The 131,990-nt window shown below is 56.7% G+C and overlaps 5 protein-coding genes across 14 annotated transcripts in view; 3 read left to right on the top strand and 2 right to left on the bottom strand.

Moving 5' to 3' along the window:
* Positions 1-37,037: 37,037 nt before the first annotated feature.
* Positions 37,038-59,061, top strand: GIPR (gastric inhibitory polypeptide receptor). Of its 2 annotated transcripts, XR_006287253.1 has the most exons (15): positions 37,038-37,805; positions 45,465-45,642; positions 46,092-46,191; positions 47,197-47,304; positions 47,689-47,810; positions 48,196-48,299; positions 49,045-49,201; positions 49,931-50,090; positions 50,687-50,747; positions 52,143-52,212; positions 52,646-52,734; positions 55,298-55,436; positions 55,872-55,913; positions 57,809-58,519; positions 58,576-59,061. XR_006287253.1 is itself a non-coding variant. In XM_037884308.2 (14 exons), the coding sequence occupies exons 2-14, from the start codon at positions 45,586-45,588 to the stop codon at positions 58,175-58,177; spliced, it is 1,578 nt and encodes a 525-aa protein (XP_037740236.1). In that variant the 5' UTR covers positions 37,038-37,805; positions 45,465-45,585; the 3' UTR covers positions 58,178-59,061. The 2 variants fall into 2 exon arrangements, 1 of the variants encoding a protein (XP_037740236.1); XM_037884308.2 differs by having other exon boundaries at positions 57,809-59,061.
* Positions 59,062-60,083: 1,022 nt separating this feature from the next.
* On the top strand, positions 60,084-78,068 carry FBXO46 (F-box protein 46). 6 transcript variants are annotated; one of them, XM_043534538.1, is made up of 3 exons: positions 68,662-68,946; positions 70,460-71,188; positions 74,007-78,068. In XM_043534538.1, the coding sequence occupies exon 3, from the start codon at positions 74,091-74,093 to the stop codon at positions 76,080-76,082; it is 1,992 nt and encodes a 663-aa protein (XP_043390473.1). In that variant the 5' UTR covers positions 68,662-68,946; positions 70,460-71,188; positions 74,007-74,090; the 3' UTR covers positions 76,083-78,068. The 6 variants fall into 6 exon arrangements, with proteins under 6 accessions (XP_037740410.1, XP_043390475.1, XP_043390474.1 ...); XM_037884482.2 differs by lacking the exons at positions 68,662-68,946; positions 70,460-71,188 and adding an exon at positions 60,084-60,276; XM_043534540.1 differs by lacking the exons at positions 68,662-68,946; positions 70,460-71,188 and adding an exon at positions 64,246-64,346.
* A 10,259-nt stretch (positions 78,069-88,327) lies between these two features.
* Positions 88,328-98,278, top strand: QPCTL (glutaminyl-peptide cyclotransferase like). Of its 2 annotated transcripts, none has more exons than XM_037884531.2 (7): positions 88,328-88,540; positions 89,587-89,733; positions 93,303-93,590; positions 93,854-94,006; positions 94,189-94,288; positions 94,844-94,960; positions 95,759-98,278. In XM_037884531.2, the coding sequence occupies exons 1-7, from the start codon at positions 88,343-88,345 to the stop codon at positions 95,902-95,904; spliced, it is 1,149 nt and encodes a 382-aa protein (XP_037740459.1). In that variant the 5' UTR covers positions 88,328-88,342; the 3' UTR covers positions 95,905-98,278. The 2 variants fall into 2 exon arrangements, with proteins under 2 accessions (XP_037740459.1, XP_043390634.1); XM_043534699.1 differs by having other exon boundaries at positions 94,727-94,960.
* LOC102936417 (peptidoglycan-recognition protein SC2) lies at positions 97,990-105,178 on the bottom strand. 3 transcript variants are annotated; one of them, XM_043534701.1, is made up of 5 exons: positions 105,115-105,178; positions 101,376-101,447; positions 99,645-99,846; positions 98,504-98,622; positions 97,990-98,168 (listed from the first exon to the last, which is right to left on the bottom strand). In XM_043534701.1, exons 2-5 carry the CDS (start codon positions 101,428-101,430, stop codon positions 97,990-97,992), a joined length of 555 nt encoding a protein of 184 aa, XP_043390636.1. In that variant the 5' UTR covers positions 101,431-101,447; positions 105,115-105,178. The 3 variants fall into 3 exon arrangements, with proteins under 3 accessions (XP_043390636.1, XP_043390635.1, XP_037740237.1); XM_043534700.1 differs by lacking the exon at positions 105,115-105,178 and adding an exon at positions 104,258-104,439; XM_037884309.2 differs by lacking the exon at positions 105,115-105,178 and adding an exon at positions 104,241-104,416.
* An 18,984-nt stretch (positions 105,179-124,162) lies between these two features.
* LOC122463686 (maestro heat-like repeat-containing protein family member 7) overlaps positions 124,163-131,990 on the bottom strand; it is a 23,469-nt gene continuing 15,641 nt past the window's right edge. Inside the window, exons 13-18 of the mRNA XM_043534866.1 lie at positions 130,496-130,672; positions 128,389-128,544; positions 126,671-126,772; positions 126,364-126,466; positions 125,853-125,912; positions 124,163-124,992 (exon numbers count right to left, since the gene is read on the bottom strand). Coding sequence (XP_043390801.1) covers positions 124,805-124,992; positions 125,853-125,912; positions 126,364-126,466; positions 126,671-126,772; positions 128,389-128,544; positions 130,496-130,672 — 786 coding nt within the window. The 3' untranslated portion in view covers positions 124,163-124,804. The remainder of the gene's footprint in view (positions 124,993-125,852; positions 125,913-126,363; positions 126,467-126,670; positions 126,773-128,388; positions 128,545-130,495; positions 130,673-131,990) is intronic.

Here is a 131,990-nt window from a genome sequence, read left to right as displayed (position 1 = left end):
AGGGCGGCTCCCCACTCATCTCTCCCCCTCCCCTCTCCCCGAGCTACCCCGCCTCCCCATCCCGGGCTGCCCCCGCGGGACGGACGGACAGACCTTAGAGCTGGGGGGCGGGGGGCAGATCAGATGCTGATTGGAGGATTCCCGCCCTCCAGACTCACTGAGAACCAGGGGGCAGGGGCCAGTGGGGCGCTAGCTGGGGGGTGCTGATTGGGGAGTCAGCAGGGGCATGTCAGGTGTTGCCCATTTTCTGACGCCTTTTCTCTCTCCGATTCCCTTGCTGGGTTTGGTCCCCATTCCCCCTCAACCCCCCTGCATCCCCTCCCCCTCAGCCCCCCTCCGCCCCTTCCCCCTCAGCCCCTCTTAGCCCCCCCATGCCCACTTCATCCCCTTCCCCCCATCCCCTGAGCCCCCGTCAGCCCCTGCCCTCAGCCCCCCGCACACCCTGCACTCCCCTCAGCTCCCCGTGTCCCCTGCATCCCCCTCAACCTCCTGTACACCCCTCACCCTAGCCCCCCTCAGCCCCCGGTGCCCCCTTCATCCCCTTCCCCCATCCCCTGAGGCCCCATCAGCCCCTGCCCTCAGCCCCCCGCACCCCCTGCACTCCCCTCAGCCCCCCGTGCCCCCTGCATCCCCCTCATCCCCCTGCATTCCCGTCAGACCCTTTCAGCATCCCCATGCCCCGTTCATCCCCTCCCCCTCAGCCCCCTGCACACCCCTCACCCTAGTCCCCCTCAGCCCCCCCGCCCCCTTCATCACCTCCTGCTCAGCCCTTTCTCCTCCTCAGCCTCTCCCCCTCAGCATCCTCATGCCCCCTTCAGCCCCTCCCTCTCAGTCACCCTGTGCCCCCTCAGTCCCCTGCACCCCTCAGCACCCCTCAGCCTTTTCCCCATCAGCCCCCCTGAACACTCCTCAGCCTCTCTACTCAGCCCCCTCCACCCCCTTCAGCCCCTGAGGAGATGGGGGAACTGAGGAGGGGTTGGGGAGGATCAGGGTGCCCACCCTCAGTACAGAGCCTGAGCCCTTCTGTTGTGATCCCACTGCCCCCCTGGCCCCTGAAGGTCACCTAGTCTCACTGGGACCCCCATGGGGTCGGGGGCTTAGATCCATTGCATGCCCCAGCCTGGTGGGGCGCACAGAGTCCGTGGCAGGCAGGCAGGGCGTGCCAGGCCAGTGGCGGACAGGCTGGTGTGCAGGTGCCAGCTGGGGACGGGGGTGGGGGCTTGGAGAGGGAGCTGCTGCAGCAGGAGGAGATTCCCCCGTCTCCCTGGACAGTGTCTGTCCCTCTATCCACAGCGTCTGACTATCTGTCCTTCCTGCCACAGTATCTATCCCCATACACCCCTCCCACTTTATCTCTCTATCCATCCCCATACACCCCCTCTATCTATCTATCTATCTATCTATCTATCTATCTATCTATCTATCTATCTATCTCAGGGCACCCATGCCATTCAGCATGAAATCCACCCCACCTGCACCCTGAGCTACCCCTGAGCTACCCCCCCCCCCCCGGTACCCATTCCCCTCACCTTATAGCATGGCATCCATCCCGCCACTCCCTTGTAGTATGGCATGCATCTGCCCTCCCTGCCCCCTTTGCAGTGCACCCATCCCCTCTCCTCCCATCCCCTATAGCAGGGCATCCCCCCTCCCCATGCATACAAACTGTTTAAAATTCATTTCCTCTAAGTCCTTGGTTCCTACTGCAAAATAACAGCCCCTTTGGTGGGAGCAGGCAGCCGGGTAGCTGACCCCCAATGACAGGAACAGTAGGGGTCCAGCCCCGTTGGACTTGCTGGGTCAGCATGGTCAGTAAATGGGGTGCACCTCCTGGGCTCTGGAGAACTGAGGGATCCCAGCCCAGGTGGGATAAAGGCCCAAGGCTTGACATTGGAGGGATGGGTAAAGGGCGTCCAGCCCTTTAAGGACCAGTGTCTCGGGCCCAGCGACCCTGCTCATTAATCAGACATGACTGAGAAGGGGACAGGTGTAAAGAGCAGGGTGTCACTGAGGAGCAGGAGCAGGAACGGTGCTGGGAGAGGCTGCCAGAGGCCCTGACGAGGCAAAGCCGGACAAAGGGAGAATTTTGGTAATGTGTTTGAGATGCCTACGTATGCCTCAGTTTCCCCCTGGGCTTTGCACTGCCCTGCACAGAGTGAAGAGGGTTAAACAGCTGCAGTTGGGGCAGAGCAGGGGACAGGAGGGTGGGGGGGTTTCACCTTGCTGTCTGGGTCCTTAAAGGACTGTCTCGATTCATCATTGCGGCTTCTGAGATAGCTCAAGGCAACATTCACAAAGTTTGGGGGCAATTAAATACAGACACTGCCAGACGCCCGGGAATATCGATTCCTAGACAAGAACTGCACCCGTTGCTAGGAGGTTGCAATTAGCCCAGAGCCACAACCACAAACTTTACAATTAAGGTGAAATTTAATAAGTCCCGATACATTAAGGTCTGGGAATGCACAGGCTGGATTCCCAACAACCTTAACGCCGCCCTGCTGCAGAACCTGCTCGCCCAAACTGCCTGACATCTGGTGTACAGGCTGTAGGTAAATACTTTAGCATTAAGGGTTAATGGTCAGTTCCCCTTTATGCATAACGGAAAGCGTCTCCTTTGGCAAGAACCTTGACTCACCCCAGCTGATGCAATGCAAAACCCCCTGATTCCGGCAATTCAGTGTCTCTGGGACCACTTCAGCTAAAGCACGTCAGGTATTTCGTTCCCTCTCCCCCAGCAGTATCGCTCCAGCTGTGCATTTCTAGATGTCAACACGCTGGGATTTCTTTTGCGTTGGACGGGAGCTCAGAAAGTTTTGGGTTTTGGACGCACGGTTCTGGGACAATTAGCACATCCCCATCAGGTAGTTCACCCTAAGTGGCTGATACGGGTGCTCACCTCAGGCTATTGACATCATGAAGTACCAGCCTTCAGTCATTTGTTACATTTGAACATTCGTGGAGTGGGGTGTCTCAGATGCTCTGGCACTGCTCCGTATGAAGCCAGCCAGGACTCTGAGGAGCGTGACTCCCCTCGGGGCACGTTGTCCAGGACAAGGAGCCTCCTCGGCTGCGGCCTTCCTGGGTCTGACCTCGGAGCATTCAGCACCCCTGTTCTCACCGTGCGCTTCCCGCGGCAGGTCCACCTGGATGGGATCCCTGGAGAAACCAGAGGGCCCTGCACCCCCACTCCACAGGCAGCTGTGACTCTCAGCCAGCGTGTAAAATGGAAGGTTTAGTAGCTGAAGGAACACAGCGTAGAACAGGGCTTGACAGCACAGAAATCAGTGACTTTCAGCAAAGTCGAAAGCATAACAGAGAGAAGGTCCATCCCCTGGAGTTCCACTCCTGTTACCAAGTCGGTTCCTTTTCCAGCCCACGTCCCAGCTGCACAAAGCACTGGAGAGGATCCAGAACCCTTGTCGCTGCTCTGAGTCACCTGGATGGAGGCAGGTACCAGAGGGGCGTGGGCTCTCTGCAGCCATCCAGCCATGGAGCCCAGCTCCCCCAGCACCAGGGAGCCAGGAGGGGGCTTGCACTTTTGCCCAGCCTGTGGCTTCAGTGCTATTCAGAACCACAGGGGACGGCAGCTACGTCAAACGAACAGAACAGGGCAATTATCGAGTGATCCAGCCCCTGTCACCCATTCCCAGCTTCTGGCAGTCAGAGGTGTAGGGACACCCAGTGCACGGGGTCCAGCCCTGCCCATGCTGGCTAATAGCCGTTGATGGACCTATCTTCCACGAACTTATCTAGTTCTTTTTTGAACCCACTTATAGTCTTGGCCTTCACAACATCCCTTGGCAGCAAGTTCCACAGGTTGACAGTGCGTTGTGTGAAGAAATATTTCCTTTTGTTTGTTTTAAACCGGCTGCTTATTAATTTCATTGGGTGACCCCTAGTTCGTGTGTTATGAGAAGGAGTAAATAACGCTTCCTTCTTTACTTTCTCCACACCCGTCATGATTTTATAGACCCCATCACATTCCCCCTCAGTCGTCTCTTCCGAGCTGAAAGGTCCCAGTTTTATTCATCTCTCCTCATCTGGAAGCTGTTCCATCCCCCTAATCACTTTTGTTTCCTTCTCTGAACCTATTTCAATTCCAATATATATATATATTTTTAGATCAAGCGACCAGAACTGCCCGCAGGATTCAAGGTGTGGGCGTACCATGGATTTATATAGTGTCGTTATGATATTTTCTGTCTTGTTATCTACCCTTTTCCTAATGGTTCCTAACAGTCTGTTGGCGTTTTTCACAGCCGCTGCACACTGAGTGGCTGTTTTCAGAGAACTCTCCACAGTGACTCCCAGATCTCTTTCTGGAGTGGGAACAGCCAATTTAGACCCCATCATTTTGTATGTATAGTTGGGACAATTTTTTCCATTGTGCATTACTTTGCTCTTATCACCATTGAATTTCATCTGCCATTTTGTTGCCCATCACCCAGGTTAGTGAGGTCCCTTTGTAACTCTTCACAGTCTGCTTGGGACTTAACTATCTAGAGTAGTTTTGTATCATCTGCACATTTTGCCACCACACTGTTTACCCCTTTTCCCAGATCATTTGTGAATATGCTGAATAGGGCTGGTCCCAGTACAGACCCCTGGGAGACACCACTATTTACCTGTCTCCATTTTGAAAACTGACCGTTTATTCCTACCTTTTGTTTCCTGCCTTTTAACCAGTTACTGATCCATGAGAAGACCTTCCCTCTTATCCCAGGACTGCTTACTTTGCTTAAGTGCCTTTAGGGATGGACCTTGGCAAAGGCCTTCTGAAAGTCCATGTAGACTATATCCACCCTTGTCCACATGCTTGTTGAGTCCCCTCAAAGAATTCTAGTAGATTGGGGAGGCATGATTTCCCTTTACAAAAACCATGTTGACTCTTTCCCAACAAATTGTGTTTATCTACGTGCCTGATAATTCTGTTCTTTACTATAGTTTCAACCAATTTGCCTGGTGCTGAAGTTAACCTTATGAGCCTGTAATAGCCAGGATCGCCTCTGGAGCCTTTTAAAAAACTTAGCATCACATTAGCTCCCCTCCAGTCATCTGGTACGGAGGCTGATGTAAGCGATAGGTTACATACCACAGCTCGTAGTTCTGCCATTTCATATTTGAGTTCCTCCAGAACTCGTGGGTAAAAACCATCTGGTCCTGGTGACTTTTCATTGTTTAATGTACCAATTTGTTCAAAACCTCTAATGACACCTCAATGTGGGACAGTTCTTTAGATTTGTCACCTAAAAAGAATGGCTCAGGTTTGGGAATCTCCCTCACCTCCTCTGCAGTGAAGACCGATGCAAAGACTTCAGTAATTTCTCCGCAACGGCCTTATCGTCCTCGAGTGCTCCTTTAGCACCTTGATCAGCCAGTGGCCCCACTGATTGCTTAGCAGGCTTCCTGCTTCTGATGTACTTACATTTTTTTTTGCTGTTACATTTTGAGTCTTTGGCTAGTTGCCCTTCAAATTCTTTTCTGGCCGGCCTAATTATACTTTTACACTTGACTTGCCAGCGTTTATGCTTCTTTCTATTTTTCTCAGTAGGATTTAACTTTTAAAAGACGCCTTTTTGCCTCTAATCGCTTCTTTTACTTTGTTATTTAGCCACAGTGGCACTTTTTTGGTTTTCTTACTATGGTTTTTAATTGGAGGTATGCATTTAATCTGAGCCTCTATTATGGCGTTTTTAAAAAGTTTCCATACAGCTTGCAGGCATTTCACTTTGGGGACTGTACCTTTTAATTTCCATTTCCCGCATTTTTGTGTCATTCCCCTTTCTGGAATTTGTTGGTGGCTTCCAGGCATCTTTGCTCTATAGATAGTTATAGAGGGGGTTGAAGCTACAGGGTTTGCTAACCAGGCCATGTGTTCCCCATTTTCCCCGCCTGGTTTTCCGATCTCCCCCCAGATCAGGAGGGTTCTGCCTCCCAACATCCCCCGGAGTTCTGGAAGTGGCATTCGGCAGTGATCGCGTTAGAGACACATGCTGTCGAGTTATGTGCAGGACCTTGCAGTGTTCGGCCAATAAGCAACGAAACACCCTGATCCACAGCCCAGGAGTGGGGTCAGCCACCCCACCTTAATAGTGAATGTCCGGCGGCTGGAGGGACAGAAAACCTGCCTCACCACGAGGCTATGCCCACGGGGCATCAGTCTCTGGCAGTCTCCTCTGCTCTGCTCCAGTCTGGATAGGCCCACCCCGCCAGATCCCTCCCCCACAAGCAACCTGCTCCAGTTCAGCTGTGTGCCCACGGGCCAGCTGGGCTGATGAGCAGTGCAATGGGTCACCACTGCTCTGATGGCGTCAGCTCTCCTCTGCTGTTGCCCCGACCTGGGCAGTCCTGCTGGGATCCTTTGCACAGAGACTAGACTCTTCAGAGGACCCAGCATGACCCAGGCCTTCAGCCAGGGCTTCGGCTGGACCAGCCCCCTCACTGTCGGGACAAAGATGTGTCCCCTTTATTGAGTCGGTACCGGAGCTGGGTAAATAATAGATTTTCTGGTTCTTTGGAAACTTCCAAAACAATTTTTAAAAATTGGTTCAGGTTGGATTTAAACCAAACCTTGCCGGCATTTCTGGGCAATGGAAAAGTCAAATCTCTCTTCTGAGTTGGACAAACGTTTAGTTTTGATTTTCACCCTTTTTAAACAGTTCTGAACTTTTCCAAAATAAAATGAGAGGAAATTTTGCAACAAGCCAAAACATTCTGTCTCAAAAACACACACAAGAGTTTTTTTGGGAGAAGACCCTTCATCTGCCAATATTTGTTACTAGCCCAACTCTGATTCTTGTCCAGTCGGGGTGTCCGTCACCCTGGCCACATCCAGCACAAATCCATCTGTCCTGGCATGAGCACATCACAAATAATCCTCAGTTATCACAGTCACACATCAAAATGGAAACAAAACTCAGCCAAAACCACAACCCCAAATCAGTGGAATTATGGGTAAATCCTATCTGAATTCATGTAAATGAGCTTGCAGGGCTGTCTTTCCCCTTTTCTCCAGTAACAGGAGCAGAAGGCCCTGTCCCTCCATGTCTTCTAGCTCCTCCCAGGCCAGCCATGACATTGGCATCTGGATACAGTTCCGTCAATAACAGCTGTCTCCCCTAGGAGTGTCTGAGAGAGCAGATGCAGCCCCCCGGAGACTTTGGCCCCCAGCTTGGATGGTAGGAATATCATCTTGGTAAGAAGACAGTTCATAAGTGATTTCTTTGCAGCGCTATTCACGATGATTCCTGCACCTCTTTCATGCTGGGTTCCACCTGAATATAACATTGTTTTTTCTGCAGATGTTATCATTCCTTGATCTTTCCATCTAACTTCACAAAGTCCTCAGATGTCAATTTTATATCTGTCCATTTCTTGGATTACCTGTGCTAATTTTCTGGCACTATTCAGGGTTTGCACATTCCAGGTAGCTAAGGATGTACTCTTTTTGGCCATCAGAATTTGGACCATCGAGTGGGTGACTTCCCAACGGATTGACCATCCGCTGTCGTATGCGCATCTGAACGCTTTCCATCCTCCTCAGGCCATGAGTTTTGGCTTATGCGAGTAGTTTCTGTAGCTAGAATTTTTTTTTTTATGGTGACGGGAAGCCACCCCTTTGACCAACCCTCCTCTTTTTGGATCCAGGCTTGGGACCGACACTGGCAGAGTGAGCTATTCAGCATCAAGACAGGTGGAAGGCAGGGGTGCGTCCTGTCTCCTTTTTTGTTTATGCTAGTCATTGACTATGGATTAAAACAATGCGACAGTGATACACATGGCCTACAGTGAAACAATTCAAGACTATTTGATCTAGACTTCGCTGATGACATCACTCTTATCAGTGAAGATGCCAACGGGCTACAAAAATGCACAAACCAAGTAAAAGAAGTAATGGAGAAGATAGGTTTGAGATACAATGCAAAGAAATGTAAAGTCCTGTTAATGGGGACTACAGGGACAGAAATCAAAATTGAAGAAGAGAAAGAAAAAAAGAAAACAGAGAAAGAAGGTGGATAATTTTACGTATCTTGGAAGTACCATCAGCCAAGAAGAAGAATCAGAAAGGCAAATGCTGCATTTGGAAGACTCAAAAACATCTGGCAACTCAAAAATAGCTCCCTCGAGACAAAACTGAACATGTGCAAAGCAATTGTTATCGCCATCACAACATATAGCAGTGAGACATGGCAACTTATCAAGAAAGAGACGCAAAAGCTGGATGCATTTCATCACAAATGTCCGAGAAGAATATTGGGAATAACATCTAGAGATAGGAAGATGAATGAAGGCACCCTCTCACAAATTATCTACAAAAGAAGACCTCAGTGGCTGGGACATGTGTGGAGAATGGAAAAAGAATGCTTACCAAATGCCACTCTCGAATGGAAGCCAGAAAACACAAGAGGAAAGAGAGGAAGACTGCAAATAACATGGAAACGGACAGTTCTGAACGACATCAAGCACCTCCACGTGAAATGGGAAGATTTGGAGAGAAGGGCGGTTGACAGGCAAGGATGGCAAATGTGGGTAGCCCAATGTGCAGCAAAGCACGGGATGGACTAAGGTCTAAGGTAAGAAGACAGTATGGCAGGAGTGGACTAGCACCTTCTATTAGCCGATCTACTGTCACCACCAGGCATCTGCATCTCTCCGGCTGTGTCATTTATAGCTAGCACTATTATTAATTGTGCCTCATAGGTGCCAAACAGGATCAGGGCCCTCTTGTGCAAGGTGCTGTACAAACACAGATCACAAGCTGTTTCCCAACCCCAAGAGCTGACCTGACACACACGGTGTGGGGGAAGGGGAGTAGCCCTGGATTGAGCATGCTGACCTTTTGGGGTGGATGTGGGAAGAGCACCTTGCTGGTTAGGTAAGGACAGACGCTGCCCTATGATGGTCCCCAAGGGAATGGCATTTTGTTAGTACCAATTGTAGAGCAGGGCTTGAAAAGTGAAAAAAGTGAAAGGGCTGCAAAGTAGCGAGCACATTTCTGTTTCAAAGCGAGCCAACTTGACCATGTTTTGGGGAAATTTTTTTCACAAACATTTATACCCTGCTAGACTTTGAAATTTGAATCAAACCCATTATCAGAATAGTCCCTGTGCATTAAAAATGGGTGATTTGATAAAAGTTTAGAACAAGAACCCTTCAAGAGGCACTGAACTTTTTGCAACAACCCCCTAAAAAACAAACCATACCAACCCCCCCTGAACTTCCCCCCAAAGGCCATTCGTCTACCAAAACCAAAACATTTTGTTTGGAAAATTTTTTGCCCAGCTCACACGAAGCCTAACACAAGTGCCGGTCCGCACCTCCCTGGGGTTAATTGATATTAGTTATTCCCACAGACTCCACTTGTGCTCAGGGACCGTCTATTTGTACAGCACCTTGCACAGAGGGGCCCTGACCCTTGCCCGCTCTCAGGCATGATTGTAATAAACCAGTGGCTCTCAACCTGTGGCCCGATCAGCACCCAGCTGTGGCCCATGTGACATCCTCAGGGTCATACAGGTATATATATTGCGTGGATGAAGCCCACATAACACACAGAGAGCGGCATATGTGGCCCACACCGGTACGTACATGGGTTGAGAATCACTGTAATAAACGATTGATTATTAATAATAAGGTAAGCGAGGTGCTATTCCCATGGCCACCCCAGGAGGGCGGCATCGCCCCATATTCTCAGCCATCAAAGTGCTGTTCCTCCTGTCACCACCAGAGGCCAGCACCTACCCCAGGGAATCCCTTCTTCAACAAGGGGCTATTTCTAGTGGGTGGCCTGGCCGGACCCCCTATGCCCTTGGGTTGTTTGTCGCTTGCTGGATCGATGCCTCGCCAGGGGGAGAGGCGGGTGCCTGGAGTCTCTGGCTTTGCAGGGCCGGATGGCAGGTGCTTCCTGAGTCACGGCACCGGGAATCAGTGTCATTTATTGTTAGTGTTACCCGAACGCCCTGCAGGCCTGCCCCACCCCTGGGCTCTGGTGTAAATCAGCCGGGACTGCACCCAGGTCCCCAGGGTCATGCCAGTGTCAGGGAAAGGGGAGTCGGGAGCAGAGAGGCTCCGACCAGGGAACACTCAGGCACTCAGCACCTCAGAGACAGCATCTGACCTGCGCAGGGAGGGCTTGGGGGGGAGGGGGGGAGGGGCACAGAGTTAATGAATTTTAAATCATCTGGGGCATGATCCAGCCATAGTTCCGGCAAGATCCGGGCGGTCCTGGGGGTGGTTGCTGTCTGTGTCGGTCCAGCCCCAGGTCCTTGTATCAGCGGCAGTGGGGGGGGTCGGGTCCATCATCTTAAAAAGTTTCATTTTAATTTCCTCCTTTCCAAAGAAAACGTTGAGTTCGGTGTCAACCCCAGTGTCCCAGCGCGCTGTCGTTTCCAGCCAGGCTTGTGAAACTCGTCGCTTGGCGGCTGGCCACAGGGCGGGCTCGGCCCTCTCCGAGTGTCCTGCCCCTTGCGCCTGGAGGCGGGAGGTCTGTCGGCTCTGCCCCATCCCCGCTAGCCGTTTTGCCTGCGACAAATTGGCTTTGCAGAGTTCCCTCCCAGCAGGAGTCGCGGCGCCAATGCTGCGGGCCCGAGGCAACGTCCCCAGTGCAGCCCCCGAGGCTGGGAGCCGCGGGGGCCGGACGCCGGTGATAAGTGTCTATGAAGCACGCAGCATGCCGGGGCCCCAATCCCAGCCCTGCTGCCAGAAACCGAGTGATAACAGCAGCCAGGACACTTCTGATATTGACACCCCAAGCCTGTTTCATGTATCCCGTCCCTTTACCGCTGGTTCCACCCCTTCCCCTGCAACATCCCACCTCCCTCCCCTCTGGCAGATGTTTGCAACCTCGTCCCAGCCCCCCAGAGTCCAGCGCTCTGTCTCCAGGGCCCAGACCGTTCTGCTGCTCCGGGCCCAGCTCTGGGCTGTCGTGGTGTCCTGGGGGGTCTCCAATGGGAGTGAGAGGCAGGGTCAGGGCCGAGGTGATGGCACGGCTGGCTGGGGGCCCCAGGGCCCGGGATGTCTCCCCGCTCTGGGAAAGGGCAGAACGGGCAAGGCGACCACGCGGGATGCTGCACACACCCGAGTGTCCCAGCCTGTCTGAGGTGGCAGCCCCAGCCCCAGGCCTCCCGTTTGACAGGGTCCCCCAGACCGAGCGGTGTTGCAGCCTGGCGCGCCGGGTCACGATGCCACTCACTGACACTTGGCCCGGCAGCCCCTCCAGCGTGACCGAGGGGCTGCCGGCCCAAAGCTGAGTGGGATCGCACTAAGAGAAAGTGAGAGTGGCTCAGCTGCGGGTACCACGTGTAAAATTTCTGGGATTGCCCCGGCCCGTTCCCCTCCCCCAATGCAGCCAGCAGCAAGACCCCCTTTGCAGAGATCACCTGCCCTGTGCAGTCTCAGGGAGCCCCCCACACACACTTCCCGGCCTCTGGCTCCGGGGAACATGGGCTCCTCTGGGGCTAGTCACATGAGCAAAGACCACCTACCTGTCCCTGACTGTGGGCTCTCCCCCACTGCCAGCCATCGACTTGTGGAGCAGACGCCAGGGACATGGGGAATGTCACCCCTGGCCCAGCCTTGCTCTCTGAATGGGCACCGGTCTAATCTGGGTGGATCTCACTGGCAGCTCAGCCCCTGGATCTAGGCAGTGACCGATCCCTGCCCCTAGCTCAGGGGCTCCCAGAGGCAGACACCCTCCTTGAGCAGGAGAACCCTGAAGTCTGACCACCTGTGCCCCCCGCTGCTTAGACATATCCCTCCCGTGTCTTTCTGGCTGGGGAAGCGCTGGTTGCTAGTTAGGGGTGGCACGAAAACAAGGGGCATCCAGCGAAGGGATTTCTGAGCCTCAGACACTTGACTCTCAAAAAAGCACAAGAAAGTTACAGCTCTAGGGAAGCAGCAGACTTTGGAACACAGCCCCCCTCAGTGTCCTCACTCCATGTTGCTGGGGTTGGACCAAGCTCTTAGGGGAACCAAGATGGGCAGGGACCCAATCCCATGCTCTGGGTGTCATAAGCCTCTGACTGCCAGAACCTGGGACTGATCACTCGATAATTGCCCTGTTCTGTTCATTCCCTCTGAAGCACCTGGCCCTGGCCAGCGTGAGAGACAGAACACTGGCCAGGTGTGACTCCAGACCTCCCCTCCCTCTCTGGTCTCCAACCCCCACCTGACTCTGACCCTCCCTCTTGCCTGGGGTCACACTATCTGGAGAAGTGGCAAAGGATCCTGCGGCACCTTATAGACTAACAGACGTATCGGAACATGAGCTTTCGTGGGTGAATACCCACTTCGTCGGACGCATGGAGTGGAAATTTCCTGAGGCAGGTATAAATTTGCAAGCAAGAATCAGGCTGGGGATAAGGAGGTTCGTTCAATCAGGGAGGATGAGGCCTCTTCTAGCAGTCGAGGTGTGAACACCAGGGAGGAGAAACTGCTTGTGTAGTTGGCCAGCCAGTCACAGTCTTTGTTTAATCCTGAGCTGATGGTGTCAAATTTGCAAATGAACTGAAGTTCGGCAGTTTCTCTTTGAAGTCTGGCCCTGAAGTTTTTTGACTGCAGGATGGCGACCTTTACATCTGCTAGTGTGTGTGCAGGGAGGTTGAAGTGGTCTCCTACAGGTTTTTGTACATTGCCATTCCTAATGTCTGACTTGTGTCCATTTATCCTTTTACGTAAGGACTGTCCAGTTTGGCCGATGTACATAGCAGAGGTTCAGTTCATTTGCAAGTTTGACACCATCAGCTCAGGATTAAACAAAGACTGTGAATGGCTCGCCAACTACAAAAGCAGTTTCTCCTCAGCTTTGCCCAGTCTGAGCGGCGTCACGAGAAGCGGGGCTGGGAAGGCCCAAGAACAGAGCTCCTGAGGCAACGAGCCCAGTGCAGACCCCCGCACCCCGCCCCAGCAGCCACTGCAATGCACGGGCAGTTGTAGCTACCCGGCTCCCAGTTGTATTCCCCCTGCACATGCTGCCAAGGTGCCAGCACAGGCTGCCCCCTTGACCCTTCTGCTCAGCCCCCCGTGGGCACCCAGGACAGTGGCTCAGCTCCAGGCACCCGGCCCCGCCAGCCAGGCAGCTGGGCCCCCTGGCACTTTGCCCCACCACATGGAAAGGGGTTTGGAGATGTTCTTTCCTTGTTTCTGGCTGCGCGGTGAAGGCGGGGTTGGGATTTATTTGCTGTGTTTTACAAACCGGGCAGGGGACACCCCCAGATCCATGCCCCCCTCCCGCCAGACTAACCCGGGTCACATCCTAGACAAGCCAAGCGCAGGACGTGACCCCAATTAGCAGCACCCCGGCCCCGGCATGGCTTCTTCTGCCTCCCTCGGCCGCTGCACGACTGTTCAAAAGGCTTTTGCTTGTCCCGCGTCACGGAGACCTCGGGCTCGCCAAGATCCAGCCGAGTCAGGAGGCAGCTCCGGTGCCCTTCCCATGTGCCGAAGGCGTGTGCCAGGCTCAGCCCGCGCCGGCTCGGAGAACAGCCCCGTCTTGCCTGGCTGCGGTCCAGAGATGGCTGCATGAGCCGGGGGAGGGGCGCCTCGGCTGGGTGCCCCAGAATCACAGGTGCTGAGTTTGGTTTTTCCCGGTGGGTGCTCTGCGCCCCCCCTGAGGCCCCACCCTCACTCGGCCTCTTCCTCCGTGGCCCCCCCCTCGCTCCGCCTCTTCTCGCCCCTGCTCCGCCCCCTCCCCGGAGTTCCCCCTGCCCGCCACTCGCTCCTTTCTGCCCCCCCACCCGAGTGCCTCCCGCCTGCCGAACAGCTGATCAGCAGCCAGGACCCGGGCCGGAGCCACTGTGGCTGGGGGGTGCTGAGCACCCCCTGGCTTTTTTCTGTGGGTGCTTGAGCCCCGGAGCACCCGCGTAGTCAGCGCCTGTGCCCAGAATCACTATCAGCATCGCAACGCCACCCGTGTGCATGTACCTGGAAAACTCCCCCTGCCTGCAGCCTTTGCTAAGGAGAGAAAAAACACCTTTTGTAGTGATAATCAAGGTGGGCCATTTCCAGCAGTTGACAAGAACCTGTGAGGAACAGTGGGGCGGGGTGGGGGGAGGGAATAAACATGGGAAAATAGTTTTACTTTGTGTAATGACCCATCCACTCCCAGTCTTTATTCAAGCCTAAGTTAATGGTGTCCAGTTTGCAAATTAATTCCAATTCAGCAGTCTCTCGTTGGAGTCTGTTTTTGAAGTTTTTTTGTAATATGGCCACTTTTAGGTCTATAATCGAGTGAGCAGACTCCAAGGAGAGACTGCTGAAAATGGCCCATCTTGATTATCACTACAAAAGGTCCCCCCGCCCCCGCCCGCTCTCCTGCTGGTAATAGCTCACCTTACCTGATCACTCTCGTTACAGTCTGTATGGTAACACCCATTGTTTCATGTTCTCTGTGTATATAAAATCTCCCCACTGTATTTTCCACTGAACACATCCGATGAAGTGAGCTGTAGCTCACGAAAGCTTCTGCTCAAATAACTTTGTGAGTCTCTACGGTGCCACACGTCCTCCTGTTCTTTTTGCGGATACAGACGAACACGGCTGCTACTCTGAAACCTTTCTCAAGAAGCTGACCAAATGCTTTTCTGAGGCTACTTCAGAATCAAAACACCTTGAGTTACAAGTACAGAGCCAATATTCATAACTTCAGCTACAAAAACGATACACCCATACAGATAGCATAATTATACCCGGCAAATCATAACCTTCCCATAGCCACCTCACATGACAGCCTTTGCAAATATGTAACAGTGGTTGCACTAATGATCTATACTGTCACAGGTTATATTAATAACATCCCACCGCCCGCTGGGGGAATCACTGAAATCGTGCAAGTCTAGACAGCTCAGTGGCCCTGTGATCTGTCCGGCCCCCACGCTAACGCAGGGAGACAATGGAGAGTTCGGGAAGCAGCCGGAGGCTGAGCTGCTCCTGGGGTGCCATGGAGGGACGGTGGGAACTTTACAGATGAGGGGAAGGAGACGTTCATGGGATGGAGCAAAGGGAACTGTAGGAACTTACAGCCAAGCTCCCACAATTCCCCTGCAGTCCAGCCACATGGCAACACCGGCAGCTGCACGGCGACCCCGTCTGCCCAGTAGGTGTCACCTGCCTGCCTCGAAACGAGCTCTCGCGGCCACCCCCGGCACCACACGCAAACGGGGTCACACGCTGGCCCTGGCACAGCCCCTGCCCGTCCTGCCTCCCCGCCTGCCCCTGGTCTTAGCGCCCCTGGCAGCTCCCTCAGGCGACAGCCAGTTCTCCCAGGGCTGGGGGTGCCCAGGGCAGAGCTCCCTGTACTCGCGTGACCTGAGATGCACCTGCCAGGCCTGGAGCACACCACCAAAGGGGGAGGGGAGAGGGCAGGGGGAGAAGGGAAGTGGGGAGAGCCTGGGCCCAGCTTGGCCTCCTGTCTGGGGAGTGAAAGGCCAAAGGGAGCAGAAGGCGGACGGGGGAGGAGGACAGACAGCAAGAGGTGCTAAAATCCTCCAAGCATCCTTCCTATATTGCTTCTCTCCCGACCTGCTGCCCCTATTAGCCCAGCCCTGGGCTCCTCCCAGCACTGCCGGTGGCCCTGACTCCAGACCTGCAGCCCCCTGCTAGCCAAGCCCTGGGCTCGCACCCGCTCTGCTGGTGCCCCTCACTCCCAACCCACAGCACCCTGCCAGGCTCCAGCCCAGCCCTGGGCTTCCTGTAACCTTTAATGTAAATATCTTCAGTTTGCATTTGAAATGTGGATCACAACACCAGTAACCGCTGCACGGCTACCCGCAGGCCGAAGGGAAATAACTCATCCGGGGTGAGCTTAGAGCTGCAAATTTAAGCAAATAAGAGATGCGACTTGGTAAAAGACAGAATTTTTTTGTTAACTGGTATAGGTGTTGTCATATTGAAGAGATAAAAATGTCCATCGATATTAATTAGTGCGTTCGCACAGGAAAAGGCTAGAAAAGCATTTGTTAAATAAAAAAAATATTCCAATTATGTCTCACTCTTTTTTGGGGTGCCTTATTTTGTTTTCATGTGTCGTCATTTTTTATTTTTATTTTGGCGAAGGGGCCTCAAAAGCTGGAAGTGGCCCTGGTCTCTCAGAGGGCCTGGCTGAGAAAGGTGGGTCCCTCACCCGGGGTGCTGAAGTCTCTGGCTGGCGGTGAGACGGTGAAGCCTGTAACTTGTGATGTTTTTTAGTCTCGGCAGCTGATGGTTGCTTGGGTTTATTTGTCACCCGTTCTAGCCTGATCCCCGAGACCTGAACTCCCGGCAAACCTCTCTCTGACCCTGTTAGCTATGCCAGCCCCGCGCGCTGAGTGACCGAAGCCTTGGCTAACGTCAGCCGAGCTGACAAGCTGCTGTTCGTGTCTCTTGAAAGGCGCAGCGACCGTAGGGCTGGGCACGGCCGGGAGCTGCTCTGGAGGGGATTTGGGATGGGGGGGACATTGGGGTCACTCTGGAAGCAACAGGGTGGTGGGAGCCAGCGGGTGACGTGCTGGCTGCTCGGATGAGGCAGAGCCGCAGAGCGCTGAAGGCAGGCAGGGGTGCAAGGCGGCGGGGGGGGTGACAGCCCCTCGAACCCCACAGTGTCACCCAGCGTTTTGGAGGGGCAGGCGGCTGGCTCCAGGCCCTGCTGCCCCCGGGCATTTGAGGGATGTGTGCCCGCAGCAGGCCGCCCCTGGAGGTACCCCCCGTCCCGCAGGCCCCATGCGGCGTTCGGATCCAGCGATTCTCCCGAGGTCACAGACTGCTCTTGGATGCTTAGCGAGGGGGGACGGAGAGGGGGAGAGGGGGGCGCGTCCAACAGGGCTGCCGAGCCCAGGGTCGGCTGCGGTGATGCTGACAGAACTGTGCAAACTCCTGCTAATAACAACACTGGGCGTTTAGCAGGACTTGGAGCCTGGGAGCCTCCACGTGCCCCCCGAGAACAACCGCTCCCCCCCGACCCATGAAAATGTGCCCAAAGGGCCAACACTGGAGCCTGCACTGGAGAGATCCTGGGGCTCCCCGGCAGCCGAGACACCCCAAAATCGGTGGCCGCTTTGCCAAGCCGGGCTGTGTGTAAAGTGCCATGAGCCTGTCTGAGCTCAGCTGCTGGGGACAGGGGCCGAGCGAGCCGGGGGAGAAAGGGGGGATCCAGCTAACTCAGCCCCTGTCCCCAGCAGGCAACTGAGCCTGGGCAGGGAACCAGCCACCGCTGCCTCCCAGCCAGGCTCCCTGGCAGAAGCGGGTCCCTACCGCTCCCCACCCAGCTGCCCGGGAAAGCAGCCAAACGGAGAGGGGAGGCTCAGGGACAGTGGCGGATTAGTCACTGGGCCAACAGGGCCTGTACCCAGGGGCCCCGGCCAATTGCGGGGCCCCAGGAGAATAGGCTCCCCCATGCCCCGACCTGCTCCGCTGGGACCGGGGGAAGCCCCTGTGCCCTGACTCCGCTCCCCAGAAGGAGTTGGGTGCGGCGGGGGAGACTGCAGGCTGAAGGGGTGGGGAGGGGCCCCCACTTGCTCTGGCCCCGGGCCCCACATTAAACCCCTAATCCACTTCTGCCCAGGGAGAGAAGGACACAGAGCCCCTCCTTCCCCCGCAGGTAATGTGGGGTGGGGGCAGTGGCCCCAAGCTGGGTGCATGGCGGGAGGGGTCACTGGGCAGAGGAGACACATGGGGCGGTCACGTGTCCTCCCCTTCAGCTTGGGCCCCCCTCCCCGGTATGGGAAGGCTCCAGTCATCTTTGCCCGGGACTGTGTGTGACACCGGGGGGCCGATGCGGAGCTTAGCAGCCACCCACCGGCTGGGTCCAGCTGCCTTCTGGTGCCGGGAGAGCCAGGAGTTTGGGTTGGGGGCTCAGAAGGAGCAGGAACAGGAGCCTCCCCCCCCTCGGCTCCGAGTTTTGGAGCACGTTTGTAATGACGTTTCCCCTACCAGAGCCCGGAATAGAACCGAGAGTGGCAACAATTTTGTCATTTTCTTTAAATGCCCCTCGCTCGCTCGGAGCCATTTCACTAATGTGTTTACGCGCCTGTTCCCTGCCATCAGCGGCTCCCTACGGGCGCTGTGCTCCCGGCCCACCTCGCAAATGGAGCGTGCAGCCTTGTGACTTGCTCCGGCGCCTGCCGCTCTCCGCTGAGCCCCCGGGGACCTACCTGCGGGGAGCTGCTTTCTGCAAGGCCTTGTCTGTGCAGCTCCTGTGCCTTCAGCCATGCCCATGGCACCTCGCGGCGTGCCGCGGTCAAAGCCGCAGGGCCACATGGCATCCCAGGCTTCCTCGCCCTGCTCCCAGCCCTCTGGGCGGTGGGTTGTGGGATACCGCACGTTGCAGGCCACAGACCCTCAGCCACCCACCCCTGCAGTCGACCCCTAACCTCCTGCTGAGTTACTGAATCCTCAAATCTTGATCTAAAGACTTCAAGTTTCAGAGAAGCCACCAGTTACACTAGTTTAAACCTGCAAATGACCCCGTGCCCCACACTGCAGAAGAAGGCAAAACCCCCCCAGGGTCTCTCCCGATCTGACCCAGGGGAAGATTCCTTCCCGATCCTAAATATGGCAATCAGTTAGACCCTGAGCACGGGGGCAAGACCCTGGAGCCAGACAGCTGGCAAAAAATTCTCTGTAGTATCTCAGAGCCTCCCCCCCCACCCCAGTTATGCGCCCCATCCCTCCTGCTGCACCCCAGAAGTCACTGCGAAAGCATATCCCGCCCGAAGAGCCGGAGCAGGCCGGCAGCGCATGGAACCGCCGGCCTCAAGAGAGAAAAAAATCATGCTTTGGCCCCCAAAAGATCATGAGGGGTTTTTGCAGGTTGTGGACTGCCTCAGCTGCTGGTCTCCCCCTGCCCACCCCCTGCCTGTCTCCTGCCCAGCAATTAATTCTGCCCTGTCCCCATCAGTTCCCTCCCCCAGCCTCCCCTGTGCTCCTCCCGGGGTTCTTCATCCCCCCTCTCCCAAGCCTTGGAGGGGGGGCTGCAAAGGGATCCCCTCTCCTCTTCCAGGCTGGGGGGAGGGGCTTTTCACCCTCCTCTTCCCCTTCCCGGGTGGGTGCTGTGGAGGAGGGGAGAAGAGCAGTGTCACTATCCCATCCCCATTGCTCACAGGATGGGGAGGGGGGAACTGCCCTGAGCCGCTGGCCTCTTTCTGCTCCCCCCTCCCATGTGAATGGCTTCAGGTTATGGTGGGGAGAGGGAGGGAGGCGGACAAGGGGGGCCGGCAGCCATCAGAAGGCTCAGATTTGCCAGCGGGCCAGAGCGTCTCACGTCATTGCCATCCCCATGAGAACGCCGCGAGAGAGGGCAGCTCCGGGCTCAGAGCACCGGCTCCACCGCCAGCAGGCAGGCAGCGGCCAGGGGGTCAGACCCACGACTCCGGCCCAGCACCAGAGCTGAGTGAGGGAAGGACAGGGCATCCCAGTGCCCGGGGCAGGGGCGCGGCTGTTCCCAGAGCCAAGGCATCGGGATCTCAGAGCTGACACTATTGGACTACGGACAAGCTCCAGGCTCCAGCATCTGAGTGCTAATGGATGTCTCGGTGCCAAAGGGCTGGTGCCCCGAATTTGCCAGGTGACAACAGGGATGAAACAGTGGCATCGTTGACTCTTTTGCTCATTGCGCAACAAAAGCAAGATGACGGGCGCGGTCCTGGAGCAGCCTTAACGAGACGCTGCGGAGAGAATCCGTGCAGAGCGGGGGTGACTGTGCCATCGGGGATTTAAAGGGAGACTGCGCCACTCCTACACATTACAGCAGTGAGCTGGTCTATGGGTGGGGGCGTGTGCATGTGCAAACATGCCCATCCGCTGGATGCAATCAGAACCCTCCACCACCTGTGTCATAGGCCCTATATTGCCGGATTCAAACAGGGATTCTCCTTTAGCTCAAGAGGCGGGGCTGGTGGAGCAGGCAGTTCGGCGTTCGAACCCTGCTGGGGTGTCCTAAAAGTGATGTAAAGTAGTGGCAGCTGTGGACGAGAAGGATCTGGTCATGTTTCTTGCTTCTCATCACCAAAGACCGCACAGGGGCTCCCGATGGCCATGTTACGTCCATGTTAACCTAGCCGTATGGTCCCAAAATCAGGAAATGCCAATGGGAGAGATCCCCTTAACTCTGCCCCTTATGCGCAGTGATGAGGAGCTGACAGCTGTACGGAAGCTGAGGATATTTAACGGCGACATCGGTGCACTGAACAAAACCCAGCGTTAGAAAAGCCGGGTTTGGTGGGGCGTCCGCCCTCCTGCAGGGCAGAGCAGGTTCAGTTAGGCCGATGAACCTTGTACATTGCACCTGGAGGAGAGCCAGGGCCAAATAAAGCCCAATGGAGGATGAAGGTCGGCTGGGAAGGACCAGGCTGGGCCTGTATAAGGAGGAAGCTGCGAGCAGAAGGGGGCTGCTGGGAAGCAGCGTGCTGTGATTCCCTGGGGAAAGGGAGGTTTGTTTGGGGAGTTAGTCTGCAGTCCTTGGCTGGAACGAGGGAGTTTGGCTGGGAAACATGGGGGTGGGGGCGGAAGAGCAGGAAGGAGTCCAGGGAAATAGCAGCAGGCTCGGGGAGCAAGCAGATTGTGGTGGCTGGACACAGGGTCCCTGGGCTGGGACCCGGAGCCGTGGGCAGGCCCGGGTTCCTCCATCAGCCACTGGGGAAGCGGTGCAGGCCCTGGCCTCAAAGCGGAAGCAGAACAGCATGGGGAGAGCAAATCCAGGGGGACTTTGATACCCCAGGAGGGGAGGACGTCCCAGTGCTCTGGCCTGGGGGCTGAGTCAAGGAGAGGTTGCACCTGGAGATTGAGGAGGGATGCGGTGCCAGCCACCATTGGAAGGGGGCATCTGACCAGCCACAAGGAGGTCCCTCAGTGGTAAGTGACCCCGAGGGAAGGTTCTGGGTAGGAAACCCCTCAGGCATTTGAAAGTCTAGCAATGCGGAGCTAAGGATGCCCAGAGACACCCGTAACCCCGGTGCCCGCGTGCGCTGGTGTGCTAAGAGCACACTAGACCGTTGCTCATTCCGGGGCTGGGGGGACAGCTGAGAAGACCCCTCCCGATGCAAGCTGGAAGGACAGACGCGGACATGGGCGGTTGGATGAGTGTCCTCACGCGGGGACCCATGGCTCACAGGGACCACAAGGGCATTTAGGCCGTGTGGCTGCACTGCGACGGGGCTGAGTATACCCTGTGGGGGGGTACATACTGGGGATCCCACAGACCGGTAAGGGGCTGTCACCGCCTGCCCTGTAACCTTGGGGGCCCTGCTGCCCTGCAGCTGGGGTTCGATCACCAGACACCACAAGCTCAAGGTCTCCCCCTGGCTTCTGCCAGCCTAGTTACTCTTTGTAGGGTCCAATCCCGAGTCTCCCCAAATCCCCTCCCCCCCAGATTCTGAACTACCAGGCACTCAGGCCGTTCCCCTCCGGTTCGTCCCCCCGAAGCTGTGAAACCAGCCCCCCGATACCAGCTTGCTTCAGGATAAAACCAAACAGGGCCACAGATACAAAGAGGAAGGAAAGGCAGATACGGAGCAGCTACGCGGCTGCAGGTGCGGCACCTCTGGAATACACCCCTTCCCTTTTCTGACGCAAGCTGCCCGTTCCCTGAGATCCACCCTTCCCGGCCAGAAACTCTCTCGCAGTTTCTGGCTAAAAAACCCCTCAGTCCCAAGGTTGGTTTGGAAAGGTTATCTTTCCTTCCCTCTCCAGGCATGGTGACTCATGGTGATTTAGAGTGGAGAAATCTGGAGATGTCAGTGTCTTCCCATTAACCTAATGGTCCATCATTGTCTTTTCCTCAAGGGAGAGATGACGGACGGTTGCTTGGAGCCGGCTTGGGAGCAGCCCCTCCCTCCGATGAAGTTGTCGTACTAATTCAGAGCACAGGTTTCTATGGACATGAATTCCTCCCACGCCAGCCTGGCCGCACGTCTCCCAGTGCCTAGCGGGTTCAGAACGTGACAAGCTCACATCGAAGACCTCACTTGTGTAGCTCAATGTTACTGTCTGGGGTTGGTTGGTTCAAAGGCTCATGTTGGGGGTTCAGGCCTTCTGTTCTCCCCTTCAGGTGTCTCACCTGTTCTCAGAAAAACCTATTGATGGGGCAACCCAGCCTCCCTGAGTGACGTGGTCTGGTGCTTACCTGTCCTTAGAGCTAGAAAGTTTTCCTAATAGTCCACCTGAATTTCCCTCGCTGCAAACCGAGCTGATTCCTTCTGGTTCTACCTCCATGGACATGGAAAATAATGGATCACAGGTCTCTTGATAACAATCTCTTCCGCATTTGTCAGGGCCCCCCTCAGCCTTCTCTTCTCTAGACTAAACAGGCCCCACTTTCCTTGCGGGTCACGTTTTCTAAATCTCTCACGAGTTTGGTTGCTCTCCTCTGGACTCTCTCCAAGTTGTCCCCCTCTGCCTGAAAGTGCAGTGCCTGGAACCGGACCCAGTGCCCCAGCTGAGGCTGCACCAGCGCTGAGCAGAGCCGGACAATTACCTGCCGCCAATGCACCGGTGTACAGCCCTTGCTACCGAGCCTAAACCTCTCAGGCTGAAGGGGCTGGGATGTAACTTTCCCTGTGGGCAGGTTATTCCCACCCGAAGCCTGATTCTTCTCCACTAACACCACAGACCTCGGTGGAGTTCCTGCGAATTTACCCCGGGGTATGTGAGAGGAGAATCTGGCTCAAGAGCCCAACTAAATATTCCTGTCCCACTCAGTCGCTCAGGAGTGGTTTCCCTGCCTTATGATAATGCTGCTAGATCCCTAATCTTCCATGGAGAGATCTCTTCACCCAGCACCAAAATGCAGCTGCCTCTGGGGTGGGATGTGGCAGCTGTTTTACACAGCAGTGGACATAAGAGTTTAGGACAGGAAGTGAAGCAGGATAGGGTGAGACTGCAGGGGGTAATGAGGCCAGCAGACTAGCTAGCCCCATAGCTTATGGGTTCCTGAATCCAATATCTAGTTCTGTGCAAGGCTGCACTCAAGGGACCAGGAAGAACCGATACCAGCAGGCTGTATCTTGTGACTCAGCCCTCCTGCCCCCACTACTCTGGAGGGGCTGACGTCAGTCCCAGGTGGCGCGAGCCTCCGCCCTGACACAGGTGATGTGCTTGGCACATGCTTCTCTGCACAGCCTTGACCCGTGAAGGGCTGGGAGGAGGAAGGAAGAATACCAGTTCTCCCTGGGGGGTGGGAGGGCGTCTCCAGTGGTGGGTGCAGGGAACCCGGCCGGCCCTGTTACTTATTAAAACTTCCTGCAGCTGCGACAGTCACTGGCGGATCGCCAAGGCCGGGGCCGATCAATATCTGAATGGAGCCCGGCGCCGCGGCTCTCTCCCTGAACCCTCAGCTCGCTGCCTTTGGCGATGGAATCGACGCAGCTGCAGCTCAGTGCGGGAGGTCTCCAGATGCTATAATGTAGCGGAGGAGAGGGAGACATAGATTCCAAGGCCAGAGGGGACCGTCTCGTCTGACCTCTCCGGGATGATATGGGACGGCTCTGAATTCCTGGTGAAAACGGAGCTGATCTTTTAACCACCCCCCCTTGGTTTTAAACTTGCTTGTGACGGAGAATCCATAGAAACATAGAATCATAGAAGATCAGGGTTGGAAGAGACCTCAGGAGGTATCTAGTCCAACCCCCTGCTCAAAGCAGGACCAATCCCCAATTAAATCATCCCAGCCAGGGCTTTGTCAAGCCGGGTCTTAAAAACCTCTAAGGATGGAGATTCCCCCACCTCCCTAGGTAACCCATTCCAGTGCTTCACCACCCTCCTAGTGAAATAGTGTTTCCTAATATCCACCACAGCCCTTGGGAAGTTGTTAATTATCCGCCTCAACGTTCAAATTTTACACCTTATGTTCAGTCTGACTTTGTCCAGCCATTGGATCGTGTTAGACTTTTCTCGTCTAGATTGAAGAGCCTGTTTTTAAATATTTGTTCCCTATGTAGATACTTATAGCCAGCGATCAAATCACCCCTTAACCGTCTCTTTGATAAGCTAAATAGATTGAGTCATGTCTCAATGCTGGGAGGGGGGTTTAGGGGCTAGGATATAGCAGGGGGGAGGCAGTCGTGTCTCCGCATCGGGGGTCCCTGCGGGCTGGGGCGCAGCGGAGGGGATGAGATGTTTTAGGCCATGCCTTCTTGCACGTAAATGCACAGCAGTGAACTGCACAGCAAAACGAACCAACCCCTCCCCTGCTCCCCCAAAGCCAGACACCCCCGGCGCACACACGGAGAGAATCAACAACGTGCCACCGACATTCCCTGCCTCACTTAATGCATGACTGGAAGGGGCTTGTAGTGGATCATAAGACCCCACAGAAAACAGAACGATGGTGGAGGGCTGGGGCTGCTAGAGATAGGGTGAAGAATTCCTTCCTCCTTCGGGGTCGACTCTGAACCCTGCCGGTGACTCATATTGCTTTGTGTGAGCTGTAGGAGGCTGCAACCCTGAGCCCCAGTATCTAGTCACAAGCAAGGCTGAGCTGCCAGGAGTCCTAGGCCTTTGGGAAGCCAAAGATTAAAGAGAGAAATGTGCCAGCCCTTCTCCTTTTCGGAGAGGGCTCCGCTGGCCAAGGCCTGTAAGCTGCATCCAGGGGCTGAGTTGCAGTCCTGCCCCTTCAGAGTGCCCCACCAGCGGGGGGCACGGTAGGGTTAGCAATCCAGATCTGGAGTCATTTAACTAAGGGGTTCCTGATATATAGCCCCCCCTAAAATCTCCCCCCCCCCGCATTTCTTAACGCTGACAGATTCCACCTATGGTTTTCGTGCAGACCTAGTGATCAAACCATGGTTCTGATCATGCCCTAAATGGCCCCAAATGTGCGACATTTACCCCAGCTAGCCCATGGCACCCACTAGCCCGCTGATGCGGTGTGCAGGAAAGAGTTTGGCTCCCCGGATAGGCGCAGGCCTAATGCTCCCGTGCCGAAGAGATTGCCCAGGGCGTGTGTCGGCAGAGCACCCCAGAGGGGTCTAGCCAGGAACGACTCACAGCACCCACTGGCTCAATGCACCGCGGCTGTGAGTTCAAATCCACCAGCTCAGGCATGTCACTGCGACCTGCCTCTGTCGTGACGGGTGGGGTTCGACTGTAGGGGAAGAGAATCTGCGGGCGCTCAAACTGGGTTTGGAAATAGAATAAGTCACATGCCCACTTGTGCTGGGAGGGGAGGAGGTCTTAGGGGCTGCAGTGAAGGGAAGGGCAATTATGGGGAGGGGGATGAGTAAGGGTGGGGAACCCCCACTGAGATGGATGGAGCAGTCCACCCCTCTCAGAGCTATTCTGTCAGGCTACATCCTCCCCATGGGGCGGTCTCCTTCAGCGGAGGCCATTGCGTTGAGACGAGTGGCCCCCCTCACACCTCTCCAACCCTCCCGTATTTCCAGGCTCTCGATCCAGCAAAGCCGTCGCGGTGGGTTAATGCACAGACGGCTCCAGGACTGGCCCTGGTTGGGTCTCACTCCCAAGCCAGCAGGCCTGTTGAGTCAGTTATTTGCAGTGTTGGGGTAGCCGTGCGGGTCCCAGGATCTGAGAGAGACAAGCCGGGTGAGGTCAGATCCTTCACTGTCGGGGTGAAGCGATGGAGGCTGCTACCAGCACGGGTGGCAGGTGAACCCCCACTTCGAGGAGGCTAATGTGCTGGCCCTGCCACTTCCGCCCGCCAGAGCCCTGAGCCTCCCCCCGTCCCCAGACACACATGGCTGGAGTGCCCTGACCCACCCAACACTGCTGGGCCAAGCCACCAGCCACCCCAGCACCAGGCTGAGCCACTGGCCACAGCGTCGGGCCCAGCTCAGTTGCAATCAGTTGAGTGAGGCCCCCCGCCTCTGGCGTCAGGGTGGAGGTGGGTCTTGGGGCGGAAGTCGGGGGGGGGGGGGGGCTGTGGCCTGGGTCAGGGGAGGCAGAGCTTGCCCCGGCCTATGGCACCAGCCGCCCATGGCTACAAGCGTGGCTGAGACACGGTCACCAGCCTCAGCCGTCGCTGGGGGTCGTGGCCTGTTGCCGTCCAATTTTGAAGATCTCGGCCATGTCCAGGTTATGAATTGCACCCGTGCGGTGCCCCGCGGCAGCAGGACCCATGTCTGTGCCAAGCGCCCTACCCCATCGTGACAGCTGTTGGCTTGGCGGAATCTCCTTGCCATGTCGATGGACCCTCGCAAGGTTTATTTGAAAGTGGTTTTTTTAGATTTTTATTGATTTAAACGTTAATAGTTGGAGGAAATTGGGGGGTGGGGGGGAAGGGTCCGGACAATTGTTTAATGACAGTGGACGTTGAGATTCAAAAAAGTTAAAGCTTTACAACCATTAAAATGCAAGTTGTCAACATCACATGTCAGAATATACCAAGTAGACCTCGTTAAATCAGTAGCTCCTGGCTGGGTTTGCTTTTCATTCACTAAGAGAGACAAAGAGGGGAGGGGATATCTGTTGTTGGACCGACTTAGGCTAGCGAGAGAGACCAGCTTTCCCGCCCCACAGAGCTCTTCTGGGGAATGGCGAATACGGAAGCAGAGTGTGTATGCTACATACAGATTGGGACCAATTGTTTAACACATTGGAGGTGGTCATTTGAAATGACGTGAGCAATTGGGGTGAAGATCGGGGGTGCCGGAACAGAGAGGGCTGGGGAAAGAGGGGTCCACGGCCCTCCCCACTTTTTACTGGCAGTAAGGGCAAACGATGAGAGGAGCGGGCGGAGAGGAGTGAGGGGGGGGGCGGGGCCTAGGAACGGGCAGTGGGGGGGCGGGAGCTTGGGAAGAAGGGCGGGGCCTCAGGGGACGTGGCGGTGTGAGGGTTAGGGTTTGGGGGAAGGGGCAGCAGGAGGGTGGGGGCTCTGGCCAATGGGCGGTGCAGGGCTGGGGCCTTGGGGGGTGCAGCGTGGCATGCGGGGGCCTATGGCCCCTCACTTTTAGGGTGCTTCCACCCCCTTTGGTTAAGATGGTTACGCATAAAGGGTTTGAAGCGGGCAATCAAGGGTAGCCGGGAGGGTGGTGTGTCCTGCTCGTTGTACTGTAATGAGCCATGAAACCAGCGTCCCTGGTAAGTCCACAGCTTTTCGCATCTCGCGGAGTTGTGAATGTGAAGTTCCCCCACTCGCCTTTTGAAGGCGTTGGGCAGGTTTCCCTGGGGGACGAGTACCGAAATACCAGTGATGGAGTGATCGCTTTGTGCAAAGTATCTGCCCCCGGGGATGCGATGTTTTCACCTCGCAAGTTCATTCGAGAACTCGTTCGTTCGCCAGCCTGTCTGCAAGAAGCCTAATTCAAACACCTAAATCGCTCGATTTTGACTCTAATAAATTCTCAAGCAGCCTTTTGCTTCCGTTGCCTATCTGTAAATTTAGCCTGTTATCGATGGAAATATCTTTCCCTCGGTTTGCGTGTGTACCGTGAAATAGATGTTTACAGACATTTACCGAAAAATATCTAATCCTTGCAAGCCGAGATATCGTGTAATTCCACCAATCGTGGGCCTCGCTCGCTGTACAGCTAATTTGTATGCAACAGTTTCATTGGCTGTGTGAGGGAGACTGCACAGATGGCAGATTACTTGGGCCAGTTGCCGCATGCACGGACTTGTAGCTTCCAGTTTCAGCCAATATTTTAGTGGCGAACTCGCTCGGCCACAGTTTATATTGAGAAGTCTTTTCTGTTTAAAGGTTGAGTTTTCCCCCCAAAGTGCTGTAAAACGCACATGCTTATGCGGCTTGTCTTGAAATCTGTTATGCCTCCTGGAGGTCTGGGGTGGAATTAGTCACCAAAATTTGGGGTCGTTTGAGAAAGAGGTTCCGGAAATACAGCCCCATCAAATAACAGCTTTTCTGGAAGGTCACAGAGTCTATCAAATTTTTTGGCGCTCACCTGGCTCCTACAGCTCTAATGGCTTAATGGGATGAGATGGGGAGGGTAAGCTGCAAAACGCTCAGGTAGGACAGGTCCCCTCCCTGCTCACTGCCTCAGTTTCCCTAGCTAGATGAAGATACTGACCAGCCTCACAAAGGCTTTGCAATGCATGACACTCCCTTCCACCCTAAAGGGGATGAAGATACAACAGACCAGCGCTAAGTGCTGTCAAGTGGCCCCCTTTAATGTGACTAATTGCTGCATGTCTCCCAGGCTCCAGGCGTCTCCCCACCAGGCCGGGATCAGCTCCAGGGCAGGACCTGGCTCCTCAGGAGTTGTCACCGCAGGGGAAGTCTCAGGGCCAATCTACGCTGGGAGCTCTTATTGGCATGACTACGTCTCTCGGGGGGGAGGGGGTGTGTGAAAACTCTGCACCCTTTGGAGATGTAGTTAAACTGGCCTAACCCCTGGTGTAGACAGCGCTTCGCCGATGGGAGAATTCTCCCACCAGCCTGGCTGCCGCTTCTCGGAGCACTGCAGCGTTTTAAGCATCGACACACCCTCAGCCGCAGTTCAGGTCCTAAGGGCATGGCTACACTGGAAACTTCAAAGCGCTGTCACGGGAACGCTCCCACGGCAGTGCTTTGAAGTGTGAGTGTGGCCACGCGCCACCTCCTGGGAACCCACCTCCATGAGGGGATTAGCTCCGAGCGCTCGGAGCCTGTCTACACTAGCGCTTTAAAGCGCTCAGACTTGCTGCACTCAGGGGGAGTGATTTTTCACACCCCTGAGCCAGCTAGTTAAAGTGCTATAAAATGTAAGTGTAGACAAGCCCTAAGACAGGCCACGCACCGATGCCTACAGGGCGGGGTGGCCTGCTAGTTAAGGCTGGACTGGAATTAAGGGGACCTGGGTTTGAGGCCTCACCCAGCCCGGGACTCTCTGCCTGACCCTCACACCTCACTCAGGCCCATCTCTGAGGTCTCCTGTTGGTTTGGGCCCTGGGTCTCGGGTCCTGCTCTGTAGCATGGGGCTCATGGCCCGTCCACGAGTGACCCCCCCCCCCGCCTAAGGGGGTCACAGTTTGGCCCAAAGCAACCCCACGTTTGGGGCCAGGCTTTGAACAGGGCTCAGCTCTCCAGAAAATCTGGCCATGGATTTCAGGTGCCTAACGGGTGCTGCTGAATCCTTCTGAAGATCTGCCCTCAAGTGTGAGTGGCCCGGGTTTTCACTCCCTCGGCCGGCTTCTTTCCCCTCCTTTCCTGCTGCCCTTGGAGTCAGCGGTGTGAAACCAAACCAACCCCTCCCTGCAGCACCCGCCTTTACCTCCAGGGGGCGTGGCGCTTTCAGCGAGTCCCCGACCACCAGGGAAGCCCGGCCAGCCGGCGGTGCCTTCAGCCTGTCGCTGCGGGTTGAGCCGGATCGTGTCTCTTAGACAGACTCCAAGGGGTGGAGGCTTGCCTCCGGCCATGGGGCAGTTGTGCCGATGCTTTGTTTCCATCGCCGCGACGAGCTTTCCCCTCTTGCCAGTCTGAATTCGGCCAGCTTCGGCTCCAGGCCCTGGATCCCCCTCTGCCCTTGTCTGCTGGATTGAAGGGCCCTCTGCTCTCAGAGATCTCCCCCCATGGCAGGGAGTGGGCAGAGGCTGGCCCTGTAAAGAGGTTTTTTTCCCAGGCTTTCAGCTGATCTCCCACCATCCTCGAGGCCTCCTGGCATTTTCCTCTCACCCCAGGCTGCAGGGAGTTTCCGGCCAGTTTGCAGCTGATCCAGGGGGTAGCCCTCTCTGACCGCCTGGCCTGCCGCCTCGTATCCCAGCTGCTGCTGCTGGTCAACCATTTATCCACAGCTGCGGAGGTAGCTCCTTTGTCTTTCCGCGCTTGGAGGCTGTGGCAGGACAGAGTCCCAGGACTTACAGACCCAGACCAAATCCCCTCGCAACCTCCCCTTGGGCAACCTGAACAAATCAAGGTCTTTGCTCTCTGTGGAGTACAAGGCATCTTCTCCCAGCCCTTTCCAGTCGGGAGCATCCAGGCCGGGTACGGAGCCCTGCCTGGGCACGGCAGTCAGTACAGTGCTTGGAGAGCCCAGGGGGATACGCACCGGGGACAGCCATCCTACGGGCTGAAGGACCGTTTCCCCTGCTGTATCCACACAAGTCCAGTGAGGGGCCCGTCACTTGGGAGCTGGATGGCCCCGCACTGGAAAGCAGGCGATGTGCAGAGAAGAAATAAAACCTTTAGCGCCCGATACTTCGTCCTCTTCTTTACATCAGTGCGACTCCAGAGCTGCCAGTGTGGTCACGCCCCATGCAGTGGGGGAGCCAATGGGACCCCCGTGGAATTACTGCTAACACCAGGTCTACGCTGAAAACGTATCCCAGCGTATAGTGGTTAGGGGTGTGAAACCGCCCCAGCCCCTAGCCGGCACAGCTCTGCCACCAAAACCCGCCGTGTGGACGCAGCTGTGTGGATGGAAGAGGGCTTCTGCCGGCACAGCTAGCATGGTTCAGGGAGGCGGTGTTCCCACACAGCAGAACTCCTCTGTCTGTCAGCGGACACTGCGTCTCTGCTAGGGGGCTCTGCCTGATCCCCAGCCGGTGTCAATGGGCCGTAGCTCCATTGGAGTCAATGGGCCAGATCCCAGCTGGGGTCAATGGGCCGTAGCTCCATTGGAGTCAATGGGCCAGATCCCAGCCGGTGTCAATCGGCCGTAGCTCCATTGGAGTCAATTGGCCAGATCTCAGCCAGTGTCAATCGGCCGTAGCTCCATTGGAATCAATGGGCCAGATCCCAGCTGGTGTCAATGGTCCGTAGCTCCATGGGAGTCAATGGGCCAGATCCCAGCTGATGTCAATGGGCCGTAGCTCCATTGGAGTCAACTGGCCAGATCTCAGCCAGTGTCAATCGGCCGTAGCTCCATTGGAATCAATGGGCCAGATCCCAGCTGGTGTCAATGGGCCGTAGCTCCATGGGAGTCAATGGGCCAGATCCCAGCTGGTATCAATGGGCTGTAGCTCCATTGGAGTCAATGGTCTGGATCCCAGCTGGAGTAAACTCTCATAGCTCCACTGATGTCACTGCAGTGCCACCACTCTAGACCAGCTCAGGATCAGGGCGTAGGTGTGTAAAGTGACTGGTTAAAAGTAACCTTCACCTGCAGGTAAATTAGTAACTTCTCACTGAGCCGCCGCTCCCTCCCTCCCGCTGGGGAATGGGAAGAGGAGACTAGGGGAGGGCGACTGTATTGGATCCCTCTGCCGCCAAAGCCAGGAACAGAAATCCACATTTAGGCACCAAATTAAGGTCTCGTTCCAAAGTCCCCTGCAGCCAGCGGGCCTCCTTCCATCCGGTGAGCTGTGCATCAGGTCCCCTGCATGCTCTGATAGTTGGGGCCCTGGGGTCTGAACTCTCCCAGCTCTAGTCAAGCCAATGGGCAAGGTGGCTGCGCAGCACTGCAGAACACAAGAGCCCCTCTGAACGGCCCTTCGAGCGCAACATCCCGGCTCCAGCCCTGGGGCGAGGACCGGAGAAGGAAAGTGCAGCTCATGCCCCTGAATGGGTGATAGTGGGGTAACCTGCCTCCAGGGGATGTGACCTTCTGGCCCCTCCGGCGCCTCAGAGCAGGAGGGGTTAGAGCCCTTCCATACTAAAAAAATCCTGACTGATGTTCTCACCCTCTGTGTAAGTGTCGGGTCCTCTTGTGAATCCTGCTCTGTTCCTGGCCCGGCTGCTGTCCTGTGGTGGGGAGTTCTGCAGGCTCATGGGACGTGGGGGAGAAAAGTACGTGAAAGCCAGGATGGGGCCCTGAGTCTGGTGGCTCAGCTTGTCAAAAGAGCCCAGAGCCCATGGTGAGCAATGGAGCATCCCTACCCCTGCCCCCATGGGGAGCAATGGAGCATCCCCCTTCCCCCCCCCGTCCCGTGAGGAGCAATGGAACATCCCCCGTTCCCTCCGTGGGGAGCAATGTAACATCCACGCCACCCATGGGGAGCAAGGGGAGCTAAGCGCTCTCGAAACCCTGGCTTTGGGCATTGCCAGTGGGGTGCCCGGAATAGGTGGCCATTCCCCGCAAGGTTGCTCTGTCCCTTTGAAGTGATAAACTCCAGCAGCTGCCTTCCCCGGTGAGCCTCCTGCTCCGGGGCTGGAGCCGATCGCTAACTATCAGAGAGCAGGATGGGACCAATGTGCGGGGAGATTAGCCCCACGTGCTCCTGCAGGGTTCTCACACCTTCCTCTGAAGCAGCTGGGGCTAAGCCCTGTCAGAGACAGGACACTGGGCTGGATGGGCCTCGGATCTGGTTCCTAGCAGCCCCCAGTGACTGACAGGGGACGGACCAATGGGCCAGAGACTCTTGAAATCAGAGGGTTAAAACCTCTCCTCTGTCCTAACTGGTCCCTCCCTCTCCTCTGGTCAGAGCAGGGCTGCTCCCCCTTTCTCCCAGTGCTGGGCTCCCACCTACCCTCCAGCCTCTTCTTTTCTCATCTGTGCTGCTGATTTAATCCCCACCAATGGACATCCAGCGGTGGGAGCAAGCACAGGACAGGGGTTAGGAGCCTGGCTTCAGGGATTTCCTTACACACTCACACACCCCAAACTCTCCCATCGCCCCCCTCCTGGTTTGGTCAAACCATCCAAGATGAAGAACATACCAAGAACCAAGAATATACCAACATGTCATCTGAAGGTTCAAGTGGTGTATCAACATCTGACCAGCCCAAAGCACAAATCCAGCTACCTACTGAAGAAACAGCATCTCCACAACCTTCCTGATGTTTGTCGGTCAAACACTGCCCATTTACTGAAGTTACAAAAGATGGCTGGCTGGCGCACCTCTTGCAAAAAACCTGACGTAGAAGAAAAGCTTCCCAATGCTATAACTGGTAAACGTGGAGGAGCTTGGTTTGCCAGACTGATCAGCAAAGCCAATGCTGACAAGCTGCGTGAAGAGGCTACAAAACACCAAGCCTCTGGACTGCATGGATATGCAGAAAGCCTGATAAGCCAGTCACTGTCACAGCCAATTTTAGAAGTACTTTATGAGGCTGTTAAGAATGCTGGAAACACGACACGGTTTATGCGAACAAACAGGGCTGTTACATCGTACTTCCTATTTAAGCAAGAGATACCACACCCTACAAACTGGAGGGCAATGTTAAATGCACTGACACTTGTTAACCCTGGAGTTAGACACTGATTCCAAACAAGACCCGCAAATGCTCACTATCTTTCTGTAAGAAACTTAACTGACTGGTTAGAAGCATGTGGCAGGACAGTGAAAGATGCAGCCGTTGGAAAAGTGAAGGACTCTCTCACCACATTCAGAAAGTGTGCCTACGTGGCTGATGAATGCACCCATGCAAATGGGCATCAAGTATTAAGTCACTGTGTACGTTATCTTGATGTCAGTGTAGCCAGTAGATGCATTTCTAGATGTTCAGGTTATAGAAGACACGTGGGCTGCATTTGTGACAATCCACATCTTAGAAGAGTTAAAAGCTTGCCAACGGGACCCCAGACAGACGGCTGCTTGTGCATTTGATGGAGCTAGAAACTTCTCCGGAAGACCTGGTGGATGCAAGCTTCGCGCAGAGAAAAGAGTAACCCTCATCTCTCCTATCCACACTGCAGAGGCCATCTTAACTTCAGTACCCGGAAAGAGAATGGAGCAAATAATAAAGCAATCAATTTGCAAACATCTAGAAGATAATAAGGTGATAAGAAACTGTCAGCATGGATTAGTCAAGAAGAAAGCATATCAAAGCAACCTAATAGCTAGGGCCCTACTAAATTCAGGGTGCGATTTGATCAATTTCATGGCCAAAGGGTTTTTTAGTTGGTCAGTTTCACATTTTCAGATGTTTACCTCTGAAATGTCATAGTGCTGTAACTGTGGAGGTCCTGCCACGAAAGGGGGTCATGGGGGTCACAGAGCTGTTGTAGGGGGGTCGCGGGATTGCCACCCTCACTTCTGCACTGCCTTCAGAGTTTCCTGCAGGCAGGGGAGGTTCCCAGAGGTGGGTCTGATCTCCCCTGTACTGCTGGAGGCTCCTAGCTGCTAGTCCCAGCCGGGCGGGGCGGGACGGGACCTTCCTCTTCCCCTGCATGGCTCTCGGGGGAGATCAGACCCAACTCCAGGTACCTCCCCTGGCTGCAGGAAGCTCCGTGTCTGCGCTGCCTTCAGAGCTGGATTCTGAAGAGCCGCAGAGTTTCCTGCAGCCGGAGGAGGTACCCTGAGAGGGGTCTGATCTCCCCCGAGAGCCATGCAGGGGAAGAGGAAGATCCCGTCCCTCCCCAGCGCAGCAGACTAGCAGCTGGAGCCCAGTGAATGGTAGGAGCCCCCAGCTGGGGTGCCCCCAGCTCTGCTCATCCCTCTTCCCTGCAATAGCTAGATTTCACAGGGGTGGTCTGATTTCATGGTCCGTGAAATGTTTTTCACATCCGGGAATTTGGTAGGGCCCTACTAATAGATTTCTTTGACAGGGTAACAAATCTTGTGGATGGGGAGAAGCAGTAGACGTGGCATATCTTGACTTTAGTAAGGCTCTTAATACTGTCTTGAATGACCCCCTCATAAACAAACTAGGGAATTATAACCTAGATGGAGCTACTATAAGGTGGGTGCATAACTGGTTGGAAAATCATTCCCAGAGAGTAGTTATCAGTGGTTCACAGTCATGCTGGAAGGGCATAATGAGTGGGGTCCCGCAGGAATCAGTTCTGGATCTGGTTCTGTTCAATATCTTCATTAATGATTTAGATAATGGCAGAGAGAGTACACTTATGAAGTTTGAGGACAACACCAAGCTGGGAGGAATTGCAAGTGCTTTGGAGGGTAGGCTCAAAATTCAAAATGATCTGGACAAACTGGGGAAATGGTCTGATGTAAATATGATAAAATACACTAAGGACAAATGCAAAGTACCACACTTGGGAAGGAACAATCAGTTGCACACATACAAACTGGGAAATGACTGCTTAGGAAGGAGTACTGCGGAAAGGGATCTGGGGGTCATAGTGGACCACAAGCTAAATATGAATGAACAGTGTGACGCTGTTGCAAAAATAGCAAACATCGTTCTGGGATGTATTAGCAGGAGTGTTGAAAGCAAGACACGAGAAGTAATTCTTCTGCTCTACTCCAGCTTCAACTTGAGTATTGTGTCCAGCTCTGGGTGCCACACTTCAGGAAAGAGGTGGACAAATTGGAGAGAGTCCAGAGGAGAGCAACAAAAATAATTAAAGGTCTAGAATACATGACATACAAGGAAAAATTGAAAGAATTGGGGTAGGCTGTTACAAGGAGGAGGGAGAAGAATTGTTCTTAACCTCTGAGGCTGGGACAAGAAGTGATGGGCTTAAATTGCAGCAAGGGCGGTTTAGGTTGGACATTGGGAAAAACTTCCTAACTGTCAGGGTGGTGAAGCACTGGAATAAATTGCCTGGGGAGGTTGTGGAATCTCCATCATTGGAGATTTTTAAGAACAGGTCAAACAACCACCTGTCAGGGATGGTCTGTATAATACTTATTCTTGCCATGAGTGCAGGGCACTGGACTAGATGACCTCTCGAGGTCCCTTCCAGTCCTACGATTCTATGATCTACTCAACAAGCACTAATATGAGCTGCAGAATCTTCAAAATACATTTAAAAAGCCATAAATGTAATGTCTTCATTACCCTCTTTTTTTCAACAGAAGTCCAAAAGGACTGAACGTCTTGGAAGAAGTAGAAGATGCTCTGGGTTTGAAGTTCAAATTAATCCAACCTGAGAAAACCCGCTGGCTTGCTCATGATCGATCCTTGGCGGTTGTCTTAAAAACTACTGCAACCATTAGGACTGGCTTTGGAAAGCATCTACCGAGATGGGACGGATCTAAGTCGTGAGGCTGGTGGGCTACTTTTGCTACTACGTTCAGAGAAGACTATCTCCATTCTCTCTCTTGTAAGTCTACTGTTGAAACCACTTGGTTTAAACAATGCCATCCAGGCATCTGCTACAACAATAGCAGATCTCTGTCCAGCAATAGAAGCCACATTTGGATCAATCAGAGAGTGATCCATTGACAGTGGTAGCTGATGACAGAACAAGGAGTAATGGTCTCAAGTTGCAGTGGGGGAGGTTTAGGTTGGATATTAGGAAACACTTTTTCACTAGGAGGGTGGTGAAACACTGGAATGTGTTACCTAGGGAGGTGGTGGAATCTCCTTCCTTAGATATTTTTAAGGTCAGGCTTGACAAAGCCCTGGCTGGGATGATTTCGTTGGGGATTGGTCCTGCTTTGAGCAGGGGGTTGGATTAGATACCTCCTGAGGTCCCTTCCAACCCTGATATTCTATGATTCTATGATTCTATGACAACATACTGGAAGAAGCAAAGACTTCCGTCCAGAAGTTGACTCATGAAGGCACTTATATTGACTCCTTAAGTGAAGAGGACAAGAAGTGTTTGTTAAGCCAGCTGAAAAAGCACAACAGACTTGATTCTTACAAACCTACAACAGCGACTTCTGGATTCTACTCAGCCTCTACCTCGCTTTTACAGATCCCTGTCTTATAAAATATGACAGTCGAGTGGAGTGAGGCATTACCAGCAATGGGACTGCCATTTGCTCAGGACAGAATAGAGAATTTGAACACAGAGCAGAATATCCTATGATGAGTGAATGAAGATTTGACTTCAACTTCTTCTTTATCACTGGTGGTTCAATCCGATCTTTGTGCTACGTTTCCTGGGATGAAAGAAGTAGGAATTCATCTCTTGCTATTCCTGGTCATAACAGCTACAATTGAATGCTCTTTTTCCATCACTGAATAGAATTTTGTGTTCTGAAAGAAGTCGCCTTCTGCCTGATCATGTGAATGAACTAATGAGCATATCACTTGAAGGAATGGAAGTACCGGGCACATGAGAAGCCACCAGAGATGAACACACTGCTTTCGAGAATTTCATTAACAGAGTTGTCCAAAATTACAACACGAAACCAAGAAGGACGTAGACGTAGTGCTCCAGAGAAGGCTTGAGTAGCCAGCTTTCATTTGTGTGGTGATTTTGAAACATGAGTTAGATCTAATAAAATGGTCATGAAACATTTTTCAGTTTTTACTGTGGTGCCATACAGCCCACCTTCGCCCTCACGGTCCCACCCCTCATCGTCCCTGACCCCCCCTGTAAATTCGACCCCCACCCCCAATTCAGTTCCTGGGGGAAATACTGCCTGGCTTCAGCTGCTGATCTTGGCATAAGTCAGTGGCGCACTCAGGGCTTCGTGACCCAGCAGTAAAGGGCCCAGGGGATGGGCCCCAGGCTGAGAGTCACAACTCCTGGGGGGCATTCCCAGCTCTGCTTCCCTGTGGAGCCTTGGGCAAGTTACTCCTGAGCTGGGTGCCTCGGTTTCCGCACAGCAACCCCCCCGTTGTGAAACTGCAAGGTACCTCTGAAAAAGATGCAGGAACAGCATCTGTCTAGTAAAATGGCAACATTTTCTTTCTTTCTTTCTTTCTTTCTTTCTTTCTTTCTTTCTTTCTTTCTTTCTTTCTTTCTTTCTTTCTTTCTTTCTTTCTTTCTTTCTTTGACACAAGCCCCCTCCGCCCTTGCAAGAGTTAATATAAATTGACTTCACCTCCGAGACTGGCACTTGCACTGCCCAATGAGCGCCCCTGCGCCACCCCCTCCCCCGGGCACCGGCTCTGCGCTGCTGGTCCCCACCGTGCGCCCAGGGCGCGGTGGCTTGGGGAGGTGCCGCGCTCTGGCGGGACGTGCGATTGAGCTGCCGCGGGGAGGGAGAGGGTGGGATCCCGGCGAACTCCAGGGTGTCCCGTGCCCCCCCCCACCCAACTCTCATGCATCAATCCACCCCCGCCCCTTCCCCAGTCACCCAGGCGCTGCCTGCTGCAGCCGGGCGGGGGAGAGCGCCCCTTTAAACTTCGCCGCGCGCTTGGGGCTGCGGGGCTTGGGGATGGAGGCTGCGGGCGCAAGGCGGCGCTTGGCAGGAGCGCACAGGTAAGGGGCTGCGTGCGCCGGGGGGCGCCGGGGAGCCGGGGGGCTCTGTGGAGTTCGGGGGACTCTGGGGAGCCAGGGGGCGGCGAGGAGCCGCGGGGCGCTGTGGAGTTCGGGGGTCGCCGAGGAGCCGGGGGGCGCTGGGGAGTTCGAGGGGCGCTGGGTTGGGCCCGGGCAGCGGGATCGCTTCTGCAGGGCTCTAGGGGGTTGGCAGGGCTCCGGCTGTCTGCGCTCCCACCCGCGTCTCTTTAGCAGAGCTAAATCCAGCCCAGGGACCTCAGAGATACTAGGTCACACTAGGGGACCATCTGGAATCTGGTCTGTGTCCCGGGGATCAATCCGGATTCTGGTCTCTGTGTATGGGTCAGTTTGGATCTAGATCCCCATTTCCAGCAGGGGGCATCAGAAATCTGGTCTGTGTCCACAGGGATCAATCCGGACTCTGGTCTCTGTAGGCAGAGATCAATCTGGATTCTGGTCTGTGTACACAGGGATCAATCCGGATTTTGGTCTCTGTATGGGTCAGTTTGGATCCGGATCCCTGTTTCCAGACAAGGCTCTCTGGACCCTGGTCTGTGTACACAAGGATCAATCCAGATTCTGGTCTCTGTCCATGGTCAGTTTGGATCTGGATCCCCCTTTCCAGCGGGGGCCACCCGGATTCTCATCTCTGCGTATGGGGAGGTCAGTTCAGATGCTGATCTCATTTCACATGGGGCTTAATCAAGTTTTGGATGGTGGCTCTCCCCAGGGTGGAGATGAACTCTTCCATCAGCTTCCCCTGGCTCCGGTCCACAGTCGGTCCACAATCGCTCCCTTGACACAAGCCGTGCTACTGCAGGGCAATGAGATCTGGGTTGGGCCCCGTTGGTGTTTAGTTTAAAGGGGTGCACTTCCAGAAAAGGGAGGTGCCATTTGTGGGCAAGAGCCAGAGCTGAGGGGTTGGGGGGACTGGCTGGCGGTGGGTGGGGAGGGTTGAAGAATGGGGGATGGAGGCTCTCCAAACCCAGTGTCCCCATCTGGGCCCCGACCCTGTGTGCCATGAGGAGGCATGCTGGCAGGGGCTGGGGGGCACAGGTGTGGAAAGCTTGCCCCTTGGATGAGCCTGGCCTTCTCTGCGGCTGTCAACCAGGCACTGCCGCCCAGTGCCGGCCACCGGGTGGGATTAGAACAGATTAGAATTCACTGCCAAAGCCTGACTATCCCAGCTCACGGGGTAGGCATGGGGGGTCATACCCCTCCAGAGGGGCAGGGTCCCCCAGATCCTGGCACACACCCAAATGCCGAGAGAGGGGCTCAGACCCTGCAAGAGAGACTAGAATAAAGCCTTTACCTTGTAGTCAATGGAGTTCCTCTGGCTTTATACCAGAATCTGGTCCAGAGCAGAATCAAGCCCCTGCTCAACTTCCTGGCCTTTGCTGTCCATTAGTATAATGGGGACGGGTGCCCAGGGCTGGGCGGGGGAGCGTTCAGCGCTTGGCTCCCATTCCAGTTGCAGCTGGGCTTTTTAATCAAATCAGAATGTTTTTATTTAGTTTATAAATGGGGAGAACGGTAGCCGCAGAACACGGCTCTGCCAGGGGGCCAACATGGGAGGCAAAGCTGGGCTGGCCAGGGTTCAGGCAACGAGCCGCGTGTATGAAAGAGACTGAGACCAGAGCAGAAGTCCCCCTCAGAGCTGGGAACAGAACTCAGGAGTCCTAGCACCCAGCCCCCGCTGCTCTGCCCACTAGACCACCCCTCTCCTCCCAGAACTGGGAACAGAACCCAGGAGTCCTAGCACCCAGCTCCCGCTGCTCTGACCACTAGACTCCACGACCCTCCCAAACCTCAGAATAGAATCCAGGAGTCCTAGCACCCAGCTCCCGCTGCTCTGACCACTAGACTCCATGACCCTCCCAAACCTCAGAATAGAACCCAGGAGTCCCAGCTCCCAGCCCCCCCTGCTCTGACTACTAGTCCCCACTCCCCTCCTGGAGTAGAACCCAGGAGTCCTGACTCTCCGTGCAGTGCCCTGTCCCCCCAGACCACATTGCCAATCCTTCACCCCCAACACATGGCTGAGTGATTTGGCTGGGAGCTGGGGATCTTCACATACGGAATGGGGAGGGGGGAGGAGACTTCCACCACCAGGCCTTGGTGTGAGAGGGGCTCTAAGGGCTGGAGTAGACTCTGGCCCGAGCGCCCCCTTGTTTCCCAGAGGAGGGGACTGGGCAGGATTCCTCCCTTGGAGATTGACGGCTCTGATCCTTTAGAAGGAGCTGGCGGTTAGGGTGAGGGGGAATTGGTCTCTCTCTCTCCCGGGTTCCCAGCCCCCCCATCCCTGCCCCCCCTCGTACCTCCCCCTATTCTGACGTGAGTGGCCAGATGCTGGGAAACGCCGAGAAGTTAACATTGATTTTTTTAGCTTCCCCGTGGCTTTTAGCTGAGTAAATATTATTGCGCAGTGTCCGGGGAGCTGGCGGGTGATTGATTAGATGGGAACATGGAGCAGCCAGTCTGCATGGCTGGCTCCGTGCTGCTCCTGTGGCTGATTTCCTCCACTGCCATCTCCTCAATGGTGGGGGCCTAAGAGGAGAAGTAATGTCTAGAGGTTAAAGCACAGGATTGGGCATTAGGACTTCCATCCATCTCCTTATACACCCATCCATTTACTCATCCATCCCCATACACATCCATCCATCCATCCATCCCCACATGGACCTGTCCATCCATCTCCTTATACACCCATCCATTTATTCATCCATCTCCATACACATCCATCCATCTCCATACACATCCATCCATCCATCCCCACATGGACCTGTCCATCCATCTCCTTATACACCCATCCATTTATTCATCCATCTCCATACACATCCGTCCATCCATCCATCCATCCATCCCTACATGGACCTGTCCATCCATCTCCTTATATATCTATCTGTGCATCCATCTCCATACACGTCCATCCATCCCCACATGCACCTGTCCATCCATCTCCTTATATACCCATCCATTTACTCATCCATCCCCATACACATCCATCCATCCATCCATCCATTCATCCATCCCTACATGGACCTGTCCATCCATCTCCATACACATCCATCCATCCATCCCCACATGGACCTGTCCATCCATCTCCTTATACACCCATCCATTTATTCATCCATCCCCATACACATCCATCCATCCCCACATGGACTTGTCCATCCATCTCCTTATACATCTATCTGTCCATCCATCTCCCTGTACACCCATACATTTATTCATCCATCCCCATACACCTCTGTCCATCCATTCTATCCACCCACCCATCCATCCCCAGATCTACCTGTCCATCCATCTCATATACACCCATCCATTTATCCATCCATCCCCATACACATCCATCCATCCATGCATCCATTCCCATATGTACCTGTCCATCGATCCCCATACACATCTGTCCATCCATCCATCTCCATATACACCCATCCCCTTATATACCTGTCCATCTATCTCCATATACACCCATCCATTTATCCATCCATCCATCCCCATACACCTCTGTCCATCCATCCATCCCCATATGTACCTGTCCATCCATCTCCTTATACACCCATCCATTTATTCATGCATCCCCATATACATCTGTCCATCCATCCATTCATCTTCTTACACATCTATCCATGCATCCAACCCCATACACACCCATCCATTCATCTGTCCATCCATCCCCATATACACCCATCCATTTATTCATCCATCTCCATACACATCCATCCATCCATCCATCCATCTCCATATACACCCATCCATCCAACTCCTTACACATCTATCTATGCATCCATCCCTGCACAAACACATCCATCCATATCCATGCACATCTATCTATCATACATCCATCTGCCCATCCATCTCCTTACACATCTATCTATTCACCCATCCAGCCCATACACATCTGTCCATCCACCTCCATCCACACCCATCCATCCATCTATCTTTCATTCATCCTCATATACACCTATCAATCTCTCCATCCCCATACATACCCTGCTGTCTGTCTGTCTGTCTGTGGTATCTGGGGCATAGGTTACATGTTGCAGCAAAGCCCATCGACATAGAGCCATCAGCTGGCTGGCTTTGCTGGTGGGTTCTGACCTGGAGCGCGCTCACCGGGACCCCTTTGCTCAACTCTCGTTGATCCCTTTTCACCCAAGCACTTTCTGCCACTCCTTGCTCAAGCATGGGGCAGTGGGGCCTGTGGTTAGATCACCTCCCTGGCAGTCAGGACAGTCCAGAGGCTAATCCCAGCACTGGTACTCTCAGAGGCCGTGGGACCGCAGCAAACCACACGCCCTCTCTGTACCTCGGTATCTCCGGCTGTACAACAGGGATAATGACCCTGACCTGGTGAAATTCCCCAAGATGCTGATGGCCCTCAGGAGATCCAGCCATTGGGACTCTGGGGAGCCGTGCCACAGAGTCCAAGTTGGAGACTGAGCAAGAGCCATCCCCAAGCTAGGTTAGGGGTTTGCCCCCTGCTACTGCTATGAGGAGGCTGACCCAGGCTCTCCCTCCTCTGATGGTTAGAACCCATCTCCTTTCCAGCCTCCATTATTCCTGGCCAGTTTATCCCCATTTGACTCCCTGGGGTGCCCTTAACCTTTGCAAAGTGCTTTGGGGTCCCCGGCGGAGAGGGGCTCGCAGCCTGCCATAGGGCAAGAGGAGACAGGAGTTTCTTTGCTGTGCGCATGGTGCTCGTGTCATGGGCCATTGTCCAGGGACGCCCCCTGCTCCCCATCCGGCCTCCATGGGTCACGACTCCTTCTGGTTGTCTGAATGACCCTCTGCAGGGGCCCAGGGTCCGGGGCTGGTTCTTACCAGACTTGAGCTCCCCGGTCCTTGGTTCCAAGGAGAAGCAGCCATATAGCCACTGCTCTGGGTATTCTCCCTGCTGCCGACCCAGCCACCTGGGCCAGGCATCCCAGGGCTGCCCTGACTCCGGGTTTCCACAGGGCAGACACTGGGGGGATTGGCGTGGCCCACAGGAGGGGAAGAGGGTCTTTGCCTCCCCACGTGTGGCTGCTGCACTGTTTCTGGGTCAGCTCTAGCAGCCAACTCTGGGGCTTGGCTCTTCAGTTCTGCAGCAGGGGTGTTCAGCACAGGGGGTTGCAGGTTCAAACCCCACTGTCAGCCCAAGTGGGGCCAGTTCCCTCACCACCAGGTCTCCAGCAGCCTTTGGTGCTTTCTCCATGGGCATTCTGGGCAGGGCTGGGTCCCCCGTGTCTGCATATCCCAGGCAGCCCCACCCACCCGCTGCATCTCACCAGCCTATCCCGGGAGCAAAGTCCAAGGCCAGCTGTGACGCTCCCCATGTGTCCTGAATCTCAGACAGCGACACCCAGGGCCTCTCCCTCCCAAGCCCCAGGATGTGCCATTCCCTTCCCCAGCCGTAGTGATATATCCTGGTGTCTGCACCAGAGGGACTAGCAGGGGCCAGATTTTGTGGTCACATGCGTGGGGCACAGAGGGTCTTTGGTTTTCCCACCCCCTAGGGCATCTGATCCCTTTAGAGCAGTGGTTTTCAACCTGGGGTCTGCAGACACTGCGTCTAAGATTTCCGTACCTCCATTTGAAATATTTTAGGGGCCTGCAAATGAAAAAAGTTTCAAAACCACAGTACTAGAGCTTCCACCCGACATCCCAAACACTTGGAAAGCTGCTTCTCTCCCACAGGGGGCGTCAGCCCCAGTCAGTGCACCCTGGGGTGGGGGGACCTGGTAACCGTGGGGCAGAACCTGCTGGGGGAGTCCGCCTGTGTAATACCCTGGCTTCCCAGCCCTCAGCCAGGGCAACACCTGCTGCTGACCCAGAGCTGGAGGAGTCAGCTCTGCAAGGGCCGCCTCCTTTGGGGTGCAAAGCCCCAGGGTGTCTGGGGCGGTTCTGAGCTCGTCCAGCTGGCACTGGGCACCGTACCAATTTCCCAGCACAGCTACCCCCGAAAACGGCTGGGCAAAGCTGGCCAGGCAGCAACCCTCACTCAGGCTGTAGGGGATTGTGCCTTGGCTGCTGAAGGGTGAGGGTTCAAATCTCCATCCCCCACACACTTGTGGGTCTGACACTGTCTGGATTTCCTCTGGGATTCATTTTTCTAGCATTATTTCCAGGCTTTTGCCAGAGGCGGGGTTGTTACAGGACAAGACCAGTGGGAATTTGCTACTCAATTAATTAGACCCCTCTCAGAGCCAGGGACAGAACCCAGGCGTCCTGACTCCCAGCCCTCCCGCTCCAACCAGTGGACCCCAGAGCCCGGGACAGAATCCAGGAGTCCTGACTCCCAGTCCCAATCACGGGCCCCATCCCCCAGTACTAGGGAAGAAGTAAGACAAGTGGCCAAGAAGGAGATGTTCCCCTGGACCTGCCCCCCAGGCCAGCCCCCTCAGGCTAACAATGCCTTGGGAGTGCGAAGAAGCCAGGGAAGGGTTTGCACGGGGAAGCTGAGGTCTGGCGAACTCAGGACTGGGATGGGCTCATCGGCTTGGGAGCTGAGGGAGCTTCTGGCCCATGCGGCGGGGGGGGCAGAAGGGAGGGTTGGTCGGGGACAGTGACGCCAGGCTGGGGCTGGCTCTTTCTTTAGGCTGGCGTCCCCCCACAGGGAGCTGGGGGGAGAGAGCGGCTTTCCACTCCGGGGCCCCAGGGCCCCCCAGCACCATGGGAACCATGGTTACGTCAATGCCAGCCACTCCGGGGCAAAGAGCCTCTGGTCTCTTGTTGGGGCAGCGGAGGGGAGCAGCACCGGGGGCTGGGGGTCAATGGCCCATCGACACCTCCCAATCGGTGTGAGCGTCCCCGGCACCAGGAAACGCAGCTGTTCTGAGAAGGGTGCGGGTGGGTAATGAAATTCCTGCCTCCTGCAGTTTCAACAGGAGACAAGAGTCTTCGCATCCTGTCCTCAACTGGGCTGCAGGACAGTGGTTGAGCAGCTCCTGTGCCCCACCCCAGAGGTGGCTGCATCTCAGGAACCTTATTAGGGTGACCAGATAGCAAGTGTGAAAAATCGGGACACTTTTTTTGTGTGGGGGGGAGGGGCACAGTTGCCTATATAAGACAAAGCCCCTTATATCGGGATGGTCCCCTGAAACCCTATAGACTGGGAGGAAAACCCCTTATTGTTGCCCCCCGTAGAAGCGGCCTGCTCCCCTGCCCCCAGGCCTGTCTGTGGACAGTGTACTGGAGACACTTCCCCGCCCCGATCTCCCTCCCTCCGGGGAGCTTCCTCCCACTGTCAGGTCTCAGGCGCTGTATTTATCCCGGGCTCCCTGCTGAACGTCCCACCCGCCCGAACCCGGCTCACTCGGTCAGGGCCCTGGATCGCAGCAGGACGACACGTCTAATGTGCCCTATAAATAGTCCCTTCCCACCAGCTGCTGCTGCCTGCAGGTTCTCACGGGAACCAGGTCCTGCTCAGGAGGGCGGGGGGAAGCAGAGGGGGTGAGAGCCCTGCTTGAGGGTGGGATCTATCTGTGTCCATCCCCGTGGCATCAGATCCCTCTGCTTGAGGGCCGGGAGGGCAGAGCTCCTGGCTTTTCCGATGGGGGATCTGTTGGAGAGGGGGACAGGTGCCCTGGCCTCTGCTCTGCAGTTGAGACCAGCAGAGAGCCCCATTGCCAAACCGTCCGGGTTGCTTCTCCCTAGGGCGCCTCTCCCCGGGTGCACCCCAGCTCCGCTGGAGAAGGACAGAGACAGCTGCCAGCACCTGCAGGATCCCTGAGCCGGATGCCGCTCGCTGGCCTCATGTCTGCACTGTCGCCGAAGCATGTGGAAGTCTCTTACTCTCTTCCTGCTGCTTGCGACGCTCCAGGGAACAGTGGAGGTGAGACTGTGCCCTAGTGCCCCCCACCACCACGGCTGGCACTCAGCTCAGTGCCCCCCCCAGGCAGCACCTCAGACCCCCGTTGTTCCATCTCAGTTCCCACCGCAGCTGGGAGAGGCGGCCCACAGCCAGCTCCTGCCCCACTCCCCACAGCTCCCCCTACAGGGTGAGACCGAGGCTGGAGTAGCTGGGAGCTCCCCCTGCCGCCAGCGCCCCCCCACCCCACAGTGCCCCCTGCTGGGAGAGGCCGGGGCTAGCGTAGCCGGGAGCTCCCCCCACAGCCAGCTCCTGCCCCGTTCCCCACAGCGCCCCCTGCTGGGAGAGGCTGGGACTGGAGTATCCAGGAATTGTATTTTCCCCCACGTGAGACCTTGGGCTGCAGTCTATTCAGGGGGACAGGGACCCGGCTGCGCCCCGAGCCCTTTGCCCTGACTCCCATCCCGTTGCAGGCGAGCTCCTCAGAGAAGTCAGCCAAGGATACGTTTGCGGCCTGGAGGCAGTACCAGCAGGACTGTGAGCGCAGCATGGCCGAGGAGCCGTATCCCGCAGGTGAGAGGAGCGGGTTGTTCCTCCTGGGCTGGGGCTGGGGTGGGGGCCAGCGGGTCTCATGAGCGCACCCGGCGCTCGCTCGTGCATCCCAGCCCCTCCTCTCGGCACGTGCTGCCATGTTTGCGAACCCACGGTGTGTGTGCTTCCGGGGGATAGCGTGTCGGTGTGGCCCCCGTGCATGCCTGAGTGTGGCGTCTGTGTGTGTACCCTCTTTTGCGTGTGGTTGGCATGTGGCTGGGGGAGCTGCCTGGATGGGGGTGGCTGTGCAAGCGCGTTTCTATGCGTGTGTGTGATTTGTGTGTGTCTGTGTTTGCAAAGGCGAGTTTGTGCGTGTGTGGTTTGCACACCTGCATGTGATTTGCACGTGTCTGTGTTTGCAGAGGGCAGTTTGTGCGTGTGTGGTTTGCACACCTGCACATGATTTGCACATATTTGTGTAGGTGAGTTTGTGTGCGTGGCTTACACACGTGCGCGTGACTCACAGGCGCTGACTGTGGTTTTTCCCGGTGGGTGCTCTGCCCCCATTCCACCCTGAGGCCCCGCCCTCACTTGGCCTCTTCCTCCGTGACCCCCTCTCCCTCCACCTCTTCCCGCCCCTGCTCTGCCCCTTTCCCGGAGGTCCCCCCGCCCGCCACTTGCTCCTCTCTGCCCCCCAACCCGAGTGCCTCCCTCCAGCCACTGGCTGATTCGCGGCCGGCCCCTGCGCCTGCCGAACAGCTGATCAATGGCCAGCTCCCGGGCCAGAGCCACTGTGGCTGATGGGTGCTGACCCCTGGTTTTTTCTGTGGGTGCTTGAGCCCCGGGGCACCCCCGGAGTTGGCGCCTATGGCGTGACTTGCCCATGTCTGGGGTCGTTTAGGCCTGCTTGCCGTGCATGGGTCACACACGTGTGAATGTGATTTGCACATGTGTGCGTGTGGCCGCCCAGGCCTCCGTGCCTGGCGTTTGCCCGGCTCTGTGACGTGCGAGTGTTTTAAACAGCCTCTTATCTTCGTCCCCTCCCAGGCCTGGTGTGTAACCGGACCTTCGACATGTACGCCTGCTGGAGGGACACGCTGCCCAACACCACCGCCATGGTGCCCTGCCCGTGGTACCTGCCCTGGCATCACCACGGTAAATATCCCTTCCTCCGGGGCTCCTTGCAGCCACACCCTCTTCCCCACCCACCCCCTCGGCCTGCCTGCTGGGACCTGCCTCCTGGGTGGAAGCCGTCCCTGAGCTACAGGGCCCGATGCTGATCTTAGCTACATGCTGGTGGGGCTCCAGGGTAGGGGCCTGGGGCTGCTTTGCAGAGGGCCAGGCCTGCGGGTGTCAGCTCCGAGCTCAGGCCCACGCAGGGTATGGTGACGTTAACCTTTGCGTCCCCACACCCCCGTTACGGAGGCCGCGGGGGCCACTTTAAGGGCAGGGCGGGGGACCTCTGTGGGCGGTGGTGGCGTGGCTATGGCTGACCCGCCCCGCCTGCCACTTGGCTCCCTCTGGTCTCCTCCCCGGCAGTTCGTGGCGGGTTCGTAATGCGGCTCTGCGGCCCGGCTGGCCAGTGGGTGACGGATGAGTCGGGGCTGCCCTGGAGGGACCACTCGCAGTGCGAGGATCTCAGCACAGAACACCCCTTCCAGGTCAGTGCCCCTGCCAGCCACAGGCTGCTTCCCAGCCTGGCTCTCAGCCCTCCAGTCCCAGCTCCCCAGCTACGCGGCTTTCTCTCCTGCTGCTCCCAACCCAGCCTCCAGCTCCCTCCTGAGCCAGATTCCCTCCGAGCTCCTGCTGGCTCCGTCCCTCCAGCGCTGGAGGGATCTGTTGGCTGGATGCGGCACTGGACGGAAGGAGCCGGCAGCTGGGGCCCCGCTCTCAGTTTGCAGATCAATGCCTGCGCCAGTCCCTAATTGTCCCAGCAGGGGGCGCCCTCCCCTGTAAATGCTCCGAGTGGCCGGGGTGGGGCGGAGGGAGGGGTCGAAGGAAGGGGCAAGGAGCCTGGACCTGACCCTCCGCCGTGTCCCTTTGCAGAAGCAGGTGCGGCTCCTGGAGCAGTTCCGGCTGATGTACACCGTGGGCTACTCCCTCTCGCTGGTCTCTCTGCTGCTCGCCCTGGTGCTGCTCCTGGCTTTCAGGTACTGCAGAGCCGGTGGGCATGATGGAGTTCATGCTCCAGATCCTGATGTCAGTGGCTCCTGGGGAAGTGCAGATGGCCATGCACTGAGGTCACTCGGGATTTGCACCCAGGTCGCGGGGCAGGGGACGGACCCATTGGGTTTCATTTGTACTGTCTGCCTCGTAAAAAAGCAAGTTTCCTTTAGTAATGAAGGGCCTGATCCTGGATTTGGGCCCCATGGGGTGCCGGTCCCCAGTCTGACACTCCCTTTACTGGAGGAGTCACTCCTGTTTGACGCTCCATTTGCTCTTGGTTTGCTCCGTGTGGATGGGGCGCATGGAGCCGGGCCTGCGGAGTTGCCCGGTATAAAACCGGAGTGAGCGAGACTGGGATCAGGCCTGGATGGCTCCTCTTGATTTTTAGTTACTGGGGCTGTCCGTTTCTGGCGTTGGCCAGTTTCACTCCTGCTTAGTCGGCGTCATGCCCGGGGCCCCGGCGCTGGGTTACGTGATGCACCGAGCCCGGCGCTGTGCCGTCCAGCTGTCTTCATACGCTGGCTCAGCGCTTGTGCACGGCTCCCTCGAGGGCTGGCCGCACGGCTCCCTCGGCGTAAGGGCCCGGCCCGGGGTCAGTGCCCGGTGAGGCTTGCAGGCGCTCGGTGTAGACGGCCACAGCTGATTCGTTTCAATGCTGGAGTGCAGCTGCCCACGCAGCCCTAGGCAGCCCCCCCATCCCCCTGACTGATGGTCCCACCCCCTCTGCAGGAAGCTGAGGTGCACCCGCAACTACATCCACGTGAACCTCTTCCTCTCGTTCATGCTGCGGGCCGTCTCCATCCTCACCCGGGACGCCCTGCTCCGCGTCCGCTTCTCCAAGGACCTGCAGCACGAGGGGGAGCTCTTCCATCTCCTCGGAGACCAGGTACTGCCCGGCCCTGGGCGTGGCTCCAGCAGCTTCACTCCCAGAGGGGGCCGATCCAGCCAGCTGGGCCCCTTTCTGACCCTGGGGAGGCGGGGCAGGGGGAATCCCTACCTCCAAGCAGGGCACTGCAGGGAGCACCCCGTACATCGGGGGTGAAAGCCTGGGGACCCCCAAGATCAGCAGCTAGGCAGTCTGGGCCATATCCCAGCTGGCTTAAATCAGCATTGAAATTCCTGGAGCCGCGTCAGCTGTGATCCAGCCCCAGTAGAGCTCTGGCCCGTTTACACCAGCTGGGGACCTGGCCCCAGGCTGACCCACTCCCAACAGGCACCGTGGGCAGTGGGGTTAGGCGCGGGATCAGCGAGGTAATCCAGGGGTGGGAGGGATCCACCTGTGTATCCGTAGGGTGTCCCCACCACAGAGGAAGGGGAATTACGCTGAACGATGGGACGAAAGGCAGTATAGGGAAACTGAGGCTGGATTCTGGGCAAAGCTTCCTGACTCGAAAATCTGTGGGGCAGGGGAGTTGCCTCCCCAGAGGAAGGGCTGGGAGCCCATCCCATGGGAATCTGGGCCAAGCCATGGGGGGACTGACTGTAGGGGACGTCCCTGCCCCGAGCGAGGATGGGCTGACTGTGACCTGGTGGGGCTCCTCCATCCGCCACCCTCCAGCATTCCCATCTCTCCCTCCCTCTCTCTGCTCCTCTCCCCCCTTCCCCGGGGGCTCAGGCTGCCGCCGGCTGCCGCCTGGCTCAGGTCCTGACCCAGTACTGCGTGGGGGCCAACTACTACTGGCTGCTGGTGGAAGGTCTCTACCTCCATAACCTGCTTGTGCTGATGGCCATCTCGGAGGAGAGCTGCTTTGTGGGCTACCTGCTTGTCGGATGGGGTGAGTGGGGCCGCGCGGGCACGGCTGGGAAGGGGCATGGTGGAGGTACTGCAGTGCTGGCCGGGACATAGGAAGACCCCCTCTGGTGAACTGTTGGCCGGGAACAGCAAACCGCAGCCTCTGGGAGCTGCGGGCGGCCGTGCCTGCGGACGGTCAATGTAAACAACTGTCTCACGCCCGCCAGTGGATGACCCTGATGGGCCGCAAGTGGCCCGTGGGCTGCAGGTTGCCCACCACTGCCCTAGGCAGCGCAGGCTGGGAGCTGGAAAGGACCCCAGGGTACGTCTGCATCCGGCAGCCCCCTGAAAGAATCCCCTTTAGATGCTTGCCCCAGCCTGGCCGTGCTCCACTGCGAAGGGCAGCGTGGGGCTCCACCCACAACTCCTGTGGTGTTTCACAGCAGGTCGAGGCATCCCGGTGGGTAACGCGCCGGAGGCCTGTCTCCACTACCACTAGCACTCGCATCAGTGGCAGAGATGCGCCCACCGGAGAGGAGAGGGAAAATCCTAGAGTGCATGACACTGTACACAGGGGGAAATCTCGCGGGTGGGGCTGGAGAACAAAACCCTAACTGCTGCGTCTGTCTGTCCATCTAGGAGCCCCCATCCTGTTTGTCATTCCCTGGGTGATCATCAGATACCTCTATGAAAACAACCAGTAAGTCCGGTCAGGGAAATCTCTCCAGCTTGGGGTCCAGCACAGAAAGAAAGTGCTTGGAAATCCTCAAACTTGGGGTGACCTTGTCAGAGGAGTCTCCGGGGAGCAGGGCGGGAAACGAGGGGTTTGGTGCCAGGAAACATTTTGAGGGGAAAAGTTTAAAAATTCGTTTTTTGTTTTCTTCAAAAACGTCCAGGTTTTTGTCGAAAATCCAAACCCTGATGTTTAAAAAAGGAACGAGCTTAGGATTTCAGCCAAAATTTCTCAGCCTTCAGTTGCCAAAAACACGAGGGGGGAAATTGGCTAAAAACGAACGTTTCCATTTTGATGGAAAAGTCACGTCTTGTCCAAAACCCCATGTCGACTCAAACGCCCTGAGCGACTCCAGCCCAAGACGGGCGCCGGTTTCCCCACCCCTGCTCCACACCCATGTAAACGTGAGCGTGTGACCTCACTGCATTCACAGCACTTTGCGACCCCAGCTCCACGCGTGAGCGTCGCTTGGAGGGCTTGACCCAGCCATCTCTGGTGTCTCAGCGAACGGGCTAATTCTGCTAGCCAGCGCGAGTAACAGGTCTGAGGCTCTTACGTGCTCCAGCCAGGGGTTCTCGACCTTTTTCTTGCAGTCCTGCATGGCGGGACTTCGGCTTTCTGCCCCGGGTCCTAATAAGTCAAATGCTGACCATGCTTGGCGGACCCCCTGAAACCTGGTTGAGAACCACTGGCTCCAGCCACCTGATTTCCCCCCTCCCTCCGGTGGATTCTGGATTTGGGGTTTTTTAGTCTCCTTCCTCTGAAGCATCATGTAGACAGCTGGAGATGGGACCCTGGACTGGGTGACTCAGGGCGACGCCGAGAATTCCCTCGCAGGTGCTTGGCTGGCTGGTTCTTGATCAGGGTCGGATTTGGGGTGTGGAAGGAATTTGCCCCCAGGTCAGACTGGCTGTGGCCTTGGGGGACTTTTTCCCCTTCCTGTGCAGCGTGGGGCATGGATTGCCCAATCAGTCCCCTGACATTGGCAGGGCCCCCATGCCCATCGGTCCCTGCTGTTCTCTGCCTATGGCCCATGAGCGTTTAGTCTCCTGGGCGCTGTAATACTTTGATCTAACGCAGGTTGTCGGGCTTGGGGCGGGGGCAGCTGGGTGGGGTTTAGTGGTGGGTGCTCACAGAAGCTCAGGCCGGATGATCTGGTGGCCCTTTCTGTCCTTAAATTCTTTGGCACTGGCGGGGAGCAAAGGCCGGCCCTCAGCGGATCTGGGTCACAGACAGAACTGTGCTCACAGGGGGAGAGAGAAGGTTGGTGCCACTTGGAAGGCTGCTTAGTCCCTGTCACCACCCTACCTGGCTGTGCAGGTTCCTCCCTCCCAGCCAGTTTGATGTGAGTTGGTTTTCCAGGTGCTGGGAGAGAAATGATAACATGGCCTATTGGTGGATTATCCGCTGCCCCATCCTGCTGGCCATCCTGGTGAGTTACAAACACCCACTGTTCTTCAGACAGCCAAGAGGCAGCTACTCCAGTCCTGGTCTCGCCCAGCAGGGGGTGCTGTGGGGAGGGGGAGGGCGCTGGCTGTGGGGGGAACTTCTGGCTTCTCCATTCCCAGTCTCACCCAGAAGGGGGCGCTGTGGGGAGCAAGGTGAGGGCTCTGGCTGTGAGGGGAGCTCCCGGCTACTCCAGTCCTGGTCTTGCCCAGCACACGGCGCTGTGGGGTGCGGGGTGGGAACGCGGGCACCTGGGGGGTGATGCTTTCTCCTCCCCATGTATAAAGAACCACTGTCCCTCCCCTATGTAAACACCAGCCCTGCTTCAGGGGCTCCCAGCCCATCCCCAGGGCAGAGGGTACCAGTGGGGAGTGGTGCCCCCTGACTTCCCTGTGGGTAACTTACTCTCTCTCCCCCAGGTTAACTTTGTCATATTTGTCCGCATCATTAAGATCCTGGTCTCCAAACTCCGGGCTCACCAGATGCGCTACACGGACTACAAGTTCAGGTAGGTAGGGGCTACCCCTTGCAGCGCCCCCAGCGGGGCGCCCTGGCTCCCTGCAGCAGCATTGACTCTGGCTCTTAGATCTGGCAAGCTAAGAGAGGTGGTACCACTTCCAGTGGGACAAATCCAGGGAACAGGGCAAGGGCTCACTAGGGACACGCTTCTCAGGCAGTCAGTGCTGGCCTCAATGTCCCAGTGGGGCACTAGGGGGCGCTGCGCTACAAGATGGGGTGGGGGCTCACTAGGGGCACTCTCCCCTCGCAGTCAGTACTGACCCCAGGGTTCCAGTGGGGCACTAGGAGGTGCTGTGCTGCAGGGTGGGGTGGGGGCTCAGAAGGGGACACTTGTGATGGGATCCCCGTGGTACAACCTGGAACTGTGGGACCGTGGTGCCCCCTTAACTGTCCACCCAGCACTGTCACAAAGCTATGCCAGTGGCAAACAGCAAAACCCCTCCAGGCATCGTGATCACCCAGCCACCAGCGGGTGGAGCCTACACCCAACCAAACTGCATGAATGCTCCCTGTGCCACTCATGAATCCTACAGAGAGGGGCACCAGCCAGTCACCCCAGCCTGGCACTCTGGAAATATACCAGCTCAAGACGCCCTTGGACAGTGCAAACTCATTAATTAGTTTGCCACTTGGTCAAAGGAAAGTGGCCAAGCACCAGCCTTTGTAATCTGAGCTGAGATTTCCCGAGCACTTCAACCGAAAGCAAACTGTTCTAGGTAAAATATAAAACAGATTTTTTAACTATAGAAAGATTTTAAATTATTATAGGTAGCAGGCAGAGAGATCCAAGTTGGTTACCTAAGAAATAAAAATAGAAACGCAGCCTATATTCGAACTTTAACAAACTACGCAGGATTTGAATCAAACAGTGTCTCTTGATTCAACCCTAACAGATGTTACAGGCAGTTCACAGCTCCTCAATACAAAGACTGGGTTCCCTTCCAGCCTGGGACCAATCTCCCCAGTTCAAAGTCTTTGTCTTCCAGATGATCTTCCAGGTGTTGAGATGGGGGGAGAGGCCAAGTGATGATGTCACTGTCCCTCTTTTACACTTTCTTCCAGCTGTCCCTTCTGTGACATTGGGGTCAGACAGTCTCCTTTGAGTACATCAGTGGTTCTCAACCCTTCCAGACTTTATACCCCTTTCAGGAGTCTGATTGGTCTTGCGTTCTCCAAGTTTCACCTCACTTAAAAGCGGCTTGCTTACAAATTCAGACCTAAAAATACAGAAGTGTCACAGCACACTAATACTGACAAATTGCTGACTTTCTCCTTTTTTACCATACAATTATCAAATAAATCCGCTGGAATATAAATATTGTACTTACATTTCAGTGCGTAGTACACAGAGCAGTAGAAACAAGTCCGTCATCTGTATGAAATTTTAGTTGGTGCTGACTTTGCTCGCGCTTTTTGTGTAGCCTGTTGGAAAATGAGGCAAACATCTCGATGAGTTGATGGACCCCTGGAAAGCTCTGCGTGCCCCCAGGGGTACATGTGCCCCTGGTTGAGAACCACTGGCGTCAGGGCCGGATTAACTCTCCTGTGGGCCCCTGTATACAAGTCTTTTTCCTAATTTAAAACAAAATGAGCACAATTATGGCATCGAGGCTATTAACGCTATACTAAACTTGTCTTTTAATGACCATAAAGCCGTTCTGTGGTTACATTTCAGTCTTAAAACATGTAGAATATAGTTGAGTTAATTCAAAATAGCCTATTTCTTACCTTAGAACCGCTTTTATATTAGTTTCTTTCTGGGCGGGAGTTTGGGGGCAGGAGGGGGCTCCAGGCTGGGGCAGAGTGTTGGGGTGCAGGAGAGGGTGAGGGGTGCGGGAGCCAGCTGGGAGGTGCTTTTAAAATGATACCTCACAAGGCATTGCACAAACACATCACAATCATCTCACGGTGGTGAATGTGGGGGTTCCAGGGTGCTGCTTTGAGGCACCGAGTGTCACAGCACTCTTCCCTGGCCGTCAGTGCTGGCACCAGGGGGGCACTATGGGGCGCTGTGCTGCAGGGAGTGAGACAGGAGCTCAGTTCAGGGTGCTCTCCCTTCACAGTCAGTGCTGACCCTATGCCCCAGTGTGGTGCTGGGGGGGCGCCGTGCTGCAGGGAGCGGGGCGGGGGCTCAGCAGGGGGCACCGTGCTGCAGCGAGCGGGGCGGGGGCTCAGCAGGGGGCACCGTGCTGCAGGGAGCGGGGCGGGGGCTCAGCAGGGGGCACCGTGCTGCAGCGAGCGGGGCGGGGGCTCAGCAGGGGGCACCGTGCTGCAGGGAGCGGGGTGGGGGCTCAGCAGGGGGCGCCGTGCTGCAGGGAGCGGGGCGGGGGCTCAGCAGGGGGCGCCGTGCTGCAGGGAGCCGGGCGGGGGCTCAGCAGGGGGCGCCGTGCTGCAGGGAGGGGGCGGGGGCTCAGCAGGGGGCGCCGTGCTGCAGGGAGGGGGGGGGTCAGCTGGGGGCGCGGCTGGTTCCCTTGGCATTGTCCCCTGGGGACAGCTGTGGGGCTTGGCAGGGGGGCAATTCACTCCCCCGCTTCCCTATTGCTCTCTCCCAGGTTGGCCAAGTCGACGCTGACCCTGATTCCACTGCTGGGCATCCATGAGGTGGTGTTTGCCCTGGTGACGGAGGAGCAGGCCCAGGGCACACTGCGCTACGTCAAGCTCTTCTTTGAGCTCTTCCTCAGCTCCTTCCAGGTAGGGAGCAGAGGCCCCCAGGGCTGGCGGGGTGGGGTCTGGGGCAGAGGGGTGCCGGGGCCACCCTGCCCCGGGGGGATGGGGGTGAGGGCACGGGATGCCCTACGCAGCAGCTGGGCTTCAGCTCTGGGGATTGTTTGCAGGTGCCCCCCTTAGCCCGAGGCCCTTAGCCAGAGATGTGTCCCCAGCATCCCCCACTCAAGCCATGTGGGGCGCTGTAGGGTCAGCCCCGCCCCATGGCACCCAGAGGCCTGCGGGGTGCAGGTGCTGCTGGCTGACTAGGGAGCCGGCCGAGGGCAGCTCTACGCTGAGCAGCCATGGGATCCCGCCTGGGCATGCAGCCTCCCCAAAGGCAGCCACACCCCACCTCTCCACCCCTTGTGTGTCCCAGGGGAGCTGGGCCCAGCCCTGCCTTTATCTGCTCTTGTCTTGCAGGGTCTTCTGGTGAGCATCCTCTACTGCTTTGTCAACAGGGAGGTAGGTTCCCTCCGACACACCCCAACAGGGGCTAAGCCGTTTCTGATTCCCCTTAACCCTTCCCACGCCGCAGTGCTGGCTCCCGGGTGAAGGGGTGGGGGACAGCGCCATTCCCAGAGAGTGGTGGGTGAGGGATAACGTGGTGCAGGCATGCCACGGGGAGCAGGCAGCAGAGCCGGGCTGGGGAGTGGAGGCAAGGCACTGCACAAGAGCTGATGCATTATTTATGGGGGGTGGAGGGTCAGTGATGACCCCTTTGCAGGGCTGAAATGGATCTATTCTGTCCGGATCCTCCGCTGGTGTAAATAAGCAGAGCTCTGGTGAACTGCAAGGGAGCTCTGCTCATTTACACCAGCTGGGATCTGGCCCCATTGACTCCAATGGAGCTATGGTCATTTGACACCAGCTGGGATCTGGCCCCATTGACTCCAATGGAGCTATGGTCAATTGACACCAGCGGGGGATCTGGCCCATTGACTTCAATGGCGCTACGGCCCATTGACTTGACTTTAGCAAAGCTTTTGATACGGTCTCCCACAGTATTCTTGCCAGCAAGTTAAAGAAGTATGGGCTGGATGAATGGACTATAAGGTGGATTGAAAGCTGGCTAAATCGTCGGGCTCAACGGGTAGCGATCAATGGCTCCATGTCTAGTTGGCAGCCGGTATCAAGCGGAGTGCCCCAAGGGTCGGTCCCGGGGCCAGTTTTGTTCAGTATCTTCATTAATGATCTGGAGGATGGCGTGGATTGCACCCTCAGCAAGTTTGCAGATGACACTAAACTGGGAGGAGAAGTAGATACGCTGGACAGTAGGGATAGGATACAGAGGGACCTAGACAAATTGGAGGATTGGGCCAAAAGAAATCTGATGAGGTTCAACAAGGACCAGTGCAGAGTCCTGCACTTAGGACGGAAGAATCCCATGCACCACTACAGACTAGGGACTGAATGGCTCGGCAGCAGTTCTGCAGAAAAGGACCTGGGGTTACAGAGAACGAGAAGCTGAATATGAGTCAACAGTGTGCCCTTGTTGCCAAGAAGGCTAACAGCAGTTTGGGCTATATAAGTAGGAGCATTGCCAGCAGATTGAGGGACGTGATCATCCGCCTCTATTTGGCATTGGTGAGGCCTCATCTGGAGTACTGTGTCCAGTTTTGGGCTCCACACTACAAGAAGGATGTGGAAAAATTGGAAAGAGTCCAGCGGAGGGCAACAAAAATGATTAGGGGTCTGGAGCACATGACTTATGAGGAGAGACTGAGGGAACTGGGATTATTTAGTCTGCAGAAGAGAAGAATGAGGGGGGATTTGATAGCTGCTTTCAACTACCTGAAAGGGGGTTCCAAAGAGGATGGATCTAGACTGTTCTCAGTGGTGACAGATGACAGAACGAGGAGCAATGGTCTCAAGTTGCAGTGGGGGAAGTTTAGGTTGGATATTAGGAAAAACTTTTTCACTAGGAGGATGGTGAAGCACTGGAATGGGTTACCTAGGGAGGTGGTAGAATCTCCTTCCATAGAGGTTTTTAAGGTCAGGCTTGATAAAGCCTTGGCTGGGATGATTTAGTTGGGGATTGGTCCTGCTTTGAGGAGGGGGTTGGACTAGATACCTCCTGAGGTCCCTTCCAACCCTGAGGTTCCATGATTCTGTGACCCCAGCTGGGATCTGGCCATTGATAGCGAACCCCTTTCTTTGCGTACAGCTCGCTCTCTCTCCATTTACAAGACACAGTGGGATATCAATATCACACCATCATTTAACCCCACACTGGTTTGTGTGAAGCCTCTTGCACTGCTGTGGCCTCCCTCTGCCCCTCATGAACCAAGGGTCTCATCCCGTCCCCTGGGCAGCAACTGACCCTCCCCTCCCGCCTCCTTTTCTCTGCCCTGTTCCAGGTCCAGTCTGAGATCAGGAGGAAGTGGCAGAGGTGCCAGCTGAGTGCGGACCTGCTGGAGAAGCATGGCCACAGCTGCAGCCACGGGCCGTCCTGCCGCTGCCAGCACGGCAAGGCCTCTGAGGTGGGCTGCCCCCGGCGCCCCAGCCACCCGGGGAAGAGGGGGGCCGAGGCGGACTCCAACTGCAGCTCAGAGAACTCCCCGGGTGGCTCCCAGCAGCAGCGCCTCCCCTACGCCGGTACCATGGCCAGCAAATCCTACTGCTACATCCCGGTCCAGACGCAGCCAGCGGGCAGGCTGGGGGGCAAGGAGCTGCTCCCCGGTGCCAGGGAGCCTGGGGACAACAAGATCTCGGAGAGCTGTTGCTAAAATCAAACTCGGGGCCCTTCCCACCTGCTGGCCCAGGGGCCAGGAGAGAGGAGCCGGGTTGTGGACTCCTTCAGACTTTCCCTGCCTTGGGTAGGAGGCAGTCACTGAACCACTAGGGATGGAGGGAAGGGGGTGTTGGGGGTGGGGCATGGTGCACAGGGTCTGCAGGACCAGCGAACCCCCACCACCTGGTATCCTTTCCGCAGGGCACGGTGCCCCCCTGGAGTGCCCGTGGACAAATGACGTGGGCGCGTATGAGTCCACTGTGGCCCACAGCTGTTGCTGAGACTCTGGGGACATCCAGCTGGGGTCAGTGCAGAGGCATGTCTCCATGGGCCTGAGGTGAGCACACCCTCCAAGCCTCCTGGGAATCCAGCCCCCCACCTCCCTTGCAGGAGCTGGCGTAAGGGCCCTGCTCTCAACCTCCTGTGTAGAGGAGACTCAGGGCACAGCCAGAGAGCACTGCACTGTGGCTATTCTCCACCCCCACACCGGGGCCCATAGGGGGTGGATCGGGGCATGGCCAGAGAGCACTGTGCTGTGGCTCTTCTCTGCTCCTCCGCCCAGGCCTATAGGGGCAGATAGAGTGTGGAGCTGGAATCCACTGTGCTGTAGATATCGGGCCCTTAGGACGTGGAACAGCAGTTAGGTCACCCCTGAGGTCTCCCTGGCAGAGAATAGGGCCAGGCAGGGCCTAGAGAGTGCACTGGAGCTTAAATCCACCTCCCGCCATCCTTGCCTCAAGTGCAGAGATGGGGAAACGGACCCCTGATGTGTGTCCACCTGTTTTGAATGGTCTGTGGCTCTTGGCCTCGGTGACACCCTTTGGCAGCGAGTTCCACAGGTAAACTGTGTGTGGTATTAAAAAAGCATTGATTTTCTTATATGTGTTGCCTTTGAATTCGATGGGATTTGAACCCGCAGAGGCGTGGGGTGCTGCCGGTGTAAGCGCAAGGCTTATTGAGGTGAGTGGGAGGGGAATCCAACCCAAAGTGCTGGGGGCTGGTCACCAGTTTATCCCTGTCTCCTGCTGGACCAGGACGATTAGCTTATCTCGCCTGGTGTCCTACCTCCTGCAGTAGCTCAGACAAGCACTGGGCAAGCCTGCGACCAACCCCCACTCTATTCGTGTGCCGTACTCCAGAGCCTCAGACATGGGGGCGGGTGTGTGGAAGAGCCTCCAGAACTTTCAGCTGCCCCCGCGGTATTTAACGGAATAAAATGAAACCATGGTGACAGCGGCTCATTGCCACGGCAGCAAAACTGCAGCAACAGGGCGTGGTGCTGCCTTCTAGCTCGCCCACAAGGCAGGGGCTGCATGCTTGGGCTGCTGGGCCATCTGATCGGGGTCAGGATGGGCCCTGCTGGCTTTCACCCGGTGGCTGGTCAGACAGAGGGAGGATACAAGGCCTACTCCTGGCATCCCGGGGAGCTCCATCCTTAGCTCCTGCACCAGGGCCTGGTGCGGGGGGGAGCTGGGTTTGGAGGAGGTGGGAGCTAAGCCTTGTTCCCCGGGCGTGGCTCACAGCTGCAGTGCCCCGGCAGATTCCCAACCGTGGCTCTCCGGTGTCCTGTGCCGGCCACTTCCCCACCCCACCCGCCCGATGGTGGGACAGTGGGCCCCAGGATGTGGGATCTGCCCCACCATGCCCCCACCTCGGAGAGGAAACCCCTGGCTGTGGCTGATGAAAGAGATCGAGTTCAATCCTCGAGGGGCCCATTTAGGGATCTGGGGCAAAAATTGGGGATAGGTCCGGCTTTGAGCCGGGGGCTGGACTAGGTGACCTCCTGAGGTCCCTTCCAACCCTGATCTTCTGTGCTTGGAGGTAGCCCAGTATGGGGAGGGGCTGTGAGGAGAGGGCCAGAGACTACAGCCCCCAGGATGCCCCTGGTTGGACCAGAGACTACAGCCCCCAGGATGCCCCTGGTTGGAACCGAGACTACAGCCCCCAGAATGCAGTGCGGGGCGGCGGCGGGCGCGCGGGGAACCCCTGGGCCTGCAGACCCCGGGAGCGCCTGCGCAGTGCAACCCGGAAGCGTTGGGAGGAGGAGGAGCTGCTGCTGGGGGAGGGGGCAGCGCGCCTGGCCCCTGTCCAGGGGTAAGAGCTGGGGAGCGAGGAGAGGGGTGGGGGCTGTGGGGGAGGGGCGGCTAGGGGATGGGGCTGTGCGGGTGGGGGAGGGGCGTGTAGGGATGGGGCTGGGAGGGCAGGCCGGGCTGGGGTTAGAGGCTGTGGGGCTGTGGATATAGGGGATGGGGCTGGGAGGGTGGGGGAGGGGCGTATAGGGATGGGGCTGGGAGGGCAGGCCGGGCTGGGGTTGGAGGCTGTGGGGCTGGGAGCTGTGGATGTAGGGGATGGGGCTGGGAGGGTGGGGGAGGGGCGTATAGGGATGGGGCTGGGAGGGCAGGCCGGGCTGGGGTTAGAGGCTGTGGGGCTGGGGGCTGTGGATGTAGGGGATGGGGCTGGGAGGGTGGGGGAGGGGCGTATAGGGATGGGGCTGGGAGGGCAGGCCGGGCTGGGGTTAGAGGCTGTGGGGCTGGGGATGTAGGGGATGGGGCTGGGAGGGTGGGGGAGGGGCGTATAGGGATGGGGCTGGGAGGGCAGGCCGGGCTGGGGTTAGAGGCTGTGGGGCTGGGGGCTGTGGATGTAGGGGATGGGGCTGGGAGGGTGGGGGAGGGGCGTATAGGGATGGGGCTGGGAGGGCAGGCCGGGCTGGGGTTAGAGGCTGTGGGGCTGGGGGCTGTGGATATAGGGGATGGGGCTGGGAGGGTGGGGGAAGGGCGTATAGGGATGGGGCTGGGAGGGCAGGCCGGGCTGGGGTTAGAGGCTGTGGGGGTGGGGGCTCATGGGGCTATGGGGTGTCCGAAGGGATGATCTGTGGGGGATCTGGGGCAGAGGGGAGGGGCTCCTGGGGGACGGGGTAGAGGAGAGGGATAGGTGGGGGAGGGTCTGACTTTTGGCGGTGAGTTACAAGGACTGCGCCCTTACGTGTGTGTCGCTCACTGAGCATCCTGTGGTCAAGGCCCTACCAGGCTGGCGCTTCCTTGGTGGCCTGCAAGCCCCTTCCTACCCCCGCCCCCGCATGACCCGGTCACTGGTTTCCATCAGTAATGCACGGTGTGGTGGGGACTTGTGCCTCCAGAAACCCGAACCTCCCCTCACCCCTGCTCATTGGCAAGTGGTTTCCTGCTGGTGGGCAGCGAATGAGGTGGGGGTTTGTCTGTCTGGTCTGGTCTGGTTCACTTTAAGCGTTCTGGGGCAAGGGCCATCTGTTTATACAGCGCCTTGTACAACGGGGCCCTGTTCTTGGTTGGTCTTTAGATACGACCGTACTAAGCATCATGATTAGTAACAAGGATCCAGTTGTGAAGTGGCACCCAGAGAGCCATCCCATTGCAGGGGGGACCCCCAGTGTACAGCTCTGGGGAGACCTCACCTGGGATCCTTTGTTCTGCTTTGGGCACCTCCTTACCAGAAAGCTATTAATGCATTGGAGGGAATTCAGCCACAGGGAGCTGAAAGGATTGATGTACGGGGCAGCGACGCTGAGAATCAAATATTTAGCTTGGCTAAATGAAGACTAAGACCTCAGTTTTTCCTACAGCTCCATGCGGATGAAGGGGTCTACTGGCGGGGAGTTCCCTGCAGGATCGGGGGGTGGAGGGCAATGGGGCCTAGTGGATAGAGCACGGGGGTGGGAGTCAGGATGTCTTTTTCTGGCTCTGCCACTGTCCTGCTGGATAACTTTGGGCCAAATCACAGCCCTCTAGGTGCCTTGGTTTCCCATCTGTAAAAAGGGGGAAAGGATTCTGACATCCTCTGTAAAACAGTTTGAGATTTACTCGTGAAAAGTGTAAAGTAACAAGGTGGGATTACGAATTAAGCCCTGAATTGCTGAAACGCTCAAGGAGGGAAAGGACTAATTTAGGCTGTTACAGATGGGTATAACAAGTGGTAAGGGGATTAAATGAAATTTAGGTTGAGTATGAAGGGAAGCTTCTCACCCATCAGACTGCGGAGGCCTCTCCCCAAGTGGGGCCTTTAAAACTAGGGCTGGGGAAAGGACTCAGAGCTATTGCAAGGTGCAGGCCTGGAGTGGGAATGGCTCAGGTGTGATCAAACTCACTGGTCTTCCCATCCTATGCTGAGGCTGTCCTAGGGAGTCTGAAACCGATCTTCAAAAGGCAGGGCTGCAAAGGTGGGTGGGCTCCCCGAAGGGGTGTCATCGCGGTGAGCCGTGGACTGTGCTGAGCATGGTGTGGTCAGGAGCGCTGTGACTCTGAGGATGGGGCAGCTGCCGTTTCTCTGTAAATGAAGCTGTGGCGGAGTGTCAATTTGCCCCACAGTAGCTAGGGAAGGGATGGTGAGTGGATTACGCAGGATACTGGCACTGAATTTTCCTCAGGCCAGGTCTACGCTGCAGACCTATGTCAGTGTAACTATATCACTTGGGGTGTGAAAAATCCACACCCTTGAGCCACATCATTATATTGACCTTAACCCCCTGTGTAGACAGCACTATGCTGACGGGAGACCTTCTTCCACTGACATAGCTGCTGCCTCTCGGGGAGGTGGATTAACTGTGCCGACAGGAGAACTCTCTCCTGTCGGCGTCAGAGCGTCTTCACTTAAGTGCTAGAGCGGCACAGCTACATCGGTGCAATGTTTTCAGTGTAGACGTGCTTTCAGCCAGTTGGAGGGGCTGTACAGTTACCTGTACACCAGTTGTGCAGTTCCCTGAGCAGGGGCTGCACACCTGGGCTGGTGGGCCATCTGGTCTGGGTCAGGATGGGCCCTGCTAGTTTTAACCCAGTGGCTGGTCAGACAGAGGGAGGATTGGCCGTGGAGGTCTGATTTGCATGACAGTTGTGTGGTTGTTTCTCAGTAACTGTACAGTAATTATATAAATCCTGGGAGTCTGGAAACTGACCTCAGCCTCCTGTCCATGTGCCCATAACAAACATGGCCTCCTCCACTTCTGGCAACCCTCCCCTCCCTCTCAGCTTCTTGGCCATATTCCCAAGACAAACATGGCCCCTCCAGCTTCTGTCACCCCTTGTTTGGCACTGCACTGCCCCCTCTAATCTGAGAGTACATGTAATCCATCCCCACTAAAAGTGGTCTTTAAGCTGTTGGAGTGGAGAGTGTGAAATGGAGCAGAGGCAATGTGATGCAGTGGTTAGAGCAGGACACTTGGGTTCTTTCTATTCTTCTGCCGCCGAGGCAACGTCACTTAATTTCTGCTCATTGATTTCTTTCATCTGTATAATGGAGACCCCAGTTGCCCTAGCTCCTGAAGCACTTTGCCTGAAAAAACACTGCCTAATGCTTAGTAATGTATTGACAAGGGTGGGATCAAGTGGAGCGCTAGGGTCCAAAGTGGGGTAGCCACGTTTGGTGAGGACGTATGGCTGGTGAGTTCTCGAGGCAGCAGGCGAGGAGGCGAAAGGAAAGAAGCTCAGTATAACAACTGGGAGGTGAACCAGGTAACAGCCTCATGCCAGGCTAACCTCCATCTTGGCCTCAGAGTTCATTCCGCTTGGGACATGGGGGTCAACTCATCTGAGCTGCTCAGGTACAAACCAGAATCAGCGGGATAGAAATGCCGTAAACAGTTCCTCCACCCCACCCCATGTGTACAGGGAAATTAGACTTTTTTGTGTGTGTGCTTCCTCCTTCATAGCTCAGCTTGCTTCATCCATGCCCCACAGTTGGGCTGGGGTTTGAGAGGTGGGTGCTGCCCCCGAAGCATGAACGGGTTGTGTAAGCCTTACACAAACAAATCAAAAGAGCTTGAAATGTTCCTGGAACCCAGCTTGTATTTCAGACTAGGCAAAGGCGCTGCCTTCTGGCCGAGTCCTGAGGCGCTCAAGCTGGATGATCTGAGGGCATTTCCTAGTGGGAAGCGGGTTTTCTTACCGGAGGCGGGGTTCGTATGCGCACTAACCCTCTGGTTTTGCCTGGGGTCATAAGGTTAGCTGGAAGGAGGAAGGCACGCTGATGCTAATGGGTTTCCCAGAAAAGCTCTGGGGAAGTGCTGGCCCAAAAGGGGAACCCGCTCCTCAGTTGGAGGAAGGAGACTGTCCAAATAGCAACCAGCATTTGCTCTGCTTCAGGACCTTTGCTGCAAATACTCATCATCCAGGCCTGGCCAGCCTCCTGCAAGGCAGGTATTATCCCCTTTTATGGATGGGGAAACTGAGGTTCAGGGACGGGAAGGGGCTTTCTCAAGTTGATGCCATAGCTGGGAGCGGAACCCAGGAGTTCTGACTCCAGCATATTCTCCCGGAGCTCGGAGTCGAGCTTGTGAGTTCATTTCTCTGGACATTTCTGTACCTAGATGTCCTTTTGGCCTCTTCGGCTACTGCAGCAGGTGGGGCACTGGGCTAGCTGCACCGTTGGTCGGTTCCAGTTCAGTCCTGATTCCAGCGGTAGCCTGTCCTAATTGGTTCAGGAAGAGGTAAACCCCTCGTCCCCCACTATTCAACTGACCAATCAGATAGCACTGTACCACTGTCACCCACTGGAGAGGGGGGATCCCCTCCTTCCTGCCCTCAAAAAACTGGTGTTGAAGGGCTCCCTGGAAATACCTGAGCTAGATCAAACTGTTTGGCAAATGCGCTGGTACTCGAGGTTCAGTAGCCCTTGTGACTTTCATCCTAGTGGATGCTTTCCTTACCCTTAAATGCCTAATCCCTTTCTGAGTTCTTTGCTTCGGTAATACCCTGCTGCAGTGAGTTCCATAGATGAATGACACATGGTGTGTTAAGCATGCTCAGAGATATGCCCTGGGGTTACCATTTTTGATCTCCAGCTTTCCACCACCCCTCTGCTCTCCAGCCCCTGTGTGCTAGACGCCTGGGGAGCTGATGGGGCGTGCGGGTGCGTGCAACAAATGGGTGGGAGTTCGTAAATGTCAAATTCCTACCTATGCCCTGGCTATAAAACAATTGTCACCTGATGAGGAAAGGTCTCTGCTGAGCATCACAAGACCAGCCCAGGTTCAGCAGAGTCAGACGCTCCCGTAGGTGTGGCTGGGACTGAGGCTAATCGAAACTCTGGGCTAAGATGATCTTGTGCAAGGAGGTGGCGTTTGTCGTCGTGCAGTTCGGGGCAGCTGAGATGCTGAGTAGGGAGAGAGAGGATCCCTTTGCTTTGAAGCGTTAGGCCTAATTGCAAGGGGCATGACGCTGTCCCTCCGTCTGGTACTTATAACACCCTCTTCATCACAGTCTCTGACGTGTCCAGGGGTGGGTCGTCTGAACGGCTGGCTTCGGGTTGAGGAGAGGTGGCCGCAGGACCAAGGCTTTGAAAACACAGCAAACCATGAGCATTGTTCTAGGACTGCAGCAGAAAGCGCTACACCTCTCACGCTGCATCTGCTGCTTTCAGCCACCCCGTTCCTAGAGCCGGGAGCCCACTTCCCGCTGGGCGCCCAGGTACGGAGAAGCAGCGAGACGCTGCAGCAATGGGCACGCCGGAAATTCATTGATTGCTGGAGCTTGGGGGGACCTGGGCTGCGTTTGAGAGCAGAGCTGGGATGCTCAGGCAGCTTCCTGTCTGATCTAACTATGCAGCTGGCTACAGGTGTCGGCAGCCAGCTGTGGTCATGGGGGGGACCCGCCCTGGAGTGGCGGGCAAGGAGCCAGATGTGCAGAGCAGAGCTGGTAAATCCCCCTCACTTGGAAGCTTAGGGCGTCGGCTCTGCCCTTGCAAGGTCTTTTGGGGGGGAGTGTTTCAGTTCTTAGATCTATGGAGCCCTCTCCTCTCAGGCATCCCAGACACTCCTCCCTGAGCTGCTTGCCTGTGTACCAGGAGCTGCTGTCCCTTTAAATGCAGCTTGTCAATCAGTGGAGGGAGGCAAGGGAACATCTCAAATTGGTAACTCTGTTGCAGAAGTGAAACGCTCAGGAGGTGCCTAAAGGCAAGGGAGATGGGCAGATGGCACCAGCTTGGCTTAAAGGGGCGTCGCAGAACTCACTGGCCCGGTCCTTGCCCTGCTGAGATCTCGCGCCTTGTCATAACTCCTGGCGTTCAGAACTTGGGGGTCCAGAATACTGCGTCTACACTAGGCTCACCTGGGATCATCTTGCCTCTGTCACCTGCTTTCCTCTCTAGCCTGCCTCTCCAGCCCTAGCTGCTTCTCCGTTCCTTTCCTCTGAGTTGCGGTTCTAACGGCACAGGAGCAGACCCGGCTTGGAGGAAAGTTGGGGGTGGAGGAAGCCCAGAGAGCAGTGAAAATTCAGGGCAACTTTGAATTGGACTTGGAGAGAGGAAGAAAACTAGTGAAAGGAAGCAGGGATCTTGGAACGGGGGAAGCCGGCACAGGGGGTGTTGTATTTGGGAGTGGGTGGAGATGTCTTCTAAGGCTTTGTTTGTATCCTGTTCAGATTTTTTTCCTGACTAGTCTCTCTTGGCAAACAAGTGGACATCATACCTACACAGTGAGCTCTCCAGGGCTCTGTCTTTGTTACTTGCCTACCACACTGGGGAGCTGATCCACCACCACAGGGTGCTACTGTAATGGCGAGAATCTCAGGAGGAGAGGGCACTGGGTCTAATCCTGGCTCGGCCACGGACTTGCTGGGGGACCTGGTGCCTCCAAGCTGGGGTGTGAGGATGATGAATTTTTTGCAGAGGTTTCTCTAGAAGCATTGGCTGGGCGCTGAAGGGGCTTGGGTGGCAATTCTCCTTAAGCTGGTGTTCAGGCCGTAATTGACCTGCTCCTCCTTTCCTTGCGTATCTTTGCCTTTGCTTTGTGGCGACCCCAAGCCGCCAGCATCTCCCCCTTCCACAGAGCCGCTGTGCAGCTCCAGGGGCAGCATGTGCCCCGGACCCACTCGCAGTCTGTGCCCTCTTCGGGTGAGTTTCCAATGGAAAGATGCCCAGAGAGGGACACCAAAGTCCCAGACTGATCGGGACTGAAGCCGTGCAAAGTTCCATGTCTGCCAACATCTCTCCAGCCAGGCCGGCCTGACTGCGGCTCTTCCGCTACCCCTTCATCATCCCGGGAAGCAGGGGTTTCTTTGGAGCTCAGAGGTGTTCCCAGACATGGGCAGAGGGGGGGTACAATTAAGACAGGCACGGAGGCCTGGAAGCCTCCTTGTTCAGGGTACATCCTACCTCTGGCTCTGCCGTTTCTGTATGGCCGCATTGGAGGGATTGGTCTGATGGACAGAGACTGTGTAATCCCACTGGGGGCTTGTGCGTGGCCTAGAGAGGGAAAAGGAGATTTTACTGCTGCCGGCTCCAGGAGGTCAAGTGTTTACAGAGCAAAAGGACCAGGGTTCTAATCCGGGCTCCCTCCGTGCGTGGGTGGGATGGTGGCTCCAGGACGAGGGGAGCTAGGTGTGTGCCGTAGAGTCCAGCCCTGCCGGGTATTGCCATACAGCCGAGATTTGCGGGCTCATGCAGTGGATCTAGTTCCCCGTGGATGGAGTATGAGCATAAGCAGTATGAAGGTGGCGTCAGCCCTGAGGCCAAGGAGTGTGTCTGCTGCTGCAGAAAGGCTGGTAGGGGAAAGAGGACACCCCAGCACACCACCAGGATAACGGGCTGGAGGATTCTCCTTTGCTTGGAGTCTTTCCAGCAGCTGGGGTGTGTCTATTTCTAGCACCCCCAAAATTACTATCTGCTGGGTACATTCTCTGCTCTGGGTTATGCAGGAGGTCGAGCTGGGTGATCCGAGCGGCCTTCCCTTCTACAATTAACATGCACTGGGCCAGCATGCAAGTGCTGGGCGGATCACACCTCGCCATCCTCCCAGGCTGTCTGCAGAGTCAGGCGGGCGTTGCGGCATCAGGTCGCGTGTGGACCATGAAGAGATAAGGCCCCCAGCTTTCCAGGGGAGGTTTGTCTGCTGCATCCCCAGCTGGCTTGCCAAACCGAACCAGGGAGCTCCAGGAAACCGAGACGGGGAAAAACCCTAAAATTTGGATGCTGCCTCTGCAGCCCGTGGAAGCAGAACTGGGGTTTGGTCTGTGCCGCTGTCCCGGGCCCCCTGGGCTCCTGCTTCCAACTCTGCCCTGACCCAGGAGCTCTGAGAGGTGCGCATGGCTCACCGTGGGGTTCCTGCTGGAGACTTTCACCTCGAGATCACCCGACCCCGCTCCGCGGTGAGCAGATGCGTGACCCCCGTCCTAGTGAGGCTTCATCCGAAGCCAGAGGGTGGCAGGCAGACCCTCCCTGGCAGGGCGGGTGTTGGCAGGGCAAGCTGTGTCTCCAGGCTGGCGCCGAGGCCAAGGAGGGGGCGTTGGCGCTGGATTCTCCATGTGTTCAGCTACTGGGATAATCCCTCACCCTCCCCCGGCCCGGCCGTGCGCCTGCGGCCAGGCTGGGGAAGCGCGCCACGCTCCCTAACCGGGAAGCCTCTGGGTAGGCTGAGGTTCTGCTGTCAGCCATATATGGGCATGCCCCAAACTCGGCCTTCTGATTGGCTGCCAGCCCCATGCATATGTCTGTCAACAAATGGCTGGAGCGGGCGGGCGGAGGGGAGGGGGGGAGGTCGGGATCAAAGGCCCCTATTGTACTGTAGGGACCGAGTGATGGGGGCGCGGCCCCTTTAAGGACCAGGCGCCCCCTGGCAGCCGGAGCGCGGCGGCCCTTGGGGGGCAGATGCCGGCACAGCCCAGCCCTGGGTGGCTCCGGTGCCGGCCCCCCCCGCCCCGCGCGGAGGCTGCGCTGCAACCTGTGGCTGGCCGGGCCCCCGCAGGGAGGGGGCCGCAGCTGGGATCGGGCGCGGATCGGACCCCCCGGCCTTGGGGGGCTCGGGTAAGGGGGCGGGGTGGGGGGGGCTTGGGGGCGCGCTGGGGGCTCGGGCTTTGAACCCTCGGCGGGGGCCGCCTCGCGGGGCACACGCCGGGCTCCTAACTCGCCACTTCCTGCCCGGGGCCGAGCCGCCCCCGGCCTGGGCCTGTTGTGCCGTGGGGGTGCAGCTCCCCCCTCCCCCCGCAGGTGGATTAGCCCCGTTCTACAGGTGAGGGGGGAAACTGAGGCACGCGGCGACTAAGTGACTTGCCCAAGGTTGCCCCCCGGGGGCTGTGTGGTGGAGCCCCCAGGACTCCCAGCGCTGTGCGGTATCCGCCAGACCCCCCGCCCCCAGCTCCGGGGGCTGGGTCCCTATTAGCCCCCGGTGGGAAGCTGAGGCAGGCCTAGCTGGATCTCTGGCATGGGCCTGATCCCTGGGGTTGGTTTCTTCCCAAATTCTGGCTTTTAGAACCAGAGCCGTTTGTTTGTTTTTTAACTTCAAAGGGACCCCCCACACACACCAAAATTCAATCTGCGCCAGAACCAGCGAAAGGGGAGGGGAAATGCATTGCTCCTCTTGGGGGGGGATGCCCCACCTGGAGACCCTGGGTCCCTCAGGGTGGGGCGGACAGGTGCAACAACCGGCCCCTCTGAGCTCGAAAAGCAAGTCAGCTTGGGAGAGGCAAGGGGGAAATCGGGCAAGGTCTGAGGGGGGGCCCAAGTGGTACCCTCATCCCCCACCCCCAAACCACTCTCCTGCCTGCAGCGTGGCACCTCCCAAGTTTTAGGGTGGTGTGAATGAAAGGGCCCAGCAGATAAGCCCTCGGGGGGCAGGTTTGGGGCCTGTCCCATCCCCTGTCCATCAGGATCATGCTGCTCTGTGCATGGTTAAAATAATGCTGCCTGAAGGGCGGGAGTCAACCCTGGTCCTGCCGGGCTGGCTGGCTGTATGGGCTTCAGGGCCAAAGCCAGCCCTGCGCTGCCCCGGGTTAGGCAGAGCCTGCCGCCGTGGGCCGGGTATTGCACGTTCTCCACTCAGGTTTCTGGGGGTGTCCGGTGCTGGCCGTGGCCATGCGCAGGACTCGATGCCTTTCTCCGCTGCCCTGATCCGTTATGGCAGCGCCTGTCTGTGATCCAAAGGGCGCCGCCAGCTATGCTCCCTCCAGAGCCCAGCGGAAGGCCGGCTTGCAGGCCGCGCTGGCCAGTGACAGTGAGTCCCATGGACTCCCATTGCTGGGATGGGCATGGTCTGTGGACCCTCAGCTTAACAGTACCTAGAACCACTGTGCCGTACCTCTCCAAAGGCTTGATGCCCCCATTTTACAGATGGAGAAACTGAGGCACGGAGGGGCAGTGACATGCTAAGAGTCTCACATTGAGTCAGGGACAAAGCTAGGAATGGAACCCAGGAGTCCTGGGCCCCATCTGCTGGAGCAGTCTGCCTGGCCTGGGATGTTGGCGGGATGCTCCAGCTGCCCCATTGGCTCCCCAGCTCTTGCTTTTAAATGCCTCTCTGACATCTCCCTCTTAATGCCAGTGGCAGATCAGACTCCTTGCTGCCCTCCCTCGGCCTGCCTCTTGGGCTGATGCCCATGGCTGTCAATGCTGTGTGGATTTCTGCGTGTGTGTGTCCCCCCCCGCCCCCTCCTCCCCCACACACACACACCTGGCAAGCTGGGTCTCTGTCTTGCTAACAGCGTAACCCACCGCACAGGGAGGAGTTTAACTGGCCGTCTCTGAGTGCTTCGGACGTGCCATACGGCTGAGTGGCCAAGGAAGCCTGGGCGGGTGCCTTTCCTGGCTCCCGTCTATTCAGATTTGCCACCTTAAGTGTCACGTTGACACAGATTTTTTTTTTTTTTTTTTGGCATTATGTTTTCTTTCTTGTAAGCCCATCCGTGCCCTCAAATTCTTGCTTTGAAGTCACCTTCCTTTGACTGGTCCAAGCTCCTGTGAGGGCTTCTGGCTGCTACCCCTTGATCTGCCTGAGTTTATGAGTGGAGACGGCTACTCAATAGAGTTTTGTCCCCCCGGCTCCTGCAGTGCCCCCAACCTGTGGAGCGTCAAATGCAGATTTCTTTTCCCCAGTCCCACCCCTCCCTAGCAGGGGCAGGATAGTGAATGTGTAATGAAAGGAGTTTAGGTTTTGCCTGATGAGCTTGTGGAACTCATTGCCACATGATCCCGTTGAAGGCAAGTGTTTGGATGGCTCCAGACAAGGACTGGGCGTCTGTGTGGATAAAGGCACCGCCTACAGATAGATGTGGTAGGATATAGGTGTAAGTTTCGGAGGGATCTAAGATCTGGTGCCTCAGAGAATGAACTGATCACTAACTGGTGGGTTGGTGGAAGGAGGAAACTTTCTGGGAGCAGCTATTCCATAATTGTCCACTGGGGGTTTCTTGCACCTCCCTGTGACGCAGCCGGTGTAGGCCACTCTTGGAGCTGGGATACCAGGGTAGATGGGCTCCTGGTCTGATTAATTCTTCTGTGCATCTCTAGCCCTGCTGGCCCAGGGAGTGGTTTCTTTGTTCAGTCTGTCTCCCAGAAACTCATCCCAAAGAACAGGCAGCTGCCTCGGACGCGGGCATTTGGTCGATGCGCCAATCGCTTCTGCGACCATGCCCGGGATAAGTGAGACTTGATGCAGCCCCAGGAGCAGAAACCGCCTTCAGACCGCCTCCCCTCTCTCCTCCCCACCTGCCTACTCTGGCTCCCCCAGAGATACTGAAAGAGCCAGTTGGTTCTGGTGGGTCAAAGCGTCTCACCCCATCTATGGCCCGCCCTGCAGGAACAGATTAGGTCCAGCAGGCAACTTTGGCTGCCCCCAGCCCTGAACTCCTAGGTCCCCCTCATATTTTATTTTGTCAAATGAAGATACCATCAGGTCGGAGGATAACTCACCCCCATTCTTTCCACAGCATTTGGAAATGGGGGTGAAGACATGGGACTTGGGAGTCAGCACTGGGTTCTGTTTTTGGCTCTGGGATGGGGGGAGTGGGGTCTAGTGGTTAGAGCTGTGGGGGCTGAGAGTCAGGACTCCTGCCTTCTTGGCTCTGGAGGGGGACTGGGGCCTAGTGGTTAGTTGTGGGGGGGGCCGGGTGTCCGGACTCTTGGGTTCTACCGGCTCTGCCGTGGAGTCACCGTGTCCCTGCGCCAAGTCTTGTCTCCCTTCCCTTGTGGAGCGTGCTGGGCTGTGCTTGTGCTCGCAGGAAGCGAGTGACTTACTCCGCTGGACGTGTAGGGAGCAGCATCGGCTCCAAGAAGAACCCAGCCCAGCCACGGGCAGCCTCTGACTGGCACGTAGCTGGCGCTGGGCCAGCGCTCTTGTCTGGTGTCACTTGCAGGTGGCCAGCCTCTAACCACAGTCCTGTGGCGGGGGGGCTCTGTGCCTGGCTGTCCTCGCTAGCAAGGGGTCCTTGGCTGTGCTGTGCCCAGGTGTGGCCAAATGAGAAGAGCTGGCGTCAGGGAGGGGGCCCTGTAGCCTGTCCTCCCTTGAGGGCGTGGCCTGTGATTCTGTCCCGCCTCCCTGGGGGCTGTAGGCTGCAGAGGAAGGGATGCAGCCCTCCTTCATACCTGAATGCATCCTGGTGTGGGGGCGCAGGCTGTGGGCATGAGCCCCTGGGGGCAGGTGGGAGCGCTTCTCCAGGGGCAGACTGTGGGCATGAGAGTCGGGGTACAGTCTCATTGGGGCCTGAGTTCCTGCCTCATCCCCGTCTGGCCTCTTGATCCCAGAGAGGGGGTCACAAGTTAGGCAGGGTCTGCCTGGCTAGTACGTGGGTAGGAGGTCGCGGCTGGTGCTCTCCCCTGGCAGTCAGTGGTGACCCCAATGCCCCAGCGCAGCGCTAGGGGGCTGTGCCGCAAGGAGCGGGACAGGGGCTCCGTAGGGGGCTCGCCCCTGGCAGTCAGTGCTAAGCCCAGTGCCAGCCCCAGGGGGCGCTGTGCTTCAGGGAGCAGAGTGGGGGCTCAGTAGGGGCCTCTCCCCTGGCAGTCAGGGCTGGCCCCAGTGCCGGTGCTGTGCTGCCGGGGACACCGTCTTTCCGATAATACGTGGCCATTGAAAAAAAAAATCCATTGCATTTTTTGCGCTAAGTGGAAGGATTAACCCCAGTGTCTGTGCAAAATTCAGACTTGTGCCTCTGGGAGCTTGTCCTGCCATTTCGGTGTGATGGGGGATACTTCACTTCCTGTCCCACACCGCTGTCTTGTGGCTATGTGCGGTTAAACAGCCCCCATGTTCCGCCCCAGAGGCAGCTGTATTTCAGTGGTGATGTGTAGTGCCTGTAACCAAGAGCCGGACTTGACCTGAGAGGCACCGTGGGGACTTTTGGAGGGTGAGAGGCCCCAGAGCGCAGGGAGGTGGGGTGGGCAGATGTGTGGGGTCGGAGGGCATCTTCTGAGCTGTTGATGCCTGCAAAGTGCTCATTGCAAGTGAGCTTCGTTACGGTAACTTGAGCTGCGAGGGTTGATTGCTCCCAGTCCTGTTTTGCACATTACTTGCTGTTCTAGCTCTGGGCACTGTTTTTTTTCCCCATGGTAGCGACCGATCCTGTTTTGCTCTTGGCCTTAACAGTGTCCTGTGGCAGAGAGTTCCGCAGGCTCACGACACACTGTGAGAACATGTATTCCCTCTGCCCCCTTAGGAACTTGCTGCCTTTCCATTTGGCCAGCTGCCCCCTCCTCCTCGTCTCAGGAGATTGGGCGAATGGAAGCCCCCAACCCGCTTCCCCTAGCGTGCTTGTTCCATCTTGAAAGGGGATGATCCTCAGTGCCACCCCTCCCCTTACAGAAACCTGCACTGACAGCAGAGACCTGCGCTGTGGGGGAAGCCAGGGCCTATGGGCAGCCGGGGGGGGAGGGGGCAGGGGGTTCAGCAACGGGGTTTGGTGCTGGGCCAGGACACGTCGGTCTCCCCTCCTGCCGGTGGGCTGTGGTGGAGGCCATGTGGCATTAGTTATGGGCTGGCTCATACTCCTAGATCCTTGAGTCTGGATGGGCGAACCCCTGGGCTGGTTCACAGGCTGGCAGACTGATTCGTTTCCATCCAGCCTCGCTGATCAGTGTGTGTCTCTCCCTTTCTCCAGGTGGCTCCGAGCCGGTGAAGATCTCGGCGTCCGGCACCAGAGCGCCATGAGCTAGGGGGGCACCGCCTGTGCCATGAGCCCGGGATGGATCAGAACACCTTCTCGCACATCCAGCTGTGGTGCCCACGGCCCTTCGGCACCTACTCCCAGAACAAGCCGTGCGGCGGCAGCCTGGTGAAGAAGCCCTTTGGGGACTTCGCCTGCAAAGCCAAGGAGGGGGAGGAGAGCGGGGAGGCCTGCTCCGAGAACACCCCGCCCGCCCCGGCCCCGCCGCCTCCCCTGGTCTCCCCCAGCCCCAGCCAGGGGGAGGAGGGCCGGGTGCTGCTGGACACCTGGTACGTCATCAAGCCAGGCAACACCAAGGAGAAGATCGCCTTCTTCGTGGCCCACCAGTGCAGCAGCGGCAGCCGCGCCAGCACCATGAAGGTCAAGGGCAAATGGGGGAGCGACAGCTCCAAGGCCAAGCGCCGGCGGCGCTCGCACGACCCCAGCAAGGGCAAGCCATGCCCGGGGAAGGATAAGGAGGGCAGCAAGGAGGCGGAGGACGTGTACCTGTGCCCGGAGGCCCACGCTGAGCCGGGCGGCGACACGGACCTGCTCTCCGTGGCCGAGATGGTGGCCCTGGTGGAGCAGCGCACGGCGCTGGCTCTGCAGAGCTACTCGCGGCCTTGCCCCGGGGGGGCGCCGGCAGCCCCGCCCTCCCCCGTGGTGTTCCTCTCGGCGGATCAGGAGCCGGCGGACGGGGAGAAGACCGTGGTGGGCGGAGGGGGGGGCCAGGACTGCAGCCGGGTGGCCGAGGCGGTGGCCCATTTCGAGTCGCAGCAGGAGGAGCGGAGCGTCCTGCGGCAGAACGGACTGTGCTCCGAGACGGCCGAGTGCGTGGCCAACTCCCAGCATAGCCCCGGCGAGGTGCGCATCGCCTTCCGCATCTCCAGCAGCCGGGACCCCCGCTCGCCCCCCGAGGTGGGCTCCGGCACCCGCCCCAACTGCATGTTTATGAGCTGCGGCACCGGGGGCCCCGCCACCGGCTCCGGCGCCCATGCCAAGGACAAGATCACCTGCGACCTCTACCAGCTGATCAGCCCCTCTCGCGACTCCCTGCCCAACAACGTGGACTTCCTGCTGTCCAGTGCCGCGCCCAAGGGCGATGGGGCCAGCGAGCCGCCCGACTTGGAGATGAGCTGCGGTGAGAGCCAGGCCTTGCCGGGCAAGCTGGACGCCGGCCCCGAAGGCAGGGCCGGGGAGAAGCTGGGGGGGCCAGCGGCAACGCCCCGGGACTGCGTGGCCGGCTTCCATGTGGACGTGGTGGTGACGGGCGTGGTGGATCAGTGCGTCTTCTTCGGCAAGGACAGCACCAAGAACATGAAGGAGGAGACGGTGTGTCTGACGGTGGGGACCCCCACCCCGGATGGGCTGTGCTCCGCCTGCGAGGATCCGCCTCCCGGCCAGCTCTTCTTCCTTCACGCCCAGGCCCCCCGGCCCGAGGACACCCGGGAGGCTGCCGGCTCCCTCCTGGACAGCAAGAAGAACAACGGCGAGGGGGGCGTGGAGTGGCCGGATGGGCCCGGGCTGGAGCCGGCGGCCTCGGACACCTCGCTGTGCCGTCTCTACCGGCACGTCTCCCACGACTTCCTGGAGATCCGCTTCAAGATCCAGCGCTTGCTGGAGCCCCGCCAGTACATGCTCCTGCTCCCCGAGCACATCATGGTGAAGATCTTCAGTTACCTCCCCACCCAGTCGCTGGCCGCCTTGAAATGCACCTGCCACTACTTCAAATCCATCATCGAGACGTTCGGCGTGCAGGCCACAGACTCCCGCTGGAACAGGGACCCGCTGTACCGGGACGACCCCTGCAAGCAGTGCAAGAAGCACTACGAGAAGGGGGACGTGTCTCTGTGCCGCTGGCACCCCAAGCCCTACCACCACGACTTGCCTTACGGACGCTCCTACTGGATGTGCTGTCGGCGCACGGACAAGGACACGCCGGGCTGCCGGGTGGGGCTACACGATAACAACTGGGTGCTGCCCTGCGACATGCTGAGGGACCGAGCGGCCAGGCGGGAGGACGGGAGGTGAGGTGGGGCGGACGGGCGCTGGGGCGGGAGCCCACGAGGTCTCGTGCGTGCGTGTGTGTGTGTGTGTGCGCGCCTGCCTGTGTGTGTGTGGGGTTTGATTTGTTTGCCTGGCTGTCTGGTGCTGATCTTGGCTGCAGCCCATCCCAAAAGAAATTGACTCACCCACCTGCAAAACTATACTGGGCCGGGGCCAGATCGCCTCTTCCCCCAGCCACTACAGCATCCAGCCCCGCCCGCCTGCCTGGGCAGGGGGTCCTTGCTGTGCCCCGGCTTTGCAGCTTGTTGGTGGCTTCGGGGGGAGCGGTTGTGAATTCTCCTGCTAGCCTCGTGTCCAGCCCTTCTCATCTGCTGTCCCTACCTGCTTGGTGAGCACTGGTAGGTTATCATCGGTGGATTCACCCCCAATCTCCTTCCCCCCTTGCCGGAGCAGAGCTCCCCTCAGCCCATCTGTCCTGCTGCCAGCGGGCACGTGGCAGCCCCCGCCGACCGGAAGGAGCGTGTGATCGGAGCCAGGCTCTGCTGTCTGAAGCTGTGAAACCCCCACCGCTGCTAGGGCCCACTCCTCCCATGCCCTCGTTCGGGGGGGCACCGCACCCGTTCTGATCACTGATTAGCCTCTCCAAGAGAGGGCTCCTGGCCCTGCGGGCTGGCATGGCGAGCGTCACGCCAGCTGGGGGTCCCGTTTCCAGTCCAAGCTGCTCACACGAACACATATCGGGGGACAAGAAATCAGCCTCTGGAGAGAGAGGCAGGCCCACTGCTGCTTGGTAGAACCCGTCACGAGACCAGCCAACCCTGCCCCTGCTCAGAGCCAGCGAGTGGGTCACAGCAGCAAGGGAGCTGGAGGGGATGCCACCCCCCCCAAGAGAGAGCCCCCTTTGTCCCCATCCTTGCCTACGTGCGGCAGCCTCTCTGAAGCCGAGTGGCAGCTTGTCGTAGCCGTGGGTTTCTTAGCATGGTGGCCACCAGTTGACTTTGCCAAGCTGCTCAGACACCTGGGTTCTCAGCAAGAGGGGGTGGTAGCTGCTGGCCTCCCTCTGGCCATCGGCTGGTTCCTCCCCTTTTCTTCTAGCCACGTTGCTTGGGGGAAGGGGGATTGTCCGTGGGGTTGGCCCCAGCCTGGCTCCGGTCGCTATCGGCCAGTGTCACTGGCTCTTTGGGGTCTCGTCCTGTAGTTCTAACCCCCCTATGGACTGGTGGGCAAAGGAACCCGGCTCTCCACTCCCCACAGGCCAGAGCGGCCCAGTTCCAGGGGAGGGTGGGCATTTCTGTAACCGCCGGGCCAGCCCCACAGCTGGAATGAGTTGGGCTGATGGCTTCAGTGGTCCAAATGACATGCCAGCTGGGGGTCTGGCCCTCAGCCTCCCCACCCATGCCTGGAACCGGGGCTAATGGCCGGAGCAGCCTTTCACCCTGCCTCTTTGCCCCCTGGGGTCCTGATTCCTTCCCCCTACACACGGCCTTATCCCCTCATTGTTCCAACCTCATCCAGCCGGGTGCTGGGCTCCCACCAACAGGGTCGGGGGTGCTTCTCCCCCAGCTGCTGACTGTTCCACTCCCTCCCTTTTTGCAGCCTTTTAATTTGAACCCACAGATCTTATCCCCTCTCCCTCCCACCCCCCACCACAAGTTGCCTTGAAATCCTAGCCCTAGTCTCTTGGCTTACACACGAGCATGGTGGGGCCCTACCAGTTCTTGTGTCACTGGGCTCATGTGGCCAACGGCTACACCTCAATTCTCGGCTAGCATCATGGTCCGAAATCAGGGGGCCATTCCCTGCCTTCCCCGTCGGGCCCATTTGCATCCCCACCCCCTTGCCCTAAGGAGGCCGTCGGCCCGTGGTGCTCTAGTCCCCAGGTGCCGATCTGGTTCCGGATCCCCTGGCACGGGCACAGCTCCGCCTGGTATTTATACGCCTGTCTCTGTGCATGTGTGACTTTTCAAATGACTGTTGAGTGGAAAACAAATTAAACAACAGGAAAACTGACTCGGGGGGTGATTTTTCTTTTTTTTTCCTCGTCCCCTCCCCTGTCAAAAAAGGGCTTTTGAAAGATAGAGAAATTGCCTCCTCCACTTAGCTGGCTTCCTCCTCCAGAATAAAATGAATCATGTCCCCCCCGCCACCCAGCCGTGTGGCATTAAAGACTGGTAATGCATTCACCATCTTAATGCCGACCTTTTCCTCCGATAGCTCTTCAGAGCGTGCTCCTGCCCCATTCTGCCGTGCTTGAAAGGGTTAGCGGCGTTCAGAGTTGTGTGGGAGGCAGCCCCTGTTGAAGTGATGCAGGCAGTCCAGCGTCGGGAGCTGTTATTTCAGGCTCTCTGCAAACTCAGGCAGCGGCTGCCTCACTTCCCCTCAGGTCACATGTGGGAGGAGCAGCTGGAGCTGCGGTGCCATTTGACGCTTGAGGCAAACTGGTGGGAAAATTTGGATAAGAATGAAAAAAATTGTTTTGGCCAACATTTGCTGTGGTCAGTTTGGAAGGCGGGGGGGGGGAGGGGGGAGCAGAAAGCCCTGTCCTGCTGCAGTGCCTCATGGGAGTTGTAGTTTGGGTGCTTCCTGCTCCTTGTCCCTCGGGACCCTGGCTGGGTGATTGCTTCCAAGATGCATCACGCTCATGGAGAGGGGCCGCTGGCTGCAATGCGGGAGATGAAGTTCAGTTGGGAAGTCTGGCCCATAAAGGGGAATGGGCAAACGCAGCCATATGCGGCTCCCATGAGCCTCTCTGACTTGAAATTATTTGGGGGGGCTGGGTTTTTTTGATGAACCAAATCTAAGTTGCCTGCAGGAAGCAGATGCCTTTTGTGAACAATTACATTTACTTCTTAACCCAATTACCTGTCCAAAAAACAAGGTTTGGGGGAAATTTCCAAGCCTCCCTTGTGGCCAGTGAGGTCTGTCCCTGCCCCCGCCCTGGCTAGATTTTCGCGTCCCCTGCGCTCTGGGAAATGCCCCCCGTTCGCAGTGTGTTGTGGGGGGACTTGGCTGTCCAGGCTGGGCCCTTGGGATGATGGTGGGAAGGCGCTGGAGGACTAGCCGTGCTCGTCCGGAGCTTGCCTGCATCTGCACTGTAGGGCGTGTGAGTTCTGCTAGCGTGAATGTTAGCCCAACTGGTGTTTCTCAGGGTAAGCTGTCACCCGCCCTCCTAACGTTTGGCCCGAGGGGAGGGTCACTGTAACTTAAAGCTGCCAACTCAACGCTGATCTAGGCCAGGTTGCTTCCCACGCTGCTCCGTTGCTCAGTGGGACTCCCTGCCACATGATGCTACAGAGGCCCAAGAGTTGAGGGGCATCCTGAAAAGGACTGGGAGCTTATATGGCTAACAAACATCTGGAATCAGAATAGCAAATGCTGAACTAGTCCCCGAAGGGCTGTGAACCAGCCTGCTTCCGGGTAGGACCCAGCCACTGCTAGGGGGCCAGAGGGAATTCCCAGAGGGCAGGTTATCCGCTAACTGCCCCCCTGCAGGGATCTTTGCACCTTCCTCTGGCCACCGACAGGCTGGTCCAATGCATCCTGGTGGCTCTGCTCACCTGTGGGTAGGTTGCCCCAGGCTGGCTGGACGCACAGGGTCTGGGGCCCAGCTTCATGAACCCCCTCTCTGGTCCTATTATGCCCAGCAGTTGCTGGACAGGGTGGGAGAGGCCTTGAGGGATTGGAACGCCTGCCTTATAGGGAAAGATGCCAGGAGCTCAATCTGTTCAGCTCGACAGAGAGAAGGATAAGGGGTGACTTGATCCCAGTCTAGAAGAACCTACCGGGGAACAAAACTTTGCTTATGGGCTCTTTTCAGTGTAGCAGGCAAAGGTCTGGCAGGATCTGAGGGCTGGAAGTTGAAGCTAGATGAATTGAGACTGGATATTTTAGCAGTGAGGGTAAGGGGCCGTTCCTAAACCATGTAACATTTGGGGAGTGATTTTCCAAGCTCCACTTGTGACATGGAAAGAACCATGCAAAATTAAGGACACCCCATCCAGGTGTTATCTAATGTATGGACTGGCCCCAAACCACTTTTAAATCATGGTTGGCTGGTTTTCTAACAGATCTGCTCTAGGAATGGTTTGGGGCCAGTTCTTTGCTACCCAGCAGGTCAGGCTGGGAGATCACCATGCTCCCAGCTGGCTTTGGAGTCGAGCAATTGTACCAGGTGGTGCAGTTTCATTAGGAAGCGCAGGGTCTCTCTGGAGCACGGACCACCTGGCCATTAGCCAGGCCGATGGCCTAGAGCCATCTCCATATTCCCCCAGGCTCACAATGCACTTTATGTAACCGCCCTGTCACCCAACCGCCGCTCATCTGCTTCCAAGGCAGTGGGCTTCCACCAAACGTGTCCCTGAGCCACGCTCCAGGCTCTTGAGTATGTGCTCTGGGCGGGTGGAAACGGATGAAAAAGGTTTCTTCTGGCTGGGTGTGGCCCCCGTGATGCCTCTGAGGAGGTTCCTAGGGGTTGGAAACGCCTCTGGGCTCCTTGCAGAGCAGGCGCGGCCTGAGTCGTGCTCCACTCAGCATAAGAATGCAGCCACCTGTCTTCCATGCCGAGGGGTGGGTTTGGCCTTTGGAGACGGCACTACCCAGCCAAGCAGAGGGCAGCATGCCATGCTGGTGCCTGTGATCTCTGTGGGTTGCCTGGCCTGTCTCACAATCCCCTTCCCCATCTGGGCTCCAGAACCAACCTCGATCAAAGCTGACAGGGAGTGGCGGGGGTGGACTATTTCTAATCTCCCTACCAGTGGACGGACACACGTGGCTGCATAGAGTCGAGGCGTCGGCCCTTGCCAGGCTCATGTGCTGTGCCTCGGGCTGGGCATGGGGGAAAGTTCTTGCCCCTGCTGTGTGTGGGGTGGCGGCAAGCGACCTGCGGGGGCTGGGTGCCCTGATTCATCACGGCATCAGCTGCGTGTCCATCCACCCACCTCGAGGAAAACGGGGCCCCGGGGGTGAATGCGACAGGACAGCGGAACGAAGGGGGTTGGGGGCTGCTGCGCGCCGGGGGTTGAACTGCAGCAGCTCTGCCTCCCCATGTCCTCTTTAATGCACCCAGCCCCCTAGTGCTCCCTGGGAGATGAAAAACGCTCCACTTGATGTGACAGTTCTCGGGGTACCCAGAACAGTGAGTCACCCCCCCAACTCCAGCGTGAGGGAGCCTGGCTGATGGTAACTGGGTATGAGCTGCTCCAGCCCCCTCCTCCGAGCTATGCCAGCCCTGGCTTCACCCTGCAGGGTAACTCTGGGTGCCCCCGAGTCCCTTTGCTGCATCCCTCCTGTGATATCCAGCCCTTGGCTCTGGCTACCCCCAGGAATCCCAGCTCCTCTGCCCCCAAGGGTGAAGCATGCCACAGTTTAACTTTAAACTACCACTCCGGTGACGCACAGCACTTGTAATGAACCCCAGGAAGGTTGATTTAGGAAAGGACAGAGGTTCCGCTAGCAAGAGAGTGAGAGAAACAAATGGTTGCAACACAAAACAAAATCATTCAATGCAAACGGGGTCTTCGCTTTTACCTTTCCTAGCTAATACCCGCCCGCCCATCCCAACATTCAGTCCGTTGCAGAGTTGGCTGCTTCCTGAGATCCAGACTTGCAGGAAAACCTCACTCCCCGAGCCTCTCCTCAGTGAATGGATGCAGAGGGCATCTCCCCACGCCGTGTTCTACTGAACAATTGTTTGTCTCTATTCACCGGCAGATCCCATCTGGTGCAATGTTCCTTTCCACCTGCACATGGTATGGGTTGTTTGCAGTTGTCTTCGGTGGCTTTCTATTGACTGTTCTGGGATGGGGCAGTGGCAGACCATCAAACTTTGCGCTACATCACCAGCAGTGAGCTAGGGAGGGTAGCAGCTCCCCACAACAGACCTTCACCGAGGGATCTCACTGCCCCCATCCTCTTTTTCACTGTAAGACCAGAAGGGCATAAATGTCAGTATAGTGACACTACTCCTCAACTCTTAGACTCATAGACTTTAAGGTCAGAAGGGACCATTATGATCGTCTAGTCTGACCTTCTGCACAACACAGGCCACAGGATCTCACCCACCCACCCCTGTAACAAACCCCTAACCTATGTCTGAGCTACTGAAGTCCTCAAATTGTCGTTTAAAGACTTCAAGGTGCAGAGAATCCTCCAGCAAGTGACCTGTGCCCCATGCTGCAGAGGAAGGCGAAAAATGCCCAAGGCCTCTGTCAATCTGCCCTGGAGGAAAATTCCTTCCTGACCCCAAATATGGTGATCAACTAAACCCTGAGCATGTGGGCAAGATTCACCAGCCAGATACCCAGGAAAGAATTCTCTGTAGTAACTCAGATCCCACCCTATCTAGTGTCCCATCACAGGCCATTGGGCGTATTTACCGCCAATAGTCAAAGATCAATTAATTGCCAGAATTAGGCTATCCCATCATACCATCCCCTCCCCTCCATAAACTTATCAAGCTTAGTTTTGAAGCCAGATATGCTTTTGTCTGCACTGCTCCCCTTGGAAGGCTGTTCCAGAACTTCACTCCTCTGATGCTTAGAAACCTTCGTCGAATTTCAAGTCTAAACTTCCTGATGACCAGTTTATATCCATTTGTTCTTGTGTCCACATTGGTACTGAGCTTAAATAATTCCTCTCCCGCCCTGGTATTTATCCCTTTTGTCCCTATGCACATCATGCCAGGATTGTGAGCATTGATAAGTTGCCAGCTTTTAGTAGAGACCTCCCATGTTACCCTTTACGAGCAAGTACCCTGCAAGCAATGTATTTGATGTTATGAGTGTGTCTGGTCTGAGGTGAGAGTTTGCAAAGAACAGGGGACCCTTTGGCTCACCCTTGAGCATGGCACATTCTAGCCCTCACAGGGCCCTGACCCTCACCCCAGAGCATTGCCAAGCTCCTAGATGCTCTCAGCTCCCCTCTCTGTATGGGCCCCCATCATTGTCACTGAGCCTCACACACGGAGGGGGGAGGGAGGGGTTCCCTCCCAACAGCCCTATGAGCTGGGTGATTCTACACAGGGAAACTGAGGCTCAGAGCAATATAGTGGCTCAATGTCACAAAAGGAGTGCGCAGGAGAGTACGGATTAGAACCCATGGCTGCTGGGTCCTAACCCAGCCATCCTACGCACCCCTTTTGGGGCTAAGTCCCCATTTGTGGCAATTAGCCTTCCACAGCAGCTGGGCCCATAGATCTGCCATTCCCTCTAGGCACGTCAGAGCCAGCCTGCCCTTCACCTTGGTTTACTCTTTCCTACATGGGCTGATTTTAGACTTTTCTGGGGCGATAAAGGCGAAGGGGATTTAGGGGCTTTTCCTGGGAGCAGCAGAATTGTTTCAATCAGCCCTCAGGGCTCTTCTGCTTTGTATAATGCCCTGCCTGTTCCCCACACACCCAAGCCACAAACATAACCTGCACCTTGTCGTCTCCAGATGACTCGAAAAAACTTCTCCCACTGCCTCAAGGGAAGTCTTGGTATGAGCCTCAAGATCTGGGAGGAGAGAAGCGCCTCAGACTTTGGGAAGAGAATGGCAAATTGTAGATGTGTCCTGAACTGCAATGTAGCATTGCTGTGCCCTGTATAAACAGCTGCTGTGTTCCACTCCAGAGGTGGCTGCATTTCAGTGCTGGATGAAGGATGTCCATATAAACAGCTGGTTCATCTCACATAGAGATGTGCCATCCCATAGAGGTGGCTGCATATCAGTGGGTGGGGGAGCAATCCCTAAACATGCAGGTGTCATCTGTACCCACTGGTCAGTATTGTTTGGCTAAAAGTGCTTTGAGATGGAGCATTAGCAGCCAACACACAATTCACATTGCCAGCCACTGAAAGGCAGCCACCTCTGAGGTGCGTCTTAGCTCCCTTGCATGGAGAGATCACACTTTCCAACCCCACCGTTTTGCCGAAGAGAAGAGGCTCTTGCGTGTAGGCCCAGGGTGTGCGGTGGGAGAAGAGGTAACTAGGGCTCCCCTGGTGGTGTCCCATGCTGGGTGTGCAGGGATTGAGCTTTCCCACACCTGGGTACAGAGGAGGACAACGAAATGATGAGGAGGATGGAAGAGTTTCCAGACGAGGGGAGGGTAGAAAGACGGGGACTATTCAGCTTGGAAAAGAGACGACTAAGGGGGGATATGACGGAGGTCTATAAAATCATGTCTGGGGTGGAGAACGTGAATAAGGAAGTGTTATTTACCCCTTCACTTACCACAAGAATCAGGGGTCACTGGAGGACATTAACAGGCAGCAGGTTTAAAACAAACCCAAGGATGTACTTCTCCACCCAATGGACAGCCAATCTGTGGAACTCACTGCCAGGGGAAGGCCAAAAGTATAACAGGGTTCAAAAAAGAATGAGATAAGCTCCTGGAGCACAGGTCCATCAGTGGCTATTAGCCAAGATGGTCACGGACACAGCCCCATGCTCTGGGCATCCCATAACCTCTGGGACTGGACGACAGGGGTGGATCACTCGATAATGGCCCTATTCTGTTCATTCCCTCTGAAGCATCTGGCAGTGGCCACTGGCAGAGGCAGGATACTGGGCCAACTGGCCCTTTGTCCTGACCCAGTCTGGCTGCTCTGATGTTGTTGAGCACAAGAATGCAATGACACAGGACTCGGAGGTGTGGCTGTGCGTGGCCAAATCTCCCTGAGACTCATGATCCTTGCACGGGATGAGTCCGGGGAAGCCAGAGCATTTGCTGGTTGCTGTGTATCAGAAGGGCAGGTGGAAGCTGCTATCCTCTCCAAAGCCAGTGTGGCTTAGGGGCATTTAAACGCCAGCCACGTAAGTAAAGAGGCGGCAGCGGGAATAAAAAACTGGCATCAGGGGGCGGCGTGCTCATCCTCCCAACATCCGGGCGTGGGGGGTAGTGATGGTGTGACAAAGCAGGGATTTCCTGTAATATTGGTATGAAGCCTATGCGTGCCTCAGTTTCCCCTAGCATGTGCATGGTTACCTAGTTGAGGGGACAGGGATTGTTTGCCTCGGGGCAGGCTAAGGGACACCTGGGAACTTACCAAGGAGGTCAGATGGGGAGAGGCACAGAGCCTGGCCGTGGGGGGGTCACTCCAGCTTGGGCTGAAGAGGCTGGACGATGTTTTAACCTCCATGTCTCGGCGCTAACCTGGTGCCATCCCGTGCCGGGCTCCAGGGACCAATGAACCTGACTGGTCTGCCAACGCTGCCAAGCATCCCTGCAAGTGCTGCCGGCGTGTCAGTCCCAGGGGGGACAAGACTCTCCCAGGAGCCTGGCTGGTCCGGCTAGGCAGAGCTTGTGGGGTGTGACCGGAGGGCTGGAGCCCGGGGGTTCAGTCTCAGAGGTGGGGAGGCCACATGGACGGCCCTGGAGGATGAGTGAGACCTCTGGGGGGCCTGGCCCACTGACAGGTTCCTCCGAGAGGCTGTTCCAAAGCTGGGGCGTAGCCCCAACCCCTGGGGCTCCATGACAGATGGCTCCATGCCAGAGCCAAGGCCTCCAAAGGGCGTGATGGATCCTGCAGGGTCAGATGCCAGGAGACCTTGCCTCTCTTCTGGTTTTGATTCCAGCCCAAAGGGCCAGAAGCTGGAAATTGGGTGGGATGAGTTTGTTGGGTCTCACCCACACATCCCTGTTTCCCCCCGGCCCCAGCCTCTCCCCGCTCCATTATTCCTCCTCTGCCCCATCCTGACTGCCCTGTTCGCTTTCCTCCCACCGTGCGTGTGGGGGGAGCTGCTGCTGTGGACAGCGGCAGCTGCTGATTCCCCCACCCTGTGGCCGTAGGTGGCACAGTGGGCGTGAGATGGAGAAACGAAAGGGCAGCGTGTAGGCCCGAAGCGGGAGTCAGTCCCTGAGCACCTCCGAGGAGCTGCCCCTAGTACGCACGAAGCTGAGGGAACCCTGCTTGCTGCCAGCCGATGGGCGACACTGCTGCGGGGCCGAGTGCGGGGACCCAGAGTCTACGGGAGGGGAGAATCCATTCCCCAGCGTCCAGCCTGGGTTTAAATCCCCCAGCAGCACCAGGGCTCCCTTCGGGAGATGCCACTGCAGCCAGAAAGGCTCCAAGCATATGGACTGTCATGCTGCCCAGCAAGGACTGAATCCACCTGTCAGCTCATGTCTTACCTGGAGATCGCCAGCTCTTTGGGGCAGGGACTGCTTTGTGTTTGTACAGCGCCTAGCGCAAGGGGTCATAGCCTGGGACTGGCGCTCTAAGGCGCTACAATAATCTTTATAATAAATAATGATTTCAAGGAGGCAGCTGGTTGCACTTGGGTTGGCCACGGAACGGTTCTGGTCTGCAGTGTAAACCGAACCGCACCACGTCTGGTTATCCAAGGGACACGCTCCTCCACTTCAGAACCAAGCTGTGCGGTACTGAGGGCCCTGAGAGCTCCAGGATATCCAGCCTTCCTTTCCACTTGCCCCCTCCCCTCGTTCTCTGGCACTTTTGGATCCATGAGCCGGTCTGCTTGGGACATTTCACTGTGTCAGGGAGTTGTCAGCCTTTAGGGCTAGAAACTTACATTTCAATGGAAGCCGAGTATCTCACTCCATCCCATGACTCCGGGAGCTGGTGCTTTATGGGACACACCAAATACCAGGGGAACTGTGATGAAACCACAAGCATTGGTCACTTGGCAACACCCTGTGTGTGTCACACAACCTCACACACTGTGCTCTTGGCCATTTAAGTGAGGGGCAAATCCTGTGATACACCCTATTATACAGCCCAGGAAAAAGGTCAAATGCAGGGACCACCCTCGGCAGGACCCATCAGGTTAGAACGTGAGCACTATTGACCCAGTGACATCAGTGCTGCAGATGGGCCCTGTGCCAGCAGCAAGGGGTGCGGGGGGATGTCACTCCAGCTGCTGCCAGGTGGGCTCTAAGCACTGTTTTCCTCGCTGGTATATTGAGGGACACAGGGGGCAGGGGCACCCTCTATCTAGTCACCCATTGATCCCTGTACGGTCCCCTGCCCCCGGCTTTCCAGGCCCAGCTGCAATAGTCGGTCTGTCCTTCCATGTGCTTGCTCTCTCCATATGGACCTGTCATCCATGTGCACCCATCACCATGTCATCGGGGCCCAGTGCGGGGAGGAGTCGGACCCTTGGGTGCACTGGAGAGGGGAGATTCAGATCCATGGGTGCGTTGGTGGGGAGTTGGACCCTTGGGTATAGGGAGGGGGTCAGACCCAGGAATGTGCTGGGAGGGGTCAGCTGCATGGCGGGGGGGGAGGTGTCAGACCTTGGGTGTATGGGGTAGGTTGGACCCATGGGTGTATTAGAGGAATGAGGCATTGGATCCAGGGGTGTGCTGGAGATGGTCAGACCCATGGGTGTGGGGGAATCAGACCCAGGGGTGTGTTACAGGAAAGGGGGTCAGACCCAGGGGTGTGTTGGCGGGGGTTAGCTCCATGGGTGCATGGCAGGGCTCAGACCCATGGGTGTATTAGAGGAATGAGGCACTGGATCCAGGGGGGTGCTGGAGATGGTCAGACCCGTGCAGGGGAGTCAGACCTAAGGGTGTGTTACAGGAAAGGGGGTCGGACCCATGGGTGCACGGCAGGGTTGTACCAGTGGGTGTAATAGGGGAAGGGGGGTCAGACTCATGGGTTCAGTGTGTGGGGGGGGTTTGTACCCAAGGGTGTGTTGGGAGGGGTTGTGCCCATGGGTTTGCTAGGGGAAGGGGGGTCAGACCCATGGTGTGTTGGGGGGGTCAGATCCAGAGGTGGTTTATGGGAAGGGAGGTCTGAGCCAGGGCAGGGGGTGCAGTGAGGGAGTAGGACCCAGGGGAGTGTTAGGGGAATGGCGGGTCGGCCCAAAGGGTATGGTGGGAGGGGGGGGTTAGGACCCAGGTGCCCAGGTGGGGGTCAGACCCATAGGTGTGTTAGGGCTGGGGCTGGTCAGGCCCTGGGCTGTGCTGGGGGGGTGTTGGACCCAGGGGTGCATGGGGGAGGAGGGGTTGCCTTTTTTAATATGCCGTTATGTGATGAGGTGTCCTTACCCGGCCCCGCCCCATTGTGGGCGTGTCCTGTGGTAACCCCACCCCTAAGGGCGTGTCCCCGCCCCAGCAGGCCGTAACAACGCCATGGCTCCGCCTCCTGTGGGTGGGTCTTGCAGATCGCCCCGCCCTCAAGCGGCTGGGGGCTTTATCCGGGACGCGCCGCGCGGGGGCGTGGCTTCAGTTCGCCCCGCCCCTCTGGCGGCGCGCTCCCCTCAGGTCCTTCCCCCGTGGGCGGGGCCTGGTCGTGCCCCGCCCCGTGGGCGGGGCTCGCTGTCTCTCGGCTGGCGGCGCCATGCGGAAAGGGCCGGGTGCCGGGGCCCGGCGCGGCCGGGGAGGGGGCGGCCCGGAGCCCAGCGCCCGCCCGCGCCGCGCCCCCCCGCGCCTGCTCCTCCTCCTCCTGCTGCTGCTGCTGGCGGCCGGCGCCGGCCTGTACCTGGGCTGGGGGTCCGGGCCCGGCGGGGGGCAGCCGCGGGGCCCGCCCAGCGCGCAGGTGAGGGGCGCGGGGCAGGGGGTGCGGGCGTGGGGGCAGGTGCGCAGGGTGTCTGGGGCGGGAGTAGGGAGCATGGGGGGCAGGGTGCCCAGGGAGGGGCAGGAAAGTTGAGGGATGGGGGGGCGGGGGGGCATGGGGGCAGGGTGCCTGGGGGGAGGGGCGTGGGGGCTGGGTGCCTGGGAGGGATGGGGGGTGCCTGGGGGGAGGGGCGTGGGGGCAGGGTGCCTGGGAGGGATGGGGTGTGGGGGGTAGGGTGCCTGGGAGGGATGGGGGGTGCCTGTGGGGAGGGGTGTGGGGGCAGGGTGCCGGGTAATGGGGGTTGCAGTGAGGCATGGAAGGGGCAGGGTGCCTGGGAGGGATGGAGGGTGCCTGTGGGGAGGGGCGTGGGGGCAGGGTGCCGGGTAATGGGGGTTGCAGTGAGGCATGGAAGGGGGCAGGGTGCCTGGGAGGGATGGGGTGTGGGGGCAGGGTGTCCGGGGGTGAGGGGGGTGTTGCACTGAGGCATGGAATGGGCAGGGGGGCTGGGCGATGGTACGGCCGTGTAGAGCTAAGATGGGGTGCAGTGTCGCTGAGTCCAGGAGGGTGCTCGTATGGGGCTGGCAGGCTGGGGGGAGGCCCTGGGTGCCCAGAGCCCTCGGAGAGGCAGTAGCAACACCAGCGCTGGCATCTCCCCCCAACCCCTCCCTCCACTGACTCTAGTGGGGGCAGGAAGAGGCCCTTGAATTCTCACTGGCTCTTGTGCTCTCCCCCCAACCGCTCCCTCCACTGACCCTAGCAGGGTCGTGCAGCACAGGGGGAAGCAGCGGGAGGGCACCCCCCGTTCGCAGCCACTGCCTGTACTGGGGACAGGATGCCCGGGGAGCCCTAGTCACGGAGCAGGGCCCCATTGTGCTGGGTGCTGTATGAATATGAGGAAGGAGACAACCGCTGGCTCGAGACCCGGACCGCAGGACCCCTCTGCTCTCGCTTGGATGCCCTGGGTCCGTTCCTGGTGCTGGGGGTGTTTTGAACAGTCCTTTGGATTCCAGCGCTGTTCCTTTCCGCAGCTTGGCCACAAGCCCCGGAGCCTCTCCAGTAGCCAGGTGAAGCGGCTGGCCTCCCTGGTGGACCTCCGGCGCCTCTGGAACTCCTTCCTGAAGCCCATGCTGATCGAGCGGTACCCGGGCAGCCCGGGGAACAGGAAGGTGCGGCAGGTGAGTGGGGGCTGTGGCCGGGCGAAGCCTTGGGATGTGCGGTCCTTGTGCTGTGCCGGAGATTGGGGCACATCCTGGGCTCGGAGGACACCCTGGAACATGGGACCCCAGAGTTAGCTTGGGCCCTGAAAACCCAAGAGGTTTGCCCCAGCTGCAGCCGGTGGCTCAAGGCCAGGAATTGCTCTGGGGCAGCTTTGTCTGGTTTCAGGCTCTGGTGCAAACGGCGGCTTTGCCTCCCTGCACCGGGGACCCTGGGCAGTGACTGCCATTGGTGTGAAGTGGGCGCGAGAGACCAGCTAACTCGGTATCCGCACGGATACGGCCCTGGCTGCAATGGGGGCAGGGTTAGTCTGTGGCCTTGTCTACACTACACAAGCCCTATGGATATCGCTGTACTGGTATAGCTGTCCCAGCAGCGCCCCTAGTGTAGACCCAATGGACATTGACAGAAGAGTTTTGCCCGTGTAGGAACAATTTCCCTGCAGGGCACTGTGCCAGCAGAAGTGGTCTTCCAAGGACAGCTGCATCTACACGGGGTTTTTTGCCCTTGTAGCTATGGCAGCTAGGGGCTGTGTTTTTTCTTTCCACACCCCAAACAACAAAGCTGTGCTGGGTTTGTGGAGTAGCCCTGGCCTGAACTAGAGATGCGGAAGATCTTTGGGGTTGGGTCTGCAGGACCTCTTGGGGAAGCTACACCCGGTTTGAAGTGGGTGCCGAAAGCTCAGTGCATTTTGGAAGCGTCTGTGCCAGCGACATGTCCATTGCAGACCCAGCGTGCGGGGGTTCAAGCCCTTGAGAATTGGTTTTCCCCTTCTGCAAATATTTTTGCAAGTTCCAAATATTTTCCTGTCTCAAATCAGGACAAAAATTTCAGATATTGGCAACACCCCAAGACCTTTTCTTTGCCCTTTCGGGTCAATGAAAACGGTTCGTTTTGATCAGTTTGCCATGTTTAATTTCAGTTTTGACCTTTTTTCAGTCTGTTTAGCCGAAATTTCAGAACAAAACGTTGTTGTTTTGACCCAGAAAACGGGACTGTTTGAAGCGATCGAAACGTTTCATTTGCACAGTCGAAACATTTTTTCGAGGCGGGAGTGTTGTCGAACCTGACCCTGTGTCGTGAAATGTGGATGTGTTGATGTTTTTTGATGGAAAAATTATTTGTCAGAAATGTCCCAACTGGTGGGGGAGGGGAGGATACTGGGGATTGAGCTGGTTCCCCCCACCATTTGATGGACAGACCCAGAGGCAGGATCCGGGGGACCCTCCAAGCCCCCCAATTACTGAAGCCTGACAGTTCTCCTGCCCTGTGGAGATGGCTCCAGGAGGTGGAATTGCAGTGGAGAGGAGAAGATGGGCTGTGGGGTAGTGCGCCATTGGGAATGCAGACAGCCGGGAGCTGGTGACCATGAGAACAGCTGGGTGCAAAGGTCCCGAGATACCTAGATGGGGTTCTGGGGTAGAGCTCATGGTGCATGTTGGTACCAATGGTGTGGGAAATAGGAGGGAGGCTGGGGTCGAGGCCTCAGTACCAGCTTTCTTGGAGAGGCTACCGGTTCCAGGCAAGCAGAGGGGACTTCAGTCTCACTGCCTGACAGAGAAGATTATTTCAACTTCTAAGCGCCGCTTTGGACTAAGGAAGCTAAGTTGCCAAGGCGTGAGAGGCAAAGTCTTGTCTTGGATCCAAACCTGGCCAGGAGACAGGAACCAAAATGCTGATTAAGGGTACGTCTACACTGCAGTAAGAGACCCGTGTCATGGCGGCAGCTGGCCCAGCTCAGCTGATGCGGGTTGGGGCTGTGGGTTTATAAAATTGCCGTGCAGATGTTCAGGCTCTGAGCCCCATGAGGAGGGACGGTGTCAGAGCCCAGACTCCAGCCCGAAAGCGAACATCTACATGGCAACTTTTAGCCTTGTGGCCCGAGCCCCAGGAGCCTGAGTCAGCTGGCCTGGGTCACAGTGTAGACTGTTCTCTCATCTAGTGACTGTGTATTAATTATTATTGATTACTTATCTTCCCAACCACCATGCTGAGGTTTGGTGGACTCTTGGCCCAAGAGCAGGCCCAGTGTGGTTAGAATCACTAAGATCTGATGCGCATGGTTGCGACCGAAGTTCTCTCTAATCTGCGTGGCCATCATCTGTATTTCCTCACCATACTAATGTCGGGGGGCCCTTGTCCCATAGTTCACTAGGCCTTCTACCTCAAGCTTATTAGCATATATGATAATTAGTTGCCATTGTATTCCTATGGTTCAACAGCTGCTGATGTTCCTGTCTTAAAACACCTCGAGCTGGTGGCATTACAGCGTCCTGTCTGGTGAGATCTTGGTCTGGGGTTCGCATCGTACGCTGAGGCTTCTTGGCCCACATGCCTTGTTTAGCGAAGCTACTGTCTCTCAGACCAGAGGCTTGTATGCTCATTGCTTTATATCTGTGCCGTACCTAGCAAATACTTGTAGGCCACAAGCCGTACCTCACATGGTCAGTTTCGGTCATGGCTAAAGGTCCCATGTTGTTTAATATCTTTGTTAATGATCTGGCATTTGGGGTAGTGGCAAAATTATTGAGGATAGCCAGGAGCAGAGAGGGCTGTGAGGAATTTCAGCGAGACCTGAGCCAGCCTGCGGGGTGGGTGACGCGATGCCCATGGAACTCACTGGTGACTGGCAGCGTAAAGCACGCTGAATGCAAACTCCTCCGACTCTTCCTGGGTGCTAACCCAGGTGGATCCGCTCAGGAATGGCCCCCATCTCACATAGGATAACACCCAACAACGTGGGTCCAGAGACAGGGGGACAAGTCTGAGCAGAGCCTGGAAAACCTCTTGGGTGTAGCTGGGACCGATCTGGATGGTTACTCTGGAGCGGGACAAGCAAGAGGGGTCATGGCAACAATCTATCAAGTAACGACTAGTCTGGAAAGGGGAGATGGGATGCTTCTCTCCTGCGTCTGGAAGGGGATGTTCCAGGGAATTGAAAGGTGGGGGAGTCAAATCTGGTAAAAGGAAACACTGCTTCCTGTGATGTGTGATTAGCCAGTGGAACTCACTGCCACAGGAATTAACCGGGGCTCAGAACTTAGTAAGATTCACAAAGGAACAGAACGTTTGTATGGAGAACAAGGATATCCAGAGCGGTGGGTGGTCAGTACCAACAATCTGGTAGAGAGAGTGAACCTGCACCAGGGCTCCAGCCGGTCTCTAACTCGGGATGAGCCCAAACGTGGGAGGCAGATTATCCCACGTCGGCTACTGCAGGTTTCTGTCGCCTTCCTCTGCAGCAGCTGGTGCTGGGCAGTGTCAGAGGCGGGATGCCAGGCTAGGGGGGCCGCGGCTCTGACCCTTTCAGGCAGCGTGTGGGGTCTGTCTTGGAGCATCCCAGCCCATTGCACTGGGCAGATCCCTTTGGAGATGGTGAGCATCTCTCCGACCCTGCCGCTTGCCTTAGAAGGGTGAGACAGTTCCCAACCCCCCGCAGCCCCCGGCCTCCCTGCTGATATCCCCAAAACCGCTGCCCCCTGACGCTCCCCCCAGACGGCACCCTGATGCCTTCTCTGTCTTGTCCCAGTTCGTTGTGGATAGCCTGGCCACGCTGACTGCGGGCTGGCGGGTAGAGCTGGACGCCTTCGAGGACCGGACCCCGCGGGGTGTCATAGGCTTTGCCAATGTGGTGGCCACGTTGGACCCCGCTGCCGGGCGGCGCTTGGTTCTGGCCTGCCACTATGACTCCAAGTACTTCCCCCGCGACCGGCAGGGCCGCACCTTCCTGGGGGCCACCGACTCGGCCATGCCCTGTGCCATCCTGCTGGAACTGGCCACGGCCTTGGACGCGGAGCTGCTGAAGGCCAAGAAGCAGGTGAGAGTTTCCCAGGTTGGGGGTTCTACTCTTGGCTTGGGGAAAGGAATGGAGTCTAGTGTGTAAAACCGGGGGGGATGGGAGCCAGGACTCCTGGCTTCTATCTCTGGCTCTGGGAGGGGAATGGGGTCTAGTGGTTAGAGGAGGGGAGCTGGGAGCCAGGACTCCTGGGTTCTATCCCTAGCTCTGCTGCTGTCCTGGGTGCAGTCCCCTCACCTGTCCAGCAGTGCCAGGTGTTGAGCGAGCCCCGTGTCTCTCCCCAGGGCTCCGAGGTGACGCTGCAGCTGCTGTTCCTGGATGGCGAGGAGGCCTTCGGGGAGTGGAGTGAGAGGGATTCCCTGTACGGGGCGCGCCACCTGGCTGAGCACATGGCCAAGGCTCAGCACCAGCCGGGCACCAGCCAGCTCCAGGCTATGGTGAGAGCCGCCCGCCTGCCCCTCGGGGGGATCTTTCAGGCTGGAGGGAGATGGTGGGGGTGCCTGTCCAGGGTGGGCAGGGGCTCAATCTGTCTGCACTGGATCTTGTACCAATCCCTACCTCAGCTCCTCTTGGGGTGACTGGGCCCCTACAGATTTAACCCCTCGTTGCCTCCTTGCAGAGCCTGTTTGTCTTGCTGGACCTGCTGGGGGCCCGCCACCCGACCATCCAGAACCACTTCCCCCTCACCGCCTCCTGGTTCGACCGGCTCATCGGCATCGGTACCAAACCTTCCTTTCTTCCAGGGGTGGGAGGGGGCTTGCCCCCCCAGGCACCTGTAGCGGGACAGCTACCCCCCCACCCCCGCCAGTCCTGATGGTCCTGCGTCTGTCTGACAATGAATAAAGGTGCCTGGGTTCTAGCCCCAGCTCTGGGAGGGGAGTGGGATCTAGTGATTAGAGCAGGGGGGCTGGGAGCCAGGACTCCTGGGTTCCCTTCCCAGCTCTGGGAAGGGAGTGGGGTCTAGTGGTTAGAGCAGGGGGGTTGGGAGCCAGGACTCCTGGGTTCTATCCCCAGCTGTGGGAAAGAGCTGGGAGTTGGGGATTCAGTCCCAGGGGCTGTTGACCTGGCATCTTTCACCAACACTTTATTTCCCTCAAACACGACTTGTCAGGTTTGAAATCCCCCCTCCCTCCCCGGCAGCATCTCCATGTCCTCAGGGAGCTCTGTTGTGAGCGGCCAGGTGTGGCCCCCTGTCGGGCTCGTCCCGCTGCGCCCCCAGCCTGGCAGGTCCCAGGAACCAGCCCATTCCTCACCCTCTGCTCTGTGTCGCCCAGAGAAGCGTCTGCACCGGCTGGGCCTGCTGCAGTCCCACCCCCGAGAGCAGATGTACTTCCAGCGGGAGCCTGCCTATGGGCCTATCGAAGATGACCACGTCCCCTTCCTTCGCAAAGGTACCTGTCCTGCCCCTTGCTACCGGGTGTCCAGGCGCAGAGCACTGTGGGATGGACAGCTGGGGGGGCCTTCCCAGAGGAGCCAGGGCAGAATGTGTGCAGACAAAGTGTGGTGAGACTCCCCCAGGCTCCCACACAAGCCTGGCCTCATGAGTGGAGCAAGGGACTGAGACCTGGGTTCAGGTCCTGGCTTTGTCACTGCCCTGCCGGCTGACTCTGCTGCTGTCTTCCTCAGTTTCCCCATCTGTGAAGTGGGGGGAATCATTCTGACCCCCTTTGTAAAGTGCTTTGGGATCCCCTGAGGACAAGGGCTATGCAAGAGCTAGGTGTTATTTACAGGGGTAACATGCTTTATAGATGATGTTTGCCTGCCTGGCACGCCTCACCCCAGAGGTTGCTGCATTTTGAACTTAGGCTCTGGGATCCTTGGGGGTGAAAGACTCTATAAACACATCATTGCTATCTAGTCACTTGGCCCTGACTCGCTTGATGTCTCTGGCCAATATGGTTCCCATAATGCACCTGGCCAGCTGCTCGTTGCTAGGTCAGGGGAGCACATGGCTCCTAGATGTAAGGTCAGGTCGTGCCTGAGGGCCTGGCTCCATCTACTGAGACAGTGTGTGGGCTTAGAATGTCACACGTCACCCCCTAGTGGCTAGGCCACATGGGGATAATAGTCTACTACTGCTGACAATAGTGGAATTACTCTTGTAGCTCCAGCAGTAGAGGCTGGGCTTGCAGTGATGCAGATCCTGGGTTGGATCCCTGCTGACTATCCATGTATCTGTCTGGCCACAGGAGTGCCGGTGCTGCACCTCATCGCCACCCCCTTCCCGTGGGTCTGGCACACGATGGAGGACACGGAGCAGAACCTGCACCCCCCGACCGTGGAGAACCTCTGCAAGATCCTGGCTGCCTTCCTGGCTGAGTACCTGTGGCTGTGACTGCCCAGAGCCTCTCCTGGTGAGGGGACCAACCCCTCCCTGGGCCTCGCAGGATCCTTCGCCCCTCCTGGGCCGAGCTCCATGGGGCCAGCGGCCAAAACACCCTAGGGACCAGGCAAGGTGGCTTGGGGGGCCTGGGCTGTGGCAGCGCCGCAGGGGCTTGGGGAGGTGTTACAATGCTGGGAGGATGGGAAGGGAGATTGTGCTGAGTCTGTTCCGGGGCTGTGGCCGGCCCAGGAGTGAAACCTCTTGCTTGAGCCCCTTGAGGTTGGGCCTTCCTGGGCTTTACACGCCCTCCAGAGCTCTAGCCGCTGGGGCCTGGAATAGCCTCTTCCCAGTGCGGGACCTGGATCCCAGCTGGTCGCGTCCCCCGGGGTCCACGGCTCAGAAGCAGGAATAACTGGGCTGAACCTGGGCTGTGCCAGGGGCAGGACACCAGGGGCTGTGGGGGGGCCAGACCTGCACTCTCGGCAGCGCGGCCTCCAGCTGCAGGCCCACCAGGGGTTGCTCCTGTTTACAGGGCCCATCCAGCCCTGGGGTGCCGGGCTCCCAGCCTTGCTCGGGGGCTGCTCCACAGCGACTCTCGTAACAAAGAGCTGCCCCATCAGTGCTGCTGCCCCCTTCCCATAGCGCCCCCACATGCTGGGCAGCCCTGGGCACTGTGGGGCTGGGACACTGCTCCTGGCATGGCTGTTCCCTCCACTCCGGCTCCCTCCCGCCGGTCGCCAGCCGCAGCCCCAGCTCCCATCACCGGGAGCAAACCCCAGCTCCCCTCCCCTTCCTGCTGGGCCTGTCTGTGTGTGACCCATGCGGAACCAGCGCCCCCTTGGTTTCTCTCCCCCTCCTCCCTCTGGATTGAGAGGCAGCACAGCCTAGCGGGCAGAGCACTTGACTGCACCCATGGGATCTGTTCCACGCTCTGCCACTAACTGGCCCTGTGAGTTTGGGTAAAACCCTTTTCCCCTCCCTGTGCCTCAGTTTCCCCTCCCATCCTTTGTCTAATTAGACTGTGAGCTCTTTAGGGCAGGGACTGTCTGTCTCATGTTCTGTGTGTATAGCACCTAGCCCAAGGGGGCCTCTTAGCGCTAATCTGACAGACCATAATCACACCCTCTCAGCTCGCCCAGCCCAGCCCAGCGGCAGGGTGGTGGTGGTTATGGTTTAACAGGAGATGAAATGATTCCCGGCGCTTCAACTTTGCATGTGCTAGAAGCTGGTTTATTGTCACTGCTCAGTAGCTCCCAAGCAAAGCAAGCGCTAAGCCGTGGGGTGCTGGTTAAAGGCAAATTGCACTTGAACTAAAAACCCCTTTGTGGGACTCTGCGACCCACCCGACGGGTACTTCCCAGGCACCTGCTGTGTGAAGATCCAAACACTTTGCCCCCCTCGGTGAGAGAGGCTCGTGGGAACGGACTGTCGGGGCGAAAGGGGCGAGGGCTGAAAGCTTTGAGAGCCAGACCCTGCGGGGGCCAGGCAGAGCCGAGTGTCGGGGCTCAGGGACACTTGGGTTCCCTTTGTGGGGGGTTAACTAGCGGCCGGTTTCTGGGGGATTCCAGATGAAATCTTCACTGCAGAGCTTGGGGGGGCTGGGGGCAGAGGTGGATTTGACTCTGGGACTGAGAATTGCTCGGACGTTTCACACGGGAATGGAGGCGACGTTTCCTGAGCTGCCCAGGGATTGGCAGGGCCGTCGCCACAGAGCTCAGCTGAGGCTTGGCCCCACCCCCCTGGACGCTGTAAGACCCTGGGCCTGGCTGTGTGGGGACCCAGGCTAAGCTGACATGCCCGTTGCGGACGGGAGCGAGGGGCTAGGCCTGGCATCTGCCGAAGGAAGCAGCCTGGGGGAGGCAGGTGGCTCCCAGGTGCTATTAGAAATCTGAGCCCCGGGGGAGGGCAGCAGAGCCCAGGGGAGACGGGAGCGTAACCCCAACTCTCAGAGCCCTGCTCTCCGGGCCCTAGGAGGCAGCAGGTGGGCGAGAAGCGGCAGGCTGCCCCCTGCTGGGGGGTGGAGGTGCTGCTCGAGCAGGCAGAAGCTGTGGGCGGGGTCAGCGATGGGTGCAGGGGCTGCCCCGAGGCTGCAGGGACTCAGGCTTCAAACTCAGGCCACTGGCTTATGGCCTCGTAGAGGGCGTCCCCGGGGCATTGGGTTGACGTCACGTCGCGATGCCCCTTCAGGGTGTAGCTTTCACTCAGGAAGCCCCTGGAGACAGCACATTGGATCAGGCTCTTGGCAACCGTCAGGGTGGTGTTGTCAGGGGCTGTTTCTGCAGGACACCAGCAGCCCCCTGTTAATTTCACACACGCCCCTGGCCCCTCTCTGCTGCTCAGGGGATGTGAATGTGGCCTGAGTAAATAAACACTCTCTAGCCACGTTCTTGATTGGCCATGTCAGTGTCTCCCCCCCCCCCCCCCCACCATTGTGTTTGGTAATGCGTCTCCCCGCCTCCACACACACACTTGCTTCACCCCACTCCCCCTCCCTTTCCTGACCCTGTGCCCCAGCCCAGTGCCCCACCGTGGTGGAACCAAGAGCAGCTGTGAACTTCCTAGTTCCCCTGGGGGCCTAGCAGGGAAATCTGTACAGACGGGACCCATGTACTGGAGAAGCTGCCCAGGAAGCTGATTCCCAGTGACTTATTGTTCCAGTTCTTGGCATGGGCCCCCATGGTGCTCCAACCTCTGCCCTCGTAGACTCTGTCATCTTCGCCGATCAGGAAGCTGCAGGCAGAGCGCAGTGTGAGACCTGCACAGGCATGTCGGCCGCAACCCTCCCCTCCCCATCGCTCTCGGCAGCTCCCCCAGGGTCGTCGCTGGCCCCGCCCGGGTTTGAACCTGGGACCATCAGAGCTAGAAGCTCAATCCTCTGCCATGGAGCTAAAGACCCACTGAGGAAAAGGACTGGAATGGAGGGGCCCTAACCTGTATTGCACTGTTTGGCCATTAGGTGACGCTGTGTGTAACGCCCCTTATGGAAGGCACCAAGGGCCCCACCTGGACAGAGCTGGGGGTCGAGTGAGGGCTCTAGCGGGCCCAGATGTGGGGCAGGAGAACAGCGCTGGGAGCTGCTGCCCTGCTGGAAATTCCCAGCTGGGTTTCCATCTCCCGACATCACCATCTCAAAGCATTTCACAGAGCAAAATCTCTGGCCAGGTTTTCGTTGCGGGGCGTCAGGCCGGCTGCAGGGAAACGCGTCAATAACGCCGGCATGGGGCGGTGTCACAGACGAGGAGGGCGCAGGCCCCGCGGCGCCTGTCGGCTGAGCTCCTGGCACAGCCCAGGGGCTACCTGTGGCCCTCCATCCCCCCCGCCAGCTCCATCACTTCCCCCCCAGTCTCCCCCTGCCAGGGGCTCTGTGACCCCCCCCCCCCCCTTGCCAGGGTCCCATTCTCCCCCCACAGCTGGGTCTCTGGGTGCACCCTCCCCAATTCCATCTTTTCAGCCCAAAATATTAAATATAAAAATCAAATCTCTTCTCTGGAGAATCCCTAGGGTGACCAGACAGCAAGTGTGAAAAATCGGGACAGGTGTGGGAGGTATTAGGTGCCTATATAAGAAAAAGTCCCAAACGTCAGGACTGTCCCTATAAAATCGGGACATCTGGTCACCCTAAGAACCCCCCCTGCGCCAGCTGTCCCCCTGAGTGTGGTCTCGGCTGCCCCCCCATGGCTACTTCGGGGCAGCGGCCTGGAGTCTGTCTATCTGCTGAAAGGAGGCCCCAGTTGCATCCCGCCCCCACTCACTTGTAGCCGATGTCAGACCAGCCGTTCTTGTCCATGTGGTAGCTCTGGATGCCCCTGACTTCCCGGCTGCAGGAGACCTGTGAGGTGCAATGGTTCCCTGCCGTGTGGTGGATGATGACGTAGGGCACTGGGGTCCCCAGCGGGTCCCTGTTTCTTGGGACCCGGGCCTCCCACTGGGAGCGGGAGACGATGGTGGGGCAGCCTGTGCCATGCAGGGGAGGGGAGAAAGGGCTGGATTAATAGGGGTGCCCCCACCTGCCCCAGCCCACGCAGCAGGATCGGGCCAGAGCTGGTGCTCTGAGTGGGGCTGGAGCCGTGGGGGCCAGCAAAGGCCGTGCACGGCGCGGGGGGGATGCGCAGCCCTGCGTTAAATGTGACGGGGCTGGAGAGAGGCCTGGCCGGGAGCCTGCTCGCCCCGCAGCAGCACCAGCCGGTGGCAGCAAAGGGGTGAACGGGGAGCCAGGCCAGGCTGGAGGGAGGCCAAGCAAGGGCTGGGCTAGAGATGGCGGGTGGGGCTGGTGCTCCGAAGTCACCCTGGGCTGGGGAAGCTCCTGCCCAGGGTGTGCGGCTCTGAGCCTGTCTGTCTCCTCTGCCCCCTCCGGTCATTTGCATTCCTCCAGCCTCACCTCCGCTCCGCAGCCTTTCTGCCTTTCTGCTCTCTCTGCATCCGGGAGGCCCCTGATCATTCTGGTTTCCCACTGCTGACCCCTCCGCCACCCCTCGGCCAGGTCCCTTCAGAGACGGGACAAACAGGATGGAGTCCAGTGCCCCAGAAACTGGAAGGTCAGAACATCTGACTCCGAGAAAAGGCTCATTGGGCACAATCAGCCTGGGGAACTCCCTGCCACTGGCTGTCACTGGGCCAAGAGCAGGATCCAGCAACGGATCAGAGGTTTCTATGGAGAACGAGGACAGCCAGCGTCACAGTGGGTGGGACTGGACGGGTTCCTGCCCCAGGGCTTGGGGCCACTAACTGATGGGAACAGAAAGGAAATTCCCCTGTGGCTGGGTTATTCCATCATGGGCCACTAGGGGGAGTCTGGCGCCTCCCTCTGGAGCATCTGGCACTGGCCGCTGCTGGAGCCGGGACACCGGGGTAGATGGGCCCTGCTCCGATCCAGGGGGCGATGTCTAGGCTGCAGGGACATTCCCAGCACGAATCCTCCTAACAGGGCCTTGGTGGGAGCCGGGGACCAGCTAGTGTTGTTACTGCTCCCCCCACCCCACCCCTCTGTCCCTGCTCTCCACCACCCTCTTTCTGCCCCTGCTCCCACCTCCCCAGCCCCCATTTCCCTGCCCTCCCCACACCACCTCAGCTCGCTGCCCCTCTGCATGCTGGGATCTGGCACTTTCTGGCTCTTGGGTGCCCCAGGGCAGTTCGGATGGCGCTGGGCTGGCAGGGGACACGGCCTGGGCGGGGGGGTGTGCGACACTCTGGGATCGTCTCCCCATGGGCAGGGCCAGGGGCCTCGTCCCTTGGGCCAATGTACACTAGGGCTCTGGGGAACAGGCGGCAGGGGATGACCCAACCCTCCCTCGTGGAGGGATGGGCTGGACGGGAGCTGAGGGGCGTCTCCAGCTCTGCAGGGGCAGGTCCAGCCCCAGGCACCAGGCCAGGGGGCAGGTTTGATGGGTGACTCCATCATTGATTTCCCCCCCTCCCTCCGTTCTCAGCGGCTTCAGGGTTCCCAGCCCTGCCCCCCACCCCCAGCCCGGGGGATCCGAACTCACCAAGCGCCACGGCACAGAGCGCTAAGAGCCGCACGACCCGCATCAGCAGCAGCATCTTCCTCTCGCTCGGCCCTGTGGGGACACGCGCCCGTCACAGCCGGCCTGCCACCCCCAGGAGGGGGCGCTGCTGGGCCGGATCCAAACACCCCCAGAGCCCCTGGGTAGCAGATCCCCCTGTGCTCAGGCTGCCCCGGGCTCCAAGCCCGGCCTGTCGCCTGAGGGAAGCATCCCAGACCTGCCCAGATCCCCCTTCTCCATGAGCTCCTCTGTCCCCATGGCAGCCCCTTGAGCAGCAGGCTTGGTGGTGGCTCTGGCTGTACTAGCAGCCCCCTGCCCAGCTGGAGCTGCGGGGAGAAGAGCCATGCTGGGGGGCAGAGCTGGTCCACGGAGACCGGGGCCCTGTGGGGTGCAGAGGGGGCTGGCATGTGCCCTCCTGGATTCCTGCAGAGCTGGGAGCAGAGTGAGCTCCAGGCACTGTCACCTGCTTCTCTCTATAAGCGCCTGGGAGGGTGGCGGGGGCTGGGGCCAGGTAGTTGGTCAATAAACCGTCGTGCCGATGCTGGCGGGAGCCCAGCCACCGAGGAGGAAGGAGTCGGGGGGGATTTCACCAGGGGGCTGCAGTTGCTGAAGACCCAGCCGGGCTCATGCAGCAGGGCTCAGGGGTCCGTAGCACCACCGGGGCCGACAGACTGTGCGCCGAGGGGAGGGCGCGATTCTGGCCTGGCAGCGCGACCCCAGGGGCAGCACCTTCTTCCCAACGTGGGCAAGGCTGGGCACAGAGCACAACCCGGTCTGGGGAGCTGGGGAACGCCGCACCGGGGGGACAGCACATCGGCCACTGTCCGGGCCGCCATTTCCTGCTCCGACCGATGCAGACACACCGCCTGCCCCAGCTCCCCTGAACTCCAGCTGCAGGGCACTAAGGCAGCGCCTGGAGATCCCAACCGAGATCGGGGCCCCGTCGCGCCGGGTGCTGCACAGACACACAGTGACTGAGCTTGGGGCCCTGTCGTGCCAGACGCTGCAGCCACACACAGCGAGAGCCAGTCCCTGCCCCGAAGTTTCCAGTCTACCCCACACACAGCTTTTGTCCCGATGTAACTGTGGGGTGGGGGGGTCGGTTTTGCTGATACAGTTATACCAGTACAACAGCAGTGAGTGTGTGTGATGACACCAGGATACAGGTGCCTGGTACCAGGGTCAGACCCGTCTACGCTTCTCGTCCGGGAATAGTTCTAGCCCGGTTGCAGGGCTATAATTGTACCCCCACCGGGGCTGTAATGTGTTAACTAGCCTGGTACAGTTACACTCCTACAGCGTTTGTGTGTGGAAGTGGCCGGCCCGTGGGGTGACCTTGGCCAAGTCCTGGCCCCGCCCAGTGACTCAGTTTCCCTCTCTGAAGTGGGGAATCATAGAATATCATAGAATATCAGGGTTGGAAGGGACCTCAGGAGGTATCTAGTCCAATCCCCTGCTCAAAGCAGGACCAACCTCAACTAAATCATCCCAGCCAGGGCTTTGTCAAGCCGGGCCTTAAAAACTTCTAAGGATGGAGATTCTACCACCTCCCTAGGTAACGCATTCCAGGGCTTCGCCACCCTCCTAGTGAAAATGTTTTTCCTAATGTCCAACCTAGACCTCCCCCACTGCAACTTGAGACCATTGCTCCTTGATCTGCTGAGGAGAAGGGCAGTCGAGTGCCAGGTGCTGTGAGCCTCACGGCCCAGCAGGGGGGGCTGTAGCCGCCCCAGGCTAGGAGATGGCCGGAGCTCCATGTAGCTGAGGAAGGGGCGATGACGGTGTCACCGCTTAGGGCAACTGCACCGGTCCTGCGGCTCCGTGGCCCAGCCAGGGCACCCGCCCTGGGCTCCTGGCACGCCGGCCGCCACCTCTCGTGGGCAGGACCAGCCTTGCTCTCCCTCCTGCCGGGTGCTCCAGGCTTCCCGGTTTCCTGTTGGCACTGTGATATCCCCACCAAATCAGACTGGCCGAGCCGGCCGCTTTCCTGCCCCCTCCGAGGCTACAAGCCCCGTGAGCCCCACAGCTCCGGCCCCACCAAGCTTCCCCCAAGCAGCACCTCGGTGCTTACGGTAACAGCACTGCCGAGAACACGGGTTAAACCAATCAGCGAACTCACCCGCCTGCTACTAGGCTTACCAGGGATCCCTCCCCCGACTCCAGCCAGAGCTCCGGCCGGGGTGCAGCCCGTCAAACCCACCCAGGGGCTTTTCAGTGCTTCCAAGCTCAGCACAGCTTCTGCTGTGAACACGTCCCCTGGGAATCTGTGAGTGCTGCAGGCCGGTCCCTCGATCTGGGAACAGGTCATTCGCAGCCAGTGGCTCACTCCTTGGGGCATCACTTTGAAAGGCCGGGGGCAGAGGTGGGAATTTGCATCCCTGCCTTGGCCGGTCGGTTGTTTTGCAAGTGTCCTGTGATGGTCCTGACCCTTCCCAGGGTTTGCTGGAGTCACGTCTCCCCCAGAGGAATCACGTCCCAGACTCCAGACCCATTCGCATTTGTAATACAGTGAACTCCGAAAATACCCACACTTCGTCCAACCAGCTTTGTGCAGGGTCTGGGAGGGAACCGCCATCTCTGGCCCATCTCCCCCTACAGAACTGGGTGGAACCAGGTGCTGTCCGGCACCCTTGGGGAACCCATTGACTTAGTGCCTGGACAGGTTTCTCCCCTGCCTGGCATTTCTGCTATGGCCTGTCACAATGTCACGTTTCAATGTGGTGTTTAAGAAGCATTCTGCCATCACGCCAGCACCCGGCCTTCACAAACCCGCCCGATCGGCTGGCAGCCTCCTACCCCAGTTCTCTCTAGAACCCCGGGGCCGATCTCTCCCACGCCCCTCCTTACCCTGGGTGCCCCCAAACCTTTTCCTTCCAGCACGCAGTTCATTTTCTTAACTTGCGACACGGCTCGGCTGCCTTATTAACGCTGAGGCTTGTCCTGCTCCATCACATCCTCCGGGTCCTCCTTGCACTCAGCCGGCTTCCCCGGTGCTCCCAGCGTCACTGCAACCGCTTCCACCGTCCTCCGCCCGTTTCTGACAACCCCACATCTGCACCGTCTCCTCAGCTCCTTCCCCTCGCCCGCCTTCCCCTTTCCTTGTGGCGCTTGCCAGCCGCCCGTTGACATCCCCATTCTGCGGCTTCCCTTTCTGAGCATTTTCTGTCACTTCCTTAAGCTGCTGATTAAAAGCCTCGCGCGCCCGATGCTGAGCTGCCGCCCCGGGTCACGCTTTCCCCTCCACTCTCTGGCCAGCCTCAGAGACAAGCAGCGCACACGTGTGATCCCACGGGCTGGCCGGACGCGGTGCGGCCCCAGAACCTCCATGCGTAACAGCACGTTTCTTTACAAACAATCCAAGCCCTCCTTTACTATTTGGGCCATTCTTCGCCCTCATTTTACTCTTGATGGAGTTAACGTTCCGCTGGATCTAATCTTACATCTCTTCTTCAAACTTTTCCCCTCCCCTGTAGGCCCCTAGACCGTCCCAGCCAGAGTCTCCACACACGGCTAGGTCTTTACTCCCGACACAGAGGTTGTGACCCTGCCCGGTCCGGTTCCAGCTGGTAAACTTGGGTCAGAGGATTCCCCAGGGAAGCAGATTTATTACCAATTCAGCTTCAATCTTACTTCCTACTTAAAGAGACCTCAAGGACCCAAGCCCCAGCCAGTATTTATTAGTTATTAGTACAGCGCCCAAACAGAAAGGCAGATCCATTACCGAGTCTGCTGAACCAAACCTTGCAGCCGTTGACGTAAACGACAGACTGATCCCCGTGATGTCTTTTGCCACTGCTTGCATACAGTTTGGACTACTTATAGGTAACTTAGTTCCAGCTTATCACTTCCTCTTTCCCAATGCAAGGCTACAAATCCATCTGTGTCTGGTAAATTTCATAGACTTCCCAGCACACAATCACACATCTGCTGCTTAAGCATAAACTTTTACCATCACTATGCTATTTATACATTTCCATTTGTTTGCGGTTGGTACATTTCTCGCACAGTCACGTGGCAAAGCAAATAACAGGGCATGAGGCTAAAAATTTTAGCAAATTGGCATTTTTCACAGCCTGTGAGAGTTTAGCAGCATTCCCAAAGCATCTTGGGAGTTTGGGTCACCAGTAGGCCTGAGGTCTGATCGTAATTTGACCTACCAGTCAACAAACCTTTGTACTGGTATAACGGCATCCCCATGGAGGGGGTGGGGGGGTGTTGTAATGTTTTAACTAGATTGGTCCAGTTAAAGTCCTCAGGCTTTTGCATACAGACATGGCCGGCCTGCGGAGTGACCTTGGTTAAGTCACGTCCCCCTTGCATGCCTCAGTTTCCCCATCTATAAAGTGGGGATAGTGATGCCAACTTCCTTTGTGAAGGGCGTTGAGATCTGCTGGAGAAAGGGGCTAGCTCAGGGCCAGGTGTTATAACTGGGGAGCAAGAGGGTCTGTCACTGCCCCAGGCTAGCAGATTGTGGGAGCTCCGTGGAGCGGAGAGACGGTGGCAGACAAGGGTAGCAGAAGGCGCTGTGCTGGGTTCCTGGGGGGCAGGTTGGTGGCAGAAGGAGAGGTCTCTCCAGAATCCAGCAATGCACCCAACAGCCACATGTCCTGATGCCTGACCCCATTTTCATCGCCCCCAGCATGGCCCCTAGCACCTCTCGTGTGTGTCGGGGGGGGCGGGGAGTGAGGGGATTTCTGCTTGGGCTGCCCCCATGTGATGGTGCTTAAACTCAAAAAGGAAGCTTACAAGAAGTGGAAATTTGGACAGATGACTAGGGAGGAGTATAAAAATATTGCTCGAGCATGCAGAGGTATAATCAGGAAGGCCAAAGCACAATTGGAGTTGCAGCTAGCAAGGGATGTGAAGGGTAACAAGAACGGTTTTTACAGGTATGTTAGCAACAAGAAGAAGGTCGGGGAAAGTGTGGGCCCCTTACTGAATGGGGGAGGCAACCTAGTGACACATGATGTGGAAGAAGGTGAAGTACTCAATGCTTTATTTGCCTCGGTCTTCACAGACAAGGTCAGCTCCCAGACTGCTGCCCTGGGCAACACAGTACGGGGAGGAGATGAGCAGCCCTCAGTGGTGAAAGAACAGGTTAAGGACTATTTAGAAAAGCTGGACGTGCACAAGCCCATGGGTCCAGATCTAATGCATCCAAGGGTGTTGAGGGAGTTGGCTGATGTGATTGCAGAGCCATTGGCAATTATCTTTGAAAACTCGTGGTGGTCGGGGGAGGTCCCGGACGACTGGAAAAAGGCTAATGTATTGCCCATCTTTAAAAAAAGGAAGAAAGAGAACCCGGGGAACTACAGACTGGTCAGCCTCACTTCGGTCCCCGGCAAAATCATGGAGCAGGTCCACAAGGAATCCATTTTGAACCACTTGGAGAAGAGGAAGGTGTTAAGGAACAGTCAACGTGGATTCACCAAGGGCAAGTCATGCCTTCTATGATGAGATAACTGGCTCTGTGGATATGGGGAAAGTGGTGGTCGTGATATATCTTGACTTTAGCAAAGCTTTTGATACGGTCTCCCACAGTATTCTTGCCAGCAAGTTAAAAAAGTATGGATTGGATGAATGGACTATAAGGTAGATAGAAAGCTGGCTAGATTGTCGGGCTCAACGGGTAGTGATCAACGGCTTGATGTCTAGTTTGCAGCCGGTATCAAGTGGAGTCCCGCAGGAGTCGGTCCTGGGGCCGGTTTTTTTCAACATCTTTATCAATGATCTGGATGATGGGATTAATTGCACCTTCAGCAAATTCACAGATGACACTAAGCTGTGGGGAGAGGTAGATACGCTGGAGGGTAGGGATAGGGTCCAGAGTGACCTAGACAAATTAGAGGATTTCGCCAAAAGAAATCTGATGAAGTTCAACAAGGACAAGTGCAGAGTCCTGCACTTAGGATGGAAGAAACCCAGGCACTGCTACAGACTAGGGACCGACTGGCTAAGCAGCAGTTCTGCAGAAAAGGACCTGGGATTACAGTGGATGAGAAGCTGGATATGAGTCAGCAGTGTGCCCTCATTGCCAAGAAGGCCAAAGGCATATTGGGCTGCATTAGTAGGAACATTGCCAGCAGATCGAGCGAAGTGAGTATTCCCCTCTATTCGGCACTGGTGAGGCCACACCTGGAGTATTGCGTCCAGTTTTGATCTCCCCACTTCAGAAGGGATGTGGACAAACTGGAGAGAGTCCAGTGGAGGGCAATGAAAATGATTCAGGGGCTGGGGCAAATGTCGCACGAGGAGAGACTGAGGGAACTGGGGTTATTTAGTCTGCAGAAGAGAAGAGTGAGGGGGGATTTGATAGCAGGCTTCAACTCCCTGAAGGGGGGTTCCAAAGAGGATGAAGCTCGGCTGTTCTCAGTGGTGGCAGGTGACAGAACAAGGAGTAATGGTCTCAAGTTGCAGTGGGGGAGGTCTAGGTTGGATATGAGGAAACACTATTTCACTAGGAGGGTGGTGAAGCACTGGAATGGGTTACCTAGGGAAGTGGTGGTTTTTAGAAGTTTTTAAGGCCTGGCTTGACAAAGCCCTGGCTGGGATGATTTAGTTGGGGTTGGTCCTGGTTTGAGCAGGGGATTGGACTAGATACCTCCTGAGGTCTCTTCTGACCCTGATATTCTGTGATTCTATGAAATGCAAGTGGTGCAAAATAATAGCGAGATGGCGCCCTGGTGATGCAAATCCAAGACAGCATCCACACTGGGGCGCTCAATCTGAGCCACGGGCGGGAAGTTTTATGATATGGTGACGTATCTAGGTAGGGGTTTCCTATCCCTTTCCCAGGGCTGGGATAGAACCCAGGAGTCCTGGTTCCCAGCCCCCCCTGTTCTAACCACTAGACCCCACTCCCCTCCCAGGGCTGGTGATAGAACCCAACAGTCCCAAGCTGCCGGGTGCCTTGGCCATGGGATGTAAAACGGTCCCGTCTCTGCTTCTTCTCCCACCGCTGCAACGATCCAGAAGCTGCTTTAATAGCAGTCCCCTCCCCAGCCCAACTGAGTCTCAGGCCTTGCTCGCTGCTCAGTGCCATGACAGCCCCAGGAGATGATTGCTGCGGGGGTCTCGGGCCAGGGGGAGACAGTGACTCCTAGAAGCAGGGAGAGCAGCAGCACCGTAGATCAGGGCGGTCTGGCAATGCCAGTGGCTGCCTGGGGTCTGGCAGCCCAGACACCCAGAGCAGATTGTCAAAGGCCAAACCCCTCTCACCACCGGCTCTGTAGCTCCCCCTTGCTTTCGGTCTGTCTTAGGCACCATCCTGGCCCTCATCCCCCTGGCATCCGAGCACTACCCAACCTTGATTGCATTTATTCTAACTGCCCCCTTCAGGGCAGGGCCTGGCTGCTACCCCCACTGTACAGACAGGGAACCGCTGCAGAGCGAGAATAAGGGACTTGCCCGAAGCCAAACAGAGCATCTGTGGCAGAGCTGGGAAATGAACATGGGTCTCCTGGGTCCCAGGATGGCACCTTCTCTTCCAACCTCCTGCCCCCTTCGTCCCTGGTTCAGTGGGAGCTGTGGGAGCTCTCTGGGGCACAGGAGCTGGCTGGTGCCCAGATGGAGCTACGTTGCCTATTGCACAGATCTCGCTTTTCCCGAACATTGAAAATGCTGCTCCAACCTTACCAGGGCCTGCCAGGATCCTTGCAGCTGGTCCGTGCTAAGCTGTGAGCTGTGCTAGGTAGGGAAGATGAAACAGATCTTCCCTCACTAGCGGAGCTCTGTGTTACTGGGGACTCACTGCTGGCTCAACCCAACCAGCCCTCCTCAAATGGAGCCTATAAATCCTCCAGCCCTGCTGTTCTCCTTTGTATTTCGGTAGTGCCTAGGGGCCTCAGTCCTGGATCAGGGCCCCGCGGTGCTAGACATTGTACAGACACAGCCCGATTCCCCCCACACTGGATCTCCTGAATGGCCCCTGCTTGGAGGGGTGGGGGGGCTCCTTTCCTCACCCAGTGTCTCCTGCTAGCAGAGATGATCTGAGAGACGTCTACGCTCCGGGCCTCTGGGCTTCCCGGGCTGGGAGGCAAGCGTGGCTGTCTCCGGGCGATTCTGCTGACTCTCCAGCAGCTGCACGGCAGGCGTCCTAAGGCACCTCTAGTCCTCTCCAGAGCTCAGGGGGACTGTCCTGGCATCGGACTGGCCTGGTGAATGGAACAATGGCTCCGGGCAGCCGGAGAATGCCTGTTCCCCCGGCAACCTCAGTGCCATTCCCTCTGGAAGTGCTGGTGTCAGCGAAGGTGCTGGAGGTGGTCAGGCCTCGTGGTTGGAGCTGAACTCAGGAGGCCGGGGCGTGGGTGGAGCGAGGCTGGAGCGAGAGCAGGGCTGGAGGAGGACGAGGAGTAGGGCTGGAACAGGATAAAACTGTTGCCAATGCCAGGCAGGAGCGAGCCCAGCACAGGATGGACCCAGGGCCTGACAGATGGCTCCAGGGGGCGCTTGGCTCCAGGCCCCGCTGGGCACTGACAGGCCAGGCATCCCAGGGCATTATCACGAGCCCGTTCCCAGTCTTGGCATGGCAGTACATTTCCTTCCCAGTCCCCGTCCCCCGGCATTAATCCAGGGACTCCGCACTGGGGATGTGCACCTGGCAGCACGCAGCCTCCTGAGAACACACAGGCCAGGGTGCAGGGCGAGGGCTCCCAGCGAGAAACGGCAGGAGGGTAATGCTGGGAACCTCCAGGCCGTCTTCAGCTAGAGCATGAGGGCACCCCAGCATCCTGGAGAGCATGAATCTAGCTTCAGCTCAGCATTTATGTCCCCCCGTTCTCTGTGCTAGATGGGTTGGCCTCCCGGAGGGATGAAAGTGCCCATCAGGAGTTCCTGGCTTATCCAACGTCAGTTTCCAGCTCTTGTGAAAAAAACGGTGACTTCCCTTACACAGGAGCTGGTGTTCTTCAGGCTGGGCTGGGCCTGTACACGTTCCCCTGTAGGGGTGTGTGCACCCAGGGCCCGTGAGTCGCAGACGTTTGCCAACGAACATTTGCCAACAGACGTTTGCCCCCTGCTCTCCCCGTGTGCTCAGGGACCGCCATCAAAAGGGCACGTCTGCCACCTCCCTCTCAAGTCCTTCGCACCTGCATACTGCCAGGGGGACATCCCCATTTCTACTGAGGCCTCAGGGACAGGGTTTATGATGAACGGGCTGGAGTTGATCCCCCCGGCGTGTTGCACCCCTACGGCTAGCTGGGGATCCAAACTGACACTCCTCGGTTTGAGCCCCTGCCTAGCCAGGCCCTGTTCCCTCCCCCCAGGCAGTTGTTGGCGCTGAACTCCTGCAGGCAGCCATGACACACAGGTGCTTGGGGGCTTGAGAGAAGGGCTATCGCTGGCTGAATGACCCCTCCCTGTACGGTGGGGATTGAGGCCACTTTGCCAGCAGGTACCCCCCAAGTCCTGTGCTATGCTGAGTCTGGGGAGATGGGTGGGTTCAGCCTCATTAGAGGGGATGCAGCCGGACAGAAAGGCAGAATTGGGTCCCCGCACAGAGCCCCTCTACTACCTGCCTGTGTCCTAACCACCAGGACAGTGGCCATTCCCACCTCCAGGTCAGGTTCCAGTGTCGGGCCCTGTCCATACCCACAGCGTGTGGCACCCAGCGTGCGCTGATAGACTCCGGTACATGCAGTAAGTTCACAGACACTAGAAACTGCCTAACACCAGGCTGGGGGCTGGAGCTCGGGATGTGTAGGGTACAGAGCACAGCACCCCCTGATGCTGGGTAGGGGGGCTAAGGCTGTGTATGGTACAGAGCACAGCGCCCCTTAACACCAGGCAGGGGAGCTGGGCTTGTGTACGGAACAGAGCACAGTGCCCCCTAATGCCAGGCAGCGGGGCTGAGAGATGAGTGAATATGTACGGTACAGAGCCCAGCACTCCCTAAGGCCAGGCAGGACCAGTGGGAGATGCGTAGGATATAGAGCACAGCCCCCCCTAACACCAGGCAGGAGGACTAGGGGAATATGTAGGGTACAGAGCAAAGCGCTCCCTAACGCCGGGCAGGAGGGCTGGAAGATGCCTATGATACAGAGCACAGCGCCCTCTAACACCTGGCAGGGGGGCTGAGAGATGCGGGGTGTAGGGTACAGAGCACAGCGCCCCCTAACGCCGGCCAGGGGGCCTGGAAGCTGGGGGAATATGTAGGATCCGGAGCACAGCATCCCCTAACACCAGGCTGGGGGGGCTGGGAAATGGGGGATTTGTGGGGTACAGAGCACAGCGCCCCCTAACACCAGGACACGAGGTCTCGTTCGTCTCAGGGTGGAAATGATCACACCCTTCGAATGGGGGATCTGCCACGGGCACTGGCAGGAGTGCGCTGCTTTTCATTAAGGTTCTTTGGCTGATGGGCAAACCTCACCCCGCCCTGCGTTTCGAGTGTGAACAGCTGTCGATGGAAACCCAGACGGCAGAGATGGAGCAGGACTAACCGGGATCACTGAGTCTCGCCTTCACCCCGTGTCTACACTGTACGAGGGTGGGAAATAGCAGGTGCCTTGTCTTGCCCTGATATGATTTTGGAGATGCCGACGCTTGCGACAGCTTTCTCCCTGTGTGGGTTGTGGGATCCAGGGGAGCCGTCTGTGTGCTCTGTACAGGACAAGGCGGTTAGATCGTTTATACCTCAATGTATCACTGTAAATACAGTTATTTAATATATCAAATAAAAGCAGAACAATACATCAAAAAGCATCAAAATGAAACAGAGGATTGCTATGTACAGGGGGGATTGCTGTGTACACGGGGGATTGCTATGTACAGAGGGGTTTGCACGTGACTAGTTAACCGCTCGAGAGCTTTCATCACCGTGTACTTTCTGACAGGTTTCCGCGCCCTGTGTAGGGTTTACGTCCCGCCCTCCGTCCCCGTTTCCGGTCGTGTACGTTTTTGGCGCCGTCGGCCCTTTCGAACATTTCTTTTGTATTGTTTTCTGTGTTTGGCCGGGGGAAGGTTGCGTTCTTGTGTTTTGACATATTTAGAGAAAAAGTCTGAACAAGTAGAAAGAAAGGCTGTAAGGGGTTCGCGGCTCCCTCCCCGTCCATCAGGGTGGGAGACCACGCCCCTTGCTACGATACTTCCGGGGTACCTTGGTTCAGGGGAAAATTAGCCCAGTGTTAATGGTTCAGGCCTGCAGTCAGGCCGAGCAATGGTAGAGAGTCTGTTTGCCTAGGGCCCTCATTCAGGGCAGGGCTGCAGTCAAGTAGGGGCTCTGGCCTACAGTCAGGCAGGCAGAGCAGCAGAAGGTCCATTTGCCTGGCCCTTGATCAGGGCGGGGCAGCAATCAAGCAGGGGGGCTCTGGCCTACAGTCCGGCAGAGCCGTCGCCGTCTAGGGGAGGTTAGCTCTCTGGTGGGAGAGTCAGCACAACCGTCTGGCGTCCTGATTCAGGCGGGTGCCAGACCAATCAGGCCTCCTGACAACCAGGTGGGGAGCCTGCCACTCCTGATGGTGGCGTGGCAGTGGTAGGGGAACCCAGGCCTTCCCGCTCCACTGCGTCCCCACCCAGGGCCCTAAACAGCAGCGGAGTGGTCCGCCACTGGGTCAGCGGGGAAAATCCGATCACAACACGCTGGCCGGCTTGTAGTCAGTAACACAGCTGAACCCGATTCGGCTGCCTTGGGCTCCTTCCTACACACCCATTCCGTGTGTACATGGGTTCCAGGGTTGTTGTTCGCTTCACTGGGGTAGACGGCTAGTGGCAGCCCCACCAGCTCCTTGGAGTCCCCAGCGTCTGGCAGCTCTGGCAGCCCCTCTGGCTCTCTGTCAGGATAGCGCTCTCCATTAGGGGAGCAGGGAAGAGACGTCCTGCTCCTCCAGCAGCTCTCCCCCAACTCAGCTGGAGGGGCGGCCTTTTATAGTTCCGCTTCCTGTTCCGCCCCTCTGCTTCCGGCAGGGTGGCATGCGGTGGGAGACAAGCCTGCTTTCTGCAACCCTCCTGCCCCCAACAACCCACTTCAGCGAGTCCCCAAATCAAATCCACTTACCAGGGGCCTCCTCTCCTCTTTGCGCTTCGCCAACATCCGGGGTAGAAAAGAGCTCCTGGCCGCATGCATCTCTGACCTCCGAGTCATCTTCTGCCTCTGGGTCCCCCTCCACATCCTCATCCAAGATTTCCTCCTCCTGGCTCGGTCCACTCTCAACTGACATGCGAGCCACCGAAGTATCCACAGTGGTGTTAGGAATGGAGGTGGGGTTGCTGCGGAGTATCATGTCCAGCTCTTTGGAGAACCGGCAGCTCGTTGGCACAGCACCAGAGTGGCGGTCTGCCTCCTGAGCCCTGTGGTCGGCGTTCCACAGCTCCTTCCCTTTGATCCTAAACTGCCGTGTGTCCCGGTCATCGCCCCTTTCTGTCATGCATCGTGAAATCTGTCCGTAGGTTTAATGATGCTGGTTCTGGTGGGACCCAACGGAGAGTGCCAGTTCAGGACAAACTGCTTCAAGCAGGGCAGTTACAGCCGAAGGCTGGGGGTTTTCCACCTCTGAGGCAAACCAAACCAGCCAAACAGAGCAGACTTTGGTCTCACCCCACTGGCTCACCACAAGTCATAAAATCATAGAATCATAGAATCATAGAATATCAGGGTTGGAAGGGACCTCAGGAGGTCATCTAGTCCAACCCCTTGCTCAAAGCAGGACCAATCCCAATCAAATCATCCCAGCCAAGGCTTTGTCAAGCCTGACCTTAAAAACTTCCAAGGAAGGAGATTCTACCACCTCCCTAGGTAACGCATTCCAGTGTTTCACCACTCTCCTAGTGAAAAAGTTTTTCCTAATATCCAACCTAAACCTCCCCCACTGCAACTTGAGACCATTACTCCTTGTCCTGTCCTCCTCTACCACTGAGAATAGTCTAGAACCATCCTCTCTGGAACCACCTCTCAGGTAGTTGAAAGCAGCTATCAAATCCCCCCTCATTCTTCTCTTCTGCAGACTAAACAATCCCAGTTCCCTCAGCCTCTCCTCATAAGTCATGTGTTCCAGACCCCTAATCATTTTTGTTGCCCTTCGCTGGACTCTCTCCAATTTATCCACGTCCTTCTTGTAGTGTGGGGCCCAAAACTGGACACAGTACTCCAGATGAGGCCTCACCAATGTCGAATAGAGGGGAACGATCACGTCCCTCGATCTGCTCGCTATGCCCCTACTTATACATCCCAAAATGCCATTGGCCTTCTTGGCAACAAGGGCACACTGCTGACTCATATCCAGCTTCTCGTCCACTGTAACCCCTAGGTCCTTTTCCGCAGAACTGCTGCCTAGCCATTCGGTCCCTAGTCTGTAGCTGTGCATTGGGTTCTTCCGTCCTAAGTGCAGGACCCTGCACTTATCCTTATTGAACCGAATCAGGTTTCTTTTGGCCCAATCCTCCAATTTGTCTAGGTCCCTCTGTATCCTATCCCTGCCCTCCAGCGTATCTACCACTCCTCCCAGTTTAGTATCATCTGCAAATTTGCTGAGGGTGCAATCCACACCATCCTCCAGATCATTTATGAAGATATTGAACACACAAGCAATTCCCTCAGACACTCCAATTTCCCAGTATCACTACCAGTACCACTTGTTATGGGGATAAATGGTTATGAAAACCAAGACCCCAGGAAAAGAAAAAAGGTTCTCTCGATCCCAAAGGACCAAGCCCCAGACCCAGGTCAATATACAAATCAGATCTTGTCCCAAATCACGCTGTTGCCAATCCTTTAGACTCTAAAATCTAAAGGTTTGTTCATAAAAGGAAAAAGCTATAGATGAGAGCTAGAATTGGTGAAATGGAATCAATGACATACAGTCATGGCCAAGTTCTTGGTTCAGGCGTGCGGCAGCGACAGAATAAACTGCAGGTTCAAATCAAGTCTCTGGAGAACATCCACAGCTGGGATGCGTCTTTCAGTTCTTGGTTCAAAGTTTCAGTGTAGCAAAGTCCCTCCAGAGGGATGAAGCAGGACTGAAGACAAGATGGAGGAGCTGCAGCAGCTTTTTATATTCTCTTGCCATGTGGTCTTTCTTTCTTTGTCCCAAAGACAAGCTGTCCATCACGTGGCCTGGAAAAACCTCCAAGTTCTGTCCATAGGCAGGTCCCTGCACACCTTGCTGAGTCTCAAGGCGTGTCTGCCTTCTCTCAATGGGTCAATTGTGTAGCTGATGGTCCTTAATCGGCCATCAAGCAGGCTAGGCATTGCATCCGATGAAGTGAGCTATAGCTCACGAAAGCTTATGCTCAGATAAATTTGTTAGTCTCTAAGGGCCACAAGTCCTCCTTTTCAACTTGTCTGGGGTGTCACCCAGAAGCATAGTACAAGTTTGAACCACAGACAGGATAGAGCCAATACTTATAACTTAAAATACAAAAATGACACAAGCATATAGATAGCACAGTCAGAACCAGCAAACCATAACCTTGCCTTAGACACCTTAGTTGACCCCCCTTTATACAAGATTTGGTGCCACTACAGGACCTTGGTTGCAACAATGATCTATATGGTCCCAGTTCAAGTCAATAACGTCACAGGAGGTATCATAATTGCTACGTCCGGAGTGCAGCTGGGACTGCACAGCCTCCTCTCCCCAAATGCTGATGAGGTCCAGCAGCTCGGCATAGCTCCAAGCAGGGGGATCACCTGGTGCGTGGAGCAGGCCTGGCCACCTGGAAAGATGTGCTGCACGCATCACCGAGCAAACAGGAAGGGGACTTTCAAAATTCCAAAGGAGTTTACGGAGTGGGGATGATGGACGGTCACCTGAGGGCCGGGCAGTAGAGTTCAAACTGATGACCAGAGAGGCGAGAGCAGGCATTGTGGGACACCTCCCGGAGGCCAGTCGCAGCTCCGTAATCGACCTCGGTCTCTACACTGGCACCGCAGCCCTGTAGCCCCGGTGCAGAAAGTTTTTTAAACTGTGCAGTGCTTTTTTTAAAGCGCTGCAACTGCCCTGTTTCCGCTCTGAGTGGCGTAGCCGTGCGTACACCTCACCAGTTGCAGCGCAGAAAGCTGCTTTACCGCGCTGCAACTTGCCAGCGTAGACAGGACCTAAGGAAACAGTGCCATGACTTTAAACCTCCTGTTTACCGGAAAAAAAGAAGGCTGTGTTTTGGAGTGGAATAAAAATGCACCTTGTAAAAATGCTGTAACAGTTTTAACACATGATGAAAGTTATATTAAGCTTATTAAACATTTTAGATTTTTGTTGCATTATCAGACTGCTTTTGTTCTTATTTTTTTTTAGCCCACAAGCTGAGACATAGATCCATGCTTCTGTGTTTGTTTTGGGTCTAGAAGCTGTAGTAAATGTAATGCTTTATAAAAACAAAAAGGTTTTTTCATTTGTACTTTGTGTTTCTAAGAAGACAAAAAGCATTTTAGTAATAAGTTTGACAGGGGCATTTTTGAATTAGCCAGTTTGTTTTCAAAAGATGTCTAGCTACCATTAAGCAAAAGCCAGGGCCGTAAAGTTAATTAAAGGAAACAGGCATGTAGATTTCAAAGCCTCCTGGTTACAGAAATGGGAATGGCCACATCACCATTCACAAAATCTTTTTATTAACTGTTTAAATAAACTTACTATATAAAAGAATACCAAAAGAGACCCAAACCAAAACAGTTTTACCTTTAAATTGTAAAGAAAGCTTTAAAAATCAGGGTACAGTTAAAACCCTCATGTTTTGAAAGTATGGATTTAGACAAAAAAGAAGAAAAAGCAGCTGATGTGAAAAAGTTCTGACAGAGATAAGGGGCTTGTTCTGTTCCCAACATACACACACATACGTTCTTCTTCTTTTCTCATGTTTTTTTGAAATGTAAACCAGGACACACAAGTTTGCTTTAGGCCTGTTATAGAAAATCTGCATGGAGCAGGATTTAAAAATAGCTGCCTTCCCCTGTTTAGCTCGCATGTCCTGTGACCAAAGTTGTTTCACTGTAAAGATGGCCAAAACATGTATGAATTGAAAACAAACAAGAACCCACAGCAGATTACTTTTCAAAAGACACCCTTTGAACTTATTAAGAGTGTAAAATAAAGAAGCACCTTGGGGTTAAAACCACAGGCAGTTTACAAAAGTAATTTGTGAAAGTTAAATGAAGTTTTTATTGACTTAGGGATTTTTGTCTGAATTTTTTGCTGCATTATCATACTGTCTTTGTTTCTAAATGTTTCTAAATGTTTGCAGTCTGTGTGCTGAGACCCAGGTACAAGCTCTTTTTTAACTCTTTCTTAAATGGACTTAATATATCAAAGAATGCAAAAAGAGAAAGCTGTTTTTGTTTGGTTAGCTTGAAATTGTAAAGAAAGCTTTAAAAATCAGGGTACAGTTAAAAACCTCATGTTTTGAAAGTATGGATTTCTACAAAACACAAGAAAAAGCAGCTTATGTGAACCAGTTAGCTTTTTTTTTTAAACCAGAGATAAGGTATTTGTTGCCCCCCTTCGCCGCCCCCCGCACACACATTTTTCTTTTCTAATGATTTTTTAAATGTAAACCAAAGGCAAACAAACTTGGAAGGGTTTTAAAATGCTAAAAGGAAACATAAAAAGACATGATGAAAGGTTTTTTTTTTTAAAGTGTTCGTTTGCTTTTCAGAGTTTTGCCCAAGTCAATTGACCAGAGTACAAAAATCTAGCGTTAGTTTCTTTTTAAAGCATTTGCCTACGAGTACTTTTGTATGATTTCTTGAATATGTGACCAAGCAATGCAGTGGCTCCTGCCCCTTATGAAAATTCCTAATGAATTTAAGAAACCTTTCCAGAGGTTTTTTAAACTCCTGATAGAATTGCATGCTAATTTTTATCCTGGCTACCAAATTTTGTAGGCTGTATTTTTTAAAAACCTACAAAAAGGCTCACACTCTTTATTAAACCACTTACATCTTTAGCATGATGTCTATAGAACCCCAATGTCTTTAATCCCTTTTAAATTTTATGGGACTTTTCCCACTGGGGCTGACAGACGAACAACAAAAATGATCTTGGGGGTTTTTAGAGAGAGTTCCCTGTTTTAAAATTTCACAGTTTAATTAGATTCTGTAAACTCAGCTCCTTGAACTTTTTCATGGTCCAAGCCCTCGAATTTCACAACTGTTAGGATAGAAGCATCCAGCATTCTGTGTGTACTTCTCCTCTGAATGCTGGTTTCTACTGGGAGAGGGCCCTACTACAGCACATTTTATAGCCTGTGGTCATAAGTTGTTACATCTACTGGTAGCAGATAGGCACAAGAAACAGCCCTCTGACCAGGTACACTTGTTTTCCAGCACACAGTGATGAGGCCGCTGGCCTGCCTGCCGGCGATTTTGGAAAACCCCCACCCCACCCCTTTCCTGACTTTTCCCCCGCCACTTAACACTTGCTAAACATACAGTGTTTAATCATATCAAATAAAGTTTTTAAGAGATTTGACCTATTTGAAGCAGGCCCTTCTGCTTTTCAAAATTTTTTGCAGCAAAGGCAGAGGATTAAAAGTAAATGTAAACCTAAAGGGCTGCCAAGTTTTACTGAAGACTAATAAGATCAACACCTGTTTACAGGAACGTTAATGGTAAAGACATAGCAATATTACCATTCACGGTCTATTTAACACCTTTTGAACCGTTGAAATGAACTCCCTTGTTCTGTAGTGAAATAAAGAGGCCCCCTTTTAACACTAACTGGTATAAACTGTTCAGAAGGTGTCTACACTGCCCACGTTAAATCACTGCCGCGACAAGGCTTTAAGGTGGCAGTGTCGTCGCGGCTCCAGCTCAGGAGGGTGTTTTTTCACACCCCTGAGCGGTGCAAGTTTCAGCGCTGTAAGTGGCAGTGTAGACAAGCCCTAATTAAACTGTGAAATTTTAAAACAGGGAACTCTCTCTAAAAACCCCCGAAATCATTTTTGTTGTTTGTCTGTCAGCCCCAGTGGGAAAAGTCCCATAAAATTTAAAAGGGCTTAAAGCCAATGGGGTTATCTATCTATCTATCTATCTATCTATCTATCTAGTGGGAAAGGTGCTTGGGGCCTGTTTTTTTAGAGAAGAATAAGGCAGTTAAAGGGGGTGGGTAGTGAGGGGAGGGGCGGGGAGGGGAGGGAGAGGGCTCTTGTTTAAAAATCTTGGGTTGATAGGATTGGTTCAGGAAAATGCATTCGATGATGCAGCTGTAGAACAAAAAGAAAAGGAGGACTTGTGGCACCTTAGAGACTAACCAATTTATTTGAGCATGAGCTTTCGTGAGCTACAGCTCACTTCATCGGATGCATACTGTGGAAACTGCAGAAGACATTATATACACAGAGACCATGAAACAATACCTCCTCCCACCCCACTCTCCTGCTGGTAATAGCTTATCTAAAGTGATCATCAAGTTGGGCCATTTCCAGCACAAATCCAGGCTAACCTGGTGGCTGAACTTTGTGACTTTGTCCTTACCCATAACTATTTTACATTTGGGGACAATGTATACCTTCAGATCAGCGGCACTGCTATGGGTACCCGCATGGCCCCACAGTATGCCAACATTTTTATGGCTGATTTAGAACAACGCTTCCTCAGCTCTCGTCCCCTAACGCCCCTACTCTACTTGCGCTATATTGATGACATCTTCATCATCCGGACCCATGGAAAAGAAGCCCTTGCGGAATTCCACCATGATTTCAACAATTTCCATCCCACCATCAACCTCAGCCTGGTCCAGTCCACACAAGAGATCCACTTCCTGGACACTACAGTGCTAATAAACAATGGTCACATAAACACCACCCTATACCGGAAACCTACTGACCGCTATTCCTACCTACATGCCTCCAGCTTTCACCCTGACCACACCACACGATCCAGCGTCTACAGCCAAGCTCTGCGATACAACCGCATTTGTTCCAACCCCTCAGACAGAGACAAACACCTACAAGATCTCTATCAAGCATTCTTACAACTACAATACCCACCTGCGGAAGTGAAGAAACAGATTGATAGAGCCAGAAGAGTTCCCAGAAGTCACCTACTACAGGACAGGCCTAACAAAGAAAATAACAGAACGCCACTAGCCGTCACCTTCAGCCCCCAACTAAAACCCCTCCAACGCATTATTAAGGATCTACAACTTATCCTGAAGGATGACCCAACACTCTCACAAATCTTGGGAGACAGGCCAGTCCTTGCCTACAGACAGCCCCCCAACCTGAAGCAAATACTCACCAACAACCACATACCACACAACAGAACCACTAACCCAGGAACCTACCCTTGCAACAAAGCCCATTGCCAACTGTGCCCACATATCTATTCAGGGGACACCATCACAGGGCCTAATAATATCAGCCACACTATCAGAGGCTCGTTCACCTGCACATCCACCAATGTGATATGTGCCATCATGTGCCAGCAATGCCCCTCTGCCATGTACATTGGTCAAACTGGACAGTCTCTACGTAAAAGAATAAATGGACACAAATCAGATGTCAAGAATTATAACATTCATAAACCAGTCGGAGAACACTTCAATCTCTCTGGTCACGCAATCACAGACATGAAGGTCGCTATCTTACAACAAAAAAACTTCAAATCCAGACTCCAGCGAGACTGGGAGTGGCTAAGTCATTATGCAAGGTAGCCTATTTCCCCTTGTTTTTTCCTAACCCCCCCCCCCCCCCCCGCCCCCAGACGTTCTGGTTAAACTTGGATTTATGCTGGAAATGGCCCACCTTGATTATCATGCACATTGTAGGGAGAGTGGTCACTTTGGATAAGCTATTACCAGCAGGAGAGTGAGTTTGTGTGTGTGTGTTTTTTGGGAAAAAAAAAAAGCGGGGGGGTGAGAAAACCTGTATTTGTGCTGGAAATGTCCCACCTTGATTTTCATGCAGGTTGTAAGGAGAGTGGTCACTTTGGATAGGCTATTACCAGCAGGAGAGTGAGTTTGTGTGTGTGGTTTTTGGAGGGGGGTGAGGGGGTGAGAGAACCTGGATTTGTGCAGGAAATGGCCCACCTTGATTATCATACACATTGTGAAGAGAGTGGTCACTTTGGATGGGCTATTACCAGCAGGAGAGTGAGTTTGTGTTGGGGGGGGCGGAGGGTGAGAAAACCTGGATTTGTGCTGGAAATGGCCCAACTTGATGATCACTTTAGATAAGCTATTACCAGCAGGAGAGTGGGGTGGGAGGAGGTATTGCTTCATGGTCTCTGTGTGTATATAATGTCTTCTGCAGTTTCCACAGTATGCATCCAATGAAGTGAGATGTAGCTCACGAAAGCTCATGCTCAAATAAATTGGTTAGTCTCTAAGGTGCCACAAGTCCTCCTTTTCTTTTTGCCAATACAGACTAACACGGCTGTTACTCTGAAAGCTGTAGAACAGTTTCTGATTGGTCCGCCCGAGAGGCGGAGATAACCATGCTGGGGGCTATGAGCCTTGGGAGCTCCCTCTTTTCCTGGGGGCAGCCGCAAGGGTAAGTTCTCTTCCCCCTCCCCGTCCGCCCCCCTGCAGCTTGCTATACTTTCCTTGCATAATGACAGGTTTCAGAGTAGCAGCCGTGTTAGTCTGTATTGGCAAAAAGAAAAGGAGGACTTGTGGCACCTTAGAGATTAACACATTTATTTGAGCATAAGCTTTCGTGAGCTACAGCTCACTTCATCCGATGCTCACGAAAGCTGATGCTCAGATAAATTTGTTAGTCTCTAAGGTGCCACAAGGACTCCTTTTCTTTATACTTTCCTTGTCTCACCAACCAAAAAGGATCTCTTCCTGTTTTCTATACTCGCCTTCTCTAACTAACCAAAAAAAGGATCTTTCTCTCTTTTGCACAGCTCTGTGTTCTGCTTACTAACAAAAAAGGATCTTTCTCTCTCTTTCTGTTTTCTGTAATTTACACAGCCCTGTGTCACTGACACAGGATCTCTAGCTCATTTTTCGGCCGTGTGATTTCTTTCACCCGACCTTCTCAACCTTCCTTTAGAGTTTCCTCTTTTCTTTAATGAGCCTTTGCTTTTTAAAATATATTTCAATTTTTTTTACTCTTATTATTTTTTAGTCCCAACAAAAATAACCTTTTACCACGTTCTTACTAATCTATCAAAAACACTCCTCTCTCTTGTTGCTTTCTATAGTTTCCCCTCTTCCTTCTATTTAAAATAACCTTTCTTTCCTTTTTTCTTCTAAGGCTAAGCAATTTTTCTTTTCTTAAAACTCCTTTCCTTTAAGGCCTCTGTCGCGAGGGGGCATGGTCTCCTGCCCTGACAGCCTGGGAGGGAGCCGCGAACGCCCCCTGGTGGGCAGAACCGGGACACCCATGGCAGCAGAGGGGCGGGGCAGGAAGCGGCACTATAAAAGGCCGGCCCTCCAGCTCAGATGGGAGAGAGCTGCCAGATGAGCAGCACGTCTCTTCCCCGCTGCGGAAGGACAGAGCTAACGGAGAGCGCTATCCTGACAGAGACCCAGAGGGGCTGCCAGATGCCGGGGACACCGAGGAGCTGGTGGGGCTGCCACTCACCGTCCTCCCCTAGAGCTCGCTGTTGCCGGCAGGGAAAGGGCTGGGGGGAGTCCTCCTCTCTGGCCCCTGTCCCGGAGCAGCCCGCCTGCACCCCAAACTCATCCCCAGCCCTGCCCCACCCCAGAGCCCACACCCCCAGCCAGAGCTTTCACCTCCCACCGCACCCTCAACCCTCGCCCTGAGCCCCTCCAACACCCCAAACACCTTATCCCCAGTCCTAGGCAGAGCCCTCATCCCCCCACACCCCAACCCTCTGCCCCAGCCCTGAGCCCCCTCCAACACCACAAACCCCTCATCCGCCCACACCCCAACCCTCTGCCCCAGCCCTGAGCCCCCTCCAACACCACAAACCCCTCATCTCCAGCCCTAGACAGAGCCCTCATCCCCCCCCATACCCCAACCCTCTGCCCCAGCCCTGAGCCCCCTCCAACACCACAAACCCCTCAACTCCAGCCCTAGACAGAGCCCTCATCCTCCTGAACTCCAACCCTCTGCCCCAGCCCTGAGCCTCTCTAAGCCCCCAACCCCCCCAGCCCCAAACAGAACCCTCACCCTCTACACCCCTACTCTTGCCCTGAGCCCCTCCCAAACCCCTCAGCCCTGCACCCCCCCTCTGCACCCCCTCCCATCCCCAAACTACCTCCCAGAGCCTGCAGCCTGCACCCCAATACTCTGCCTAAACCTAGGGCCTGCACCCCAGACGTCCTTCCACACCCAAACTCCCTCCTGGAGCCTTGGGCAGGTGGGGGGAAAGTAGGGGCGGGTTCTGGGCACCACCAAAATTTCTACAAACCTGCCACCCCTGAACCCATGTACACACGGAACGGGCGTGTAGCAAGGAGCCCAGGGCAGCCGAATTGGGTTCAGCTGTGTTATTGACTACAAGCCGGCCAGCGTGTTGCAGTCGGATTTTCCCCACTGACGCAGTGGCGAACCACTCCACGGCTGTTAGGGCCCTGGGCTGGGACGCAGTGGAGCGGGAGGGCCTGGGTTCCCCGACCACCGCCACCCCACCGTCAGGAGTAGCAGCCTCCCCACTTGGTTGTCAGGAGGCCTGATTGACCTGGCACCCGCCTGAATCAGGACGCCAGACGGTTGTGCTGACTCTCCCACCAGAGAGCTAACCTCCCCCAGACTGCGACGGCTCTGCCGGACTGTAGGCCAGAGCCCCCCTACTTGATTGCTGCCCCGCCCTGATCAAGGGCCAGGCAAATGGACCTTCTGCTGCTCTGCCTGCCTGGCTGTAGGCCAGAGCCCCTACTCGACAGCAGCCCTGCCCTGAATGAAGTCCCCGGGGAAACAGACTCTTGACCGTTGGTCGGCCTGACTGCAGGCCAGAACCATGAACACTGAGCTATTTCCCCTGAACCAAGGTACCCCGGAAGTATCGTAGCAAGGGGCATGGTCTCCCGCCCAGACGGATGGGGAGGAGCCGCGAACCCCCTACAGCCTCTCTTTCTACTCGTTCATACTTTTTCTCTAAATATGTCAAAACACAGCACGCTGTTAGGGCCCTGGGCGGGGACGCAGTGGAGCGGGAGGACCTGGGTTCCCCTTCAACCGCCACCCCACCGTCAGGAGTGGCAGCCTCCCGATGTGGTCGTCAGGAGGCCTTCTGCTGCTCTGCCTGCCTGACTGTAGCACAAGCACGCAACCTTCCCCCGGCCAGACACAGAAAAATAATACAAAATAAATGTTCAAAAGGGCCGATGGTGCCAAAAATGTACACGACCGGAAACGGGGACGGAGGGCGGGAGGACGTAAACGCTACACGGGGCATTGAAACCTGTCAAAAAGTACATGGTGATAAAAGCTATTGAGCGGTTAACTACTCACGTGGCTGGGCAGGGCAGGCGGCCAATGGGGAGGAAGCCATGGTCCGGCATGATGTGTTCCACCCTGCTCCAGGCGGGCTCTGGTGCACCAAACCCCCAGAGTAGGGAGGCTGGCTTTTACTCAGACAGCTGGGCAGCTTCAATGACTGGGCTCTCCCTTGTACACATCAGTCTCATCCTCTGCAAGAGTGTTCGTAGGCTGGCACGGGCTGGACGGTGTTTCTTGCAGGCAGTGAGGATTAGCATGGTCTGCAAAGCCAGGCACCTGACAGAGGACTTGCTGTCCTCCTGCAAGCCTTTGAGGACTAAGATTGAAAGGAAGGAAACGGAGGTCAGAGCCATGGTGCTCTGGAAAGCCCTGGCAAACCAAGCCACAATGAACCCCATTCACTCACTATTTCTAGAACTGCCCCACCCCTGCAGTATCTGATGGCCTCATCCCTGCCTGTATTTAAGCTCCCCCTTCCCCCCGGTGCACAGATGGGCACTTAAGCTCAGAGAAGGGTAGATTCACAAAGGGGGCTGGGCATTGTTAGGCTACGCCTAACTTCTGGTGCCCTGCTGCCCTCCAGGAAATGCCGAGGAGGGAGCTCTGCCATTCCCTAGCTCTGGTTGGGGCCGAGCTGTGAACCTGCTCTGAGAGTGAGGAGCCAGAGCTATGTCACCCCTCCGCTCCCTTTTCCCCAACAAATGTGGAGGAGACGCTGCTCTGCCCTGCGCTGGCCCAGGGGTCCGGGCACGCAGCAGGGAGGTAGATGACCGGACGTCACCTCAGTCTCCTTTGGAGCAGTGGCTTGACACCAGGCACCCCACCTGGAGGTGACTGCAACAAACCCTGGGCTAGTGAGTGCAAGGGGGGGAGGCAGGACCCCACCTTTGCTGTGTTGGGGGGGGCAATCATCTGCGAAGGCCAGCCAGCTCAGGCCCAGTTTGGGGATTTGCCAGGCCACAGCTCTGAGGTCAGGGCTAAGTGCCTGGGCACATGCCAACCAGCAGACACCACAGGGTGAGGGGGAAGCTGATCAGGGGTTTGGGGATCTACATTTTGCAACCCTTTGTGGCTCTCGCCCAAGATCACATTGCTGGCATGGGAGATTGAACCCAGCCCGCGGCCCTGGGCCATTCGTCCCTCTAGCGCTCAGTGCTCAAAGCGGGTACCACTCACCGTTGAAGATGGCCTCCAACTTCTCCTGGCTCTGCTGGTCCAGCTGCCGGGCAGTGAGCCCTACACACACAAACAGCTCATCACATCCCTGCATCCCCAGTGAGGGTGTCAAAGCGTCTGTCACCCTCCAAGCAGCGGGGCTTTCCCCTGCCCCTTGCTGCCCAGGACGGACTCCTGAGTCCCCAGGGGAAAGGGCGAGTCCCCAGGGATGGCTGTGGGGCTGGTTGCCAAAGGAGAGCATAGCGCCTTGAGGTTCCACTACCACGAGCCCATGGTGGGGTGGGGGGAGGAGGGGATGGGCACTGCATGGGGAGCAGTGGGGTTGGAGGGGGCCCATCAGCCGATCAGGGCAGTTTGGGGTGAGCTTGCTCCTGCGGGTTTCTGACACCCCTGAGCCTTCATTCGGCAATCAGGAGCCCAGGGGTTACTTCTCGCTGCCGGCAGGGACTGAGAAGAGCTTGAAACTGGATCCAGCCCCCCTGCTTAAGGGACCCCTCTGCTCTGTGGTTACCTAGAAACCTGATTGCCGCTTCTCTAATGGGAGCCTGCGGGTTTTTCAGAAAGGCCATGGCCTGGCAGAGGAAGGTTTCTGCCCTCTCCTTGTAGCACGCCACCTAGGAGCCAGAACAAGGGAGCACAAGGTTATTAAAGGCCTTTCCATCCTGCAGGCCAGGTTCCAGATCTGTGGAGTGTCCTGCTTTCGCCCCTCCTTCCTCTGCCGGGGAGATCACGCAGCGGGACTACAGCCAGGGCCAGGTGTGGTCCCGGGGCTGGGGCTCGGTGTGGGCACGGAGCCGGGCAATGGAGGGCTCCCTCACCAGGCAGTCACAGCCTCGCCAAAGCTCCTTTCGCTGGACGAGAGCACCGAGCTGGCTCCACCTTAGGAACTCCACAGCACGGCTGAGGGCGTCCCAACACACCTGCAAAACAAGAGGGGCCGGGGCGAGCCGGCCACGGTTACAGGAGGTGGAAGCCAGGGCAGTCCCTCGGCATAGGCGGCTGCATAGGGGACCACGAAATATGGGGCACCAAATTGCCCCAAATTTCATGGTGCCACTAGGCGGCTGCATGCTGCACATGCAGCAGCCCCAGCCCCAGTGACCCGCCCTATACCTCGGCCAGCCCCGCCGCGAGCTGCGCCCACTACAAAGGGCAGGGCTGTCCCTGGGGGGGGCCCAGACAACTCCCTCCGCCCAGCCTCTTCCCCTTCCCCCCTGCTACACCCCTGGCCTGCCCCCATTCCACCTCTTCTCCGCAAGCCTCTTCCCCCAGCGACCCCACACTCACCGGCAGTGGCAGGAAGTGGAGCAACCCGGTCCCAGCCCGCTCTACTCCAAAGGATTGCCCCCCGCACTCACCGGCGGTGGGAAGCGGAGTGCCGCGGCTGGGAGCTGGCAGGGTAGAGCGGGCTGGGGCCAGGCTGCTCCGCTTCCCGCTGCTGTCAGTGAGTGTGTGTGTGGGAGGGATCCCTTTCCCCAAACCCCCTCCCTCGAGCCACACGGCTGGAGCCGGGGCGAGGGAAGCAGAGCTGGCTACTCCCAGCTCTCCGCTAATCCCCCAGGCCACTCTGGGCCTGTGGGCCCCCCAAAAGTGGCCCCACACAGCTCCTGCTTCCCAGACCCTGGTGGGGGGGAGGGGGAGGCCTGGGACCCCACACAGCCCCACTGCGGGGGGGCTGGATAGGGCACCCAAATGGCTAGGGACGACCTGGCTGAAAGCCACTAGCCTAGTAACCGGAGGCCGTGTGTGCGGAACGGTTCCCGGCCCGCGGCTGCTCGCGGAAGGGCGGAGGTGTGGCTAAGGCAGTGGCTGGAGACCTGACTCAATTCCCAGCTCTTCCTGCAGGAACTCAGGCAAGTTGCTTAGGCCCAGGGCTACAAAGGGATTTAGGTGCCTAATGCCCATGGGCATTCAATACTTCTGAGGCGCTAGGCCTCATGCTGGGCCTTAGTTCCCCACCTCGTGGGGGGTAGGAGGGTGAATTCATTACTGCTGGGAGCATTTGGCTCCCAAGTGATGGGGGCCATGAGAGCGAGCGTGTGCACAGGCACCTGGGGCGGGGCGGAGGGGGGGGCTTGGGCATGTCATGGCTAGTAAGAGCTGACCGGGCTGCTTGGCCAAGGGCACATTGGGTCTTGGGCACCATCCGGAGGCTGGGTAGCTCTGCTCCTGGTAGGAACCATGGCCAGGGTTGTGCTCTTCCCACCAGCACAGCCAGGGGAATGTGCGGAGGCCAGTGGCTGTAGGAGTGGTGAGCTGACCCCTCCGCCCACCCATTCTCTCAGCCTGGCTGCACGGGCGGGAGTGTTGGCCTCAGAGGAGGCAGGGAAGACTCAGCAGTTGGCTGGGGCGCCATGGTCATGGCGCTACTGGACTCAACGTTCAAGTGATTTTGAGCACCTGATTGTCACAGCACTGAGCACCTGCCCTCTGCCGGCCAGACCCTTGAAAGGGGGGTGTCACATGTTGGTCCCCCCCCAACAAATTCCTGGTCACTGTAACAATCTCAGCTGCAGGCTCCAGCTCGTGGCCTCACCTGGGACACATTGGGATGCTCATCGTGCAGGAGGAGGAGCAGCGGGACCAGGCTCTGGAGGACGAGCTCCTTCATCTTTCTCCTGTTGGGCTCCCTTACAAGCTCCAGCACGTGTTTAAAGAGGGCGATGGAGAGCACCCGGAGTTTGCTGGACTCCTGCAAGAGAGGATGTGGGGAGGAGACGCTGTGACGGTCGTGCTCACCCAGCAGGGTGAGCGCTCACTGTGACAGAGATGTCTGCCCTGCAGGGGGTATTGCTAACTCACCCCCAGTCATACAGGCACAGCTGGGGGCCAGAGTCTCATGGGCATAGCACCATTGAAGGCAATAGAGATGCAGGTTTCCACCAGCTGAGGGGCTGGCCTGGCAACTTCGTGGCCAGAGAGAGCAGTAAGGTGGGGTGAGACAGACCCTGGGATCTCACAACCAGCTCTGGGCACACTGACATCAGCACCCGCCTGTCAAGCCAAGGGGAAACGCTCAGGGCAGAGCAGCACCAGGACAGGGGCGGCAGAGAGGGAGCGATGAGGAAAGATTCAAAGAGCGAAGGGATGTGTGTACTTTGTCCTCCCGCTTTGCGTGCCCGACTCACACTGGTGCTGACCCACAGCGACCCTCTAGCGAGGCCAAGGGGGCCAGGCATGGGGGGCAAATTCCTACACTGGTGTTTGTTCGGGCCACGCACAGGGACCTGGGGGGGATTTAAGCAGGAGCAAGGGGTGGTAAATGTGCAGGAGCTCCCAGATAGGGGGCCTTGGAAGCCATGACTGGAAACCACCCAGCCTCCAGGGGCTTGGGGTTCGGCAAGGGCTGCCCCACTCCTACACATGGGTTTCGTGTTAACTCAGGGTCGGCCCCACTTGGTCACATGATGCCCCCTCGCTGCATGGCAGCTGGCAGAGCCGGACCAGTCCAGTGACCTGGGAGGCTGGGCGAGCTGTGCCCAGCAGGGAGAACCAGGAGCAATAGCTGGGGGCTGTAGGGAGGGGCCACTGCTTTCTGGGAGGTGAGGCTGAGGGTAAGGGGGGGCAGCCTGGGGGGGCGGGTTGACTTGAGCTGTTCTGAGAGTGGCTGAACCTTTAAATGGTGCCCCCCCAATCAGCAGTTACGTGTCGCCTCTGGGCACCAGGTTCTAGACCAGGCAGTTCTCTGAGTGACGTCTGTTGTAAAAGTGTTCCTAAGTTCTTTTAGTCTGTTTATCTATTTGGCTGCGCTCTCCTGTCTGGTCACTTTGGAGACAGGCTCTTGGAACAGTAGTTCTCAGTTGTCTTTCCATCAGGAGCGGGTGCTGGCCTAGATGCAGGAGCTGCTCTTGGTGTTGATCTTTAGCTGGGCCTGTGCCACTGCTAAATCAAGAGCGGCCGGGTCCCAGCAGAGTTGGGGAGGGCTGAGGGTAGGATTGAGTGTTGTGAGAGCTGGGGAGGTGGGTGGTCCCTCCAGGGGCCCCCACTGGGGCGTTACCCCTGGAAGGCAGTAATGGATGGGTCCCTTTCTCCCGCCCACTTTGCTGGCTCTCGCCGTGCAGTGGGGGACTGAACATCCGTCTGGTGAACACGCTGGCGGGGGCTCGTTTGTGGTTACAAAAGGCCTGGGGAGAACTAGCCCCTCCTTTGATGCTGCCCTGCCATGAGAACGAAGGGGAGAAGAAAGGGCGGTAGCTGCAGAACCTACAGACGGAGCCGTTTCCTTATGGAGCTGACAGGCCAGCTGTGGGATTCCTGGCCAGGGAGGGGAGGGGCAGGATTTTCACCAGGGTACCATCACTTGTTACCCTGGAAGCCAGCAGGAGCATTGCGGCACCCTGTGCTGCAGAGGCCCCCTCGCTGCATGCAGGCTCAGGAATGCATGTCCTTCCCTCAAGGGGAGCCTCGTCCCCAGGCTGCCCTGATCCTTGTCAGCAGCCCTGCAGGACACCAGGGTTCCCACCCTTACTGCCATATGCTCTGATGGAGAATGGGCTAGCAGAAGAAGGCGGGAATGGGTTCATGTCATTTACGACAATCCTTTTTCCGGCTGGGGCCATAGCATAGGTCCCGCTAGCCCACCCGCCAGCCCCCATTCACACGTCTGTGGCTTGAAGGGTCTCCCGCGGGCCGCCAGGCCTTACATCATGAAAGAACGGCAGGAGTTTCTCAGCCACTTGCACAGCCACGGTGCTGGCGCTCTGCCTATCCATGCCGGCGAGGATGTCTCTCAGCACGGTGATGGCATTGGAGATGACGCCCCTGTCTGCCTCGTGTAGCCGCTCCACGATGACTGGCTGCTGACGCTGGATTTTCCCCACCTGTGTGAAAGGAAGAGCTGCTTTACGAAACACCCTCCGGTGACCCAACAAGCCATTTCCAAAACAACGTCTGCCTCCCCTGCAGACAGAGCCACGGGAACTAGGAGTGCAGGGGGGGCTGCAGCACTCCAAGCTTTTACGGGGGGCTCTGCTCCTGGCCCCACACACAAGGTCCCAGCTGCCGGCCCTGCGCCAACTCCCAGCTGTGTCCCCATCCTCGGCCCCCTTGCCCCATCCGTCTCCCGCCCCCCTGGAGCCATGGCCCTGCTCCTGAACCCAGCTCTAGGGGTGGTGGGGTGTGTGGACAGGTGTAAGGGGGTGCTCAGCACCTCCACTACAAAAAGTCTTCCAGCGCCCCGCCTCCAGATGACATGTTAGAGCCTCAAAGCCCTTGCACAGCCCCAGCTAGGATCGCAGGCAGCGGGGCCGGCTACCTGCAACATAAGCAGCTGCTTCCTTGTACCCCCGATCTCAGGGGGTGGTATTTATTAGCAGGTATCATCTGTGGAAACTTCTCTGCACAACACCTTGACCCCAAACAAATCAAGTGTATTCTTCTTATAAGGGTTAGAATAGCACCTCCAGCGCCTATCTGCAATCAGGGCGTGTGCTGGGGGCTTTCCAGGCACAGAAAGAGACATTCCCTGGCCTAGAGCTTCCAGGCTAGACACACAAAGGAAGGATTTCTATCCCTGTTGTACAGACATGGAACTGAGGCACAGAGAGGCGACATGACTCACCCATGGTCACCCAGGGAGTCTGGCAGAGCCTGAAACTGAACTTGGGTTCTCCTGAATCCCGGGCCTTACAGCCCAGCCTCGGCGAGGGAGCCGATTTTGTACACGAGTTCTAGCGTTGGTCTGTTACTAAAAGCCAGATTCAATCATTTCTGTATTTGGCTTTGAACTGTTCAAAGACAGGCCCACAAAACCTGTATTGGACACTTTTTCCCCGGGATCAGGGGGAAAAGTGTCCAATACAGGCTTACTGGTTCCGGAAGGAAAAATAAAACACAAGCAAGTGAAAACCAGGCTGAGGACATGGAACAATGGGAATGGTGGATAACAAAGAGAATTACAGTCATGCCCTCTCCATGTCTGATCGATTCATTGTCCGTGTTTAATAAACTGGACTGACCTGCTATTCTCAGGGTAAGTAAATTATCATTAGGGAGAGTTGCCTTCAGATTGTCTCCTCTTTGACCAAGCTGCCAGATCTGTGTATTTAAGTCCCAAGGGTTTTCTCTGCCTTCACTATGCTGTGTCTATCGCACTTGTTATGAGGTCTGAGCAGCAAAAGGCCCTTCTCGAGCTCTTCA

Source organism: Chelonia mydas, chromosome 23 (assembly GCF_015237465.2).
Source record: "Chelonia mydas isolate rCheMyd1 chromosome 23, rCheMyd1.pri.v2, whole genome shotgun sequence".
Lineage (NCBI taxonomy): Eukaryota > Metazoa > Chordata > Testudines > Cheloniidae > Chelonia > Chelonia mydas.
This window is presented reverse-complemented; position numbering and strand designations above follow the sequence as displayed.

Excerpts from the sequence above, each read along its gene's own strand:
- GIPR (XM_037884308.2), top strand. The coding sequence starts at position 45,586 with ATGTGGAAGTCTCTTACTCTCTTCCTGCTGCTTGCGACGCTCCAGGGA. Across the intron at positions 47,811-48,195 it reads GCACAGAACACCCCTTCCAG|AAGCAGGTGCGGCTCCTGGA; the intron begins GTCAGTGCCCCT and ends GTCCCTTTGCAG. Across the intron at positions 49,202-49,930 it reads TCCATCTCCTCGGAGACCAG|GCTGCCGCCGGCTGCCGCCT; the intron begins GTACTGCCCGGC and ends CCGGGGGCTCAG.
- FBXO46 (XM_037884482.2), top strand. The coding sequence starts at position 74,091 with ATGGATCAGAACACCTTCTCGCACATCCAGCTGTGGTGCCCACGGCCC.
- QPCTL (XM_043534699.1), top strand. The coding sequence starts at position 88,343 with ATGCGGAAAGGGCCGGGTGCCGGGGCCCGGCGCGGCCGGGGAGGGGGC. Across the intron at positions 89,734-93,302 it reads GGAACAGGAAGGTGCGGCAG|TTCGTTGTGGATAGCCTGGC; the intron begins GTGAGTGGGGGC and ends GTCTTGTCCCAG. Across the intron at positions 94,289-94,726 it reads CGACCGGCTCATCGGCATCG|GGAGCTCTGTTGTGAGCGGC; the intron begins GTACCAAACCTT and ends CCATGTCCTCAG.
- LOC102936417 (XM_043534700.1), bottom strand. The coding sequence starts at position 104,282 with ATGAACTGCGTGCTGGAAGGAAAAG. Across the intron at positions 101,448-104,257 it reads CTGCGTGCTGGAAGGAAAAG|GGCCGAGCGAGAGGAAGATG; the intron begins GTTTGGGGGCAC and ends GTGTCCCCACAG. Across the intron at positions 98,623-99,644 it reads TGGTCTGACATCGGCTACAA|CTTCCTGATCGGCGAAGATG; the intron begins GTGAGTGGGGGC and ends CTCTGCCTGCAG.